Raw genomic sequence first — 121,896 nt, 5'->3', positions numbered from 1 at the left:
TATAACGGCATATACCTAAACATTATCCTGCTAAAACCATATATTGATTGTCTTTTTTGCTGCTGCGTAATATATATATACTAGTATAACGGCATATACCCAAACATTATCCTGCTAAAACCATATATTAATTGTCTTTATTGGTCCTATATATATAGGCAAATTCCCGCAATTATTTAGCAATCAAGAATTTGTTTTTACTTTGTTTGAAAAGTCTCAGATAATGCAGTTTAATAGCATTTTGTATTCATGTAAGTAATTATGTTGCATGCACGTATACATGCATGTAATTTGTCTTTATATAATACGGTAGTATTTAGTTGTACAATCAAATATACTTATAAATATAAGCAGTGATGTTAATGTTGATTTTTTTTTTCATGGAGCAGTCGCAATGGATATTCTCGTTACTCCGACAATATCTGGTTCATATGTGTACATCCAGAAACATGAAGTCGAAATACTTTATAGCTATACAACTTTATACATATATGTATAGTACTTGATTTGATTTCTTTGGCTCACCTAATGCAGAGACCGAAGGTCACATGATTGCCTTGGTAACGGGTTCTACTCCCGCAAATAATGTGAGATTTTGTTCTTTTTTTGTGTTTGAATTTTCAAATTTTCAAAATTATAAATTTTGCATTAAACATGCAGCTGAGTACATGCAGCTGAATACTCTTCTTCTGGGGTAACATGTAAAAAGAGGAGGGGGATCCATTGAAGAAATACAAAAATAGTGTCATTTCCCAGTATATGGCATTGGTCTGAGTCTGGAAACGTGATAATCTTCTTATCATTGGTTTGAGACGATGAGTTATACCTATAATAATATTGGTAATCTAAAGATTCTAAAGTAACAACAGTAACAAAAGGTTTCTACGCGGAGACGGATCGGAGCCACAAGCTGCGGTGGTCCGGAAGTCCCCTGCAAGTCCCTAAACGCAGTTAGTGCGGCGCGTAGTTTGGTCTCGTGGGGACAAAGCCCCAATAGCTCAGCTCGTACAGAGAAGATGGGGCTTCACATTAATCCAACTATTTTAACAATCTTACGCCCTCCACCTTTAAGACAACATAAATACTTAAGTCTTGAAGTCATTATAAATAAAAAAAGCATTTTATACACGAATTCTAACTTTTCAAACTAGAGTGGGAAATTCCACGTTTTGATACAAATACATACATGTATATAAGCTTGAATCGATATATATATATATATATATATATATATATATATATGGGTCATTATCAAAATATGCAGACTTTTGAAAAATGTAAAACATGAGAAAATTATTGCTGAAAAAATTACTTTGATTGCAAAAAACACATTTAACAAACAATGAAGTATAACATCTAAAAATTTGCAAACATTGGAATCTACCATTTAGCTGATAATTAGACTAAAATGTAATGAACTGTAAAAATTTGGTCAGTGGTGTAACAGGCATATAGTATAGGAAAAAATTCTTAAATAGAATAAAATAATTCTTTTAAAATAATGGACATATAGTTTATATCAACAAACTTCATTTAAAGTTATCAGAATTAAATAACAGAAAATATTTGACACATTTACATAGTGACCAACATAACATTTGAGACAAAGTCTTGATGTTACTCAACAAATTTTTAATTTGAGCATTAAAAAGAACACAACTGGATTTTTCTTTTAATGGAGCATAAAAAAGACATTACTATAAATGCACTGGTGTTTTCAAATATACATGTATCATTGCCAGTTAAATTTATTTGGAGAAAAATGTACATGTTACACCACTGATTATTATGTTTTACCACTGACTTAAAGTTACACCAATGACCTGGCGATAATAAATAAGAGATAAGCGCATTAAATTTTATAAAATAAACTAATCTCTATTTTTGATTGCATTTAAAACATGATTAATTTGATCTTAAATAAACCGTTATACCACTGATGTATCCATAGTAAATGTAGCAGTATGACCCAAGAGAACAGATACTACACAAAGCTACATAGCCTATGTTATAATGTGATAAACATTCATCATTTATGTGAAAAACTTTTTTGTTCTTTCATATTAGAAAACCTTAAATAGCACGTTATCCCACTGACACAGTTTACATTGTATTTTTCGGAGTATACTAACATTTTCTGCCATATTTTCTATCACAATGATGTCATCACTGATACATTTATCTTTTTAGTAGCAGGGAATGATGTCACTATGATGTGGGGGATTCCAACTGTAGTACAATATTATTTACTTGATGTATTTTAAGATATTTTTATATAATTTGCCTTGTAACACCAATGACAAAAATTTTTTGTACAAGCATATATCTCATCAAATTCATTGTTTTTAAAAGAGAACTTGTTAAGGAGCATAGCAGAAATTAAAATATGAATGTTGTTTTGAAAATTAACGGTGATTTTTGGAATAAAACATCAATATTATTGAAGATATTGTAGGGTAAAGACGTTGGAAAAATTTAATGACAACATAAATTCACTGAAATCTCATAACAAATAATATTTTTTTTTATACTTTAAGCAGTAAAATTGTCGATTAATTTGTTCATCAATATAGGTTTAAGTTTCTAAAATCCAATGGTACTGTATATGTTCCCCAGAACATTATTTTTCCCCCTTTAAATTGACACTGACACAAAAGGCTGCATATTTTGAGAATGACCCATATATATATAAGAAACTTGTATCTTATTGTATAAAGATACTCAGTGCATTATCTCTCACTAATTTTTATATGTACCATTATCTCTCAAATATAAAAATTATGAGATTTTGTAACAGATATGATTGATGTCGTTAAGAGGTAAAGATACGGCGTTTAACTCATATTTTTTCAGTGAAAGAACTTTATTACATACTATTACAACTAACCCCATCTCCTCTTGAACATTGGGGTTGGTTGGGAAAACCTTAAAATGGGTTGGGTTCCTGTCCCCAAGCACAAAATGATCTCAATGATAATAGTATAATAGATGCATAATGAATAATGTTAATTCATAGATATTCGATTATATGTAAACTATCTTAGTGCTTCTTTTATACCTTTTCCTCTCAAATCTGCTGGGGTAAGCTGGGTTGAGTAGGGTCTCCAATAAAAACAAAGATACAAAATGTATTGTTCTGCTTGTTTGAATTAAGTGGTTCTTTAAAGCACATATACATGTTTTTAAAAAAGTTTTTATTGTGCATTGATATGCTCACAAATACACACAACAAATAAAGTACAAGGGGAATTGAATGAGACATAGAAATACGATTAAAATACTAGTAATGAATCGACTGTACAGGATGAAAGTTCACGCTCATTGTCATAGCACCGGACTGTGGGGTGGACTCCGGGAGGGGCCTTTCCATGGTTTATAGATGATGTATGCCATAAATAGATAGCTCACGAAGAGCAAGAGGGACACTCCAACAGTCAGTCCTTTAAAATGAAGAACGATATGAATAAACATTACGTTACATGTCCAAAACTTTATATATATATATATGAGAGAGAGAGAGAGAGAGAGAGAGAGAGAGAGAGAGAGAGAGAGAGAGAGAGAGAGAGAGAGAGAGAGATTTCGGTCACCTATCTTCTGTTCCTTAAGAATAGTAATGATATCCGACCCGGAGTTTGTCATCCTTATATCGAGACACGCCCCCTTCTTTTATATCTAAAAATAAATATGACACAAACAATCTCCACAATCCTCCGGATTCTCAAGCAATTAACAAAATCTAAATAAATTCAAAAATATCGTTTTTAATGTATATGCGGAAAGACCATTCACTTTAAAACTTGCATCAATATTAAATTTTTAATAAAAAAAAAAATTTCAGTTCGGATTTTGTCGACCTGCACGGAACGGTTTGAGCATTAGATCAATCCATCATGGCTGCGCCCTTGACTGAAATCATGACTTCCCGAATTTGTCGACAATTTCATCACAGAAAGAGCCTAATTAGGGTAAATAGTTTTAAAACCATGAAGTCAAAAGATAGTGGTGCAAAGTAATATTTTTATTTTCTTAAAATTAAATGTGTTCATTGTGTTGTTTTTGCAGTTGTTGCAAAGACGACACACAACGATGATAGATGATGACTCTCCCTCGTCAGAAGAGCAGCGTTTGCAAGAATTAAAAAGTAGTTTTTCAACTGGAACACACACTCCAAATGCTGAGAGGCCAATAATTCCCCTCGCAGCTCTACCTAAGACCACTAGAGCTGACACCACAGCTATAGAACATATCCCAGTTACAGAAAATGGCTATCAGTTCAAGAAACACCCTGGGCGCATGAAATCTGATAAGATCACTGAAATACCAGAGATTTTGGAAAACACTCTTGAATCCATCTTCAAAGGTATAAATAAAACATGTAATTTTGTAGGGTTATTTTGTTGTAAATATCTGGAATGATTTACATTTTTGGAACTTAATCATACATGTATGAACAAAGAAACCAATATAAAAAAGACAGAGTTTACACATAAAAATGTATATGTTACCTGCAGGTTTTTGCATTTAGATTCATGGAATTTTTTTTATCAACTGAACTTGGTATTCAAATTATATTTTGAATTCCAACCTTAAAGGCCGAACATTTTACAAACGCCCCCTTTTTCACATGTACAAACTTCAAAATGATGCCGCTTGTCAATCAAGTTTGAAACAATAGCACCCACTTTGATTGACGTGATCGTCCGAGTGTGATCTAGCCAGGTCCACGGATTTCTGTTTACTAGCAATTAACAACGTTATCTTTGATATCTTCCGTCATGTATGAAAAAGGGGGAATTGAAAATTGATTTTTAAACATTACCAGTATTAAAATTGATTATGAAAAATAATTATTCAGTGATTGAAATTACGCACAACTTATATTTGAATTATGTTGAATGTGTGTGACCTAATAAATTCCACGAAAATGCATGGACAGCTCCAAAACTGTAACATATAAAATTTTCTTTTTACAACAAACGTCCACTATGCTACTAAAGCTATATTTACTGGCAAATCACTCAGTTGCAAGTTGGTGCATGTAAACGTCACTCCATGGAAAACGAACTCCATTAATTGTCGACGTATAATGGCTGTCTTTACATTCCACATTCTTACTGATCGTATGGTTTTCTTATACGATTTTAATTGTTAAAATTAACTTTTTAAACAATGTCAAGTGATAAACACAATGCACTGAGCTATACTTTTATAGCAGAATTAATTTACTGCATTTTTTCAATTGTGCTTTACACGCGTGTGCTTACAGAAAATTCGGACGACACATACCATTTCCGTATAAAATCGCTGTGTATGGTCATTAGAACAATAAGATATTTTAACTAAGTTGAATTCTGACAAATTCTTTATTTCCTGTGTATTAATTTGCCTCCTGTGTATAGCGATTAGCAGCGTTCACGACCACAGGTAGACTGCAAGCCCCGGAGGCTTTCACACCTCTAATAATTAAGCCCCGCCCTCACCTGAGATTTACCTTTAAGGATTATGTTCATTTTCCATCTTTGTGGCTATTGTTCTTAGATTCCGAATGTAAGAGTCTTGAAACTGATGGCAGGAGCTTGTATAATCAGCTGATGAAACGACAACTTCCAGAGTCTCAATCATCTTTGACAGCTAGAGCTAGAAAGATTGAGCCATTTGTCATCAGCAGGCTGTCAAATAATCAGCAGGCAAAGTTGCAAGGTATTTAGGTACATTTTCCTCTCAGTTATTTGCAGTTTACCCTGTATATAGCAGTGATCTATGGTTTTTTTTAATCCTGAAGTATTAGGGTACTTAATTTCTTTGTGTAATTACATTTACTATGTGTAAGTATTGAACAAAGAAAGCAGTCATGTTATGTGGGAAAAAAGTAATGTTGTCTTATAATAAAAGACTTAAAAATTTACCTTCATAATTTCTTTTTCTTTTTTAAAGAACTGATTGCTCTGCCTGAGTTAACAGAAGATGAACTAAAAGAACTGAAAAATATACAAAATAATATCCAAAATCAAATCAAAAAGCGTCTACGTTTCACTACATACCACTACAGACCTTTACAGTAAGTAATACCTCAGAAGTAAGGCATATAATATCTAGGATTACTTTGAATTTAAATGTTAAATTTTGATGTGGATTAATTTCATACAAATGATTTATTTTTCCTCAGATACACAGCAGACTTTGCCCTAAAGTACTCATATTCCAGAATGATACCAAACTACAGTGTCTTAACAGAGTGTCTCAATGAGGTATGTTTTATGTACATGCATAGTGCCAAATGAAAATTTATATGTACATGTACTTGTGTTTTGATATAAAATTTATGCATATAGCTGACTATGAATTGAATCTTTTCCATAATTTACCCATGAATATGTCACTCATTGAGCACCTTATCATGGTATTTAGATCAAAAGGAGGGATCCTGATTTTGAGCCTCAGAGTTTATTAAACATGGGATCTGGTGTTGGGTCTGCTGTCTGGTAAGTTGTATTTTGTGTCCAAGATTTCCCAGCATGGAGTTACTGGGGATAATGCAAAGTTTCCCAAAGTTTTCCATGTTAAATCTAAAGATAGTATTTGCCTATTGCTGTGCTCTCTACTGGACTTTTTGGTTCAGAACATTACATAATTTTATTAATGAAAAAGGCCAAACTCATTTTTGATGAAATAAGTTAGAAAATAAATCTACAAGAAAATTAAATGCAAATCTGTTTTAAAAAGATTTCTAAAAACTTTATAATTTTTAGATTTGAATAAAGATTTTTGACAGAAATGATCACTATATAGATCATTAATTTGGTATTAATGATTTTTATAGAGAATAGTTCATACTCATTCTGATTTAAACAGTGCAGCTTTAATTTACTGGAACGTCATTAAAAAAAAACCCCACTTTAAATTATATTTTTGTAGGGCAACCAACAGATTATGGTCAGAGTCTGTTAGGGAGTACTACTGTGTTGATAATGCCTCAGAAATGAACAAAATGGCCATGCAGATATTAAAAGGTGAGTACCGTTTTGATTGTCAGTATAGATTAGTATGTGACCATGCATTCTCAGCTGCTATAGAAAATTAGGCTTGTAGAGGAATATCTTCACTACTTATGTACTAGTGATGGGTACAGATGATAACATTTATGGTTAAGCCACATAATTCTTTACACTTAGATTGCTATAACATGTACTCTCTTTGTAGCTGTTTACAGTCCAGACATATGTTTTTCCAAGTATAGCCCTTGATTCTTTAGGCACATGATTGCATGGTTAAAGTTTACTTGTTACACTTGTTTATCACTCCTTTGATATTTATGAGCAGATATTTATGAGCTTCAAAGTTACTAGATATATGATGCGATTGAGACCTGAAACTTTTTTTTCCAGATACACAGCATTTAGTATTAAAAGAAGACTGACAGATTCAAACATATATTTATTTGCTTAAATTGTTTTTACAGAGGGAGACATGAACAGGCAGAGTATGGTGATTCCTAATGTGTATTTCAGGGACAAGCTACCGTTACAGAAAGGTGTAAGTACAGAGTACACATATATTCAAAGTCTTGCAAGCTTCATTGTAAATTTTGATTAAAGTATAAATTACTAGTTTACAGAAGACGGTAACCTCCATATAGATTATTTAAAAAGATTCCTCTTAAAATAATTATGCTAATTCAAGGGATTTTTAAACTTGTCACTGCCGTGTGAATTTTGGTGTTTATTCCATTATAAAGAGAACTGCAGCAATAGTTGGTTCTATATATTCATTAGATAACTGATTACCAGTGAACAATTTATACAAAATATAATCTTGTGCTAAATGGTTTCTTATGTTTCCCAAACATATATCATTCTCTAATCAAGTCTCCACATTTGTCGACCTTGCTTGTTCCTGTCTGACCGAGGCCAAGTCAATTCATAACACTTGCCTTCTTACCATGGTACATGGTCATGAAATGTGAGCGCATGTACTGTGAATGTTACATTGTTTTGGTTTTATATTTAGGGTAGATTCTCATTGGTGATATGTGCCTACACATTAATGGACTTCCCAAATCAAAAGAGTCGATTACAGTTGATCAGGGAACTCTGGGACAGGACGGAGGACTATTTCGTAAGTTAGTCTTAGCAGCATGTAAATGGTTCATTTTATGTAGAAGCAATTAAATGATGTTTGTTTGAAAATACATATAAAAAAGAATCCTATTCTTTAACTTTTCATTTGTTTGTATTTACTACAGATATTGGTTGATGTTGGAACATATGCTGGGTTTCTTTTAATACAGGAAGCTCGTCGTAAATTATTGAAGGTAAATGAAAAGAAATTGATCTCTTTTAATAATTGTTTATTTACTCGAATAAATGTTATTGGTTGCTTTAAATAATTATTTTTGAATTCATAAATAACATTGTCTTTAAATATTTTTGCAGATGAATTTACCAAATGAGGATGTGGAAGTGAATATATTTGCTCCGGTAAATGAACATATAAATGTGTTTATACCTATGTTTGGTAAAACTTGAAATTCAGTGATTTGGTACATATATTTATGTTATGATTTATTGAACAAAATCAAATGATTATTTTTTTTTAATATTGAATTATTTTTATCAGAAATTTAGTAATTACATGTAGTTTATATATTTTAGTGCCCACACAATCAACATTGTCCCAAGTTTAGATATGCTCCAGAGAACGTGCCTTGTAATTTTGAGGTACAATGCCAGCAGTGGAAGGGCCAGGTACATACATGTATAACTGTGTTTATTTGTGAAGAAGTATATATGATATATATCCCTGGAAAAATTGGGATATATGATATACCCACTCAAGTGAACATCAAACTTTTACTTTAGTTTGTACAGATTTACATGTGAAATATTTTTTATTATTTTCAATTTAAACCAAATGCCATAGGAAGTAAATGAGGTACTGTGTATACTGTGGTTTCATTAATATTCAAGGGTATCAATTTTCGTGGAGAAAGTGAAAATCACAGTTTCAAGGCTATGTAAATTCGTGGCCAATGACCCCATCCGTACAAAATGTTAATAGAAATTGCATTTCAATGAACATTTAATTTTGTGGATCAACTGAAAAACAAAATCCATGAAAATTGGTATCCAATGAATATTGTTGAAACCACAGTATCTTTATTCACAAACTAAACATGTACATTTAATTCATAATTACCCCTACAAACCCCTTGTTCGGTGTTTATGTCTGACAGTGATATAAAAGTGTGGAAGTCAGTTGGAAGTCCAACCACTGTTTCCTCATGCAACAAGTATTGAGATCTCCATATCTAAAAAAAAAAAAATACTACATAATTATGTATTCTTTGGTTTTTCATGCCAAGATTTCAAAACATATGGTACATTGTAATGAGGAAGGCTGTTTAATATGTTGATTTATTTTTGCAAGTTACTCCCCTTTTTGAATTTCTAAATATCTAATCTACTTTTTGTAGTCTCAAGACAGAATGAAAGAAAGATACAGCTATGTCATTTTCAAAAGAGGAAAGCTTGCAGAAGGTATTTCCACCAGATGGACATAATACATGCTCAAGATAATGATTTTTCTATCTTGGACAAATAAGATCATATTTGTTTGTCTTTTGATTGATGCTACTTGTATTTCATATAGATACATGTACTTTAAATTCCTTATTTTACGCGAATACTTAATTGCGCGATTCCGCTGTTTTGCATCAAATCGTGAAAATATGAAATCGAGAGCACCAATTTTTTCGTAAAATTTTATATAGCTCAAAACTGTCTGAAAAATAAAAGCTAGATTTCTAAAATTTGTGAGGACTGCTTCTCGCAATTTTACGCGAATATTAATTCCTCACGTTTAATAAGGAATTTACAGTATTTGCTTCTGTAAAGCAGAAAACCTCCACATATGTTCAAATCATGATTTGTGTATATTTTCATTCTTTATTAATTTCCAAAAAATGTACACTACCATATTTTTGGTTTGACATTTCTTATTGGTAACATGCTGTACCTTCTTCTGATTTCAGATATGACAAATGAATGGCCAAGGATAGTGTTCTCAGAGGTCCTTCAGAAACGACACAAGGATATGGCGTACTGTACTTTATGCTGCCCTGATGGTACACTGAGCAGGAGATCGATCAGTAGAGGCCGTAATGGAAGGTGTGGCTTAGTCTGCAAAAATTATGATATTTTATAATAGAAGTAAAAACGGTGGGGCGGGGAAGACAGTACAAGTATATACAAATACAGTTAAATCACACTAGTACCAATCAGTGTCTTAAATGACAAAAAATGTACTGTTACAGTACATTCCTAATTAAACACAAGGAATAAATATCAGCATTAATTTGTGAGAAGCATCCATCAAGCATTTTATAATCTTGCTTTTATTTTTCTGGCAGTTGTGAACAATATGAAAGTATACGATAAATTGGGTGCTTGTTTTTTTATGTTCTTGAAATTTGACACAAAACAACGGAATCCCAGAATGAAGTACCGGTATACATACCATACTCGTGTAAGATAAGGAATTTATTGTTCACACAAAATCTTTGTTCTTCTTGCAAAAAGATGAAAAAAAAAGCATCACTTTATTATTTTTTAATTAGGGAGTTGTATCGAATGACCTGTGAATCTCAATGGGGAGACTTGCTTCCTGTAAAACTAGAGCATGAAAATGAAAGTAACATCACAATGGATCGTGAAGACAGTGCAGATGATGGAACAGGTTGGAACAACCTGGCGGAGCAAAACATGACAACAGATTCCAAAAAGACAACATCCCATACAAAAGACGTGTTTGATTGGGACTCTCTATACAATATAAAAGATGACAGTCCCAAAGAAAAATAAACTACTTGTTGTAGTAAAACATGTTGTTGTTATGTTTTATATTAAGGTCATTTTCAGTTTTTTGTGAGATAGAAAATTATAATTATCTGAACAATTTCTTTTTTGAAAGGGAACCCTTTAGACATATTACGGACAATATATTTGTTACATAATTACAGAACATATAGCTATAATTTAAAGAATTGGAAATACCAGTATTTGATAGATATGTGTTGGCTGCAATTTTTGCTCTTTGAGAATCTGTGACATCAATCGCATGGTTATACCATGTTAACTGATAGCTGTTACCATGCTTCACATTATTCCCAGTCGTCAAAGACAATTTAAATTTCCTGCGTTTATTTAGCTTACCTGAGCCAGAAGCTCAAGTTAGCTATTCTGATCAAAATTTATCTGTTGTTTGTCATCACCATTGTTGGCATTAATGTTGTCATAGTAAACTTTTAACATTTCACATTAATGTTTTTACTTCTTCTCCAGAGCCACTGGGCCAATTAACCAGGCTTGGCAAAAAAAAAAGGTACATTGCTATTTTGATTTTGATATTTTTAGAAAATCTTCCTATTTCCAATAAAAAAAGAGAAAACTTATTGGCTGGAAAGCTGAAACTTTTGTGAAAGCGTCCTCGGGTTGCATTCAAGTTTATTCAAATCATTATCCCTTGGGGAGAGGGGAATTTTGACATAGGAATATAAGTTTTTAAAAATCTTCACAAAAACCATATGGCCAGAAAAGCTGACACTTGAGAGGAATTGTTTTCATGTTGTGTATATTCAAGTTTGTATAGAAAAGGGAGAGGCATATACAGAGTGTTAAAGTTTTGCAAAGGAATAATTAGAAGAATTTTTAAAAAAAATCGATCCTCTCAAAAACTGTTTGACTAGAAAAGCGGAAACTTGTGGAGAAGCATCCTCATGTTATGTAAATTCAAGTTTGCATAGAAAAGGGTCAGGAAATGATAGGGGGTGAATTTGGCATTGGAAAAAGTACAGGAAATTCTTTAAAAGTCTTCTCAAAGTGAAGAAGCATCCTCAGGTTGCATCAGGGACATATTTATTGTTAGTATATACGTCCCTGGTTGCATGGATTCAAAGTTTAATGAAATCATGATTCCCAGGAGAAGGGTTGGGCCACAATGAGGGTGGGGTTGAGTTTTTACATGGGTATAAAAAGAATTAAAAAATCGTTAAAAACCTTCTTCTCAAAATCTAGAACAACAAAAGGGTCTCAATGTTGGAAATATATTAGTATAGTATAAAAAAAATATCAAAATCTTAACACAAGATCTACTCTTCTACTACTGTGAAGATATTTTGAATTTGATGCCATATAATGCTCATTTGATTAGAATTATGGCTTTTGTTGCTCAGCTGAATGGCGTGGGCCTCCAGGGGCCTCCTGTTTTTAGTTATCTTTTTGTGAGTATGTATACTGACATCATCGTTTCGAGGAAGAGTGAAATAATTTGTATTATTTTCAGAAGTTTGTATATGAATTCTTTGCCCCCCCCCCATCCAGGGACAGGACACACACATCGACGGATTCTATAAATTTACACTGAACTTGTCAAAATTATATTTATCAGACCTAATGTTGTAAAATTAAAACAAAAACGGTGAAATAATATTTTCTGACAGTGTTGACAGCTAGCACATGGCATTGTTTACCGAAAGGCATTTTGGTACAAAATGACGTCACGAGCGGAACCAAAATGGCGAACATAGTGACAAGTAAATGACAATGAATGAAAAGAAAAGACGAATATAACTATGTGACGAATTCCTGAAATATGTTTCACTGTGACATACTTCTATACAATCATGGGTAAATCTTGACGATAATTGTGGCACCAGAGCCCCCATGGATCGCGTTCGACAGTTACTGAGCGCCTGTGAGCACGGGGAAGCTCCCGTTGTGCAAACTTTGTTGGATGAGGGTACAGATGTTGATTGTGAGGACGACGAGGCTGAGATTACACCGCTTCAGGTATGATGAAAGTGAACATATGACAAGGTCCTTATTTCATTTTGTCTTTACGTGATCTGCCATGAATGAATTATTAATGTCTGGCAGTAATCTCATCAGCTGATCTTTGGTTCAGAATGTGTATGTTGGTAATGAGGCCTATTACAAATGTGTATAAAGACTATATATTGTTTAAATTGCTGATATTTATTTGGTTTTAATAAAACCAGAGATTTCTGTGAAATAGATAGAGATGACATCCCCCAACATACATGTACATGCACATATTCAATAATATTAAGCATGTAAATTTAGTTAGAAACTCACAAAAAACCACTAAATCCATCTAAAATTTTGTATTTGAATCTTGGTTCATTTTCCTTTCATTAAAGGCATAAGTATTCAATTATGATGCATGATACAAGTATATTCATTTCTCTTTTATTTTTCAGACGGCTGCAGCAAATGGACATGATCACATAGTTCGGCTGTTACTAATGCGGGGAGCTGCCCTTAACAAGGCCAACAGTTATGGCTGGACCCCATTAATGCATGCCTCTAGAAACGGTCATCCCATTATTGTGGCAACATTGCTTCAGCAACGCCAAGCTGATATCAATGCAGTCACTGGTCTCGGTGCCTCCGCTCTCACATTTGCTGCTAGAGGTGGCCACATCCAGGTGGTGCGGCAGTTAGTGGAGGCTGGAATAGAGTTGACTTTGTCTGGTGGTGCTAATGAGTGCGATTTTACACCACTTCTGGCTGCGGCCCTTTACGGCCATGACGCAGTGTTGCGTTTTCTATTGGATCGCGGTTGTGATGTGAACTTTAGGACGTCTACGTCCGGCTTGACACCACTGATGGTGGCAGCCCTGAATGGACACATGAAGACAGCCCAGATTCTAGTGGAGAGAGGAGCGGATCCCAATGTGACAAATGCTGACAATAGGACAGCACTAGATATTGCCACGATGAGAATGAAGAGAGAAGTAGCTGCCTATTTAGATAGAAAAACAACTAACAAACCAGAAAGGGGTATGTCTATATACCGGTACATGTATGAAAAAGTATGTTATAGAAAATGCTTTGTGATTGATTTAAAACTGATGGTAAAAGAATTGCTGTGGTCCTTCTTACAAAGTTTATACTAAATATCTTAAAAATCTTATAAAATGATCAATTTTTAAAACAATCATTATTTATTTTAATCAGTATAAAGTAAATTTAAGTTTATCAACAAGCAGTCTAAATATGTTAAGACATAAGTAATTCATGTATAGTTAATGTTTCCTAACATTCAGTAGGTATGTACCGTATTACTTATTAATTATTAAAATTTTGAATTTATTTCATATTAAGTGTCTAAAATGTGAGATATTGATGAATGTATTTTGATGTTACACCAAAAGTATTTCATACCCTGAAGTCTCAGATTATAACAGCTGCTGTTAATGTATAGCTGAACAACTATATAGACTAGGCATGTAAGTTTACAATTTTGATTGACAATGAAGTCTGTGTTACTTCATCCCTATTCAAAGTTGTATAAATGCACTTCCACTCTGCCAGGCATATTCTCTATTGACTGATTGATGGCATGTGTAAACAGTCTGTTTCTGCGTACAATTCTCTTGATTAGGCCACTGATAAAGAAACAATGAAGTTATTCTTCTACTTGATGCAAGACAGGCGTGAAATTTAAAGTACAATTTATAGCGGCACTGTGAAATTCTTTTGTAACATTACACTGAGATTCATTCAGAAATATCGGTGGTGGATTTATTGACACTTTATATTCCCTAACTGCAACATTAAATATTGATGTTATCAACCTATCAGGGTTTTAAAGTTATTCTCTTTGGCAGTTCTTATAAGTAATGCATATTGTGTAAAGATGAATTTCATCTGAAATATTTAAGTTGATACTAATGCATGTTTACCACTAGACTAGTTCACAAAAATGATACACATTCACATTCACACAGTAGCTGTAAGATGTGCATACAAAATGTTCAGTCAGTATTTAAAACAAAGAGGGAAAAATTCTGAAGAACGTGAAAACAATTTTTAGTTATTTTATAGAAAGTTGATTCATCTTACCCCAAATATTTATGCATGGATAAATAATTTATAAAAATTGAAAAGAATGTCAATAAAAATTACTTAAAATTTACAGCATATCAATGTGAAATAATATTGATTAAGGAAAATACATGAATTTCATAAACACATACTTATTTGATTTATTGTTTGTAGCTGCTGAAGAAAAGAAGCCAGACATTATAGAAGCAATGAAGTTTGGTATGTTGGACATGGTCATAATTTTGAGCTTTTAAATTACTTCATTAAAAAGGACAAATGTATGTATCTGAAGTTGCAATAAGTTTTAGTAGGAAAAGCTCATTCATTGTCGAATATGGGGTTTGAATTCAATAATATTTGTGGACATCTGTGTTTGTGGATTTAAATGAAAATTACAGTTTCAAGGATATATAAACTCATTATCAATGATTCTGTCAGTACAATGTGTTATTAGATATTGCACTTCAATATACATTCAGTTTTGTGGATCAACTCAATAGTAAAACCCTCAAAAATTGCTTAGACTTAAATCTTTTGCTTCACATTTTTAGGAGACATAAAGAGAATACGTGCCATACTGGACCAAGATCTAAGTCAGAGAGATGCCTGTTCCCCGGAGGAGGGTGCCACTCCCCTTATGTTTGCAGCCATGGCTGGACAGCTAGACATTGCCCAGCTGCTGGTTGAGAGGGGCTGTGACATGGACAAACAGGACAGGATCAGTGGATGGACAGCTCTAATGCAGGCCACGTATCATGGGTGTGTACAGTAGCTGTTAGTACCGAGGCCTGTTCAGCAAGTGGGTGATCTAGAAGGCTCGGCAAAATCAGCATTATGTGTATAAGGAATTTTGTTGGTGGTCATGAGCGCAAGCTTTGCTAACAGGCATTGGGTTTCGCATTGTTATCATTATGCAAACATATTGGTACATGTATCTGTAAAACTTCACATACATTGAAAATTACTTCCAGAATCCAACATACCCCAGCATTTTCTGATATACATGCATTCAAAATGTATTAACTGCATGAAATGATAAGACTTTTAGTAAATAAATGACTAGTAGTGTTATCTTTAGTTGAGGATTCTAATGAGTGTTCCAGCTGTCTTACTTTTTCAAATAATCTTTGGTTTCCAGGAAGAGACCAGTGGCATTGTATCTGATAGAGAAAGGGGCTGATGTGACAATCCAGGCCAAAAATGGGTGCACTGCATTTGACATGGCTTCTCTCATAGGTTTGTTTATTTTTCAGTTTTACATTGATTAGGATTTTTTAAAATTTCTTAATGAATCAAATTTATAGCTTAAAGTTTGATTTACCTGTAATTCCCTGTATCTACAGATGATGTGGACACAGACTTGCTCCGACTTCTGGCTGCCAAAGCCATGACTGTCAACAAAGTAGACAAATCAAAGAAGCACTGGTCCAAACAAAATGGTGTGTCAGTGTCCGCCTCCACTGATGTCAGGTGTGTACAAACAGGTGTAGTTAAGAAACTTGTCAGTGTGGATTGAAATTTATCCGGAATTTGAATTGAATTTTATTTTAATGTGATTTTTCATCTTTAATTGGGTTTGGTTTCAATTTGTTTTAGATCTTGAATGGAGTTTGATTTGAATGTTTTTGAACTTGATATGTTCATATCACAATAGTTACAAGTACCAACATTTTAGTTGGTAAATTATACCATTTACAAATTCCAAGCACCAATCATCATTAAATTTTACACAATACATTTAGGCTCAGTGTATAGTATTTCGTTTGTTATACACTTTTGTCCTGTTCATTTTGGCACCCAATTTTAATTTGTCTATTGGAAATGGCAATTAATTTAGTATAGTAGATTAAAACTGTAGAAGTTTTATTTGTAATTCCAGCATTGATGATACGCAAAAAAGTGGGCTGCGGGTAAGTAACTGTTCAATTACGACTGATTCATACCTCTCAAAAAGTTGCGCAGGAAGTGAAAATTCTACAGGCAAAATTCTTTCTTTTGATACTTTATGTACTAAGTTTATTATTTTTATCAACAGGGTTGGTTGAGTAGATTGTCCAATCGTTTCCGTAATATCAAGAAGATTAATGTCACAAACCGACTGGCCCCTATGCCTACATTGGAAACCTCTAAATCTGTCCAGGATTTAACTGTCAAAAACAATTCTAGTCCCACTGTGGTGAGTTATGAAGTGTTTCTTTGACTTTAAGGTGTTTTTTTTTATCAAAACTAACTTCATGTTGAAATAAGATACAAAATATAATGTCAAATTATCTGTAGGTTATCTAATACATGTACTTGTATTTAATGCAATATGATTTAGATTTTCTTGCATATATGAGTTTCCATGTGTAAAGTATTTTCTAATTAACATATTTAAATGTCTATTCCTATAGCCAAAGAAAATGAACAACTTTGTTGATCCAATACAAACTTTGCCAGTTACTAACTATGGAACCATGACCATGGAGAACAAACAGAGTGCCTCCCGCTACACTCTGGTAAGTCCACTTGACCAAAAGCTAATTATTTTTTTAACTGGGCCAATTAGATTGGTTAAATTTACAGTGCATGACTTGTGCATATTTAGTTCTTATTTACCTGGTACTGTTTTTATAACTCTTCTTGTTTTTGTTTTTTTCATTTAATTCATGGATCTTCTTTAATTTTGATATTACCTACATTCTCTAACAGAAACTGCTTGCTCATTTTTATATGTTTCTCAAGAAATGCTTTTATTCCTGTTTGATAGGACATCAACCCCATAAAATCCAACACTACGAGTGATACACTGAAGCCTGTTATCCCCCCATTTCTGCCACAGCCTAGCTTTGCAATAGACGAGTCCACCCCTGGCCGTAGGTCCATGAGTACTGCAGGCTCGGACACTGCTTCTACTATCATGGTCAGTCACAATTATAGTATGGATAATAACTGATATATACAACAAAAGAAAATTTTACTAAAAGGATATTGTTTTGACAAAATTGTAAACGTTGATCAATCAGTTGAAATTTCTTAAATTGGTAAGATAGACATTTTCACTTGTCAGAACATTTCAGTATACTTATTTATTGTACAGTATGTATGGAAAACACAATGAAAACTATAATGCCTGTTTAAAAAAGAATTTATCAATATTAGCTACATGTACCTTCAAATAAATAAAGTCCATTGTCCTCTTTACAAAGCCTTCACCAATCCGTCCAATGATGAAGCCAATGAAGTTCATGCCCCAAAAGTCCACCACCCTAAGCTCCAGTCCTGTCAGTCCGTCCAGCTCAGCTCAGCTGTCTAATGGCAACAGTAACCATAGCAACCCTAGTCCAGGCTCCTCAGGTATGACCTATATTTAAATTCAACCACCAATAGTGTAGCCATACACATGTATGGTAGATGAACTATCTTGGTGAATGATGGTCTCAAAGAGAGACACTGATTGTAAAATATTGAAATTGATTTTTGTTTTTCTAAACAAAACGAAGTAGTTACTATAAAAGAGAATTTGAATGAAAGCATTCTGATCACTAAGTGAATCTTTCCAAACCATGTAACAGCTACATTAGTTTGTTACAGAATTGATTATCAGTGCATCATTACTTTTGTCAGAGTATACATGTACCTCTGTATTTCAGGTGATTACCAGCAGAACGGTTTCTTCTGGAGTCAGTCCAGTAAGTCTCCGTCCATGTTTGCCCCTAGGACGACCCCTCAGAAGCCGTTCTACATGAACAGAAAACCAGCGTCAGTGCCTGCCACATTTAAAACCACATCCAACACCACCTCTCCCAACAGCTCCACCAGCGGTAGTTCATCCATCACACCTCAGCGATCACACGGGAGGAGTGCATCATCCAAAGGCAGTACCACATCAACCCTCACCCCCTCCCCCTCTCCCACACCTGGCAAGGTCAGTTATCATCAGTATCTCTCTGGTTTGAGTGTTTTGTCTATAATTTTCAACCTAATGATAATAAATGTTGTTTAATTGTGTTTATTTATTGTAATAGAATATAGTAAATACATACTTTATACAGGGGAATATTCGCCCCCGTTTTATTTTCGCCTTTTTCGCCCTTGTTGTCAGTGGGCGAATTTCAGACTGGGTGATTCCTATGTCACAAACTATCTTTCTTTATTCACAACTTTGAATTCAAGACGGGGTGAAACCATTTGCAAGTGAAAAAGGGCGAAAATAACATGGGGCGAAAATAACCCTGTATACAGTACATCTTCTTTTGAGTTTTGTGATGGGTAATTCAAAATTTTTACTTGAATTTACAGTATGGAGAAGACCCCAATCGTGTTCTGAGTTCTCTTCATGAAAATGACGGCTCTACTGATGGTACTAATATTCTGTGTCTAGATCTGATAAACATGAAGTTGATATTGATTAATAAGCTCAAATCAATGCTTGATTGTAATTTCTTTTTTGAGATGTTCAAATCCACAAGTTTTCTTTCTTTACTTGTATTTATAGAGCTGTCTGGAATTCTGAAGAAACTATCTCTGGAAAAGTACCAGCCAATATTTGAGGAACAAGAGGTCATTGTTTTTGAATTACAAACTTTATAATGAATGAACATTTAAATCAGAAATACAGAAATGCTTGGTGTGGCAATATGCCCCCACTAACAAACAAATTTTGATAAAAAATGTTACATGATATTTTATGTTAGTGTTTTTGTACTTATTTGTAAAGGTGGACATGGAGGCATTCCTAACACTGACAGACACAGACCTGAATGAGCTCGGGATCACTCAGAATCAGGCCAAGAGCCAGATCCTGACAGCTATCACTGAACTCAATACCGGAAAGGTACACTGGAAACACCCTGTCCTATAGTTCACTTCCACAATTCCCTGTTAGGAAAACCCTCAAAGATACATGTATTTCCTCTTCATCCGAGATAGATTGATGTAACAGTTTTTCATTGAAAGAATTTGTTTAACAGGGTAAAGACAGACAGCAGTTTATTGATACCATGACTTCATTCCAAACAACTCTAAAGGCAAGATCTACTGACAGTCAGTCAAGTCTCTCCTCAAGGTAATTTATGGTAGTATAAATACAGTATAAATAGAGTGCTCTAAAGGTAAATATGTGTACAGTTTATAAGATACCCTCCAGGTACAGTCATCCTCTTGGAGGAGGGATGAGGCAAGTGAATTACCAGAAATCATCAGGTTCTATAAGTTTTTCCGATGCTCAAAGTATTTTTTTCATCATAAAAATGTTATTTATCCTTCAAACTAAATTGAACAAAATAAAAAGAAATTCAGTTTCCATGCATTTTACGAAGTTATTGTAATTTTGCTCCCAATGTATATAATGGAATAAATATACCAGTTTGGATCAAATTACCGAAAAAAAAATGATTGTATCGGTGCATCGTAGGGTCGAACCCCCTTTACCAGTGTGTAAATCTTGATGAAACCACTAAGCTACCATAAGCAGTTTGTTGAATAAATGATGGTAATATTTAAACTACAAAACTAATTAAATTTGTTGACATAAAAGGCAAATTTATGGTACAACTAAAAAAAAATCCAGATAATTACATTTTCAAGGGATGGTTTGAAAAATGGGTTATGAGTTTTATATTTTGCAAAAACTAGAATTCTTTTTATTTTCAATCACAGGTACCAGTGGAGAGAACCCAGTGAGCTTGGAAATTCTTGACAGACAGGTGTCAATCTTGCAGGTACATGTATTACTTACAAACCCTCTGCAGTTACTGTACATTAAATGTACACAACAGGCACCTGCTGATGTAGTGAAGAACAAACGACCGATCACTGGACAATTTGTCACCATCACCATTGCCAAGATCCATTTGATATTTGACGTAACTAAACTGTCAGAGTCAGGGCTGTTATACATGTAACTTCTGGGATGGTGTATATGTAACTTCTGGGCTGTTACACATGTAACTACTGAGCTGTTACTCATGTAACTACTGGGCTGTTATGTACATGTAACTACTGGGATGTTGTACATGTAACTTCTGGGCTGTTATACATGTAACTACTGGGCTGTTGTACATGTAACTACTGGATGTTACACATGTAACTACTGTGCTGTTATACATTTAACTACAGGTATGTTTCACATGTAACTACTGGGTTGTTATATATGTATAACTACTGGACTGTTATACATGTAACTTCTGGGCTGTTACATATATAGGTAACTACTGGGCTGTTACATATGTAACTACTGGGCTGTTACACATGTAACTACTGGGCTGTTATACATGTAACTACTGGGTTGTTATATATGTATAACTACTGGACTGTTATACATGTAACTTCTGGGCTGTTACATATATAGGTAACTACTGGGCTGTTACATATGTAACTACTGGGATGTTACACATGTAACTACTGGGCTGTTATACATGTAACTACTGGGTTGTTATTATATATGTAACTACTGGGCTGTTATACATGTGACTACTGGGCTTTCAGTGTACACATTGTGTATTTGTGCAGTGTCACTTAGACACACCACATTGGATGAGTGTGGCTTTTGTTCTCTGCCAGATATCAGCTATATCCAAGTAAACTAGAGCTGAAAATTATGATTTTGATACTTACATACATGTCTTTGCATGTCAGTTTATGAGATTTGAAGCAATATGCACAGATTTTTTGTATTATGCATTGTCATGGAAAGTCATACACATGAATTTTATGGCTGTTTTACACAAAAATGAATTATATTTGAGGTGTTTTCAGAGGAATAATTTTCAGCAAAATCATTTCAGGAAAATTTTGCCTATGTGTGATATTTTGACATGATTTGAAAATGAATTATTTATAATTATTAAATATTTAAAATGTTTATATCCAATGTATGCAATACATTATAATCATGTGTGCATTTAGTTTGTGTTATGATTATTTTTTATGTTGCTGAAGAGCAAGAAATATGTATTAAGGTAGTACAAAACACAGTGAAATAAGTTATAACATCAAGTATGGCAATTTTGCATCATTTCAACTTGAAATCTCCAAGATGTCCTAAACATAGCCATTGTTCAATATTTTCCTTCCATAAACAACATTTTGATCTTTGTTACATATCAATCATTCTTTTGAGTTTTTGTCATATCTTAAGTTTGGCATTCTGTATTTACTTCTGAATTTGCAATTTTGCAGCTAAATGTATATGTGTTCTATTTTTACATCACAGTTTACTCAAATATTTTGGTTTTAATGATATATTTTGCTGAGTTTTTTTTATACCAACAGGTTATTTTTATTCTATTGAACTCATGAAAAAAAAAATTATAACAGAGAACAAAATATCGTAGTTTAAAAAGATGGATTCAAGGAAAAATGTTAGCCTATGTGTTTTATACTACCTTATTACCGGTACATGAATATGTAGTATTAAATCTGTTGGAACAGATGTGTTAACTTTTTTTAGACAGAATCTTTTATTTACATTAATGCAAAGTGCTTGATTTTTTTCTTTTGATTTTATTTATTTTTGACTTTGTGTTCATTTTGTTGTCATGTTTACAACAATTCAGTGATAAGCTTTTTATGATTTTTTTTTACATGCATACCTATTTGTTTTAAATCCATGAATCAAACTGCTGTGTAGATCGATTTTTTAATGATTGTATTTGTCCATTTATATCATTATACATTTGTTTTTATAAGTTTTGACACATCTTTTGTATAAAGTATTATGTTGCCTTAGATTCTAATGTTTATATACATATATTCTAGTTGCATTTAAATTGTGTTGTTTGAAGATTTGCCTTTAAATGCCAAAATATCTCCATGTAATAGGGTACTTTAGGTAGAATCAATTCAACATCTGCAATACATTTATGATGATCCTTAAATTCTTTTTTGAAATCCATTGAAACAAAGATGAAGGTCCCATGAATCTCGATATACCAATATTGTAAAAAACAAGCATCAAAGAGAGAAACCAAATGGTTGTTTTCCTACATATATGTAAGCTCCCTTTAAATATGAAGTCATTTCTTTTAATTTAGTGACACTTAAAGAATCAAGAGCTATAACAACTAAATTATTATTGGTGATTTGTTGAACTGCTGAGTTTTCATGTGTCAATTTGTTTTATGAAATATTGGATTGTCACCCTTGGTTAATGAAATTCATTTTTTCATGACTGTTTTTTCATGAACTATGATGAAGGCATTTTAGATCATTGCACAGAATAGGGTAAAACAATGGATTTAATGTTAGAAAATGAAAAGAATTTTCATCTCTTAAAATACAAAAACTTATATTTTTAACTTGAATAATTTGGATTTGTCTTGTAAATTATTTGATTTGTCTCAAAGAGAATCAAATTGTTAGATCTAATTCTGTCAAAGAAACATGTATCACTCTACAACATGATCAGCAGTGTTTGTATGTACATGTATATTACAGTATTTATGTTGCACTCAATATTTGCAAAGATTTCATAACTGAGTTTACAGCCAAAAGTAAAGCATCTTGTATTGACAGATTATTGTTATCAATTGTGCTATATGTATTTGGTGGTCACAATTAAAACACTTGTACAAGTCAATCTGAACCGTCCTTTCTTCTCTAGTGCGCCATAAGATTGTGATAATGGCACCATGTGATAATTTTGTTTGTAACATAAAGCTTTTGTAAATGATTGTTGAAATATATTTGTATTTATAAGAATTATGTTGAAATACATGTATAAGTAATATATTCTTTGTTCCAAGTACATGTACTAGTATTTTTCTTCAAACAACATGTCTAAAACAGTGGGAATTTAATTATTTGTACCATTATATGACATTTTGACAAAGCCAATACTCTTGTGCTATTATAGTGCATTTTGGTCATCATGGATGTTCTACGCAAACACAATATATGTCAAATATCACCTATCTGTGTGTAAACAATCAATAAATTATGAATGAATTGATTGATTGGTTTTGATTTCCATGAGCTTTCAGCTTGATATGACATCAACGTGTCTTATCATTCTTATGCTTAGTTGAAAAGTTTGATTAATCTGATAGAACAAACATGTAAGCTTTAAAGAGTCGAAGCAAGAAAACTTGTGACCAAATTCTGGGGTCTGTTGTTGAGGTGCTCATCATTTCTTTCCATCATAATTTTCACTACTGAGCCAATTTTAACCAAACTTGGCACAGAGCATCTTTTATGGCCATTTGAGTTTAAAGTTTTTAAAGTTATAAAGATTTAAAAAATCATGTAAGGTAATAAATATTGTTCCTGTAAAATTTGGATAGTGTATATTTAACAGGTTAGGTCAAAGTTTTGGGATTGTTAACAATACTTATCATACTGGGTAAATGATTCAAATAAAGGAGAATTTTCAATTACAGACCAAGAGTTCTACAGGGCACAAATATTTTAAATGCAGTAAATAGCGGTAAGAAATAAAGTAGCTGATGATGGATTTTATTTGGCATATTTCAGATAAGATAAAAATGTTCACAATGAGGATATAAATGAATTGGGAATTGGGAATTTACACAAAATAAACGGACAATGGGAAATGTCAACAGTGTCATCAAGAGAGTCTCCTTTTTGTCCAATATTTTCATGTTATGGTTAGATCTGTTCACTTTGTCTTTCTTCAACAGACCTCCTTAGGCTGTTGTGTGGGTAGAAGTCCAAACCTCTTCTTTAACACTACTCGCTGTTTGGAGAATTTGTCATCAGGGGAAAATCTAGCAGGGTGGGCTGAGAGGGTAGGTCGTCCCATAGGATCCATCTTCTGTTAAAAAAAAAGGATAATGGTGATATATAGATATGGCTATATGTACCAGTGATATTTGTTTTCAAATGGTATCATACTTGCACCTGATAATCTTAAAATTTGTACACAACATACGGCATACTCCAATATCAATTTCCCAACTTTCATTCATTTTTTTTTTATCCTTATGCATTAAGGTCAGACGACACGTTCCTCAATTTTAGATAACTTTTTCCAGGAATTTGTTAATGGTTTACTACTACTTTGACAAGCCTTCTTGCAAAAAATTAGGGTACCTTACCAGGCATTTCTGCAAAATACTAGAGTATGCAATATCCTATATAATCTTCTTGAAAATACACTTGAATTGCTGATATAAAAATAAATACATCTACACCACAGCATAATTCACTATAATAGAACTATATCTCTGCCGGGGCGGGGCTTTGAACTCCCGACCTCTAGAACCTATATGCTTCTGGCAGTGAGGGGCCACCGTTCTAACCACTCGACCATCTAGACATATAACCACATCCAAGTAAATTTTGATCATTTGTAAAATAATTATAAAATTAAAGGAAGTGAACATGAAAAAAATAATTGTTGCTTAATAAATTTTAAAAGCCTTTTGAAACTTAAAAATGAGGTCTGTTACCTTTTTGTTTATTTCTATCAAGAGATTTTATCAATTTAACACTCTCAGTGAAAGGTTTATGGAGGTAATCCATTATTTCCCAGCATGCATCTGTTCTCTGATGTAGATAAGCCACATTGCTGCTGGTGACTGGGTCAATGTTGGAACTAGGCCAGTGTTTATGTACAGAGTTGATAAAAGTTACGAAGAAAAAATATGCCTTGATGTGAAGAAAAATTTTGTGTACTGTCATGAGAAGACAAGGATTTAGTACATTTCTATAAATGAACCTCAGATAACTATATATGATTTGTACAAAAAATGAATAGATAAATAAATTTGTGAAATATAAGACCATCACATTCCAGATGTTTGTACGGAGATGTGGCAGTCAGTGTTTACATAAATAAAATGCTGTTCAATTCAAATTAATATAAAATTGTAATTTCATTTTCTTTGTGGGGTTTATTATATTCTTACCGTTACTTTTTATTTAAATGCCCTGGAAATTTTTCTGATTTGTTTTATTTTTTTATACATAAGATCTTGATGATATGTACGCCGGTTCTTTTTATGCTGTCAGAAGAATAACAGGACTAAGACACTTTTTAAAAGTCAGGATGCTGTGCAATGCACCTTGTGTGCTCATTTATGTAGCACACTCATAAACAAGAAATTCCCGAGTGCAAGAAAAAATAGGTCACAATAACACTGATCCACAGACATTCCATTCTAGTTACATGTCACATTAACTGCTGGTGGGAATGCATCATTCTGAGATCCAAAATCTGCCTCCATAAACACTGTTTAAAATGACAACTCTTTACATTCCTTTCAAGTTTCCATTCACATTTTGATGATGGTATTTTATCTCTGTTACTAAACCTGTGTAAAAATGCAATGTGTCTCACTGACGGCAGCATCAGTGCTGCCCTCTCTTAGATGCTTAGAGATAACCCAGCAGGGAGGTAATGATTTTAACAATATGGCAGCGCTCATGGATTGCAAGAATTAGTTATTCTAAATGGTATATCTTTTTATTGAGGAAAGCTCTGTCTAAACAGTTTTCAGATATCATTATACACATCAAACAGACAAATTTGAGCCCTTGATAATTTTTTTATGTTCACTTCCTTTAATTTTTTTTATTGGAACTCTTTATTACGAGGAGATACAAAAAAGATTCTCGAGGAACGTGTCGTCTGACCTTAAACAGTTAACTGTTAAAAGCCTAGCTGTATTTGTGGTATTTTTTTTTCTTTAGACAATCATTCTATCCATGAAGTTTTGTTGGGATGTGTCTGTTATGTTTTCAAAATTTGAAGCAGTCAAAGACTTTAAAAAGACTGTTAAAGCTTGTTTATAAATAATCGTTGTAACCGATAACATTCATGATACATTAACAAGTAACTGAATATAATTTTACTTAATTTTCATTTTAATAGAAAGCGCAAAGACAGGAGTTCAATAACCAAAGTTGGTTTAACGAGGCCGAGTACAGAATGAGTACGCACGCTTTCGCGCAGCGTTTAATTTGTATAGTGACGTCATCTTTTTGCTTTGTTGACGCCATGGCGTGATAGTTTCAACTGCAGATATTCAGCGAAATTTGTTGAAAATAGCTCGTTTGATGCGTAAAATTGATATTATATTGTGGAATAAACATAAATGTTTCGAAGTATAAACCATATTTGGGCTCGGGTTGAAAACGTGAAGAGGGTTCAGCAAGCCTAGCCCTCTGTCACGTTTTCTTAACCCGCCTAAATATAGCTTAATTCATATATTTCAAAATAGTAACCATGTATTTTATATTAATGACCTTTAATGTGTGATGTTATATATTTATTTATTACTAAAATATGTCTGAATGTTTTAATAATATTATAAAGATCACCATTTTCGTCTTTGTCAAATAAAAAATAACCATTATCTGACAAACTGGGAAATTGGGGATACAAAAAAACAACTTTGATAAGACCCCTGGAACAAACCAGGAGGTAAAAGGTTTTTTTTATTTGACCATTTAATGCCTTTTAGCAATATGTAGAATAGAAAAAGAAATCCCTAGGGCAGAAGTTTAAGAAAATTGTAAAAAATGGGCAAAATTGATACATTTCAAGCAAAATCCCATAGGGTCCTATGTTAAAAATTAACAAACTTTGAGATTACCCCTTAAACAAACGGTGTGGTAAATGTCTTATTTTTTTTTTATCTTAAAATAGTAATTATATCAGTAGAAATACATGTAAAAAATTTCATTCAAAAATCTAGGACAGAAAAAATTAGACCCGGCCTCGTTAAATCAAATTTCGTTTCTTTGTTAACTAAACATGATTACATACATGTATTTCAACAGCCGTCAGATGTTTTTGATTTAGAGAAAAAATCTTTTCAAAGAAATGTAAAGAATCAACATTGTTTTAAGGATTATTCTGCAATCTCTAAACATGATAAACCTATTCAGACTTTCTCAAGAATGCACGAGACACACTGCTGTCACTAAGATCACATCTAAACATGTTCAGATTGATTGCATATATTACCTGTAAAGTGTAAACTTTGTCACCAGATTCATTCATATAGTACATCAACAACATTTTGAGACAATTATTGTCAATTTACTGCAACACCGTGAGCACGTTGATAAAAAAACAAATTCTATGTTAAATCAAGAGTTTGAAGGTAGATGAAAGCTCTCGAGAAAATAAGCGCTCAAATGATGTAAAAATTTCCTAGTCTCCAAACCTTACCAAATTCAGATTCCGGATATATATTGTTTATGACCAATCGTGAAAACATACTACATTTATTTTGATAAAAAAAATCATCATAAGGCATTTTTTTAATTATGTAAAATGCACACGTACGGTAATATAAATCTCAATCGCATTTTTATCGTACGTGTACAGGTGGTGTACGTGTACTACTTTTTCGAGTATTTTACACAGCTAGGTGCTTGTGGACAGGACCGAGCACCTCATATATATATATAGGGGAAAACGAGTGTGAAATTTCTGTTATTTTCGACTTGAGATATATATAAGGGGACGTTAATGATAATAAATAAATAAAAAATAAAAAAATACAATAAAAAAAAAAAATTGGAAAAAGCGTGGAGGGTAGTGCACGGTCCAGTCCACAAGCACCTGTGGTATTTTACTACAAGTACAAGTACCCGTAAACGTAAAAAAAAATTCTTAACCTCTCTAATGACTGCTATTGAAAAAATACCCCGCGTTTGATGTTTCTATTCATTCTGTTCTTTTTTAGGCTGAAAAAGATGGCCGAAATATGTTGTCGCATGTTGAACAAATGTCATAATTTTAAAACACATTTTTGATAAGTTGCTTAGTTGACAATCCTCACAGTACAAAACACACATTTGAGCTTTAGAATATCACTTTCTTTCTACTGTTGTTGAATTGGGCACAGGTGCAAGCAATTTAGTCACCCTTTTGTACTTGATTGCGCCTTAAGTGTGATATATATATATATATATATATATATATATATATATATATATATATATATATATATATATATATATATATACATGCGCGGATCCAGAAAATTTTTCCAGGGGGGGGTCCGAAGGATAATTGTGTTTGCCAGGGGGGGTCCGAGGCATATTTTCGCGATAATTTTACTATGTAAATTTAATAAATTTTCATTTTCCAGGGGGGGTCGGGACCCCCCCCGACCCCCCCTCTAGATCCGCGCATGTATATATATATATATATATATATATATATATATATATATATATATATATATATATATATATATATATATATATATATATATATATATATATATATATATATATATCGTTAAAATTGAATAGATTGGTTTTTTGATACTTGTAATAGTTTGATTGCCACAATTTTATCGATATTTTAAGATCTACGTTGTTTTTACTCAGAGAAACATATACTTAACGGCCACTTAACTTTTGATTGTTAACATCAAATCTCAGGAACAGCTGGAAGGTTGGAAAATATATATAGATATGAGAAATTCTGAATTTATAAAACAGAGTCTTTTTAAATTCAGTCAATTTAAAAATATAAATTTATAAATTCAGAAGTTATCTAGCTTTTTTTGGCATCACATTTATATATATTTTCCAACCCTCTATAGCTGTTCCTGAGATTTGATGTTAACAATCAAAAGTAAAGATTTTTCTGCTTGCACATTGTAAAAAATATATAGTAGAGCTCTTAAAAAATATCCTCGTGTTGTGTTTGAAAAATCAGTTTATACAACTGAGTTGTTACAGAACTATTTTAATGTATGTCAAGTCACATACCTACTACCAATAACAATGCGAACTAAATGACGCCTAATGCACCATTGGCATTAATGGTATGCAAGAAGATTTAAAAATGTTCTTGAAATACAAATACATGTAATTGTATATCGGCATCTAAATAAGGCACTTGTGATTTGTATCAATCAAATCAATAAATTTTTTTCAATATTTTAAAACCTAGGAATTTGAAACATTTTCAATTATTGAATATATATTTATTATATGTACAATACCCTATAACAACTAGTAGATGGAAAACAGTTTTCCCAGCACGTGCATAGAATGGTTCACTTCCCAGTCAGTTCTACGAACCGTGATACAGACAATAATAACTGTATCAAAATAACTATATAGTTTACCGGAATCTATATTCTATGTATATGTTTTCTGACGATATATTTTCAACCACTTCAGATCGCATGATAACAGAACTTCAACGCTTACTGACGTCTCCTCAAAACACCTGTTGGTGTCTAGATACGGAAGCAGGAACTATAGGAGGGATGAGCCAGCCACACACAATGCGTCCTCAAATTACTTGAAAAAATTGAAAAGAGGACAATATAATAGACGACGCTCGCATGAACATACAACTGTCAATTATATTTACAGCGATATCCTCTACACATCTCCCGAGATTTTAATGTCCATGTAGAATCAGCGGTTAACAGGCACGTAGCATCGGGGGGGGGGGGGGGGGGGGGGGGGGCCAGGGGGGCCTGCCCCCCCCCCCCCCCACTTTTTCTCGCAGCAACATTTTTTTTTAAAAATTTACATATAAAAAATTGAATTATAATGCAGTTGCCCCCCCCCCCCCCCCCCACTTTTTGGGGAGTATGCAAAAAATTGATATGAAAATAAGGAAACGAGGAGTGAAATTGAAGTTATATACTACGCTAGCCCCCCCCCCCCCCCCCCTGGATTAGGATTTTAAAGATTTTGGAAAAATTTAAATTCCTTTTTTTTTTTTTGCTTGTCAATATTTTTTGGATGAGTCTGCCCCCCCCCCTCCCCACTTTCAAAAACGATGGTACGTGCCTGGTTAAACATCAGTGTGCCAACAGTTTGAGATCAGTCTTAAATCAAAGTACTGATAGTACTGGAAAGCGGTTTGCAAGCTTGTTTGGAATACATTTATATATACTGAATATAAAATTCTTATACTGAAAAAGTCAACATTTTACTATATGACTAGGCAATATCTTCCCCTTCCTCAAATACCGATGCATGCTTTTTTTTTTAAAAAACTAGTATAACTGTACTGAGTATAGCACCACATCATCTATCTTGCAAATTGGTTAACACAAAAGACACCTGGGATTTAACCCTCCAGCTATAAAATAATTCAATAAATAAAAGGTAGTGTTTACTCAATGTTCAATCAAAAAAGAGGTCAAATGTAAAATATACACCAAATCATTATCGTTATCGTGATCGATAGTGATGTATGTCCATATTGAAAGTATGAAATAGTCAATCAGAATAAGACATGAATTATTCATGAGCACAAGAAAAATTAAGAGAGTTTGCCTATGATTAGTAAGCATACGCGAGATTGGCATTGACTTTCTATGACGTAAATTAACAGTTTTTTTAAAATAATTTTTTCCATTTCCATTTTGTGTAGTGAAAGATGTCATTGTTAACGAACAGTAACGGGGTGCTGAACTGCATATATTGCGTTGCTGAAAAACAGTTACCCCCATGCATTTCGATTTTATTGCTGTAAAATAGCATTGTTGATACATCGTCGTTGAATTGTACATGTACTTGATTGAATTTTTTTCATTGCTGAAGATGCTATTAAATAGATTTTATTAACACAACAGCCAGATTAAATTATAATTGTTGAAGTACAACTGTACAGCGGCAACATAACAATGTGATCAACATTCAATACGGATACCGTGTAATTAATGATGATGATCAGCGGCATACGATGTGGCTACTTATCTTTTCACTGCTGAAAAACAGAGTCTGAATACAACTCGATTTAATAGCTAAAAAAGAAGATGGATACTGAAAAATTTCGACTCGTTGCTGAAGAATAACAACATGCAATTTCATTGGTGTAAAACAAGAGAAAGGCTAACGAATTATCTTTTTGTTGAAGAAGAACATCGCGAATGGTCTTTCTTTTTATTTTGAAAAAGAACATCATTGATTGAAACAAATAAAACACAGTTTCATAGCTAAAAAAATAATGCTGGAAGTTAGCAAGACGGACATAACGCGATTTTATGTCAGAGAGAAGATATGAATACATGTACTTTGAAGAACAACAAGTGACAGTGAAAGATTTTATGGCTGAATCAATGTATCAGTAAAAGAGATATTACATTGTTTTAAATATGAAGAACGACAAAATTAATTTCTTTGCTGAAATACATGTACATCAACATGAGTAGTGAACAATTCCATCGCTAAGAATTGAAGACTTTGATATAGAACCATTTAAAAGGCGAAATATACAACATTGTGTATGTACTATACTATAGTATTTTGAAAGACTTCATTGCTGAACAACAGAGAACGATTTTTAACATGGATACTAGACAATTTTATTACCGTAGAACAGCACCATGTCTGGAGAAATTTCCGTTTTGCACACATTTTTCTATCACTGATTTTCAAATGTGTGAAAAACGGGAACATACCAGATCATGCAGTAAAAGGGAGGAAGTATGCAACATGGATTTCAGAGATTGTTGAAAACCAGCAAACTGGATACTTGAACAGTACGATTTCCTTGCTGAATTAAAATCCACGAATGGTCAACGGACGATTTCTTTGTTGTTAACAACATTGGTCCTAGACACACTCGTTGCTGAAGAACAGCGATATTCATACTGGACGATTGCATTGTTTTCAATAAATTTATTGCCACCATTTTGTCATTAATTGCTAAAAAAAAATAACAGTTTTAACACGGAACAATATTCAGTAGATATTATGACAAGGTAAGGAATATGAAATGACCAGTCCAGTGACCATGTGATATGTAAACATTAATCAGTTTCATCAACTAGGATATACTGACTATATTTATTAGTATAAACTAGTATTATACAAACATTGACATTGGACGTTTTGTTAGTTAGATCCGTTAATTCTATTTGTTCTTCCATGCATTCCTCTTCCTTTAGAGGAAATCATGGTATAATTATAGCAACAAATTGTGATCACGGTAGTAACAAAATATTTACTACTACCTGGTATTGTATCGCAAGTATAATATACGAGAGCGGGTAATGTTAAATATTTTCCGCATTCTTCTATCTTTCTCTTGAAATTTCCTTTTAATTTATAATCTGAAATTAGTTGAAGTACTTAAAATATCTTTTATTTAATTTCCTTGTTTTCAATGCTTGCTACATATAATTTAATATGAATTGTCATAATATTTGATGGATATAGTTCAGTGTCAAAAACAAAGTTTTTTACAAGTATATTTGTAAATATCATGTTGAGATCGAAAAAGATTAAACTTAAATAAATATACGCTCACTAACAAACAGACACTACAAAAACACCACTAAAAGTTGTGTTTTCAATGAAATCAGTCCAATAATTTAACAGCACTGAATGTTTCTCTTTCTGCATGATAAAAGAATATGGGGGAATAAGGAGGGTAAAATCCCAACACAGGATGCATAAGATGACCCCGTACAAAAATAACCCCTGTCTTTCTCATCTATCTATCTATCTATCTATCTATCTATCTATCTATCTATCTATCTATCTATCTATCTATCTATCTATCTATCTAGATTGATCGATTGATCGAACTCTAATTAATAGCACAAAATGTTGAATTTCAAAGTCATAAATCCACTTCCGGTTACAAGTAATTTGCTGGCCATTCTTTTTATTTATTCAATCTTTATAACATGTACTTAAACTTCCAGTGTTTAATTATTTCTTCACATCATCGACCACTTTCTGTCAACGTGACGATGATTGGGAATTTAAACATAATATTCCTTTTTTATTTGACGTACACATATTTACAAAAAAAATTGAAACATACAAGCAACTGTGAATGTTTGAATACAGAACAAATATAGTATGTAAAAAATAAACAATGAAAAAATATGGTGAGGGTCTTTCAAAATATAAATTGACCTCATGAAAGAACGGACGTTTAATGGTAACAATTGTCTATTCATGACGTACATGTAAGTAACATTCGTGTGTAAAGCTATGATACCGAAACCAAATCTAAAACAGCTTCGGTTTAAACATGAAACACCCCCAGGTTTAAAATAGCAAGGCATATGTATTACAACATGTATGTCTCTTGTGTATATGGATCATTTTGATTTTTTCTCACATATTTGATTATAATTTTCAAATGTGTTCCATTTCCTTTTCGAGGATGTAAATGTACAATTGAAGAAATAAATACTTATATTGTACATTATAAACCAATAAAATGGTTCCCCGTCTGATAACTGATATTGTCCTCCTGTGAAGGTTGTGATGGCCACAACAAAATAATACTCTTTTAGCTTTTGATAATTCAACTTCCATTCAACCACGATCTTCAATATCACTATAGTCTAAAGTCTATCAGACCACCAAACAAAACAAAAACAGTGTTTTCCAACCGCTGGTCCAGTTTACAAATTACTACTGAATATCTCCTTCTGTAATGAATACACCGTATTTCTGTCTTCTGTCTTTTTGGAATTCCGGATTTCAGATAGACGCTTGCACAGTCCGATCTCATCGTACTCTTCGATCACTTGCTGTTTCGACATTTTCCGTCCTCCTCCGTAAGGTCGATCGGGGATGTCGTCATAGTTACGGAGCAAGGGAACTAATGTATGGAGTGACAAAAGGTAACCTTGAAGAGCCCGGTGGTTTTTTCTGTAAAGACAAAATGAATGATTAATTCACTTGAATTATTTAAGACTGAAATAGCAAATAGCCAGTGACTAATTCATTTCGTCTTCTAGGATTCAAATCCTCCTTTCCTTACTTGCCCGTTTTATCCCACATGAATGAAAAGCAACGTAGTATAGAAAGCATATTTCATTGGCAACGACAAGAGTTTTCTATATATATATATATATATATATATATATATATATATATATATATAATAAAAAACTTTTAAAACACTGTTTCATTGAAACACTGAAAAAGAGACTTTGGATATATATATATATATATATATATATATATATATATATATATATATATAATATATATATATATATATATATATATATATATATATATATATATATATATATATATATATATATATATTATTTTAACTCTTAAATCAAAGTTCTACAGAAACTTTTCGGAAAAATACAGAAAAAACAAGCACCCTTCTCCCCCATCCATACTGTAACACAGAACAAAAACAAAACTATCACCTTTTTGACGACTAGCAGACTTACCTTCTCTGTACAACAGATACGAAATTGACGATCAGGAGCAGAAGTAGAACGGCGACCCCGCCTACGATGACGTAGGGCTGTATTATGTCAATAATATCTTCAGGGGGTTCTTCTGTAGACGTAGTCTGGGAGGCGGTAGACGTAGAAGAATTATTATCTAGACAAAAATATAGAACAATAATTTACCACGTAGTATAACATATATTATAGCTTTCATAGAATTCTTACTGTTACTGTTAATTTTAGATGAGTTAATATAAGCAAATTTAGCAACCATTTATTTTATTTAAAACTTTTTACATAATATAAATTCTTCTAAAGCTAGAACTGTTTCTTATTTTTAATGATAGAATTTCTCTTTTTCTAGTCTCTAACAATTTCAAGCTCATTCATTGTGTTTTCTAATTACTGTATAAAGTCTTGACCAGTTGATTTATATGTGACTTGTTTAGTTGACTGTCAACAGGTCTGATTTAGATATCACATGTACCTTTAGATTGAGACAAAGATATAATTTTTAAATTAAATTCCCATCATACCTTCTGAAAATGTACTTTTGTCGCTAGACTATCTATTCTCATATGTGGCTGTGTCATATTTAGTAGCCATGTTTATAAGTATAAGAATATTTATCGTATTTTTTTAACACATATAGTAAAAAGTGAAATGGCCATAGTTCTATTTGCTATTTGCATTGTTATTAATATATTTACAAGTTTTTAAACTATTTTAACAACCCCCACTCCTCAATTAATATTCTGGAAATCGATCGCTTGACGCGGTTAAAATCGGGATATCCTGGTATGTCTCTGAGCCTGCTACAGTTTTGCAGCTCAAACATCCGTCTAGTAAAATTTTGCATCTAATTAGCAATTTCTCTCATCATTACCAAGCATTACCTCATCTTGTGTTTATATTTTGATTTTGGACGTTATTTTTTTTATGCCGAATTCTCATTAGGCACCAGGAAGCTTTATCAAAACTGTGTTACAATAACACAAAATACAAATTCAAAACAAGTACAACACTGGTATATAAGTAGAATAGTGTTCCAGCTGCATACTAAGTAATTGATACGGACGAAACGCACGGATGTCCCTATAAATCCCAATATAAAACTGCGACAAGCGAACGATCATGCCCGATTTCCTGGGACGGCTTGAACATTCGACGTCCAAATATACTGCCCACACTAAATTTCGCAAGATAATTATAGAGGGTACAACACTCTTAATGCTAACACATATTGAATAATTTCATTTATGCCTGTTGTATTTGGACATCCCACGAACGACTTCAATTTTGCCCATTTACATTCTTGATAATTAGAATTTGTTTTATAATCTTTACAAAGTATTGACAGCGATCTAAGTTTGTGTGAAGAACAGTAAGACAACAGTTCTAAAATAGATCTATTTCTTCTAAACTTTATTGTTCTACTGCATTTTTTTTTTTACAGAAAGTATACTTTTGTATAATGCCAATGATCAAAACAGCGATTTTATAATATTGAAAGGTAAGACAATATCGGATGGAAAGCAAAGTAAGCAAGATTGACATAGATCCATGTATAGCAACTGCAAACCTGTGGTGGACTCTGTAGAGATGTTCTGGTACGCTACATCAAAAACAAAAAATCAAAAACAAAATAAACCTGCACAAAAAACCCTCCAAAAACTACAACAACAACAAAAAACCAAAAACCCAAACCACATGATAATGATTAATAAAAGAATGAATCAAATTGTTACAATCGTTTAAAACTCATCCAATGCTATTTTTTCTACAGACAGAACTTGAATATGCAAAAGGGACATACTTATGACTTTAAGAAGATGCCTATTACTTTTTTGTGCTTGAAAATAATTCTCAGAAAGCAAATCTCTATTACATAACCTTTAAACATTGAACTTTTTATATATAATATAAGCATTTTCGTGCTTTTTGCGTATATATGTATAAAATTTTGTCAATAATTAATCTAAATACCAAATCAAAACCATTAGTCTGTCTAACTAGAGTGTTGAATATTCAACTAGACATATCTTTAATCCAAAGGTCTATTTCTCATCTTAAGTGTATCGAAAATTCATGCAGACATACTTGATAGTTTTTCCTGAAAAGACATTATTTAATTTGTGTGCTGCAGGAGTAGATTTAATCAGTAATATTTTTACGGCAGTATTATATAATTTACTCTATAATGTATACAAGTATCATTGGGAGAGGACAAAATTTAACAAAAGTTAAAAACGTTTTGATAAGATCAGTACAATATAGGACAATTAAACAGACAAGGGAACACATTCACATATTCTCTAGATTTGATTCAGTGTGATTATGTTTAAAATAAACAAAGATTCGTTCTAAACGAATTGATTTTTTATTTCAAATATCTAAACATACTCCCCTAAATTCAAAAATAAATTTTTTTCCTTTCTGCTTCATTAATTGTACGATCCTATCGTGCAACGAGACACTGCCACGTGCTTCCCTATACCATAGTACGTGTATAAAATATACTTCACTTTTTGTTTTTAAATTGGCACCATAATCCAATACAGTAATGAAATTGCATATATTGATTGAAAATATTTTTCAAAAACTAAAAGGATGTTTTCTCTACAATATTGTAAAGTAATCTCTTAAAAATTTAAATACATTTTACATTTTCCCCCCAAACAATCATAATCAGTTGGCATTATCTTAATTTATGAAAAATGTGCGCTTAGAGAATTAATATTTATTAATATTCACTAGGAATTCCATATCCAAATTAGTAATTAAATTTTTTTAGTTCGTTGGATATATTTTATATATATATATATTTTTTTTAATAAAATATCAAAGCGTGAGTTATTTCCCCTGTATCACGTTTGTGATGTTTTGATTTACATTAATTTTATAATAATGTTAAATGTTTAACTTAAATTCAAATAAATTAAAAACTTACATGACATGTTACCTGGTGTTTTGTCATTAACTGTTCCATTAGATGGCGCTACCAATGAAATAAAAGAAGTTCCCTTCGTAGTTAATTTTGTTTTAACAAAATACGATTAAAATGATTTATTTACTTTGGTTCTTAAACTGTTATACTCACAATCATTGCAAGTTACCTTCTGAAAACCAAGAAACGTCAGCTCTAAGAAAAGCACAATGTCACGAGCTTTCGACGAAACACAGTAGGTGTAAACTGACATTTTCATGAGTGCTGGTACATGTATTGTTACTTTCTCAGTGCCACAACGAGAACTGTGACCAGGAACTATAAGCTCGTGTACTAGTCCGAAGGAGGAAAATCAAGCACCATACTTTTATTAGGTTTTTGATCATGTGATTTCATGTTTTTATACTGGGGAAGTATAGATACAATTCCAATTCAGGCTTTTGGCCATGAACGACAAATCTAGCTGCAGCAAAGTGTGTATATTGAGTTGAATGTAAACCAAGCCTCCAAAAAGTATTTCCTCGCTTTAGTATCTTCCTTTATATTGATTACAATCTCCTAGCTTTTAGGTTAAATTTGTAAGAAAGATATTATTACGCAACATTTCTTCCGACCATAGGACGCTATTTAAAAAAAATCCCGCAGAGTGTACGTAAGGAAATTATTAAAGGAAGATATGAAATTGACTAAAACAAGGCAAAAAGCCGATCTCTTCATTAAAACTTAGCGTATACATATTGTATTGTGGCGCATTTTATGGTACTTTAAATTCCACATGCAGTTTAAAGTAGATAAAACAGATAAAAGTACATAAAACACAAAACCAAGGAGTGCAACCGGCTAACCCGTCAATTTGTTATGATGATTTAATGTTGAACGATCTTTTTTTGTACCTTTATGTTTTGTATGTCTGTTTTACTATTCATATAACATTTTATTTTGCATTTTTATGTCATATTTAAGTTAGCAGGGTTAACATTACAGCTTCCTCATCAAAAAAAGAATTTAGGCTCAATTTGAAGTCAAAAGTTGACATTCCGTTCTTATTGAGGAGGAAGGAAATACGTTTATTAAAAGTGCATATGTAATTGCAGTCTAAAATGAGGCAGGTTGATACTCATTTCCTTCTTATAAGTGACAAAGATCACCCATCTATACAAGATGATGAAAGCTGAATCGAGAAAACATTTCAAGTATCAAGCAGATTGACAGATAACATGTGTTTTTATACATGTTAACGCACGCACAATTAAACAATCAAATCTTTAAGTGTAACTTAAATCTTCATACTTTTAAAAGGTTTTTGATCATGTGATTTTATCAAATGACAAATGACAATGGCATAAATGATTTGATTAAATAAATCTTTTATAAACTTAAAATTGATGTAATACTTTTAATAATAATATAAATTTCTGAAAAATCATTGTAAGCAAATGAGACATACAGTTTTTTTAAAATAGAAAAACTCATCTTATAGATGTTAAAATATGTGTAAAGAATATATTATATATACAGTGTCGATAAACAACATGACTCCACCGTCCTTCAAAACCCCTAGTATCGTCACTGTTCAATAAATGATATTGCTTTTGTTTTACTAGATGTTCCATTTCCCAACTTTATTTACATATAAATATAATGGAAACGGTAACTTCATTGTCTTCTGTTTTTCTGTACCCTTTTATTTTTCACCTTTGTTTACTTATCGTTATTTTTGCGAAAGTTCCTGTTCACATTTGACTATTTCACATTCGGATTGAACAAAGTAATGGAGTCAACAAACATTTCCTTCTCTAGGTGACTGAATGTCTGTCCTATCAGAACTAGATATATGTTTGGTTTAAAGCGTTGCAAACACGTTTCCTTGCTAAATTTGATACATTATCTAACGATGTGTTTGCAAGTAGACATAAAATGACTTTATCGTTGTGATTCCGATAGTTCTTATAACGAACAAATGCAACCAAGGAAACCAATGTATTGTGCAAACACTGCAATGTGTAACGTATAAATTTCTTTAGGATGAATGTCAACGGCACATTAACTAGTATTTAAAAAAAACTTCTGAGCGTTTAGTGATCACAGGAGGATTCGACGTAAAGTCTTGTAGTATGTCTTATATACCACCACAAATCGTCCAATGACAGAGCAGAAACTATGATCCGTATAACATAAATTCAACAGTGGACTCTATAACTCGTTGTACGTCCATTGACTATAGGTTACTACTCAGCACCTCTCGCTGCAGGGAGTACATTGAATCCCTGCTTTGGGCGTGTTCCGTACTATGCCTTTCCCTTTCTTCCGTATTGCAGACTGGTTCTATCTCTTTATCAAGTTCTGTTTCTGATTCATGTTCTGTTTCTGTCTTTTTTACAGGCTTGCATTCTTCTGCATCATTTGACTCATATCTATGATTCCCTATCATTTCAATCTCATCATAATCTGTGGCGGTTCCACAGCCCCGTACCCGCTTGGATATTACTCTAATTTCAGGATCTTGTTCCTCGTTCACAACTTCATTATAGTTCCGCCCAGATGGAAAAAGCGCATGTAGTGACATTAGGTATCGCTCAACAATGCGGTGATCATTCCTGAAATATGAAACACTAACAGAATGAAAATACACATTTCGACTCTAAAAAGTTAATTTTGTTTGACCTTGTCATATCGAAACATCGTCAGTAGGAAGTGGAATAAGCTGAAATCTACAACCAAAGACGACCAACAAGACTGTCAACAAGCTGATTCAATAGAAATAGGTACAATATATAGTTTTTATATTTGTTTCATTATTTTTGTCGAATTGATGTCAAATTTCAATCATATTATTCCGATTTACCCAGCGTTCAGTATTAATTTTCGGAAATTGTCATTTGACCGTTTTAAAGTGATTTGTTTCATTAAAAGATGAAACAGATTTATTTAATCATAAATGTAATCCCATAATTTTGCAGTCATCGGTATGATAAAAGAATGTTATGATTGTTCTTCCACAGTTTGTCCGTGCCTCAACAGACTGCTTGTAATGGGATTTAGAGGACATTAACTAAGTTAAATTTTTTGTAGGTTTTTTTTTTTGCTTTAATATTTTCGACTGTATGGAAATTATACCGTCAAGTTGTATTATTTGCAATTTCTTATTTTTTCAATAAAGATATGTTGAAATTAAAATATTTTTGTCAGATTAACTTTTTTTCTGTTAGATTTATTGTATCTAAAGGTTGTGTTGCTTTTGATTTTGCTGAAGCAAATATACTGGCTTCAACAATCCCATCGTCATGGCCGTTTTTTTATCAAAGAACATGGGGCATAAACCCACTGAGGTCCATTTGAAAAACCCACATTTTTTTTCTTACAAATAACACTTTTGTTACATTTATTAAGCATATGTAATCATTTTCATTCAGTATTGCCAAAACCTTAAAAAATTGACCTCAATGTAGAAAGCGAGTTTAGTTGTCTCGAAGGGTCAACCGAGCAAAGAGGGATTGAGTTTAATGCAACTCTCTGCAAAAGGTTGTAGTATATGATGACGTATGTGTGCTCTACATCGTTTGGTGAGTTATAATAATGAACTAGCTCGGGTCACGTGGAAAGTGTGTGGGTAAGAGACTTAACTGAGCTGACAACCACTGGGTGTGATCATGTACCACCACGTACTGATCAGTGAACGGAAATCCAACTGTAGATTCAACTCGGTTTAATATTTTGACACCTTCTCCGAATATTTCAAGAATCAACCGTCCTTTCCTGACATATTCTACTTTTCAAATAGAATCTGCAATATGACTATATATATATATATATATATTGCAGATTTTATTTGAAAAATAGAATATGTCAGAAAAGCCACAACTCTGAAGACCACTATGTTAAAGCTTGTGCTTCTATTTGATATATATCGATGCATTCATATTTTATGTTTTGTTTATTGTTAATATTGATAAATTGTCGAAATAAACATTTGCAAGAGCGACAAGCACTCAAACTTGTGGACTTGAGGACGAATTTTCAGAGTTAAGTCTTGTAGGACTGTCCAAAGATGGAACACCAATTATTGTTTTAATTACTTTTTATTGTTTAGTCGACCCCCCCCCCCCCCCCCCAAAAAAAGTGACAAATGCTTAATAAGACTACTGACAACAAACTTTTCTTAAATTAACTAAATCCACAAAAATTGATCTCCATGACTATAGATGACATCAGCGACTTTGAGATATATTTAACCGGACACGACCTTGAGATCGTGGAACTAACTTTTGAACTGAGGCAAACGATGAAACCAAGGAATAATGGCTCGGTGATGTTTGTCTATCAAAATCAGATAAGGAAGCAGGAAAAAGAATGTAGTTTCTGAAAACTACTCAGTTTTCCAATTAGAAACTATACGCAAGAACTTTACACCCGTAGCAAGTGCATTCTAAATTCTGCAACATTTGAAAAAAAAATGTGTAACATAAACAGGATAGTAGTAAGTTAACCTATCAGTGGGCAACAATTAGATTTGACAAAATTATGAAATATTTGATAATATGAGTACGGCAAGAGCAACTTGCTATAAGCTTATCAATGTATGTGATAGTAAATTTATTTACATACTAAGTGGCTAAGTAGGTCTCCTTTCATTATGTATACAAGAATATCCCAGGTTCAGTTACATATATCTACAACTAAATCTGACGTCATTAACCTTGTTTATTTCCTTGAAGAATTTGAAAAGTTAAATGATTATTGACCTTAAATTGGCTATATGTTTGAACTAACATCAATTCATAAATATATAACGATCGTTACATTCTACTCAAGCTATATAGATGAACTTGATATAGTTAAATGTTTGAGTGTTGTAAACGTTGAAACAATCAAAGATCAATAGATTAAATTATTCAGGGGGTATGGTTTCACAATAATATAGCGATATTATGATTGTACAAGTACATTCTTGTGCTGTGTAAATCCTGCGTTTACTATTTTTCCCTTTTAGAAAGTAAATGTACAACGATCACTATTAAGTAAACCTCCAATAGTTGGCCAATTATTAAGGAAAAGTAAATATCTAAAATTGTTAATTTTCACAACACTAAAAAAGTAAAGTAATGCATATTTTCGTTATAGTATAACCATGGTAACTATCGAGAAATCAGCTTATCATGAAAATTTAACAGATTTTGATGGTTTTGAAAATAAATCTTAATTATATATGTATCGCAATTTTTACATTCAAACCTTTTTTGTGTAATAAATGAATGCTGTTGCTATGAAGGTAATTAAAGAGTAAGAATTTTTGCGTGATTTTCTATAAAAACAAACTCATACATTTTAAAACCCACAAACACTGTGGTAAAGAACTACTCCCCCGTTTGAAGGTTATGAAAATTGGAGCACTTTTTTTTAACAACAGCAGTACAAATTTAGAAGTACTGCTAAATCAAGCAGGGAAGCTTTTCAAAATCACCCAATTATTTTTAATGTTTCGGATATTCATACTTTGAAACCATAGGAAAGGGTTTCAATATTTATACTATATTTATGATTTTTAAAAAAATTATTATTGATTGATTTGATTGATAACCTATTTAGGCTTATATAGATATGAAAAAAGCAAACATACAACCACTTTTTCAACGGTTTTCTTAATCCAATTCATTATGTTTTATCTACCACCGATATATTATATTCACCAATAAATCCTGGTTGGTTTGTATCCTTAACTTAACCTTAACCTTTCATGGCTTAAAGAAGATAAAATTATGCAATTATTTTTAAACTTAAGTCTCTGCAACTGAGCAACTGATACCCCTGGTAACCAATTTAAAGTGCTTGGCTGGTTTATGCAAAGTTAGACCTAACTATTAGGCCTAAGCATCAGGGAGGATTCAGCCCCCCCCCCCCTTTCAACTTTTTCATAAAAACATAATTGTTCCTAAATTAACATTAAAAAGATTGAAATATTAATAGTGATATTGAAAATTGTAGTAATTGGTATACTAGCCCCCCCCCCTTCCCCACGGACTAGGAATTTCATAATTTGGGGGAAACAATTTGGTAGGTAAGATTTTTTTTAGTTCTAGGTATACCTAGGTATACTGTCCCCATTATCTATTCATGTTATATAAAGAAATAAGCAACTTCCGGAACACTATATAAAGTTTTTGGTTTTAAAAAACCTAACAACTTAGAATCGATAGTTATTCATTTCTGAAACTTCCTTATCAATTAAAATCTTGTATCTCATGTGCATTTGTCTTTTCATATTTACCGGTTTACAAGGACTTTACACACATTTTTATTGCAAGGAAATGCCAAGTTATATGTATTCGACCTTTTGAAGTTGTGTCAATATGCTTTAGTATTACCAATTGGCACAAAAAGGAAAAATATTTTGAATAATATACAGCTGTACTTTTTTTGTTTCTAAATGATCAAATTATATATTTGGTTTACATTTAACAGAGAGAGAGAGAGAGAGAGAGAGAGAGAGAGAGAGAGAGAGAGAGAGAGAGAGAGAGAGAGAGAGAGAGAGAGAGAGTACCTTCTCTTTATAACTGAAACCGTGTTGACAACCAACAGAAGAAACAAAATGGCTACCCCTGCAAGAATGGCCCATGTCTGCAAATCACCATATATTGAGGACAAACGTGGACTCTTTGTACTGTTTTCTAGAAGAAGAGTTTTTGAAATAGTGTACAATGAAATAATTCGTCAAATATCCCAAGTTAGAATGTAATTTGCTTTTAATCCATGTTATCATCATCTTAAAATACCGATCATAACCATGTGTTCACTCACCATAAACGTGAACATGTAATCTATGAGAATAAGCTCATTATTATTCCTCATTAATAAGCAAATAAGATAACTCTAGAAGACTTTAACATGACCTTACAAATTATTTCACAAAAAAATAACAAACCTTTTTCACCATAGTTTTCTGTCGAATAATTTGTTTGTGTAGGTGTCATCTGGGCTAAGAAAAACAAACATGAAAATAACATGTACATCCGCTTTTAAAATTTAAAATAGTAAAGTCAATTTGTAAAAAAAAATAAATCAAAATTAGCCTAAAAATAATGCGTCGTTAAAGTAATCTTTGAACTTAATATAATAAATAACGATTGCCTAATATTCATAGTTATCAAAACGGCATTGGTTGCACATTTCTTTAAAAACAATAAAAAAATGTTCGATGATTTATGTATCGATCAAAACAACACTGAAAGAAGAATACAAATGTACCTTTTTAAAATATATTAAAATCCGAATTTGAACACTAATTTACCCACAATTAGTGTATTGATATAACTCGTAGAATGTACTTCCTGATAAGAATCGGTCCCGGAACTGAATGTTCGATACATCGTTCCAATCCCTGTTAAAGTTGGCAGGTGATTAAACCACTTCATGTGTTGAGATGTATATCAATTATGTACATAAGTACATGATGATATGTGAAAACTCGTGTGAAACTTGGTACTGTAACGCACCTCAAACATGAATGATACATTGGATAGGTGTACAACTAATGAATTATTCCATGAAAGATGACATTAATATTTTAACTAGGTCTTAAGATTAATTAAATGTACAGTAACTATCAAAGAGTGAAACGACTCTCACAACTTTGTGATATACATTTGAATCAAAATCTCACAAAGTCATAAACTTATTCTTTTTGAAAATCCTTCATTCAATAGCTAATTTAATTAATAACATGATATAAACTTAATTAAATTGCGTGCATAATTGGCGAAATGAAAAAAAATCACACATCTTGATTCATATCATTAAGCATTATTTCCTTTAGTTTAAATGTGTATTCAAACAATTGCACTAATTACCTAGCACTAATATTCATACAATAATACTTGTACCTGGCACTAAAACATACACTAGAGTACACCTCTTACTATATTCGAGACTTTGTGAGATCGATCTTTGATTGTATTTCTCTTCCACATTGTTTATACTATAAATTTCACGATGCATGATAATAGCGTATTTTCATTCTATAAACACAACAGATATAGGTTTCCAAATTAAGGTACCTCACTACACCCAGACTTATACTTTTTAAGACACTACGTCACAAGATGGCGATTTAAATGTTTTGTTAAACTGTTTATATCGTTCGATTGGGTTGTATATCGTTGTAGCTCAATGGTTAAAGTATTGGGCTTCTGGACCGCTGATCATGAGTTCGAACCCGCCAGGAACTTTTGTTTATGTTAACTGAATTAAATTTTAGGAAAGGTAATTTTTCATCCAAAATTGCAGGCAGATTTTTCCCTATTTTACTTAAATACTTCTTATCCATTATGATATCTATCATAATCAAGTAATTTTCTGCTGATTTGAGAAAATAAATTCAAGGTGTAGTGAGCCACCTTAAGCCACACGACGTTTTGTGCCTAAATCTTGACCTTTTACTTAGCCAAATTGCAATTTTTGGTGTGAATGGGTCTACACTCCACCCTATAAGAACTTTCAGAAAAAGGATAAGTTTCATTTTTGTTTATTGATTTATTAAAGTGGAGTCTAGACCCATTTTAGGTCAAAATTCGCGGTTATCACTAAAAACTTCAAAAATTTATTCTTAATTGTCAAATTATAAAAGTTATCCACACCAACTAACATGTGCAATTGTAGCTCACTGTGATAGGCCGAGGACTGTAGACAGTACCTCTCAAATGAGAGGATGTTCGAATCCTAGTGGACTTTTATCTTTAAGTTCTACGCTTTTGTTTCCTTTAAGGTAAAATATAATATTTTGATTTTTGTGAATCTAGAATTATTTTAGAAAACATTTAGAACTCTACAGATAAAGACAGAAAATACATTATGATCTAGACAATTCCAAATTACGTATAAAAACAATAGAGCTAGCACAGTCAGAGATTTTTTGAGATTACAATTAAATTGTAAAGAAAATATAGAAACGAAAATAAGAAGAAAAATATAAATGTAAGTGTATTAATGATCAGAGAATGCCGTTTAATATTATACATGTACTGATGCACACCTTCAAAGATTTTTAATATGAGATTAAATATCCTAGGTACGGGGGATTCGACAGGCAGTGTACGCTTTTCTCCTTTAAATACATGTAACTCGAAATTTTATTTTACTTCCCAACATATATATAGTTGAAAAATCCCCTTCCAAAGAAATGCTATTTTGATTAACTTTGTAGATGAATTCATCGTGCCGATTATATATCGTTCAGAACAAAATGAAAATCTATGCATCTAATAAAATAAAAATGAAAAAATCACAAAAGCGTTAAAAAACCTCAAAGATGTGGGGGGGGGGGGGGGTGGCAGAGAAAAAACAAACATTATACATGTACATAAAATAAAGCCTAACGTTTGAACCCACACCATATGAGTTAAATAAGCTCTATTCAAGGAAGCCTCTTTAAATAATTAATAAAACTAACCAATCACCTAGCAGTTTTCTAAATCATTATTAATAATAAAACACACAGCCCTATTTTCATTATTTCCTAATTATCTCGCAAAAAATTAACGGTTCTTGACCTACCTCTTCAAAAAAAAAATCATTATTTTTTAATAATAATAATATTATTAATAACAATATGAGCTGTATTTTTTAGATTTTTATTTTGCTGCAAAAACCTGCGATTATGATAAGTCTGCATATAACTTAAACTTTTATTATAAATAAGATTTGAAAAAATCAAAATTTTTGTCAAAGGAAATATTTCTTTTCTAAGGAATATATAGCAAATCAATTTTTGTACAGGACGACAATAATTCAATTTTGCTCCAAATAAGGCTTCTTAACGGCCTTTTCCACAAAAATATGGCTAACAGAAATTAAAAAGCCATGATATTTTTGTCATTTTTGTAGAAAAGACCATTTAAGTAAAAAAAAAAACCTCAATATGAAAAATGCAGCTCATATTGCTTTAAAATAAGGTCCGACAGAAGGGAAATACCTGCTCCAAAACATCAAGTTAAAAATAAAATGATTTTTAATGACTCTTTACGTCAATTATTATGTCACTAGAAATACTTTTTAACTATCCTAAATTGAACGTATTTATCACTACTTTAAACTACAAGTTCTATTAATAACTTGGATCTGGGGCAGAAAAAGAATTGTACAGCACATACAGGTAGTTTATTAATACAAAATGCAAGCTTACATCCATGATCAAGTCTTTCTTACATAAAATTTGTATTCATATACTTATGGTTAATTTTGAATGCTCACCTTCTTCTAAGCACTACTTTTAGGTACACTAATCTGATACTTGATTCTGTCACGATAGGGAGTACAATCAATTATACAACGATAATCATTTTCGTCTGCTGTGTATCCTTGCAGTTATTTTATCAGGGACGGGAAGTTTTTCATTACAAGTTGGCAATCGTCGTGTTTAAGGGTATTGAATGGACTTCCGTATTAAAACGATCAGTTTTCTGAGAAAAAAAATCCAAATTACAAAAAAAGAACCAGATAGAAAGAAGAAAGTGTGAACGACTGAGAGAGAGAGAGAGAGAGAGAGAGAGAGAGAGAGAGAGAGAGAGAGTTTAAGTGCAACCGTCCGAAGCATTTTACTATTATGTTTCCTACTGAAGTATATTATTTGTCTCAAGATAAACACATTCCTTAATCTTATTTTTATGCACAACAATGCATAACAAAGCATAACATTAAACAAGCTCTTGACCTGCAGCTCTTTAAAATGATGTCAAATTCCCATGATTTTATATAGAATGTTGCGAAATTGTTTTATCTTATATATATATATATATATATATATATATATATATATATATATATATATATATATATATATATATATATATATATAATCCAAAATGAGTAAAGTTAATCCACGCAAGTATAAAATAATAAAAAATAACAGAAAGCCGATTCAAAACTCTACCGGTTTCATTATAATCTTCAGAAGTGTTGAACAATCACCATAGATACATAGGTTCATAGGTACATACATTTCAAAATGTATGTACCTATGTATCTATGGTGATTTTTCAAAACTCCTGAAGATTATAATGAAACCGGTAGAGTTTTGAATCGGCTTTCTGTTATTTTTTATTATATATATATATATATATATATATATATATATATATATATATATATATATATATATATATATATATATATATATTTTTTTTTTTTTTTGACGCTGTAAAGTATGTGAAAATTAAAAAAAAACTCATCTTCAACGAAAAAAACCCCACCAAAATGACGAGTACTATATTAAATAAAAACTGGATCCAACGAATTTAGGCGATTCCACACTTCATATGGGGAGGATGGCATTCGATTCACATGTTTATGTTTTGTTACGACGTCTATACATCTGATTGGAATTTATCGATTTAAGGACATGTCTTAAACTATTTTCGGTTCTCAATTCCAAACAGGGTTTTTGTAAGTGCTCTTAATTTCGAAGGCAGAACTTGGTCAACAACTGGCCTTTCGTCAAATTTATCCACCAGAAAAATCAGCCTTGCCAGGTCATTGCCAGTAATTAGGTTTTCAGGGAGCCAATTCACAATAAATTCGCCGGAATGGACAATCTCGCTCTTCACTCGATTCCCCATCGATCAAATACCATTTCATTTCCGTACACTAAGCAAGAAAATTGGTAAAGCACTCTGGATTTTGACGATTGTTTTGAGAAATGCAAAACTTTATTTCTCACTGCTGCTTATGAAAATACAAATGAAATAACTTCAAATACGGTTGTTATACAAGTAGATAAACACATGCAGATTGTCTTGCAAAATTTTCCTTTCATTGTTCAGAATGTGACGGATCCATGATTTCCCACTTATCTTTCTATAAATTCGACTTTAAACTCATTGAAAAGCCATCAGAACTACCTTATACAAGATATTTTTGTAGCGATGGGTGTAAGGGTAATTAAAATACTTTTTTCTTAAATGGAAAAACTACTTTTTTTAATACTTCAAATATATTACTTTTCTTATCAGCTAACAAAGGATAGTCCGTGTTTCCAAAGAATAGGGCCTCTTTAATTAAGTTTTGTACGTTGTTTTACACATTATTGAATAATCTCAAGAACAACTGGAAATAGCGAAAAGGAAACAAAACAAAGGAATGAAGTGCTAGTGCATGTAAAACATAAAATATGTTTCCGCAATTAATTACCACCACGTACCAGATTGTTAAATTCACGTATAAAGGAAGTCACGTTTGCATGTTCATTATAGATATATCTTTATATATGAGTTGCATCTTACTCATTTTGATTATGTATAGATAATCATGAATGATTCAGTTTTATTTTTGGTAGGCTGGTTCACAAGTACACAGTCAGAATGAAGATTGATTAAATGAACATCTTGTATTACTAATGAAATTAGTGCTGAACTCTCACACACCCTCTGTAATATTGAATCAATGTTTAAGACAAAGCACACTCAACAAGTTCATTTTATATTTGAAGTTAACTTTGAGTAAAATTTTTGAAATAAACACTGACCAAAATTTCAAAGCATTAAAACGATTTTTGGTGATGCTAGAACAATCTGGGCGAATGGTACAAAAGTCTGTTACAGTGGAATCATTTTTATTTGCGGGGGTCAATGTTGGTGGGTAGCCACAATTTTCATGGTTCGTTGGGACGTGAGTTCGTGAAGATATAAATTTGTGGGCAAGAATAACCATAAAAAGCCAAAAAGATTGGCCCCCACAAACAATGATGATTCCATCGTATTTCAAAATATGGAGTTTGATGATGATATATTCACCGATAAATAAAAAATCCTTAGAAGAATATCTGATAAATATAAATATCAAAGATGTGTCTAGCAAAAATCTCATACAGGAATATATTATAAGACAGATGCATTGATGATTTGCAAATATTTAAAGTGCCTATGATGACTTTACAATCTTCCGTATTTTTTTCTGAGTATAAAATATTTTTGGAAATATTCATGGACAAGAGTATATGAAACAAAGGTGATTTAAGAAATGAAGAAAATAATTTTTCTATTGATCGACGTATCAAAGAAAAAATTGACCGGAAAACTTCATCAATGCGCGTAGCGCATTGATGAAAAAGTTTTCCGGTCAATTTTTTCTTTGATACGTCGATCAATAGAAAAATTATTTTCTTCATTTCTTATCATTTAATAAAACATTTTCAAATAAAAAAATGTGATGTGTCATTGATCAAAAATGTAAATAATGTAAATGAAGCGGCGCGTATGAATACAAAACAACAACAGCTACAATATTCAAAATGGATGCGCCTTCAGCTGATGCAGAGCTATTGAGCTGAATTAAAGGATTAAACACAAATATTGAGTTAAAATCTGAACCGGCTGAATTGAAAACGAAAGGAAAATACATGCGATAGCTTGTGATATTTTTCACTGTGCAGAAAAACTCGTAATAAAACTAGTTTTCATGCGAGATCGCTGGAATATGCAACTGGACATAACCATCCAAGGAAAGGCGATCGTGGATGAAAATAGCTGATATGTCGACAGAGAATAGTATGTATAAGCGACTTTTGTAAACGTTGTGGTAACTAGATAGCCAGTGATGTACTTAAATGGTATATCAGCCGCTTGGAATGCGCAGAAGGAGTTGATGCATCACTCATAGCTTTTCTTTTCGACGCTTATTCTGATGACCGATCATTTAGCCTACGTGTGTAAATCAAAAAATTATCGTTACCAAATTTGAACAGCAGTGTTACCATGAAAGTTTATAGGCCTATATGTTCGTTATAATATTCCTGAAAAAGGAACAGCCAGCCTCGCTGTAAATGTTGATCGATCTCAGTCAAGCAGACGAAATTGTGAGAAGACGCTTAATTTTTTATTTCGTGAATCAAATAATGTGTTTTGTTTATATTTGAAGGTTAAACTTTCAATTTTTTATATTCACAAGGTTGCATTTTGTTTGCTGACAATAAAACAGACACAACTTTACATTTTCTTGACAGTGTTTATCTTGGAAATTCCCGTTCTATAAATAGTGTTAGATCAGAACAGTTGAGAAAAGTAGATCCGGCTAAAATTTTATTGATGCAGGTATCAAAGAAATTTTTCGACCAATCAGAAGCGCCGATATCTCATCAAATGAATAAATATTAAATGATTCCCCTTTCTTCGACGAGTTAATTAAACTATTCCTGCCCAAGCCGCTCGTTTGGCACAACTGCTACTCATTAATGATGCAGAGTGGTCAATGCCTGAAGAGGAAGTTATTTCATGAATCAATTAATTCCATCAGCTGTACCACAGGGGATAAATAACGTTTCATAAAGTATGTAGGTATACGATAATAACTCTGTAAACTATAAATATAGAATCTTTGTTCCCGAAAGCTCCTTAAAAATTCTAAAAAAGATAACAAATTTGAAAATTCAGAATCATTAGCATATTTCCATATTTGTTACAACCAAACAAAATGATATGGTATCATCACCCAAATAAAACATTTTCAAAGCATGTACCATTATTATTATTTTTTTCCATGTTTGTACTGCTCTAACAGTAAATATACGTTGAGTTGTTCATTTTTTTAAAAAAGTTTTCTTAATAGGGGGTCCTTTTTTAAATTATACGCGGCGCAATTTTATTTTAAAAGTTATTAAAAAGGATATTTACAGAAGTTTAAAATCATTTCCTTCATTCAGAAATTCTTTTTGGCATGGCATGTGTTTTTATGCCTGACAAGTTTCCCAACAAAACGATAGAAACATCCAATACCACAAGATGTTTATTATTTTAAGGTCAAATATTTAATTTATAACATCAGATATATCTGTTATTGGTTTATCATAATTAAGTTACATTTGGAATATTTGGATATTTATAATGCATTAATAGGAAAAAGGAAAAATAAATTGTGAAAAATGATGCCCCAACCCTTGGTCTCAAGATTTGAAGTGAAAGTGCGAAACAGTATCAAACTTCATGATAAGAAAGTTTTTTCGACCTTGTCGAAATTTCGATTTTATATCCCGGTACAAAGGTAAAGATTAATAGGCTTAGTTCCATGGATCATTTAATAAAATACATTATTGAAATAAATGTCATTTACTTTTTTTCTGGACAACAAGTAAGAAATCCAACTTCAAAAGACTAAGGAGCAAGGAAGTTAGTGACTCAAACCAGATGGCTCGCGTAGAACACATCAATTTAATCTAAGCTAAAAAAAGAGTGCAGAAATGGCTATGATTGATCTGTACACAGATAAGATAACTATGAATCAATATTTGAAAAACAGTGGAATTATATTTTTTCATGTTTCTAAGATTAGTCTAACAGTTCTTTCTAAAAAAAAAACCCAAAAAGGACGATTGATGTTTATTCTTACTCTGTTTACATTCATCCTTTTTATGGAATGGACCAATAATGTACGAACGAATTTAGAGTATACGTTGACTCATAAGAAATAGTTCTAAAATGATTGAAAGAATTTCGCCTATGAGAGCTTATTCAATGAGTTTTTTGGAAGTCTTATTAAATTTGATTCGCGCTCCATGTAATATTTTAAGTTATTTTATCATAAAAACGGAACAAAAGAACAATGGTGGAAGAGTTGCAAGCGTATGAATATAAGGAATGGAGAAAAACTGATCCCAGATAGCATTGATTAAGAAAATTTATTGTAAAATTGATAAATTTGACCCTGTCTTTCAGTCCTTTAAGTACTTTGATTTCCTATTGACAATTAGTATATCTAATATTGTTCTGGTGAGTAAAATAGTGTAAAAATAATGATCTTGAAGCCAGTATTTTCGTATAGGTATCTGTCATGTAGTCAAAAGCGTATTAATTCATCTACATATTTTAATCAAAATAAAAAATACTATGGCCGACATCTGGCTACCCCTTCATAATTTGCCTAATTAGGCGAACTCTGTTTTCTGAATTTACCCTTCCTTTTTTTTAAATCTATATTCCATAATTAATATATGATTAGAGCATTTTCTCACGGGTATAGTTGTGTTGGAAGAAAACAATCATTAAACACGTGTGAACAAATCCCATCAGTGAAATATATAGATACTTATACATTTCTTTCCCACATGTTACTAAGGTTCACTAACCCAATGAACACGTAGGATTTATTAGGGGCTTGATCTCGTATTTGCTCACTGCATTAGTAAATTGGTTATACCGTCAATATATAACAACGTGGAGCGACAATATGTAATCAATGAAGACTTTTTGCTTCAACCCAAACATCTGAAATAAAAATTACTATGCATAATGAATAATAACATACACGTATGACCTGAGTTTATAACTAAGAATCATTAAAGAAATTGAAATAGTTTTACGTTTTGATGGCTATGTAATGAAAAGCCGCATACATTAAGAATAACAAAGTTTTTTTTACCTGCTTGAGTACTGACAGAAACCTTTCAGTTCAATAAACATGAACTCTTTATTGACAATATTATGAAAAATGTCGTTTATTAAATACTCTTTTTATTAAATGAAATACGTGAAAATACATGCATTCAGCTTCTATTTAAAATATCTTTTTAAGGTTGTATTGAAAATATCGATGCTGATGTGAATAAAAGTACATTAAAATTAATCGACTTCATCGTATTTGAATTTTCAAATATCACATTTTTTTAACCGAAAAAATATGATATAAAAGTATTTGGAAAGGTAAATATTATAAAAGCCCCAGCTGAAATTGAACTCATGACTTACAGATTCATAGCAAGAATTCTATCTTGTTGCACTATGCTGTTAGATTACAAATTGATTTTATTTGAATTTGAAGTACTTCAAAATATGGAGGTGTTCCATACCACCTTAAAGTGTCTTGTCAAAAACATACCTTTTCTTTTTGAATACCTTCTACCTATTACAGCTTAAAGGACGAATTACAACTCAGTCATTTAACACTTATACAAGTTTAACATAAACCAATCAACGATAAAAACTGCGACATTTTCGTTCTCTTGAATGATTACCAAATGCATTAGTGTTGGAATGCATTTTGAAAATGAGGAGGGATAGCAAAGTTTGACAGACACTTTCTTTATTCTAAACAGTAAAGACACCGAGTATTGACGAATGAGTTCTAGAACCAAAAATGGAAGATCTGTTTAATACCTGATAGGTAAACGTCCGTTGAAGAAGGATTGTTTGTATATAAGGTAAGTGTTACACTCCACTTTTGTTAAAATACGCATAATTGATATAGAGAAAAATATTTTGCATTGAACTTTTTTTTCCTATTTAAATGTTCCAGGCATCATAGAAAAAACCCCCATATACACCAGTATGATATTTTTAACTAAGAAAAACCATTGAATATAGAAACATAAAACATTTTTATTAAAAATACAAATGTATTTGTTAATTCAATGCAATTGCATTTGACTGGGTTAAGTTCCAGATAAATTTGTAACATATAGCAAATCTAAATCTCACCGGCTATAAAAAAGTATATCACAGTCTATGTAAAACTAAAGTTCAATAAATATATGGCACACTGATTAAAATAGTTACAGTTCATTTACGTTGAAAACCAACACACTCTTTGGTACTCGAACGCATTAGACAGAGAACCATTTAAACCATATTCACTCGGGCTAGCGTATAGTTTGTTCACAATTTCCCAAGGATTTTTCTGAAGACATTTCGCAGAAATAAGGTGCAATTTTGAAGCCGCTCACACAGCTTTTCACATCAGAAAGTTTTTGTCCTGTGTTGAGAAAAAAGTCATCATTCCATTAAATCTGTGAGACTGCAAACTGTAGAAATTTTTGCTTTCAATAAATCAAGCAAATTTAGCGGAAAACAAGTCTTCACCAGATTTAACAATTCCATTTTCTCAGTCGAATTCAAATCGAATTCGTCCCCAATTTTTCTGAGTTTCATCACTATTTCTTCAAGAAGACTGTCCTGATCCGCTATATTGGAGTTACCATTTGAAATTCTGAGATCACTTCCAACATCCATTTTCTTGATTCTGTAAATTTTAAGTTCAGTTCATTTGTTCTACCTACAAAACCAAAATATCTATGTTTGTGGGATGTATCGTATATATACACCCTACGCACTAGACCTGTGCGAAGCTCCAACATGATTGGTTACTCTGTAATATAGGTCAGTGGTCTAATGCCCTACTGGACGGTATGCTTGACTTGATGAGCGTACATGCACTGCAGGTTGATGACCTATGTATTTTACAACATGCAATCGCGTATTAGGATATCGAAGGGTCAGACATATCAAAGTATGGTTCAGATTATGAATAAGTATACCATATACATGTATAGTTAGATTTTATACTTTATATCATCTAAATTCACAAATAAACTTATTTTGTTAAATGAACATTCATTTCGTGTTTAAAGTGTTCAGAGGTTTTGAAAGTAGAAAATGAAGAGAAATTGTGACTTTGTATTAAAAAGTTCGTATTTTGAAAAGAGACATATATAACATTTATTTTGTAATATGTGTTTTTAAAAAAAACATGTTTTCAATTTCTTAATGAATGTATAAAAATTTCTGATAAATCAGTAAGGGATAATTGATTTGCATGCAACTTTTTTAATATCAAAAAACATAAAAATTCGAGATCGAAAAACAGTTCAATGATACATTATCAGATCCTTACGTTGTTTGATAATCTTTAACACAACTTTTTTTTTAAATTCATACAAATGAAAAAAAGTTTTTGACATTGCCTTCTAAATGTTTTAATAATAGATATGCTGTGAAAGGTAATTTGAACAACTGGTAGAAAAGAAGAAAAGGAAAAATATGTAATAGGAATGTACAGACATGTGCATACAAAAAAGACTTCCTAAAAAAGATTTACTACACCTACTTCCAAACAAGCAAATACATATCAACAACAACACCATTAACGGTATAAAAGGTTGTTTTTGGTATCAGATGCTTTAAACATTTCAAGTTTATTTTGTGTGACCTTTTATTAGACAAACCTTTTGACTTTCTTCATGCTTCATATTTCTCGAGAAACATACATATGCTTTTTATAGAGTTTCATTTTGTATTTGTCAATGTACTTCATATTCTGCAAGATAAAAAATGGGTTAAACAATCAATATTGATAATTGTATTCTTCATCCATATATTATGTTCATGCCAGTCAATCACCTACACCCCATGCAACATTCAGTAAGCAGGACATAAACCCCAATAAGACGTTAAACCACTGACACATGCTACAAATATACAATGGGATCTTCATTGATCGGACGTTTAAGGTGGATCTCCACAAATAGACTCTACAAAAAGACTCATTAGTTGGACAGTTATTATTTCAGAACTTTTTAAAATATAAACGTAAAACAATCATCAAAAGTTTATAAAGCTTCCAACAAAGCTTTCCTACCTAAACAGACAGTTTGTTTTCATTTGTCAGATGTTTGTAAGGTACATCTTCACACATAAAATGTACAATATAAACTATCATTTAGACAATTACTGTTTCAAAACTATTTAATATATATTTTGTATCCCTCACAAAAGGAAAATTAACAGTAATGGGTATGCCGAAAGCTTAAATCACAACTTTTCTTCTTATTTACTATATTTGTTTAAAGATTGATGATAGGAAAATTGAAATACTTTTTTTCAAATTATACATAACTCTTTTGTTAAAGAGAAAAGTATCGATATATACTTTTTTGTTTTTTATATGGAGAAATACTTTTGTGCTTATGTGTCTATAATATAATCATATCTAATACGTGTATTACTAGTATAATGAAAAACACAAAAAATGTGATTGCGATTATTTTCAATAGCCTTATTTTCAGAATTTTTTTTTTGTATGAAATGGAAATTTAAAAAAAAAAAAAAGAATGTCTACATTGTTACTTGGATATATTTTGCATTGACTTATATCTTTTCTTTTTCTTTAAAATCTGTTTTCTTTTTATCTATCAATTTCATTTTTTGCCTAGTATATTTTTTCTTTGGGGGGGGGGGAGGGGAGAAGGAAGGTATGGGATTCTGTTTATAAGTGGGTTTTATTTTTACTACTGTTTGATTGCTAAGTTTTATTTTATTGTTAAACTAAACACGTGTATTAGAATAACATTCGAAAAACTTATTTCTTTAATTCACTAATTCCAGCGCAGATAAGAACACAATTATTTTTTATAATCTGATGAATTTTACAAATTACAAGCTATGTCTGATACGTTATATTTTAACAAAATTTGTTGACTGCCTTAGTTCTTAACACATTTTCTTACAAAAAAATGTTAAGATACATGTTCGTGAACGGTTTGTATTGCCTATTATCATAACACATTTAAGCACTGTTTGCTGACGGTCTTAATTCGTACAACATGTTGCAAAAAGTTCGTTGACCTTATAAGCTTGTGTTGTTAGGATATCCTTGCTACATTAAGAAGGCTCTGATCTAATACAATGTCACTGGTCCTTAGCATATTGTAGTGGTATATAACAGTTTCATATAATTTGAATTTGGATGCGACGTTGAAGGGTTATTGTTATATAGCGGTAGTTTATTGCAACTAGATCTTTGGTATCTAAGTAAGCATTTCATTGATAATAGATGGGAAAAAGATTGTAACACCAATGAATAAAGCAACTATATTTGAAATAACGTATAAACGCTTCAATATTTCTAACTAAAGTTATTTTACTAAAATTACTTTGATAATGTTCGATTTTATTCTAAATTAATAATTATTTTTATTTTGAAAAAGACAAACAAATAAAGTTTTAATGAAAAAATGTTTACATAAATGTTAACTATATAACCATTTGCAGATATATTGAAACGCAATTTCCTTGACTGTTATACAAATTTTGAATCGAAATAGTGTAGCACTTTGTCAAAGAACAGAACTAGTCACATCTAAGCTTTAATTAACAAACCAAAAGGAAATGGAATATGTAAATTTCAGTGACAGGGGTTGATTATGTAGAATGAATGGAAACTTCTTTATTGCAGACAATGCCCTGACACAATGGATATTTTCCTTTCACATTCGATGCAAATTATTCATCAGATATTTTATTGCAAATTTTTGCATGATAAATAATTGTTTAAAAACTTAATCAATTTTTAAATAAAAATGTTGAAATTTTCCAGTAAAATCATTTTTAAAAGGCAACTTTTTTTTAGAGTATCTTTGAAACGTCTGTAGTCAACAAAATTTAAACTTATTCATTTTCTAAACTATTTAAAAATAATTCTCATTGTATGTGTCATTTGCAGTCCTACATTTTAAAACAGTTCTAACATGCTTCATTAAGTATGCTTAATGAAACTTTGGAGAAATATTTCTAATTGATTAAATAAGGATTTATCTTTTCCCATGTATTAAGTTTGCACATGTACTAAAATGTACTAAAATTACAAAGGCGTTCTATTAATAACAAATTTACAAATTTTAATAAATGCTCTTTGATAATGACAAAATGTACATAGGAGCATGTTAATTACACTAAGTTCTCTCATAAAACACACCAATTTTACAAATATGTTTAAATTATCAATTCAGAAGACATGTTATTAATTTATAAGGTGTATATATAGATTATCCACATATTTTGGTAAAAGTATTTTATTGAAGTAAATGATAAATGCAATTAAGCTAACAACCTAAACTGTGCCTTTTATTTAACAGTTACAATAAGATATTGAATTGTACAACCATAAAAATAAAAAAAAAATAATTCTGTAAAGGTTTTTAGGATTATAACTACTACGGTATTTGATAAAGATATATAAGCGTCAAGAGCCTTTGAACCATAAACCCAACGAAACCACAAATTCTGCTTCGGCGCATGTAGACGTCCCAATCTGTAGTCTGTGTAGCAATGCCATTATCAAATTAACTATTAGAGATATTCTGTGTTTTGTTAATAATTTCATCAAATTAAACACATTGAACTCTTTGGCTTATCTTGAAGTTTGCGTGTAAAGCTAAACTAGTGTTGAAATTAGGTTTGCAGGTATGAACATAAAAACTCACTTTTCTATTGATCATTTTTTACGCCATTTGTAAATTAACCAGTGGAAAGCCACTGACCGAATATAGCAGGAGGATGAATACATCTATCGCACGATAACATACCTTTCAGATACCGTTAACATAATTTATAGAGAATCTTAATGAATATCTACGTTCCAATATAATGCAATTCTCCTTGATGATCTAATAAGATATTAACTTACAGGAAAAAACTTTGGTTTAAAAAAGCTTTCAAAACCTAAGCAGGGGAGGATTCATCCATTTAATGGTTCCTAAATAATTATCTAACAATTCATGTATACGATTACTTTCAATTTAAGATGCATTTTATCATGCAAGAATTTAAAGGACGCAAAAATTGACGTAAAAAATTATTAATAAGGCATGCATCTTATTCAACATGCCTTCATTTATGTAAAAGCAGAGAATCACAATGATGTCCAATTCGTTCCATATAAATAAAATCCAATAATTTAAAAATTTCAATATTTTAAAAAAGTATCTTGACATAAATCAAACAAGCTTTAACTTAATGCTATCTATTTTCATCGTTGCTAAAAGATACTCATTCCTCAAGTACATCAAATTTAAGGTAGCTCCATACTCGTAAAATTCTCTGAGGAAAGTTGAAAAACCGAACTGATTTCGACTTAATAGACTTAAATGTCATCAATTGTTAGAAAAAATATGCATGTCATCACACTTTTTGAGATGCCAGATAAACATAAACTAAAGCATATTTTAGCATTAGAAAAATGTATTTTTTTGATGTTAAAAGTAAGATCTTGTAGGCAGAAATTTGTTTTCCTTGTTTTTTAATGTCAAATTTATCAGAAAACTAAAATTACAAAAATATTTTAAAATTTATCGTTGGAATAAGAAAAACTATAGCATTTAGACATACAACTGAGAGAAAAGTCAGAAAAAGAGTTATTTCCCCTTTGCATAGATAAAATATATAAACATTTGGAAATTTAGTATAAAATTAAGTGTGAAAATATCTTGAACCTACCAATAATTCTAATTACATCCATGTGATTATATTCACATAAAATAAATAAAACTATCTTGCACAATTTTTAAAGAATTCAAAGTTTTACAAAAAAGTGTGACGTCACAGAACACTGGATCTACTTTAAATGTAATATATCCATCTTTTTTATATATCCAGTCTATACCGGGACATGCTTTTAACCCAATCGGTCATCAACCTGCAATGCATGTACCACTTCCTTAAGTTGGATTTACCGTCCAGTAGGGCATTAGACCACTGACCTAGTTACCAAATAACCAATCATATTGGAGCTTCGCATATGCCTAATGGACTTGATGTATATATAAGCCAGCATCCAGTTTGTATCGATAGGTTAAATCTCTGTGTAGGACAACACATTACCTGATGCAAAGCTGATCAAAATGGATGCATGTACTGCTGAACCTATGCATATAAGTGTAGTCGCAAACAAAACCGATGAAGAACTTGTTGAAGAAATTGTGATGAAACTCAGAAAAATCGGGGATGAATTTAATGAAAACGAATCCTTTAAAAAGGAAGTGGCACATTTAATGAAAGATTGCATAAAGGCTGTTCTGCGAAAACGCATAAAGGAAAAATTTGGTGAAATAGCAAGTTTCTTAAATGTTATAGAATGGCTAGAATGAAAATATTGTTGACTGTTGGAATACAAGTTAACATTCCTTAACCAAAACAAGAGGACAAAAACTACAACAACGCTTCATGCAAATTCCGAAAAGGAGAGAACTGGTTAAACCCCAAACGATGTGCCATAAATATGGTAGGGATTGGATGGATTGAATTAATTACTAAATGACAGCAAACTTCTCAATATAACTGTTACAAAAAGAAGAAGAGGAGTGCAATCACTACACAAACTTTCCACCTGATCTTTCAAAAAGAGAGAAGAGCCGGTGAGACGCTTATCGAAGAAAATCAAACTGAATAGAGTGCCATAAATTTTGTATGCTTCAACTTTACAAATAGTTTTATGATGGGGAACTGTATCAGTTTGCAATATATCCGGTGAAATATGGAAGGGTTTGTTTTAATTTAACGAATTTATTGTTTTAACCGGTGCATTTTATTTCTTAAGTTTGTTTTAATAAACCTTATAGAATTGTTAATTTTTATTGTTTTTGTCAATAATTGATTCTTTTACATTTTATATAATTTTATATAAAAATTGAAACTCAATATAACAAAACTTGACTAGATTGTTCTGGTTAAAAACAATCTTGATTGCCAATCAAATTTAATGAGTAGTAAATGAGTGAGTTTTTTTTATTCTTAACATTCAACAATTAATAACGATACTCACTCATTTGGAACTACTTGCAAGGCTATTGAGTTCTCAAAAATTTTAAAAGGTTTAAACACTTTCAGCAATATACTTCTGAATACATTTCCTTTTAAACTGAAAATGCTTCATCATGTGCTAGCACACCTTTAACAAAATATTCAAAACATTAATGAATAATATGATTATTAAAACTTTGTGCAATAACCTCCGATTTTGATTGAAGAGGCAGAGGAAAATAAAAAATGCAATATTTTGAATAGATACAAAATAACTGAAATCTTAACCAATGGGTGCATACCACTAAAGGCTTTTCAATTAAGAAGTGTTAATAACTGCAGAACCAAAAGCTCAAGTCAACAAATAAAAAATCTGTTTTTGGGTCCCTACAGACAATGCATCTACTTATAGCTTGTAGCTAAAAACTGAAATAGAGTATTACATTCGATATGTAAGAGCACTTATATGGTTTGATTTTAGGCTAACATGCAATTTACAACATGTTGCCAAAGTTCGCCAGCCTTCCTGGCTGAATTCAACGAAGATCATAATACCTTTTCTTACACTGCCTACTGAATGGTTCAACCGAGCTCAGCCTTAAACCTTGTTTCAGAAGGACAGTTGTCACATTTTCTCAGTTGATTTCTAGTGTTAGACAGTGGAACTTTTCTGAACGACCCCACAAACAGTTGTCAACGTAAAATGCAAATACCCCTTGCAATGACAATAGTCATATGTTTGTGAAATATCTAATATATTTTAATTAAGATTGTCACATTCACAGTAATATTTTTCAGAGAGAACAAATCTAAAAAAATGTTGCTCCTAAAAATAGATAACAAAACTTAAGAATTTATAATTTTTCGTAGCGACTAATAAACTATCAACAGATGAAAAAAAAATAATAAAAATCAACCAACCACATAAACAAAGAAACAAAATCTTTGCTGAATATGATAAGTTATTTCAAAAATAGTGAAATAAATAAAGATAATTTAGTACTATTTAACTATTGTAACAAAACCCCCATTTTCAAATGATATGGAACATGAATTTCACCATTTCTTTTAAAAAATGCAATATGTTTTGTGATTGACATATGGTGTTTTAAAAAAAGATTTTATTCACGTTACTGTTTTGAATGATTTTTTAATATAGGGCGTTCACCTCGGTTTACATTATCAGTACAGCTTCATAAAAGATTCCCCCTGACGCCTACGGTTCGAGGAGGATATTTCTACCAATGAACGTATAACGATGTGAAGCGTGTAACTCTGATAAGCCTATTTAACACGCAAATTTAGCTTTATCAACCAAAACCAAATCTATTGAATCTGTGAAATTAGCAATCAGAACAAGTTTTAACTTCAAATGTTTACATAAAAAACGCAAGATTACAGTTTGAAAATTCTCTAAAACCTGGTTTAAAATATATTTTCTAATCAGTCTCCATTTCATTACAAAATTTATGTCAACTCGCTACTTCTGATTTCTTTGTGCTTAATTATATGGTAACAATGGCATCAGAAGCAAATTGAAAGTGGGGGGGGGGGGGGAGGCTAGACTGATAAAAGTTAACATTCTTTCAATTGGTAATTTGTGTGAAATATTTCATTTTTGTATTATTAAATATGTACAATACAGTAAAACTAAAATCATAAATTTGGTATAATAGTTTGGATCTATGAAAGCTGTTTAGAATTTTTACAATAATTTTTGAACAATCAAAAAGTTTTTCAGATAGAATAATTATTTTCATTTTGTTAATAAATTAATATTGAAACAGTAACTGTGAACGTATGCAGATCAATACATGCAACACATTTTACTCATCAATAACAAGACTAGTTACAACACAAAATTTGTAGGCAAAGCTTATTCACATCTTAGCAACATGTGATTTAGATTCGGAATCACCTTATATATTAGTTATGTATGCATAATGGTAACGTTTACATGCATTATGATTCCTGACATAAATACTAGAAATCAAGCAACAATGCAAACTGGCGTTCTTTGTCTTGCTTTAGAAGAAAACTCCTTTTAATCAAATTAAAACATTCCTATTTAAATGTATCATTCTTTATGTACATCAAGGCTAAGCAATTTAGAACCAACTTTGTAAATGCAACATAATTAGACTTATCAAGAATATTAATATATTATTTTGATAATTAAAAAAAAAACAAAGCAAAAAGAGGTATGTCATAATCTAGATTCAACTATCTTCTGGTGGTAATTCTCTATAAACCACAAAAAACCAAAAAAAAACGGGAGAATTATTACGAGTACACCATGGTGAAAAGTAAATAACTATATCAATCGATCATGCAACTATCACCAAAAAAAAAATCCTCTGTCTTATTTTGGTTACAATAGTAAGGCAGATTAAACTACCTTATCTCTACCATAGTCTACAGAACAGAAAAATAGATACGGATTATAAGTGCCTCTGCAAAAAGTGAAATTAGACTACTATAACAATTATTAATGTAAACGAAATCTTACAATCGTTTATTGGTTACCAACCAGCATTGCATGTATCAGTTCTTGAGTCAGATTTAGTAAACAGTTAGGAATTTGACCAATGACCTAATTAATCAGAATACCTAATTAAGCTTGAGTTGTTACGATTGAAAAGTTAATTTGGTGTACATTTAATTACCGAGTACAAACATTATCTGAAACTTGAACTGAAAATCGATGTTGAAAAGGAAATTTAATCGTAATAACATACAAAACTTTGCTGGAAACTTCGAAACCCCCTAAAGTTTGGGTAAAATCAGTGTCTCACTTGATACTGGTGACTGATAATCGTTTTTGTTTCCTTTTTAATCCATGAAAATAACATAATAGGGATCACAAGTAATTAACATTGTAGCATTTTCTATTCAAAGCACCAACATTTCCAATACAGTTATTTGCGCACATGGCTCTTTTTTCTTTAGTTTCTAAATGACTGCATGTGGTTTAATAGAGATGTTATCAAAAATGATTTTAGTGACTGGAAATATTATTTTTATGAAAGAGAACATTTGATTTCAGCAGACATAAACCATTTCCTAAAAGCACTTACTACTACTTCCCTACAAAACAATACTGCAACAGAAATGAACACATTCGACGATGATGATCTTACTCTTCCTTTATATTATGTTAATGTCAGTCAATCACCTACACAACATGTAATATTCAGTAAGCAGGACATAAACCCCAATAAGACGTTAGACCACTGACACATCTGACAAATATATAATGGGATTATCATTGATCGGATGGTTTGAAGGTTAACTTCTTCGCATACACATGTTAAAATAATAATAAAAAATCAGTTAGTTGTTATTTGAAAACTGTTTTACAATGCATAGAATATTCCTAATAAAAGTAAAATTAACATCCAATGGCAATAATCATATACGCGACTCTTTTGTTTAAAGAAACGCATAGCAATAAATTATTATGCAATTTAAGTCTTTTAATAAGGTCAATACCTGTGGTTTGAAATAGCATCATAGCTAATATAATTATTATAAACAAGAAACTGTACATATTCATGAAAACCGACTTGCAGTTCTTTGATTATCTTTCAGAAAAAAATGCTTGTTACTGAAACGGAGATATATAATTTAAGATTACAAAAATATACTTAGCCATTTATATTTTGTATTGTCTTTTATTATTAACACATTTGAACAATGCATGCTTGTTCACTGCCGTAACTTGTTGCACAAAAGTTCATTGACCTAATAAGCATGTGTTCCTAGGATAGCATTACCACATTAAGAAAGATCTGATCTAATACACTGTCATCTGTCCTTAGCATGTTACATTAATTTAGAAAATTTTAGTATGAATTCTAAAAGGAATGCTACGTTGGGAATTGGTTGTAATTAAATGTATTATTTTTAGGCGTGCATTCACCATAGTTGGGGGAAAAAGCAAAAGTTTTGAAAATCTGTATTTTAATGTTCTTATGCAAATGAATATCGCAACATAAGTTTATGTTACAGTTATTTTTAAAATGACAATTACATGATGCGATATTTAAAAAGAACAGTAATTAAAAAACCCTTTAAAACTAATAACTTAAAAAACTTTTGAAAACAAGAAAGAAACGTTTTTATTCTAAATTAAAATTATCTTAAATGAAAGATATAAAATTCAATATTAGAATTGAATACGTTTACAGAAATTTTAAACTATCATATCCTTAAGCGATCTAAACTTGGTTCAATGAAATAAAAATTGTTTTGACAGTTTAAGTAATTTTTTTATCAAAATGATACATATCAACATTTTGTTAATGAACAAAACTAGTAACTCAGCTCAGTTCTGTTAACAAATGAAACTGACCAAAACGATATAAACTATGTTGATTACTGTAATTGTCAGTGTCAGGGGTTGTTTAGGAATAATGGAAACCACTTTATTGCAGGCAATGGCCTAAATACAATGAATATATCAAGCTTAAATTTCCATTTGAAATTCTGTTCTTTTAGCAAATTTCAATTTACCACATTCCATGCAAATTGTTTATTCATTGAGATATTGCAAATCATATTGCATAATAAATAATTGTTCTGAATAATGAATAGTTTTTTTTTGCTGGGGAGAAATGCTGACATTATGCAGTAAACAATTTTAAACGTAAATTTTCACCTTTATTTTGTAGAATAACTCTAATATGTTTTGTAGTATGTGAATTCACTATAAGGAAATAAATTTGAACATATAAAGTTTGTAAAGATTATTGGCATTAGAACGAATATGGTATTTGCTAATGTCATAAGCGTTAAGAGCCTTTGAAACATTAAACCAACAAGAACACAAAATTAGTTTCGGAGCACACAGACTTCTGGATCTTGTAGTCCGTGTAGCAATTTCAAAGTCAAATTATCTTCAAGAAATAGTTTGCTTTGTAAATAACTTCATAAGATTAAACACGCTGACCTCTTTGGCCTTACGTGAAGCTTGCAAAACTGCTATAAGGTTTGCAAGAATTTACCAGTAACAAATGGAGCCTATAATTCATATTTCTTCACCAGATGAAGATATGAATATATATGGATAAGTGAACTAAAGACACTTCAGATTGAAAGATAGAGAAATAAATAGATAAATAGACGGTCGCAATATATAGAGAAAAAGCTGTAAATATTTCAAGTAAAAAAATAATCAAAATTAAAACTACACAGCGAAATTCTCTATTGTTCGTATTTTGTTCAAGAAATGTAATACCAATTTTTTTTGCATTTGTGTAAACTCTTTTGATGATAATTTGAATAACTTTTAATCATCAGTTGCAGCACAAGTTTTACTTTGTATATCAGGATCAGAGACTATTGATCGATGTGTTAAGTATAATATAACATATCCAGCTTATACCAGGACATGCTCTCAATCCAATCGGTCATCAACCTGCATTACATGTACCTTTTTCCAAAGTCGGATTTACCGTCCAGTAGGGCATTAGACCACTGACCTAGTTACCCAGTAACCAATCACATCGGAACTTCGCGTAAGCCTTATGGACTTGATGTATATATAAGCCAGCATCCAGTATGTATCGATAGATTTTTACTCTGTGTAGGACAACACATGATCTGATACCAAGCTGATCAACATGGATGTATGTACAGCCAAACCTATGAATATCAGGGTAGACGCAAACAAAACCGATGAAGAACTTGTTGAAGAAATTGTGATGAAACTCAGGAAAATCGGAGATGAATTAAATGAGAACGCATCTTTTAAAAGTAAACTGACACATATGATGAAAGATTGCATAAAAGCTGTTCTGCGAAAACACATAAAGGAAAAACTTGGTGAAATTGCCAGTTTCATGAATGTTATAGACTGGATAGAATGAAAGTGCTGTTGGCTTATGGAATACTAGGAATTATTTGCAAACTAAACCAAGAAGAGGATGAGTGCAATAACCACAACAACGCTCCATACAACCTCCCTGACAACAACTGGATACACCCCAAACGATGTGTCAGATCTATGATAGGGATTGCATGGATTGACTAAATTGCTTAATGACAGCAGACTACTTGATATTTCTGTAACAAAATGAGAAGAGGGCGAGTGCAATCACTAGATATACCCGACCTTGCAAATAGAGAGAAGAACCGGTGACATTCGTATCGAAGAAAAACAAACTGAATAGAGTGTCATAACTATAGTATGCTTCAATGTTACAAATATGTTTATACATGTAAAGTGTAATAGTTTGTAATGTATCCAGTGAGATTCGGAAGAGATTGTTTTGATTTTTACACTTTTGTTGCTTTAACCGGTGCATTTTATTTCTTATTATTTGTTTTAATAAACCTTATAAAATTGATAATTTTTCTTGTTTTGTAAATAATCGATACTTTTGCATTTTACATCAGTGATGTTTTTAGATGAAAAATTGAAACTAAATATAAAAACCCTGTCACATTTTTTCTGGTTGAAAAACAATCTTGATTGCCAATCGAGTTGAATGAGTAGTAACAGAGGAGTTTTTTTAAATTATTAACTTTAAACAATTAACAACTCACTTCTTTGGCACTACTTGAAAGGCTATTGGGTTCGAAGAACAGTTTACTTTTGAATACATTTCCCTTTGCACTGAAAATGCTTTATCTTGTACTAGCAGAACTTAAAAAAATGTACTCAAAAATGAAATGATTAATAAAATAATTGAAATTTTATGCAATATTCTCTTATTTTAATGGCAGAGAATAAGGAAGATTAAAATACAAGGTTTTAATGCATACAAATTAACTGGGATCTATACCAATGCTTGCATACCTATACTGGCATGCCAGTATGGTTTTTTCATTCATATAGAATTGAACGACCAATCATAAGAAGTAGTAAATAATGATCGAGACTAGGACAGTGTAAAAGATTGCGTTAGAAGGACATTGGTCACATGCTCTCAGTTCGATGTCTAGTTTTAGACAATGGATCTTCTTTGTACAATCCCCAAAACTGTTGTTGACATAAAAATCGAATACCTCGAATACCCCTGACAATGTCAATGGCCATAGAATTGTGACAGAACTTAATTTTTATCAAGGTTGGCACGACTGTTGTGATATTCATCAGAGAGAACAACGCTGGAAAAAATTGCTCCTAAAAATATATCATAAAAAAGGATATGGTTGCATACTTTAGAAATAACATCAGAATGATTTCTAAATTTAATTTTGAAAAACAATCTTATCTTGCGAAGAAGTAGAATAATAAAATGTCACCAAATGAAAAAATAAATAAAAAAATCCAATCAACGAAATGAACTAATAAATAAAATAAGCCCAAACAATTTTTTATAAAACATGGTTTTAGAAGACATAAGATATAAGATATTGATTCTGAAAGCTTTATGGGTGTCTGGACAAAGGTGAGAGGTTTGCTTGTTTAAGTTGCTAAATATAATAAAAATTAATTTTGTACTATTTAACATTGGACACTGAAAGTGTAATAAAACCCCTATTTTCAAATGATATGTAACATGGATATCAACAGTTTTTTTTCAAAATGCAACATGTTTTGCAAAGGACAGATGGTATATTAAATAAAGATTTTATTCACGTTACTGTTTTGAATGATTTTTTTAATGTAGGGTATTCACCTCGGTTTACTTTATCATTACAGCTTCATAAAAGATTCCCCCTGACGCCTACGGTTCGAGGAGGATATATCTACCAATGACCTCATAAGGATGTGAAGCGTGTAACTGATGAGCCTATCCAACAAGCTAATTTTGATTTATCCACCAAAACCCAATCTATTGAATCTGTGATATTAGCAATCAGAACAAGTTTCAACTTTAAAAGTTCAAATAAATAATGAAGATTTTATTGTAGTTCGTAAATTTTCTTAAAACTGGATATAAAAAATCTGTCTCAGTTTCATCACAAAATTAATTTTAACTAGCTTCTTTTGAATTTCGTTTGTATTTGATTATATGATAAAGTTAATCATTTATTTAGTCTACAAAAAATATGAAGCTTGATACAATCGGGATCTTTACTTACATTACATAATTTTGTCTTGTCCATTTAAATTTAAAGATGCAACAACCTTCCCTGAAAAATAGATTAGTGGTCCAATGCCCTACTAGATGATATGTCTACCTCAACACAGCAATATAGGCACTTCCGGTTGATGGCCTATGTAAATTACAATGTATGCATTTGTCTAAATGAATGTACTTGATAATTTCAAAATAAATGTTGAATATTATCTCAGGATTACTAATGTTTTGAAATGCTTCTTTGAGTACTTCTTCGCCTTTAAATTTGAAAAATAACACTCTTTTAATCGGTAATTTGTGTGAAATACTTCATTTTTGTATTATCAAATATGTACAAAACAATAAAACTAAAATTAAAAAATTGTTATAAAAGTTTGGATATATGAAAGATATTTTGATTCTTTACATTAATTTTTTTTTTATTGGGTTTTTCATTTCACAACATATGTACATATGTAACATAATAATGATTGTAACATTTTCATAAACATATTACATAGTCTTTATACTATTTCTACTTAATAGTACAGTTTTGTATATTTCATATGAAGTGAAGCTGATTTTGAGAGAGAGAGAGAGAGAGAGAGAGAGAGAGAGATTATGCAGGTGGATTACAATACAAGTATAGACTATGCTATACTGAAAACAAATGAAATGATATGAGGGTTCACATCGATCAAAAAAACAAAAAACAGAAAAATTAAACTTATCTCTATAACTACAATTTTCACAGATATTCTGCCAGTGGCTTTCGTATTCCTTATAATTACATCTTTTCAACAGCAAATATTTTTCAGTTAAGATTCTTTCTGTTATGACCTTTTTCAAGGCATGTATATTTGGTGTCGGATTACTTTTACTATTTACATGAAAAAATATATTGCTTCACAATAAGAGCTATCAGGTTAAAAAATTTATAACTTTCTTTATTTTTGTATTTTCCAAAAAGAACTGATTGAATATCAGATGTAATCGAGATTTCAAACTGTGTAAAAATCCACTCTTCAACATCACACCACAATTCTTTTACTATATTACATTCATAAAATAAATGACCAATACTTTCTTCATCTTTTTTACAAAAGGTGCAAACAGCAGATTCTGCTTTTTTATATTAAAAAGATAGTTATTTGTAGGGACAATCCTTTGAAGTATTTGATATTGCAGCCAATGTAGTTTTGATTCCTGTGTACACTTAAAAGGGAGTTCAAAAATTCTACTCCAAGAAGTTTGTGAATAGTTATAACCCTTTTCTCTCCATTTTGATATCGATGTACATATTTCTCTTTTTTTGTCTAATAGTATGTTGTACATGGGTTTACAACCTTTACAAGTATTAATAAACAATAGAATATGATTAGGGACAATTGGTCCATATTGTAATGTGTTCTGTAGGTTTGGTAAGTGTATATCTTGTGTATGTAGTCTGGTTGTAACTGCAGTTCTTAAACTTGCATACTCTATGAAATTTGTCTTTGGATTAATGTGTTTCAATTCATCAAAGTTTCTAAATGTTCCATCTATATTAAGCAGATCACTAACAAAAATAAATCCTTTATTAACATAACTTTTGATAAATATTGATTTATTGTCTATGGTGATTTTGGGATTGTGCCTTATATTATCATTTATAATTTGGGGTCTACTAAGTGGCGTTTGTTTATTTTAACCAGCTGAGGAGCACTTCTTTCCAAAAAGAATTTTCTAATTTTTTACATAGAAGGTACGAATAATCAGGACCATTTCTCCATATTTCAGAGATACTAATTTTCAAAATTGATTCTAAAAGCTTTACCCATTTTGTATCAGTTTTAATTAGTCTTCTCATCCAAGTAGCTTTGAGTGCTGTGATAAAATTCCATAATCAACCATTTTGAGACCCCCATGATTATAATCTTGTATGATTGTACATTTCTTTACTTTATGAACTTTACAGCCCCATAGGAAATGAAAAATATCATGTTCAAAAGTTTTTAGGTATTCAGTTTTTGGGTTGGGTAATGCTAGTATCAAATGATTTAGCTTTGGTATTATTAGTGTCTTGATTATCGTAATTCGACCAATTGGTGTTAATTTTCTTAACTTCCACTGATTTATCAATCTTCTAATTTCAGACAATTTTGGTAAATAATTTAATTCTTCCATTTCATCTAATTTAACTGAAAACTTGATACCTAGAAGCTCAAAATTTAAAATGTTCCAACTAAGTTTCCATCGTGAATGATGGAATACATCCTTTGAAATTTTTTTGCTACCAATCCAAACCATTTTTGTTTTTGTAAAATTTATTTTTAAGCCTGTTACTTGTGTGCGAAAAAGTCTAAAACCCTAAGAATGCCATCATATGATTGTGGTGTACCATCCATTAATTTTTAAACAATCAAATAATTTTTCAGATATAATTATCATTTTCAATTTTTCAAATATTAAAATTGGAACAATAACTGTGAACATATGCAGATCAGTACATGCAACACATTTTACTCATCATAAATGCCAATCAATACAAAAACTAGTTACAACACAAAATTGTAGGCGACGCTTTTTAACATTTTAGCAACATGTGATTCAGATTCAGAAGCACTTTATATATTAGTTATGTATGCATAATGATAACGTTTGCATGCATTATGATCCCTGACATAAATACTAGAAATCAAGCAACATTGCATCTTGTCGTATTTTGTCTCGCTATAGAAGAAAACTCCTGTATTCAAATCAAAAGATTTCTATTTAAATGTATTGTTTGTTTATGTACATCCAGACTAAGCAACATAATTAGACTTATTAAGAATATTTATATATAATTCTGATAATTTAAGAAAAAGATATCAAAACGAGGTATGTCATAATCTAAATTCAACATTATTCCGTTGGTAATTCTTTATAAACCCCAAAAACGGGAGAGTAATGACGAGTACAACATGGTAATAAGTAGATGATTATATCAACCGATCATGCAACTCTCACTATAAAAACCATCCTCTGTCTTATTTTGGTGACAATAGTAAGAAAGATTAAACTACCTTATCTCTACCAAAGTCTACAGAACAGAAAATAGATACGGATTATAATTGAATCTGCAAAAAGTGAAATAAGACTACTATAACAATTATTAATGTAAACGAAATCTTACAATCATGATAACTGGTCATCAACCAGCACTGCATGTATCAGTTCTTGAGTCAGATTTAGTAAACAGTCAGAAATTAGACCAATAACCTAATTTATCAGAATACCTACTTTCAGCAAACAGAAATCATTTACTAAACGTACTACTATTACCCGACAAAACAATTATACAACAAAACTAAACAAACTCAACGATGATAATCTTTCTCCTTCTTTATATTATGTTGAAGTGTTTCAATCACCTACATAACATGTACTATCTAATAAGCAGGACATAAACCCCAATAAGACGTTTGACCACTGACACATGTTGCAAATATATAACGGTATCATCATTTATCGGATGTTTTAGAATATATCTTCTTCGCATATACACGGTAAAATAATAACAAACAGAAAAAAGTCATTTAGTTATCATTTGAAAAATGTTTTATAATGCATAGAATATTCGTAATAGTAAAATTAACATCCAATGACAATGGTCATATCATACGCATATCATATTGCATAGCAATAAAATATTATACAATTTTAAACTTTTATTAATATGGTCAATACCTGTATTTTAAATATTATAGGTAGAACAATGATGTAAATCAAAAAACTGTACGTATCCATAATAATGGAATTGAAATTCTTTGATAGAGTACCTTTCAGGAAAAAGTGTTTGTTATTGAAGCGGAGAATTTGCTTATTCGCTGCCTTAATCCTTACAACATGTTGCACAAAAGTTCATTGACATTGTAAGCATAGGATATCGCTGTCACATTATGAAGGTTCTGGTTTATTACCCTGCCACTAGTCCTTAACATGTTGCATTAACATAGAAAATTTAAATATCAATTCTAAAATGAATGCTACGTTGGGGATTTATTGCAACTAGAAGTACTATTTTTAGGTGAGCATAGACCATAGATGAAGAAAAAATAACTTAAGTTTTGAATATCTTTGTTTTAAGGTTCTAGTGTAAATGAATGTCGCAAGATAAGTTTATATTACTGTTATGTTATACTGACATTTACATGATGCAATATATAAGTAGAAAACAGTAAGAAAAACAAAAAAACCCATTTTAAACTAGTAATTTTAAAAAACTTTAAAAAATAATAAAGAATGAAACTCTACAAAATTATTTTTTATTCTAAATTAGTATCATCTTAAATGAAAAATATAAAATTTATTATAAGAATGATAAGTTTACAGAAATTTTAAACTGTCATACCCCGAAGAACGAGCTAAACTTGTTTCAATGAAGGAAATATTTTTTTGACAGTTTAAGTAATTTTTAATCAATGGATGCATATTAGAAGTTTGTCAATGAACAAAATTAGTTACTCAACTCAGTTCGGTTAACAAATGAAACTGACCAATACGATATTAATATGTTAATTATTGTAATTGACAGTGTCAGGGGTTGTTTAGGATTAATGGGAACCACTTTAATGCAGGCAATGTCCTAATACAATTAATATATCAAGCTAAAATTCTGTTCATGTAGCAAATTATATATACATCGATATATTGCAAATAATTTCGCATAATAGATAATTGTTAAGAATGATTAATAGTTTTCTTTTGCTGAGGAGATATGCTGGCATTATGAAGCAAACAATTTTGAACGTAAAATTTCACCTTTATTTTGTAAAATAACTCTAATACGTTTGTAGTATGTGAATTCACTAAAAGGAAATAAACCTGAATAAAATAAAGTTTGTAAAAGTTATCGGCATTAGAACGAATGTGTTATTTGCTTATGTTATAAGCTTTCAGAGCCTTTGAACCATTAAACGGACAAGAAAACAAAATAAGTTTCGGCGCACACAGACTTCTGGATCCGTGTAGCAATTCCGAAGTCAGATTATCTTTAAAAGATACTCTTTTTTGTAAATCATTTCATAAGATTAAACATGCTGACCTCTTTGGCCTTACGTGAAACTTGCAAAACTGTTATAACTGTGTATTTCTAAGAACTTACCAGTAACAAATGTGGCCTATTATTCATTTTACCCACCAGCTGAAGATATAAATATATATGAAAGAGAGAATTAAAGACACTTCAGGTAAAAAGATAGATAAATAAACAGATGAATAGACGGTTGCAACATATAGAAAAAAAACCTTTAAATATTTCAATTTATCAAAAAAAATTGAAAATTAAAACTACTACAGGAAAATTCTCTATTGTTCTTACTTTGTTCAAGAAATGTAATACCAATTGTTTTTGCAGTTGTGTAAACTGTCTTGATGATAATTTGAATATCTTTTAATCATAGGTTGCAGCACAAGTTTTAATTTGTATATCAGGATCAGAGACTATTGATCTCTATGTTCAATATAATATAATATATCCAGCTTATACCGGAACATGCTTTCAAATCAATCGGTCATCAACCTGCAATGCATGTACCTTTTCTTAAAGTCGGATTTACCGTCCAGTAGGTCATTAGACCACTGACCTAGTTACCCAGTAGCCAATCACATCGGGGCTCCGCGTAAGCCTAATAGACTGGATGTATATATAAACCAACATCCAGTATGTATCGATAGGTTACTACTCTGTGTAGGACAATCCATGATCTGATACCAAGCTGATCAATATGGATATAGGTACTGTTAAACCTATGCATATCAGTGCAGACGCAAACAAAACCGATGAAGAACTTGTTGAAGAAATTGTGATGAAACTCAGAAAAATCGGGGATGAATTTAATGAAAACGCATCTTTAAAAAAGGAACTGGCATATTTGATGAAAGATTGCATAAAAGCTGTTTTGCAAAAACGCATTAAGGAAACACTCGGTGAAATGGCCAGTTTCATGGATGTTATAGATTGGATTGAATGAAAATATTGTTGGATGATTGAATGCTAGAACGAAAACAAGAAAAGAATAGGTGCAAAGACCACAGCAATCTGATCACAGAATCTAATAATCCATGCAACCTCCCAAATACATGTAGAAAGAACTTGTTATGCTCTCAACAATGTGAAAGCGTTTGAAGAGAGTGCCAAAAGTATTTATGAAATGGATACATTGACTAAACTGCTGGACGACAGCGAAGATTAATATTCATGTAACAAAATAAGAAGAGGACGAGTGCAATCACAAAGCAAGTTTTATACCTGAGTTTTCAAATAGAGAGAAGAACCGGTGAGACTCTTATAAACGAAAGAATACTGAATGGAGTGCCATAAGTACTGTACAATTCTACTTTACAAACAGTTTTGTAGATATAAACTATAATAGTTTACAATATATCCGGTGAGATAAAAAGAAGTTTGTTCTGAATTTTATGATGCCATTGCTTTATTCGGTGCATTGTATTTCAATTATGTTTTCAAAATAAATATCATAAAACTGATAATTTTTCTTGCTGTTGTGAATAATTGATACTCTTGCATTTTATATAACTTTAGATAATTTAAATTAAATATAACAAAGCGCTTCTGGTTTAAAAACAACCTTGGGTGTCAAATATGCTGAATAGGTAGGAGCCAAGGGATTTTTTATTCTTACCATTGAACGATTCATAATGATACCCACATGTTTGGAACTACTTGTAAGGCAACTGGGATCTCAAAAAACTTTTAAAGAACTAAACACCTTTTAGCAAGATACACTAGGATGTTTCCTTTAAAGATTAGAAATGCCAACACACATTAAATCAAACAAAATGAAAATATTTATGATTAATAAGATTATTGAAACTGTGCAAAATTGTTGATACTGAACTTTGCAACAGAAAAATTTAAAACGTGTAATTTTCTGAATGCATGCAAAGAAGGTCTTGCCATTTAAAATATAAAATTGAATTAGTAACCATTAGAGGTGGTTATTAACTAGCTTAAATCAGTTAAAATTATCTTTTTTCGGGAATTATAGTTGTTACTCCATAGTTTGTACTATACATTGAAATAAAGTATTAAGGTCAGACGACACGTTCCTCAATTTTAGATAACTTTTTCCATGTATTTGTTAATGGTTTACTATTACTTTGACAAGCTTTCTTGCAAAAAATTAGGGTACCTTACCAGGCATTTCTGCAAAATACTAGAGTATGCAATATCCTATATCATCTTCCTGAAAATACACTTGAATTGCTGATATAAAAATAAATACATTTACAGCACAGCGAAATTCACAATATTAAAACAATACTGTGGAATCATTAGATTTCGTGGTGGCTCAATTTTCGTGGAATTCGTGGGTACCTCTCATCCACGAATTAACATCCTCCACGAATTAATAACTTATGGTAATAAAGTCATATTTCCTTTGTAGGTTTAACAGAATACACGAAATTACGTCCCCACGAACTTGTAAAATTTAAGAAATCCACGAAAATTGGCCCCCACGAAATTTAATGATTCCACAGTATCTCCACCGGGGCGGGGCTTTGAACTCACGGCTCTAGAACCTATACGCTTTTGGCAGTGAGCGGCCACGGTTCTAACCACCCGACCATCTAGACATAGAACCCAATCCAAGTAAATTTTGATCATTTTTAAAGTAATTATAAAATTAATATTTTTTATTGGAACTCTTTATTACGAGGAGATACAAAAAAGATTTTTGAGGAACGTGTCGTCTGACCTTAAATTTGATATTCAGAGGCACATCTGGAGCTCATTTATTTTAAAAATAATCTAGTATTTTTTAACAGGAAACACTGATTGTGTAATAAAATCGTCATTTTAAAATGATACGGACATCATGAATATCACAATCTTCTTTCAAATTGCAACATTTTGCAAAGGACGAGGGAAAGACTGGACGACTATATTTATACTTTGCTGATGCAGATATATTTTTGTCTTAGTTTGGCATTCACTTCCAGTTATTTTATCAGTATAGCTTTATACAAGATTTATTTCCTTTGACGCCCATGGTTCGAGAAAGGTATGTCTTCCACTAAACTGATCAGGATGTGAAGAATGTAACCATGATGGGTTTGCTTCACATGTCCTTTCACCATTCTACTGAACCTGTGAAATAAGCAACCAGAACAAGTTTCTTCTTTACACTTTTGAGTAAAGCCTGAATAATGCAGGATTACATTGTTTGCAAATTCTCTCACTATTGGATTTTTATTTAATGTTTCTGACGTGTATCAATTTTATCACAAAATTGATTTTGGCCCGCCACGTCTGAATATTTTTGCATTTGAGTATACGATAAAGTAAACTTATCATTTTTTTTCTGCAAAGAATGTAATGTTTTGAAAAATTGGATGTTTCCTTATATCTATTAATTGCATTCGACTTACGAAATTCAGCCACTTTAATGCCTACTCTGAAAAAAAATTTGTCTACCTAAACACAACAATATATGCCCATCAAGTTGATGGCCTATCAATATTACAATATAGACATTTGTCTAAATGAGCAATGTTTGTTTATTGCCGTACTTACATACCAAAATTAAACATTATAATATTTTGTACATGATCTGCCTTTTTGACAACTAATTAGAGAAAGTATTTAAAAACTCAATGCAATGAGAGCATGTGAATTTATATGCAGCATTAATATCATACGAATATTGACTGGGGTTGAGGGCAGCATTGGTTATATTAGCCCCCGAGGGACAAAATATTGCCCGACGCGAAAGTGTGATATTCACAAGAAAATTGAATCCTTGCAAAACATTATTTTCATAAAATTACTTTTTATTTTATATTTATAATATTCTAAATAGAAAATATGAAGTTCAATGTAAAAAAAAAAGGAATAAGTTTTCAAACATCTTAAATTAGTCTAAACTGTTGAGCAATTAAAACTTGGTACAATGAAATAGAGTAATTTATTTGACAGTTTTAATCACTTTTGAATCCTAAAGATGTTTATGAGCAGTTTACTAATGAACAAATCCAGTCATTCAGCGAAGTTCTCATAACGAATGAAACTGGCCAAAAGGAAATGGAATATGTTGATTAATTGACAGTGTCAGGGGTTGCTTAGGATAAATGGAAACCACTTAATTGCAGGCAATGTCCTGACACAATGGATATTGCCAATTTATATTTCCATTTGAGATTTTGTTCTTGCTGCACCTTTAAATGACCCACACTCATGCAAACTATCTTTCACCTACTTCATTTTCATTATGCATAACAGTAAAAAACCTTTATAAATTATTAAAAAACTAGGGGCAAACAATTGTACAGGAAATTTTACAACAAGAACTTTGTAAGAAGGCAATTTGATTATTTCAGAATGTATTTATAATTTTCAACATTATCTTTTTCTTAAATATTGAAAAAAATCCTCAATTTATATACGATTCACCAAGTCTATATAAAACTGGGGGGGGGGGGGGGGAATTCTATTTGATTGAAGAAGGACTTATATTTTTCCATAAACACATATCCATCGTCCATTTACTCTAACCACAAGAGAACCCGTTGTTCTTTTTGGTATATAGAAAAAGCTTTATTGCATATTCAAAAAGCGGAATAAATCCTCTATAATAATGACATAATGTATATATGAACATATAATTATATCATATAATGATAAAATATTTAATAAAACTAACAATTTTCACATAATTTTAAAATAACAACTTAGATGACAAGTTATGAACTTTTAGATTGTTAACGTATATATCTTGTCCATATTTTATAAAAAAAAAAATATTCATTGAACTAAATGATAAATTCAAAAGATTTTATGAAATAAAATTTATCATTTAATCACAATATACTTGAATTATCATACAATGAAATAATAAAACACAGAACTCTATCAATCTAATTAGCATCAGAACTACCACGGTATTTGCTTCAGATAAAGAATGTAAGTGTTACGATCCTATGAACCATTGACCCAACGAGAGCACAAAATCAGATTCAGCAAACACAGACTTCTCCATCTGTAGTCCGTCTAGCAAATCCATTAACAAATTAACTATTAGAGATTATCTGTGTTTTGTTAATAATTTCAAATGATAAAAAAATGATGTTATTTTAATTCTCCATGAAGCTTGCATAAAACGTTTGGCAGAGAGAGAGAGAGAGAGAGAGAGAGAGAGAGAGAGAGAGAGAGAGAGAGAGAGAGAGAGAGAGAGAGAGAGATGGGAGAGAGAGAGAGAAAGAGAGTTGAAATGTTCAGATTAAAAAACTCCGAGTACTCAAAACTTAAGATCAATAGAGGAATTCCTTTTCATTCATATCTTATTTAAGTAATGAAATATCTATTGCATTTGAGTCATATTCGTTGAAATGTTATGAAAAAAAGCATGCCTACTGTCTATGAATATCAATTAATTCTTAAAATCCAACAGCTAATGACTTGAAAAATAAATCATGAACGGATAAAAATTGCTTTTATATTAAGTAAGAAGCATTTATATACAGTAAAACACGCTTATAACGAAGTCCCAGGGACGGCCTATTTAACTTCGTTATAAGCGTTATTCGTTATATCCGTCAAGTTTACAACATGAAATAGAGACTTGGGGAATGAAATTCACTTCGCTGTAAGCGTCAATTCATTATAAGCGTGTTCGCTATAACCGTGTTTTACTGTATATAAATAAAGTGAAAAAAGTGGTGACGATGGGAGTTTATTTAGGACTATTAGCGCAGTTCTGAGAGGTTGCTTATTTTCTTCTTTTTCGCAGTTTCACTATATATCATTTAGAAATTCACAAACACTTATATTTATAGTTGCCATTTAAAGTTTAAAGGTTGTTAAAGAATAAGGTACACTTTTTCAAATTAAAAGCTAAGTACAAAGTTTTGTACTTAAGAGTTTGACACTCGGAATACAAAATGGTTTTATACATTATACATGTTGCAACGAAATTAAAAAACCCCAGATATCATTCTGTGTATTGTTACATTTGTTCGACTTATTCAAATAAAGTGTAAGTATATTTTACCTTATTCTCAATTTAATAAATATTCTATTGTATCTTTATCAGCAAAAGGATACATAAATACACGCATAAGCAAAAGCAGGCCATTGGCACAATACTCGTGATAAGGTAAATAAACCTATCGAACAATATCGCACCTAATGGATGCACATAATCTTTACTGATCTTAACAAACTTTGACGTTTTATGATATTATACTTCATTTTAATTCAGTTGTTTTATATGAACTTATATGGTATTGTCTAACAAAAGTAACCGTTCTGGGAAACATTCAACTATTTGGAATGTAAGAAAAATGTCGTATATTAATGGCTCAACAATTTTTATCTAACAACTAGTTTATGTACGGTTAAAATTATATAAAATTGTTGATGCTATTCATCAAACACAATAAAAAGGATGCTAAATCTGATGTACAAATTCAAAGTTAAGATGCAAAAATCTAATTGGACTACAATAATAATTTGTATAAAAACAGCCACCATGATTTCGAATACACCATAAAGTGTATAAAATGAAATTTCGTAAAGGTCAATACTTAGTCTAAATCGACCACACTTCAAACAAACGGTATTCATATTAATATATTGAGAAATACCAATGTATACCAGGACATGCTTTTAGCCCCTTCGGTCATCAACCTGCATTGCATGTTCCACTTCTTAAGGTCGGATTTACCGTCCAGTAGGGCATTAGACCACTGACCTAGTTACCAAGTAACCAATCAAATTGAAGCTTCGCGTAAGCCTACTGGACTGGATGTATATATAAACCAGCATCCAGTATGTATCAATAGATTTTTAATCTGTGTAGGACAACATATGATCTGATACAAAGCTGATCAAAATGGATCTATGCATTGCTGAACCAATGCATATCAGCGCGGACGCAAACAAACCCGATGAAGAACTTGTTGGAGAAATCGTGATGAAACTCAGAAAAATCGGGGATGAATATAATAAAAACGAATCCTTAAAAAAGGAACTACAACATGTGATGACAGATTGCATAAAGGCTGCTCTGCAAAAACACATCAAGAAAACACTTGGTGAAATGACCGGTTTCATGAATTTTATAGGCTGGATAGAATGAAAATAATATTGGCTGATTGAATACTTATGACCATCCTTATACAAAAACAAGGAGGTATAAATGCAATTACAAAAACGCCCCATGCAACCTTTCAAATAGATAGAAAAACTGGTCATCCCCAACGATGTTAAAATGTGAGAAAATTGCCATAAGTATGATATGGATTCGATAGATTGACTATGAAGATGAGGGGTGCATTAAGATTTTCCACCTGACTTTGCAAATAGAGAGAAAACGAATGAGATTATCAATGAAAAACAAACTGAAAAGAGTGCCATAACTGTTACATTCTTTAACTTTACAAATAATTTTGTAGATGTGAACTGTAATAGTTTGCAATATATTTTATGAGATTTGGAAGAGATTGTTTTGAATAGTTCGATATTATTGCTTTAATCGGTGCATTGTATATCAGAAGTTTGTTATAATATATTATAATAAACCTTTTAATATTGTTAACTTTTTTTGATACTTTTAATTTAACATTATTGTTTACGGTTGAATCTAAATAAAACAAACCTTTGCCTAGTCTTTTTCTGGTTTGAAGCAATTTTGATTGCCAATCGAATTAGAATGAGTAGAACAACAGGAATTTCTGTTCTTTAGCATTTAACACTTATTTATTTGGAACTACGTGGAAGAAGTTAAGATTCTGATAAAAAAAACTTTAAAAGGTTTAAACGCTTCCAGCAAGATACATTTGAATACATTTCCCTATAAAAATGAAAATATTTCAGTATGTGCTAGCATACGTTTGATTAAAAAAAAATATTCAAAACATTTATGATTAATAAGGTAATTGAAACGTTGTGCTATAATCTTCTCTTCTATTTGGACGACAGAAACAGGGAAATTAAAAGAATGTAAGGTTTTAAATAGATACAAATCAACTGAAATCTATACCAAATACCAACAGAGGTTTTTTTCCTTTCATATAAAGTTGGTTGCCAATCATAAGAAGTTGTCAATAACTGCAGTACCACATGTTTAACAAATGAAAAATCATAGTTTGTACTAAAAAGGGAAATAGAGTATTACATTTGATTTGTAAGAATGTAAAAACACTTATGGGGTTCGATTTTAAACCAACATGCTTTTTACAACATGTTGCCAAAGTTCGCCAACCTTCTTGGGTAGAGCCAACACGTGTCACTTAACGACGTGGAAAGATCATTAGGTACATATTCAATGCCGACGGAATGGTCAAGCTGTGATCAACGTTAAATCTTGCGATAGAAGGACATTTGTCACGTGCTCTCTGTTCGTTTCTAATGTTACACAAAGGACCTTTTTTGAACGACACCACATTTAGTTGTCAACATAAATACAAATACCCCTTACAATGACAACTGTCATAGGTTTTTGAAACATCTGATTTTATTTACGGTTGTCATGACCAAAGCGATTTCACCAGGAAAACAACTGTAAAAAATGTCATCTTGCTCCCAACAAAAGACGTCAAAAAATGCATCGTGTTTTGCAATGGATGGATGGTAAACTAAAAGAAGCATAAATTCACGTTACTGTTTGAGATGATTTTTTTTTCTACATGGGACGTTCAACTTGGATTATATTATCGGTATAGCTTCATAGAAGATTTCCTTTGACGCCCACGGTTCGAGGACGATATGTCTACTAACGAACGGATAAGGATGTGAAGCGTGTAACCCTGATCATTTTTGCTTGGCAGCCAGCCAATTTTCAGCTCAAAACGTTTAAATAAGCCATAATTTATACAATATTATTATAGTTTGCAAATTCTTTCAAAACTTTTTTTTCAATTAGTTTTCGATCTCTTTTAGTTTCATCACAATGTCCTCAAGAATTTTATCTTAATTTTTTTTTTTCGAAAATAAACTTCTCTCGCTCCTTCTCGATTCTTTTGTATTTGATGTTTAAGCAACCTGTTATTTGTTCTGGATAGAACGTGAAGCTTAGAAACAAACTAGATAATACTTATATTACATAACTTTACCTTGTCCTTTGGACTAGCGAGACACAGCAACTTGATTGGCTTCTCTGAAAAATAGGTCATTGGCGATATGTTAGATTCAAGACAACCATACATGTATGTTCTTCAGGTGGATGGCCTCTGAATATTTCAATGTACGAATTTTTGCAAATGAATAATTTTTACGATCAAATCAATATAGTTATTAATATTTTATCAGAAATATTCTGTTTTGAATCACTGTTTATCCTCATGTTCTTTTTATAGTGCTTTAATTAAAAAACTCCAAAACAGCAATAAATAGCGTATTTGTGTCAAATATATCGTTTTATTAAAAACATAAATATTGAATAATTAACACGCTTATGAGAAGGTATATATGAAGGATAATTGAATTTTTTTTACAATAAAGATTTAATGATTATGTTCTGTTTTGAATAAAGAATTTCTAATTTGTTTTTAAATAAAATATGAAAAATATATGTGCAAATAAATGCATACAACACATTTCGCTATCTCAATGTAAATACCGTCTCAACAAAACAAAACTGTAGGTAAAGGTTACATGCATTCCTATTTTAGAAAAATCGAGATTCGAAAGCACACTTCAAATATAATATATTCATGCATGATGATAAATTTTACACGCATAATAATCGCTGATATAATAGGCACATGAAACCAGGATCACATGAAGACAGAACCGGTTATAAATCAAAACATTCTTTTTTTATGTTTTTTTTAAATCAATATATGTATGTCTCAAATTTGATATCCACCTCCTATTTCAACCCCTTTTATTTTTTTAATTTCTGCAGTGCTTCTCCATTTCATCATTGAATTGTCAAATTTACTTAAAAATAATAATTATTTTAGCAAATAATTCAGCCAATCATCTATCCCCTACCTTTTCTGCTCGGCCCAATCTTGTATCAACACTCCTCTGATGTCAACATCCGGTGCATTGGTACTCTCATTCCTTTAAAATCAATGGTCTATATTTTCAGAATAACATATTAAAATAGAATTTTTGCAAATTATATTTGGATGTATATGTCAATAAAAAAATTTACTTGTGATTTTTCAACATACCTACCTTTAAAAATATATATATAGATTATGTTATGATATGAAATGAAAAGATATATTTCCAGATTAGAAAAAGGTGTGTAGATCTATATTCGCTTATATTTTGCATTGCTTTTTATTATTAACACAATTGAGTAATGTGAATACACTGCCTTAATCCTTTCAACATGTTGCAGAGAGTTCATTGACCTTATAAGCATATGGTGTTAGGATATCCTTGTTACATTCAGAAGGCTCTGATCTTTTACACTGCCACTGGTCTGCAGCATATTGCAGTGGTTTAAAGCAGTTTCATATCAATTAAAAATGAATGACACGTTAGGGGTTATTGTTAAAACAAACTTTTGATTTCTAAGTGAACATTTACCCTTGGATGGGGCAATAGCAAAGGATTTGCAATTCTGCATTCCATTCTGCATTTCGTGTGTAAATGCATATTAACAATACAGCTTTGTTTAAGATTAGATTAAACCATTTAATATCTAAAAAACCCAAAAACATTGACAAAATATTGAAGTGAAGGTTAAAAAAAATAATTTTGAATTTTTTTTGAATATTTCTACATGAATTTTAGATAAATTTGAATTAAAATTTAGGAAACATCAGAAGAATACACGAATCTCAAGCATTGATACCACAAAGAGCGATCAAAACTTGATACAATAAAAGCAAATTATTTTGAATCCAAAGAGTGTATATGTGCAGCTTAAAAAAGGATATAAAAAATGGAAATAAAAATGATATTAACGTTGTAAGACAAATACATAATGTATATAACAACATTTATGTATCAAAATATTTAATGAAAGTTCAGAAACACATAATTCTGCAAAAAAAAAATTAATATCAACTCAGATGATGCATTTAATTTTTTATGGTATCTTAGTGTATGGATTATGCATATATTTTAGGAATATGTGTCCTGGAAATGACAAATATTAAAAAATCTTTAAATCTAAAACATACTACTTTATTACAGATTACTGCTTTAACACTATATAGAATATAAAATTGTACTTTAAAGCATAAAAATCTAACTCTCTAAAGTTAATTAGCATTAGAACTTCTACGGTGGTACTGAAGATATCCAAGCATAAGAAGCCTTTGAACCATTATCCCGATTAGAATACAAAATTAGTTTCTGTGCAAGCAGACTTCTACATCTTGTAGCAATGCCTTTATTAAATTAACTATGAGAGATATTCTGTGTTTTGTTAATAATTTGAGATTGACCTCTATGGATTTACTTGAGCTTGAAGCTTGCATGGAAATCTAATACTGCAATTTTGTTTGCAAGATTCTTATCAATTATTTTAAGCCATCAGCTCTAGATAAGACAATAAGATTGAGAGAAAAAGGAGAGGTAAATAGATGAATATGTCGGTTAAATAGTAGGACTCACAAGCATTACATTTTGAAATTTACAGGGTTGAATGTTTTATCAATAATATTTCATTTTCAACTTATAATATTTTGATTACATTTGCTTCATGTTTAGATTCTGTATGATGATAAAGTGCACATATACTATCTCAGAATAGCAATTCATTTTTAATATGTTTATCAGAATATTGATCTTCGTGGTAAATCTAGTAGTAGATAAAAGAGAAAAGGTCATCAACAGCAACATGATTTAATTGCTTTTAATATTAAGCAAGCAACATTTATATGTATCTGTGGTGGATCGCATTCCGTTTCTATCCGATCCGTTTATATCAGTTTATTTTGTCGAAATTGTCACGAACTGTTTTCCGTATTAACTTTTGGCGCTATATTTTAGCTTCGCACATTTTCCTATGTTCCAAGGCATTCTGTCTTTCTACTCTTGCCAAAACTTACAGTCATTACCAGTGTAAGTAAACATATATGTATTTTGTACATTATTTCTTTCATAATTCGGTATTACCATGGTTTCTATAAACCTTTCGGTATATAACGGTGTAATGTTTACATTTTTCGGTTCACTTGACCTACATTGTCAACCTATACCTGTATCGTAGTGTTTACATAGTTTTTACATTTGTACTTTATTCTAAGTTTGTGTTTTGTTTTGTTTGCAGCTTTTACGATATTAAATCGTTATCTATCTGTCTACGTTGTCTGAATCAATCGGGAGACAGAATAGTAAAAGACTGGTAATGACTACAACAGTATGGCGGACGAGAAGGGAAACCTTGACCATGTTGAATCGCCCGAAGCACAGAACCCAGAGGAATCTACCGCAGAGAGAGAAAAACGCATAAGAACTCTTACCGAAAAAGGAAAAGAGCTGTATGAGACTCATTGTGTGCGGTTTGTTAATGAATTAGAGAAATGCAAGGATCAGTTATCAAACGAACTCATGACAATCGCAATTGTGAAATCCAACCCAAAAGAAATCAGGGAAGCAATACAAAGATTAGAGATTGGATGTGCAAAATACGAACTCACTCATAAAAACTATGTGGCATTGCTAGAAGGCTATTCAACAGAACAGAGCCTTAGACAGAAAAACATCCAAGTAAGTGAATACCAAGAGGTAAACATGAAGACACAGAGTGCACTAGAGGCAGCAAAAAAGCACTTGACACTCATTGATAAAGATAAAGAATCTCAAAAAACATCATCATCCAAACGAAGTGCCATAAAACTCAAACTGGCTGAAGAAACAGCAAGACTAAAGCTTATTGAAGCCCAGTTGGCAGAAGAGGAAAAGAAGGCGAGTATAGAGAGAAGACGTGCAGAGCTAAGTACCATGTTTGAACTTAACAGAACGAAACAGGAAGTAGCTGAAGAGGAATCCGATGATGACCTGAACTCACAAGAAGATGATCGTCTTAAAGATATTCCCAAACTGTCAGGCGTTGAGAAGACAAGGAACTTTATAGAAAATGCAAATTTTAAATCCCTGCAGACAGAAACAAGTTTCATGAAAAATGAAAAAATGCCTCCACAAGTGTTTAGTCAGCAAACGCCTGACGTGCACGTCGACCAACTCAGGCAGCGACAACACACTCTAAGCCATTTTCCGAGTTACCCAGTATCTGCGCCCGCACCATCAGCTGCACATTATCCAAATCAACTGAGTGAATTTCATAATTTTCTGTTAAAGAAAGACATTACCATGAATAGATTTATGAAATTTGATGACAATCCAACAAATTATTCAGTGTGGAAGGCTTCATTCAAGAATATTGTAGAGAGCCTCATTTTGACACCACAGGAGGAGACAGATCTCCTGGTGAAGTGGTTAGGGCCTGACTCCTCAAGACAAGCTCTAAGTTTAAGAGCAGCAAACATCCACAATCCAATTGTTGGGTTGCAACGCATCTGGGCTAGACTTGACGAAAGATATGGCGCACCAGAGTTGATAGAAAGTTCGATCAGAAAAAAATTAGCTTCCTTTCAGCGCATCCAACTTCCTCGAGACGCTCGACACATGTATGATCTGGTCGACATCCTGTCAGAAATACAGTGTCTGAAAGAAGACTCAAACTATGCAGCCTTGCTTTCCTTCTATGACACCTCTTCAGGCGTGAACCCTATCATAACAAAGCTGCCTCAGTTTCTTCAGAACAAGTGGATGGATCGTGCGGCAAGATACAAGAAATCCAGAAATGTAACATTCCCACCTTTCACAGTGTTCATAGACTTCGTCAGTGAGATGGCATCAACCTTAAATGACCCTTGTTTCATGTTTGATTACAGAAAGGTCAATGAAGAACCGAAACCAGTGCAGAAACAAAGACAATGTTATGTAACGACAAAAAAAACTGGTGTGAAACAGGACGAGAGATCTGAATACAAACAGAAAATCTTGTGCCCAATACACCCCAAGTCGCGAACTCATGAGTTGAAGGACTGCAAAGAATTTTTCAAGAGATCCTTTGATGAAAAGAAAGGACTGTTAAAAGAACATAGAGCCTGCTTCAGATGCTGCAGTTTAGAACATTTAAGGACTGACTGTAAAACATCTCTGAAATGTTCGGAGTGCAATAGTACTTCACACATGACCGCCATGCACATGTCAAAGACACCCTTGGGAACAGAACCAGTGACACAGACAAAGACAGAGAGAGTTGATGGCGGGGAGCATCTTGATGTCATCCCAATCAGCTCCAAATGTACAGCTATCTGCGGAAAATCCTTCAAGGGACGCTCTTGTGCCAAGACTTTAGCTGTCAACATCTACAAAACTGGGAATCCTGAGAGGTCAACTAAAGTTTATGCCATGCTTGATGAGCACTGCAACAGGTCGCTTATCAGTCCTGAAGTGCTAGACACACTAGGAATCCATACAGCGGAAACACAGTACACATTAACATCCTGTTCAGGAAGCTACCAAACAGCCGGCAGAATAGCTCATAATCTTACCATCCAGTCACTAGACAAGGACTACAACTTAGAACTTCCTACGGTGATTGAGTGCCCTGAAATTCCAAATGATGTGACTGAAATCCCGACGCCAGACGTTGCGCAGCATTTTCCCCACCTACAGGGCATTGCAAACATGATACCCCCATATGACCCAGATGTGCCTATAGGTCTTCTCATTGGCAGAGACGTGACAGAAGCTCATCACGTGCTGGATCAGATAATAGGACCCAAAGATACACCCTTTGCTCAAAGGCTTCATCATGGTTGGGTCATCATTGGAGAAGCCTGCTTAGAGAGAACTAGGACTCCCTTTATGGTAAACAGCAAGAAAACCTCTGTCAGAAGAGATGGACGTCCTTCTTTGTTTGAACCATGCAGCAAAGGCATTTCCGTAAAACGGCTGGATACTAACAAACCCCCAGACAAGGATCAGAGAGTAGCCAGTTCTTACTCAGGCGACAATCTCTTTCGTAAAGAAGATAATGATAATGAAGTCGGACTATCGGTAGAGGATAGACACTTCTTAGAAATAATGGATAAAGAAATGGTGAGAGGAGGAGATGGAAATTGGACGGCACCATTGCCATTTCGACCACACGCTCCCTTACCAAACAACAAAGAGTTAGCAGAACGCCGCGCTTACATCTTAGATAAGAGTCTCCAGAAGAATATTACAAAGAGAAAACACTTTGTCGAGTTCATGAGCAAAGTGCTCGAATCAGCAGCTGAAGTGGCTCCCGAACTAACTAAGGACAAAGAAGCATGGTACTTGCCCCTCTTTGGAGTATACCACCCAAAGAAACCAGAGAAGATCAGAGGAGTGTTTGACTCATCAGCTGAGTTCAACGGAATGTCCCTGAACAAGATTCTCACCACTGGACCTAACCTTACAAACAACTTACAGGGAATACTGATTCGATTCAGGAAGGAGAAATGTGCAATAGTAGCAGACATAGAACAGATGTTCTATTCCTTTCTAGTCAGGGAGGATCACAGAGATCATTTGAGGTTCCTTTGGTATAAGGACAATGACGCAGATGCCCCCCTAATTGAGTACAGGATGAAGGCTCATGCGTTCGGGAATTCACCCTCACCTGCCGTAGCTACATACGGTCTTAGAAAATGTGTTCAACAGACAGATGTCTATGGTGATGATGTAGCAGAATTCGTGACCCACAATTTCTACGTGGATGACGGTCTCACCTCCTTAACTTCTGCGGAAGAGGCTATCGATCTCCTTAAAAGGACACAAACTGCTCTGAAAACTGAAGGTAATCTACATCTCCACAAAATCGCCTCAAATGACCCTGTAGTCATGAGTGCCTTTCCCCGGGAAGATTTGTGTAAGGAGATGGTGTCACTCAACACGGAAAAGGATACGCTTCCGGTTCACCAGAGCCTTGGTGTGTCTTGGGATTTGCATCTCGATGCCTTCACCTTCCAGATACAACTTGAAGAGAAGCCTGACACACGGCGAGGCTGTTTGTCCACTCTTAACAGCATTTATGATCCTATGGGGTTCGTCGCTCCAATACTGCTTCCAGGAAAAATTCTCCTCCGAGAGATCACGAAATCATCAGACTGGGATGAAACTTTGGAACCTGGAACAGCCGAAAGTTGGCGTATGTGGAAAAACTCTTTATCTTCGCTGGAAAATGTAATGGTCCCACGAATGTACTTTAAAGAGTCTTTGAGCCACTTGGACTGGGTACAACTACATGTATTTTCAGACGCCTCGGAGTTAGCTGTGTCAGCCGTTGCGTATCTCAGGTCTTGCTACAAAGGAGAAATCAGTGTGTCCTTTATTATGGGAAAGGCAAAACTGGCTCCCTCCAAAGGCCACACAATACCTCGCCTGGAGCTTTGCGCAGCTTTGTTGGCTACAGAAGTTGGAGAATTCATCAGGAAGAATTTACAGACCACATTAGAAGAGATTCGATACCATACAGACAGCAAGGTTGTGTTGGGCTACCTTAACAACAAAACCAGACGCTTCTTCAACTATGTCAGCAACCGCGTAGAGCGCATATTATCAGTGACAGAGCCAAAGCAATGGTTTTATGTGTCGACAGTTGACAACCCAGCAGATCATGGTACAAGGGGCCTGAGATCTGTTGGAGACCTCCAAGAAAAATGGCTTAAGGGACCGTCTTTCTTGATACACCCTGAACTCAGCGCTACACAGGAGTATTCACTCGTGTCACCTGAATTGGATAAGGAGATCAGAATTGAAGTGAAGAAAACGACTTGTGCGTTGGATGAGGATTTCGCGGACAGATGCAACAGATTCAGTCGTTGGCACAAGTTAGTTAGTGTAATAACTCTCATAAAGGGACGTGCTAGACGTCGTTTCAAAAGGAAAGGAGGAAACGAACCAGTGAGGCTGAGGGAGGAGTCTGAAGAGGTCCTAATCAAGATCATTCAGAAGCAAGCATATGGAGACGAAATAGCTTCATTGAGTACAAAGTCACCTGTCTCCAGAGCAAGTCCTCTGTGTCGTTTATCTCCTGTCTTGGACGAAAAAGGGATCCTGCGAGTTGGTGGGAGACTTTCTCAGAGCAGCCTACCAGTAGAACAGCGGAACCCAATCATTCTACCCGGAAAGTCTCATCTAACCGTTCTACTTGTACGTCATATTCATGAACTTGTGCACCACCAAGGCAGACTCATTACCGAGGGCGCTCTTCGCAACCATGGGTACTGGGTGACGGGCTCTAAGAGAGTTGTATCTTCTCTTCTACACAAATGTATAGTGTGTCGAAAGCTCAGAGGAAACTTTGAATACCAGAAGATGGCAGACTTGCCCACGGATCGCATTGAGCCAGGGCCTCCATTCACATCTGTGGGAGTAGATACGTTTGGCCCATGGATGGTTATATCAAGGAAAACTAGAGGGGGTATGGCACACAACAAGAGGTGGGCTTTGCTTTTTACCTGCCTCACAACCAGAGCAGTTCATATAGAAGTAGTAGAAGATATGACTAGTTCTTCTGTAATTAACGCAATCCGTCGCCTCGTGGCCATCAGAGGAGAGGTCAGAGAGTTTCGCTCTGACCGAGGTACCAACTTCGTTGGAGCCGCTGACGAGATGAAGACAAATGTAGTAAACATTGAAGATGAGCCATTTAAAGACCACCTAGACCGCCATGGGATAACTTGGATCTTCAACGCACCCCACTCCTCCCACATGGGTGGAGTGTGGGAACGCATGATAGGCATCGCAAGGAGGATCTTGGACTCAATGTTTCTTAGACAGCAACGTGAGATCACCCACGAAGTCCTCGTTACACTGATGGCAGAGGTCAGCGCCATCATTAACTCGAGACCCATTACTGCTATTTCATATGACTCAAACGCTCCCATGATTCTCAGTCCTTCGTTACTTCTCACTCAGAGGACCACAGGATGCCCCACTTTATGTGAAGGTTTGGATATCAAGGACATCTACAAGGCACAGTGGCGCCATGTCCAAGTTTTAGCAAACACCTTCTGGAAACAGTGGAAGGAACAGTTTCTCCAGAGCCTGCAATCTCGTCGCAAGTGGACTGAGGAAAGACCAAACATCAAAATAGGAGATGTGATTTTGCTGAAGGACTCGAGCTTACCCAGATTTCAGTGGCCGGTTGGAACCGTAGAGAGTGTGTATCCGTCTCATAATGATAACCATGTGCGTAAAGTGCAAGTTCGAATTGTAAGAGATGGTAAACCAGTAATCCTCACCCGTCCTATTACTGAACTGGTGCTGTTAATAAACTGAACTACTACCAAAGAGACTTTAATTTTTCACACTTCAAAGTACATTGATCTATCTGTATTTGTATACAGTGCTATTTTTTATTGTCAGGTAGTTGTATGAGATTTTTAGACATGCAAATGAAACCAGTTGGGTAACTTCTAGTCATTGTCAGTATTACAGGTACTATGTTAAGGGTTGTCGGAAAAAGGATTTGTTAGGGTATTTGATGCATTCATTTTTTAGTGTGAAAGGTACACAGTAAGGTTTGTGAAATTTGTTTTCTAGTTATAATTGTACATCATTTTTCAAACAAATAGTATGTTAGCGATATCTTGCAGATATCGGACGGGGAGTGTGGTGGATCGCATTCCGTTTCTATCCGATCCGTTTATATCAGTTTATTTTGTCGAAATTGTCACGAACTGTTTTCCGTATTAACTTTTGGCGCTATATTTTAGCTTCGCACATTTTCCTATGTTCCAAGGCATTCTGTCTTTCTACTCTTGCCAAAACTTACAGTCATTACCAGTGTAAGTAAACATATATGTATTTTGTACATTATTTCTTTCATAATTCGGTATTACCATGGTTTCTATAAACCTTTCGGTATATAACGGTGTAATGTTTACATTTTTCGGTTCACTTGACCTACATTGTCAACCTATACCTGTATCGTAGTGTTTACATAGTTTTTACATTTGTACTTTATTCTAAGTTTGTGTTTTGTTTTGTTTGCAGCTTTTACGATATTAAATCGTTATCTATCTGTCTACGTTGTCTGAATCAATCGGGAGACAGAATAGTATCAGAATACTCAAAATGGTGAGAGGTTTAGCAAGGGTTTATTCTTGTAGTTGTGGGTTGTTGGTTCTTTCCAGATTCTATTTTTCAGAATTTAGAAAGGATGGTTTGAGCCTAAAATGGCCCCCTTAAATGAACATTGTCAGTTTACTGTAATTCTTTTTTTTATTTGTACAAATATACATTTGAAGTTTTTTCATAATTTTCATTTTGATTTTAGTGCATACAATTTAAAAACATGACATCATAAAATTAACATTTTCCCGCCATTTTCGCATTTTCAGCATAAAACGGCTTGTTTTGAAGCAGTTTTTCTTTAAGGAAACATCGACCGACTGCTTGAACAAACAAAATATTTTCACCAAAGATGTATCTCTCTAGTACTTATAAGTGACAAAAAGTTAGTTCTTGTTCAAAGAGTCACTCTATATTTCCCATTCGAAAAAAGTTAAGAAAAAGTCAATTTTGGACTGATTTGATTGAATTATAAAAATAGCGTCACTTCTGACGTCATATACCGCCAGTGAGTGCATATAAGTCAACTACATAGGTGAAAAACATATTTTATGTCAATTCTTTTATAAAATAATACAACAAAATAATGTACCTGAATCACTTTAAAAATAACGAATTATGGGGGCCAAATTTGACTAATATCATATATAGTTCTTTATAAAATGATTGACACTAGAAATATGAAAAAGTGTTTGTCATTAAGTGCAACAGAACGTATAAGAATATATGATTATATTTATATGATATTTATCATTGAAATATTTTCGATAAATTCAGATGAAGTTTACTTTAAAAATTATATCATTATTTGCACTTAAATGAAGTTAACTAATAAAATTATATCAAATTCTGCATTTTATATGTTATGCTATAATATCTTCATCAGCCACAAGACACATAGAAATAGGCATGTAAGCAGGCCACTGACCCAATACAGTGTATTAAGGTGAATAAATCTATCGAACATTACCGTACCTCATGGATACATGTAACCTATGCTGATCTTAACGAACATTGGCGGTTTAGGAGATCTCACTTCGTTTTGATAAAATTCTTCAATGTGAACTAATATTATATATTCTAAATTAAATTGTTGTTCTTTGAAACGTACGTACAGCAATTGGGAAAGATAGAGGGATGTGATTTATTTAATGGTTCACAAATACTTTTATAACAATCTATGAATGCACGGTTAAGGATATCTCACTTCATTTCAATACAATTCTTTAATGTGAAGTAATAACTGTTATATTTTCTAAAGCAAAATCGTTGTTCTATGAAACGTACATCAATTTGCAAATGATAGAGGAATGTCATTCATTTAATGGTTTATTAATACATTTTTACATCCTGTAGATGCACGGTTAAATTTCAACTTTTTTTGGTGGTGGTATTATAAACAATGTCAAAGACGCTGGATACGACGCAAAAATTTAATATTAAGATGCAAAAAGGTAATTCCATTGGACTCCAATAAAAACATTCTCTTAAGGAAGAGTAACCATGTATTTATTCGAATATATCATCGAATTAATAAACAGTCTGTAAAGATCCTTGTAAATCGAACACAATCCAAACAGACGGTATTCATATCTACATTGGCAACTAATAGCTCATACCGGAAGAATCCTTAGTAGAAAACAAACCTATTTTTAGATATATTCAGTCTATACCAGGACATACTTTCAACCCCATCGGTCATCAACCTGCAATACATGTACTACTTTTTAAAGTCAGATTTACCGTCCAGTAGGGCATTAGACCACTGACCTAGTTACTCAGTGGCCAATCATATCGGAGCTTCGCGTAAGCATAATGGACTGGTTATGTATATAAGCCAGCATCCAGTATGTATCGATAGGTTATAACTCTGTGTAAGACAACACACCATCTGATACAAAGCTGATCAAAATGGATGTATGTACTGCTTATCCTTCACATGCAAGTACAGAAGTAAGCAATACTGATGAAGACAAACTTGTTGAGGAAATTGTTATGAAACTCAGAAAAATCGGAGACGAATTTAATGAAAATGCATCTTTAAGAACGGAACTATCCCAAATAGTGAAAGACTGCATAAAGGCTGTTCTGCGAAAGCGTATCAAGGAAAAACTTGGTGAAATGGCCAGCTACATGAATGTTATAGGCTGGATAGAATGAAAATATTGTTGACTGATGGAATACTAATGAATATCCTTAAACAAAAACAAGGAGATGACGCTCCACCTTAAAATGGAGAGAAAATTTTTTCATCCCCCACGATGTTCAAAATTTGAGAAAAATGCCATAAGTATGATAGGAATATTTGATAGATTGACTAAATTGCTAAATAACATCAAACGTCTTGATATTCCTGTAAATTGCATTAACCAATTTGATGGATGCTGTGGAATGGATGGAATGAACTAGATGCTGGTTGAGATGATACTAAAGCCAAGATACGAAAAGGATAAGTGCAATCACTACAGAAACAGTTCACGTAACCTCGCAGGCAAGGAGAAAAACCGGTGACACACTCAGTTCATTAAAAATATTGTTATATCCAACTTTACAATGAGTTTTGCTGTAAATCTGAACTTCAAGAGTTTGCAATATGTCAGACAAGATTATGTAAAATTTATTTGAAATTTACAACGGTATTGTTTTTACCGGTGAAATGTATTTTATCGTTTTGTTTTAATAAATGTATTGCAACTGTTGATTTCTTTCCTTTTGTCTTAAATGTAGTTAAATAAATATATATTATCATATACATGTAAGTATATGATAGAAAAAAAGTATATCATACAACCAAATTCTTTTTTTTTTTAAATTTTATAGTGATAAAGAAATGAATAATTTAAAATTTTAAAAATGTAGATTGGTTATCATCATACATAAAAAAAGTAATATCATTTATTTAATGCACCTCATTTGATTGTTTATGAAGAAAAGTTTTTTTTTCTAAAGCATTGTTTATTATCGATGATTATAGAGTTGCAACCAACATGGAATATTTATATTGCAACATACATGAATACAAACATGCTTAAGACTTTCACTATGATTATGATGTTCAATGAATTTCAAAAAGAAGAATTTTTTTTTGTATATAAGAATATCAAAATAAAAGTATTTTTAAATCATGTTCTTTAATATTTACCTGCAATTTTAATTGCTGGTTTGGTGGTTTGTGATTGGGAAACATGTTGTATTAACTATACTTAGGAGTTAATGATTTGTGATTAATATATACAAAAAGGTACTAAAGTAATAATGTGTATGCTTGATTTCTATGGAAATTAATTCTTTACTAGAACATACAAAAACCTTTATTTAAGTTTAATATCTTTTATAAATTATATTTTTTACAAAAAACTTCGTTAACGTTAATAACACACATACAAAAACAATAAAATTTAGTCATTATAACTTTCAATGATACCCAAAAACCATTGTAGTGGTCATCAACCTGCATTGCATGCATCAGTTCTTGACTCAGATGTAGTATCTAGTAGGACCTCTGACCTAAGTCATCATACTAACAATATTTGATTTAACTCTGCGGGAGAGCAATACACCTGGTATATATTTAGAATGACATGCATTATAATTGGACATTTGAATAAAAAAAAATAGCATAAATTTAATAAGTAAAAAATAAAAAGGTCAGATATTGCAAGATCATTCAAAATATTCACCAGCGCTACTGGTATCTGCCAAAGCTCGAGATGGGTGGGACCTACTATCAGAGGTCTGATACAATGCACTGTCGAGTACAATCAAATAAGATTTTTATAATAATTTTTGTTTTAAGTTTTAAAAAAAATTATACAATTTACTGACTAGTTTATGTTGCATTAAAATTAAAATCATTTTCTTTGGAAATGACCACAAGGCTTTCTAATCCATATACATGTAGGTATGCGCCTAAATTTTACTAAACATGTTAAAAAACCTTTTTGTATTTTCCTGATAGAAATGAGATATTTCAACCTCATTTAGAAAGTGCGGACAAGAACTATATCATATGAAGTAGAAAAAGTGTCAGTACAAAATGTTTTAAAATCTGTTTTAATACTTAAACTGTTTCTTCTGTCTAGTGGTTACACTTTTTTTATTTTGCATTCTTGTCGGAAAATGCCTTAAGCATTTCTTATTGTTGGAGGTTTTGTGTAGAAAATGTTAAAACAATACTTATATTTTTTTTTGTAAAAAAGACAATATTTTCGTTGGTGAGCTATCATTGTAATAGGGTTATAAAGTTCATAATTTCATATGTTCATATGTTATTCAATATGTTTTCATATCTTTGATGAAAAATAAAATGCCAAAGTTTGTTGAATAACAAGTATCAAATAGACAACTGTGCTACTATCCAAACCCCTGAATGAACAAATTTGAAAAATGACTGAGTTTATTTAAGAAATAAACAGCAATACAAAATGTTCACCGGGATATGAACTTGGTTCCTCACATGATCAAATTCTGTGAACCCCGAAGTGCTTCTCAGAAGATCTGATCACGTACCAACCAAGTTTCTCTCCCGGTAAATTCCATTTTTTATAATCTAAAATGTATAGGTTATTAACATCAGAACTACAAGAGCTTTCATTAAAGACAATGAATATTAGCTTAACGAAGGCTTGAACCTTTACCACTAGAATAACTTGAGAGGGATCTCGGCGCACGCAAACATCTCTAATCCATTATCAAATTAACTATTAGAGATATTCAGTGTTTGTTAAAACTTTAGGTCAATATTGGATTGATTTCCTTTGTTTTTCTTGAAAGCTTCAATGTAAATATTAATTTCTATGATGTATAGTACAGTTGCCTTTTCCTTGATTAATCACTTTTGATATTTCATTTTCTAGGATATATCAAACACAAGTTTTATTTCTCAATGCTCACTTTTCTTTGAAAACAACGAAATTGCCATTAGGATTCTATAATTTAATTAAAGTCAAACAATTCCAACATTTAATTTTTGAAGGTATTTTGTTTAAAGGGTTCAAAATGATTATTCTGTCATTTTATTATTGTTATAAGCACACATATTTGAGTGCTGTCATAGAAAAATTACAAATAAATATATACACCAAGAACAACATTTCTTGTTGATCTTGTCCATTTATAATCTATTTTGAAATTAACGAGGAAAACTACAACATACGTATTCGCCAAATTTTTTTTTATCGTTCTTCATATATCCTAAAACAATTGAAGACATTACTTTTAAACATAATATATTTATACAGTTTGTATTTGATGGATTGATATTTAAAATGTTACGATGATAATGAATAGTATTCATGAGCCATACTAAAGATTAAATCTTCATCTGTAACTTCGATAAAATAAATTAGAATATGGATATAGATGAAGCTGTCCGATTAATTACCAGAGCTCTGTCTTCCAACGCCGTTAGCAGGTACACGTAAGTATAAATAGGTAGGGCATTGACCATATGCATCATGTAGTCCGGTGAAGTAATCTATCGAACAATTGCCTACCTTACTGGAACATGTAATCTGATCTGAACCTTATAGTCTGACATTTTGAATTATACTCATTGTAATATATAGAAAATGATCACTTCAATTAAAGCAAACAATGTGGAATTTGAGTAGTGAATGCCCTAATTTGAACAACGTTAATATTGAAATATGATATCAAACAACCAGAGAACAAATCATGATTAATAACGTTTTGAAACATTTATTCCAATGACGAGATACGATTGATGTAAAAACTCACATACGTTAATGAATATATTACTACAATTGCTGCCATCAATGAACACCCCCCCCCCCCAAAAAAAAAAAAAGGTGTAGTAGTTTATAAAACTCCCGCTTGAGATTAATGAAATTTTAACCAACAAAATGTTTGTTCCATATTTTTTGTTGAGGATAGTAGAGGAAATAAACGATCAACTGTAATATTTTTAAACTTCACTTTAAGAACGGATATCGAACACTTTCAATCTGACCAATATCTTAACTGATCTTTGCCTCTGGTAACTTATACATAGAGTACTTTTAGCATAACAAGGCTTAGATGTAAAATATCCAGTCTATACCAGGACATGCTTTCAACCTTAGAGGTCTTCAACCTGCAATGCATCTTCCACATTTTCTGTCCAGTAGGGCATTAGACCACTGACCCAATTTCAGAACAGCCAATCATGTTGAAGCTTTGCGCAAATCTGACGGACTGGGTGTATAAATAAGTCGGCATCTAGTATGTATCAATAGAGGTTTACTCTATGCGAAACAACACATGATCTGATATAAAGATGATCAAAATGAATAAATGTACTGTAAAACCTCTGCAATTGAGTGCAGACTCAAACACAACCGATGAAGAATTTGTTGAAGAAATTGTAACAAAACTAAGAAAAATCGGGGACGAATTCAATAAAAATGCACCATTCAAAATGGAACTATCTCACATGATGAAAGACTGCATTAAGACTGTTCTGTTTAAACGAATGAAAGACAAATTTGGTGACGTAGCAAGTGTTACGAAATGGCTGGAATAAAAAAAAAACATGTGCTAGCTTACCGGACAAATAAGAAATTAAAAAGCTGAGGAGGAAGAGGAACAACAAATGCCATATAGACATTCCATGAATAAACAGAAATAGAAAGAAGGACCCTGTGGTACTCGAACCGAGATTTATGGTGTATAGAATTATAAGGACTAAAAATTGTGCCATAAGTGTTCTCCAATTTTTAAATGAGACTTAATTTTTACACGATAACTGTGATATTTTGTGATATATTTCCGGTGGGTGAGATTCAGAAGAATCTATAAAAAAGTAACTCAATGATAATGACGCAACCGGTGTATTGTATTTTAAATAATGAATCTATTAAACCGTTCACAATGTTTGAACTGTGTTGTTTTACTGATGTTGTTCTAGTTGATAATTAACCTTTATATTTAGGAAATATTGTATCTAATTCTAAATAGATGTGACAAAGTATGTATTGAAATCTTTTAGTTTTATTTAGTGTGAACATATTTTAATCGTCAGTGCGATGTTGCAAAGAAGTTGAGCAGACTGTTTTGTAAAGTGGAATGCTCTCTCCACCAAGAACATTTTTTTAACAAAATAAATAATATTAAATGTTCGCAAAAACTTGAAAGCTTTAACCGAAATGCAAACAAATAGGTTTCCTTTTAATGGTCGGAAATGGTTCACTTGCCGTCAGTGCATAATGTTTTATTTTGGCTTTAAAAATAGCAAGTATTTCATACAAATACAAATAATTTCCTAAATTAAGTGACTAAAACTTCGAGAAACAACCATTTTGACTCTTGAAAGAAAAAAAAATGATTTTAATTAAAATTGTTTGAATAGCAATATCTACACCAACGTTCAGTATTCTACTATTTTAACTATAGAAACACGAAGGTTTATTTAATATACATTGTCTTGAACAGCAAATATCTAAACCAACGTGTGAATAGAAGTTGATATATTACATATCCATACGTTGTTACATTGCTAAGTGCAAGGGGTCGTAAACAGCTCGAAAAATCCGAGCTTTAATAAAATATGAGAAAGCTCTATCCAGATTCATATAAATGATGCACAATGCCTTGTACGGTACGTTAAATATAACAATTATAATCAATGAGAAAACTTGCTAAGAGATTGGTTTTATACAACCGTGATTTTCTCACAGCATGTTGCCAGGGTTCACTAACCCTCTAAGCCAGATTCAACGATGTGAGATGTTCGACACCGTACATTTTATGTCACGACAAAACTGCGTTCTTAAACTTAGCCAGGACAACCAATCCGTGATTTTTTAAAAATGCATTTGTTGTAAGAAATTGGGCATATTTTGAAGAAACCAGAAACAGTCGTTAAATAGAATTGCACATTAATTTGATTTTCACAAAAATCCAAAACTGTAAACCGCGACAATTTAATTTCGCGATTTAAAGTAGATCCATTGTTCTGTGATGTCATACTTTTTTGTAAAACTTTGAGGTCTTTAAAATTTGTGCAAGATAGTTTTATTTATTTTATGTGAATATAATCACATAGATGTAATTAGAAATACTGTTAAGTTCAAGATATTTTCGCAGCTTAATTTTATCCGAAATTTCCAATTTTTTATATATTTTATCGATGCTAAGGGGAAATAACTCTTTTTCTGACCTTTCTTTCAGTTGTATGTCTAAATGCCATAGTTTTTCTTATCCCAACGATTAGTTTTAAAATATTTTTGTAGTGTAGTTTTCTGATAAAGTTGACATTAAAATTAAACAAGATAAACAAATTTCTGCCTGCAAAAATTTTACTTTTAACCAAAAAAAATACGGTTTTCTGATGCTAAAATATGCTTTAGTTTATGTTTGTCTGGCATATCAAAAAGTGTGATGAATGTATACTTTTTCTAACAATTGATGAAATTTAAGTCTATTAAGTTGAAATCAGTTCGGTTTTTCAACTTTCATCAGAGAATTTTACCAGTATGGAGTTACCTTAACAGAGATAAACAGGTTTGTGATTACAATTGTTCGCAAGCTTTATTCACACTTAAGCTGTTATACAGCAATACAGCAAAGAATATTTTGCGGCGAGTAATACTGGCGACGACTAGATTCTTGCAGTTCTCACAAATATTTCTCGCATGCGAATAAAGGTTGGTTTACAGACGATTTTATAAGCTACTTCCGAAAATATATCCAGAATATCAAGCTGAAAACAAATTTGACGCTAAATTATATCATATTTTTTCGTCATTTTCGGCTTTTTTAACTGCAATTTGATTGGCTACAATGTATGTCAGTAGTCTAATGACATACTGTACAATATGCAAGACATCACGAAGTGTTACACGTAAGCCCTATAGGTTTATCGCCTATAAACTATAAAAAATGTTCTGCATTTATGAATCAATTTGTGATCATTTAAAAGTATGTGTTAGATATTTCTTAAAACACTGCTGTGATGCCATTCCTTTGACCCAGCCGTCTAAAATTTTACCTACGACAGTCCAATATTAGTGAGCTTCTTAATATCAGACCGTTACCAATGGTTACAGTACTTATATCCTTCAAAATCTGACTGTCTCAGGTATATCAACAATGAAATTCAATGACTGTTTTTTAAGTACGATATATGCCTCAAACATTTCTGTATGAAAACAATATCAGAGAGTTCTCGGCCCTAACATACATATCCTCAGCTTAAATGAGCTATTTTGGACTAGCGCTTATTGTTTACTCATTTGATAATGCTATGTAAATGGAATGAAGCAAAAGCGATCGTAAAAACTGTTCATAAGCAATGGATTAACAAAAAATGTTTGAAGTAAGTTCTAAGCTTACTGCCAATTCTGTTTGTATTGTATGGTCCTCGGCGTCCTCTGGACTATAAAATATTTGACAAAAACGGACAGTTTTTATTTTTTAACCATTAAAAAATGCAATCAGCTACATATTTAGAGAAAAAACTACTGGTTATTATAAAATGAGAACATTTATTTTAAAACAAGCAAAATACGATCTTTTATGTTGAAAGGATAAAACTCTACATGACTTTAGGTAGAGGTGAACAACATTTTCACAACATTGTGATTGATCATAAGTATTTCAGATTATGCATGTTATAGATATAGAATATTAGCTTTATAAGCCTAATAATCATTGACACGAAATGTACAACACGCTATTTAGTTCGCACGAAGGCGCCATGTTCTTCATTTACTGTAGCAGCACAAAGTGAGTGCTTTTAGAATATTTTCATGTGTTCAGAGTATGATATGTTATTTATTACTTCGTTTAATATAACATCATATTTTGATGTTGGTTGTTTATTATCTTTTTTTTTTTTAGAAAAAAAATCAAAACAAAGGAATCATGCTAGGATATATCAGTGAAAGATAAATGCTAAATAAACACACAAATGATACTTTTCAGCTTATGATAAAATTAATTTTTGCATATTTATAAACTACTCATATCTTGATAGATTAAATTGCTATTAACGTATGCTAAACCGCCCCCAACCCCCCACCCACCCCCCCCAAAAAAAAAGAAAGAAAGAAAAGAATCAATGAGAAATTTAACTTGTCAAGACTTATTCATCTTTCTTAACCAACAATTATCCCATTTCTTTCTTTCCAAACGCGCTTGTAATGAATGCACATCAGTTAAAGATAGCCATACATAAATATCAAACATATACATTAAGATGAAATCCATGTTCACAATACCAACAACGTTAGAAGTATTCATCCCTGAAAGATTCAGTGGGTCAGTCACCTACAAAATATGTATCATTCGACACGGGGGATATCCTTCCTCCCAATAAGCTAATAACATCGATTCTCACTATTCAAATATCAAATTCTTAATGCACATGGTCAGAAACAGTATTACATTGTGGGGCATATATATCTGTTGGCCCTAGGACGAAATTTTGAAATTGTGTGTAGAAAGGCTGATATTTTGGTCATAGAACTAATTTTTAAAAAAAAAAATCTGAAAAATTTAATGCTTGTAAGTATTATGAAAACTTGATAAGAAGTAAGTTCATGCTAATGACAATGATTAAAATATGTTGGTTGCGTACTTTTTCATCGGTCAGGGGAATTCAAGCAATCCACATTTTTCCTACAATATTTGTCAATATGATCATAAAATGTCTCTTTATAACCGTGAACTTTCACATGTATATTGTATACGCTGTGGTTTAAATATTATTAGCCGATTATCGTAATATTTGTGGTTTTTTTTGTTAAGTTTATTAAACTACAAGTGGGTATGATGGCTTTTATTTAACTAGCGTACACTCACACGCGACAGGGCATAACAAAGAATATTAAAGAGTTTTTCCATTTTAAGTAATTGAAAATGAATGCCTTTAATTTCAACAAGTTCGTAGAGTTATATCAACAATTTAACTCTTTAATTAGTAAATATGTTTAATTGTTCCAACATTTAAAAATAACTAGGAAAACTTACTTTTCTAAATTGGTATCTGTGTAAAATAAGATGACATTTTTTGAAAAAAAGAGCGTTTATATGCAGTAGGATATTAAATGATACATAAAAATGAGAATGAGATAAGGAGTTGAGTGAACTCTAAAATATTTTCTGCTACATTGTAAGATTTACAAGTAAAAAAAATACGTTATTTAATGAATTACCAAAACAAAAAAGCGAAAAATTGTAGTAGATACTGTAAGATTGTTTAGCATTAACAAGCCTGTATATGCTAACCCATCCTGTACCTAACACATGTAAGACAAAAATCTGTAAAGCATACCTCATTGAAAATAATTCTCGCAATCGACGCAGGAGCCAAGAAATACAACCCCCCAAAAGAATCAAACCCCCTCCTCCCAAAACACACACACTCAAAACTAACACATTTTTCATAAGTAAATGATGCGACGATTTACAAGTATTGTGTTTTAATGTCGTTACAAACGCTTGCTGCTTTTAGAATACTTTATTGTAAAGTTTACTCATCTATATTAAAAAGTTTCGTTAACACAGGAAATTGATATGTACTATGCAAAAGCAGAAAAATTGATACAAATTAATAACAATAACAAATCAAAGTACTGAAGAACTGACGGGAGTTGATTTTGTCGATGTTTATTTATTTCAAAATCAATGATATGTTATTTTGCATGACAAGTACATGTATACGTAGTTTGTAATTTGAATTACGCATATTTTTATAATATGAATTTTTGAACTTTTTCGACAAGAATGTCGAGAAACCTCCATATGAACCATGTTGAATAATATTTAAAGATAAAATTAATACAACCAAACTATGTATCAGTGGTAGAAATATTTCTCGAAAATTGTATGGATCCAAGCAATATTGAACTCTAGTCTTGTTCAACCAAACGCTCGGCTGACACCGTAAATCTCCGAGAAGGGTTTACAGAGACAGCCGAGCGTCGAGTTGAACGAGACTATATTGAACTCTGGCGTAGGAATACATACGACTACAAAAAATATTTAAATTGTTCGTACCATTTAAAATCTGACTATTTTTAAGGTATTTGTAAATAAGTTTCCTTGAAAAACAATGCTTTAGCATACATTACATCGAATTCATCAATTATTTTCAAGAACTAAGTCTTGTCAGGAACAATGATTTGTGCTGAGGTCCAAACACTGTTTCACTTTCGGTTTGTCCGAGTGACTGCATAGGAGAGTTGATTAAAAATCAACTCCCAAAAATAACAACGAAAGATATCAGTTTTGACTGCAAAATCTGAATTTAAATCTGAAATGTTAGACTCATACACGATCAAATAAATGCCTCAAAATATTTTCCCTGCCTGCTATCTTTTAAAAAAAGCAAATAAACTAACATGTATCTCGCTAATACGAGATTTAGATTTCAATTTTTATTGCACGGGGCAAAAACAAACCCCAGTGTTTTGCAAAAATATATAAACATACCCTCTACATACACAAACAAGAGTAAAAAAAAATATCAGCTAAATAATCATTGAATTGCTGACAGAATCTTGCATTAAAATCAGCAACATGCGCATCATGTACAATGTAAACATATTTCAACAACAGGTGTTTTATTTTATTCTTTAGTAACATATCATGAAAGAGATGGTGCATTTTAATACGATAACGATCTATGCTAAACATATTCTATCATTTGAACGGAATGACATTTCTTTGAATTCATTATAACGTTAATAAATGTGTGTTCCTAGTCATCGCGTTAGATCATTGATCTAGGAAACCGCCCAATTATTGGGATATTTTCTGTAGAAACCTAATAACCACTGTCACAGCAGGATGAGATGAACATTGAACAACACGCCATCATTTAAACTCTTCTGAATTCTTTTTTGCAAAATAATTCTAAATAAAAATATTTACTGCTTTACATATTTCACGCCATGAATACACTTTAAGGTGGAAAATAATAGAAGATATAATGACAAATAAACTGTACATATGTTTCTCGGAATGTACGGTTTACAAGTTCGGCGCTTTATCTACTAGGCTTAGGAGCTTGATACGTATAACTGTCTATAAAATCGTTCTAATAAAACAAAATGTCGTTTTTGACTAGTGGTCAGCTATTTTGTGATGATGTGTTATTCCACCTTAACATCGCCCAGTAGTAAAATGTGCTAGAAATTATCACTAAATGTTTCTAATATGTGTGTAAAGTTTATCTTGTATTTTATTTTGTCTTAAGACGTGCATAAATCATAGCAAACAATAAAATTAACCAAAAAAGTTATAAGCCAAAATCATATTAAGTTATATTATAGATATAACGAATCCTACTGAAAAAGGACATTCCCACCATATCAGAAGATCTAGTTAATAATGTATATTGCTATTTCCGACGGACGCTGGCCTCACGTTTCAGACCTGGGGATGCAAATTGATAATTCTGTATTTAATAAGCTATGATATTAAATCTGGATTATTTCTTTGCTGGGCCATCTCCCAGATCAATGGAGTCATTGCTATTCAATTGATTATACGTCCTCTAACATTTTCTCAAACGTTTGATATTAAGCACACACCAGTTCAAACACAAAACGAAACAAAGGCGTATTCCTATTTAGTCGAAAATGTATTTTTGATTTAATGAATAAATAAAATACTAGAAAGCAAAAAAAGGCATTGGTTTAATCTAATTGCATTTGAAGTTGAATGATCTTGTGAGAAGGTACTAAAGACTCCAAAAGGTAATTTGAAATTAATAAGATTAACGTTTTAAAGATCGTAACACCTGGTCAAAGAATAAAAAATAACAACAATAAATAACAATCAAGGAAAGGATATATTTGAGAACCTAACAACACAGTTCTCTTTGTGGAGATGAGAAATACGAATCGGACACTTAGCTAGCAAAGATGAGAACATGTGGCGTCAACCCCAACAACACTGAAGGATCTATAAAATATATCCAAAAATTCTAATGGCAATCGAAATTGTAACATGCGATATCATTAAAATATACAAACTCAACGTAGACTACAAAGATAATTGCACTGTCAATCAGAAGTTCACAATCGGCAACGCATTCAAATACGAAATAAAAACTTTAAAGTAACACCAGTTTATAAGTACAATCTGTTAGGAATAAAACGTTTATAAATCAGCTGAGCTAATAGTGAGTGTGCATATGTATAAGACATTGCAAATATTGCATAGCAAGGAGCGTCTATCCCAAGTGAGACATCGGTCATTCACCCCAAGAACATGTACCATTCTGATATTAATAAGCAGTGGGATATCCCTCACGCTTAGGTCAGTAGACTACTTACCCAAATTTTGTTTCAACCAATCAAATAATACTTTAGTAAACTCTGCCAGTATATATGTAACAACATATACCGTTATATTCAAATGCATAATGCAAATTTTTCCAGATGGCAACAAATGTTAAGAAAAAGGATAGCATTGACCAAAAACAGAACGTGAAAATGGATAAGATAATGTTGCCAAATTTAGATGATGCACCAAGCTACAAAAGCAGCGAAGAACAGGAAAAAATCATTCTTGAAATTGTCAGCAAACTAAGAATAATAGGGGACGAATTCAACAAACAAGATTCGCCATCAAAGGATGAATTGTCTAAATTTATTCAAAATTATCTTAAGGACAACCTATTCACCGGTTGGAAGCAGAAACTATTCAACTCCATTGGCATGATGTACTTATTTGAATAAAAGGTAAAGAGTACTGAAGATTCCACTCAAAGGTCGATTATAATGCATTTTACTAACGAATTAATGATGATATTGAAGGATATGGTCTTTTTTCTTTTAGGAACCAACACAAGTCAAAGGAAACTGGTCTGAAATGACTTTTTCATATAGCAGAATGGATACTGGTGAAAGCATGGATGGCATTGTGCTGAAAAACTAATTTTGCTAGAGTGATTCTAACTGTAATGAAATGGAAGAATCATTCCAGTTTCCTTCATATGTGCGAATTATTACAGTTGTAATGAAACAAATATATACAACCAACGTTAATCGAATATTTTTAATCAAATGCAATTGCAGAATTCCGGTAAATTTATATTATTTACGAAATAATTTGATCTCAGAAAACTTTATTTCGCATGTCGGAGATCTCAAAATTATTTTTGTTTGTTTGCTGACCTCAAAATGTGTTGTACGCTAATATTTGTTTACACATAATATGTCATATAAATGTACTGTCTTTATTTATTTACCATTATAATTCATTGCACATAAATGAGGACTTTAATAAATTTTTTGTGGGTTATCAAAGTTTTTATAGAAATGATAGGAAGCGACTGTAAAGCCTTTAAAAATGTTTTCTCATTATTGCCATCAACTTTATTTCTTGTTTTCCGCGCCCACAATGAGATAAAACTTGATTATATATCATATTAAACGTTTGCTATGTAATATTTTAATGAGACCGGATGGTCAACAAATTATTCATCAGATTTATCATAAACTTAAAGATATAACAATTCAAGTCTTGAACTATCATTTAGTAAAGAAAAGGTTCAATTAGCTTATCACTAAAATTTTATTGTTTTTTTAAATATAATTTTATATGGTGTTGTTCTTTTAAAGGATATTACGTGTAATAAAGTGTAAGGATGACCATTAAACCCTAATTAATTTATCTGCAAAAACATCATAAATGTTGGTAACATCAGTCTTGTTTATAATACAATGTAAAAGATATGAAAATACTTTGAGAAAGATGATAAGTGATGTTGTCAATTTATTTTTTTCTTTAAAAGTTTACCAAGATTTAAAAGACAGTGCGATCTAATCTATTGAATTCATATTATAAAATAACAAGCAATGAATATTATATATTTCATAAAACATCGTGTGATAAAATAATGTGAATTTTCATCTATGAATTTTAAATCTTTCGAAATTGGATGGCAAGTTAAACAAACTTTAATATATAGGAATAAAACATAATTATACAAACTTACTGTAGATGTACAAGTTGTATTTATATGCAGCAAATATTTTACCAACTAAATTTCCTTTGCTTTGAATTTTTAATTTTCTTAAAATTATTACCATTTGGTTTCTACCTTTATAAAGTATGCTTTCATGGTTTACCTGAGGAAAAATAATTATGAAAGTAAGGGTCTACACAAACACTTCAGCTGCATTGTCCAAACACCTGCTTTGGATTAAAAACACGACATGACCCAGAATAAAACCATTAATCCACCAGTGTCGATTTCTTACTACGTGTAAAAAGCAGGTGCTAAAATGCATGAATGAAAAACAAAATAGAGTGCGTAACTTTTCATACAGTCTGCATTTTTTTTTTATTGAAATTAGTTATCAATTTTATATAAGTTCATAATTTCTGGTTTTTGATTAAAATAATAAAAACGTAGCATAAATAGTGACGTTTAATGCATTTGGATTTCAAATTTCATTCACCATTTAGATTTCACTCATTGCTCCAACCCTTTTACAATCAAATGCTATTTAAATTAAGAACCAAATTCCTTTTTTAAATGTCTGTTTATAGAAAAACTGCATTGCAAATAAGGGAGTAAAATTCCTAACATTTCGACCGCTCAAATATGCATTCATTGGTAAGAATGCCAGCACTTTGAATCATACTCTTTACAGATGTGGACAAACCAGAAAATCCCACCAAATCTGGTCTGATAAAGTTTGGTGTATTCTATTCATGTTATTGCCATTTCAAATAAAAAAAAATGTACTTTACAAACAGAGCATACTGTTTTGAAAAATGACCATTAACTTTTTGTTATATATTTAATGATGCAAATTTAAGTATCTTACAAAAAATTTACTCACAGGAACTATCATGCATTTACGGATAAACCGTCATGCAACTTTACCAACGTTTGCACATATGATATTAATTCGTACATAAAATCAATGTATAGTTATCAAGACGTGGCCGGTATTTATAAATCATTGACCCCTGTACCAATTAGGCAACTCTCCAACGATTCAGTTTCTGTACCCACATATGATAGATACTCATCAATAATGTACATTTCTTCATAGCAAGACTACTGTTCACATTAATTCTTTTTTATCAAGATGATCATTAAGATTTCCCTGGGCAGCTGTGAAATGACATCTTTGTAATTACTTTTTCTTGCTTTGTTACTGATTTGATGATTTAAGATTTGTGGGTTTTTTTAAATAGATGTACATTGTTACAACGAGTTTCCAATGATAATATGAATATTGTGCAAAACTGTGGAATATTGCACGTCACTTTTTTTTTTACCCTAAACAAGTCATAATATACGGAAATAATTTTTTCTGTCGTTTATCAAAGTTTGAAATTTAAAAACAACTTAAATTTGTTATCTCTATTTGTTTACAAATATTAAACATATAGTTTCAACAGATGATAGGAACAAAATTGATGGCCGTAGAAATCTATATCCTAGAATTAAACGATGGGACATCAATGTAACGCTTCGCAATCAATTTTGCCAGGAAGACCCAATTTGATCCTGTAAATGAAGTCGCATCGATCGCATAAAGCTGTGGTCAGTACCCTTTTCTTGTGAGTTTTCACGAGATTCTCGCTGATATCTTCTAATTGATGCGTTAGCTCGCATCACTAAGACGAGTCGGGAAATCCGAGGATTTGATTAAAAGATTGGCAGCTTTTTCTGTTCCTTTATTATAGAACTTCCAGACTTTAGCCGAAGTCGATTTTTCCTAATGAAGTTTGGTATGTGTCGACCGTCGGCATTTAGCGGGAAACATGATTAAAGGACATAGCTCTTTTCCAATTTGTCCCCATTTTAGTTATTTTGGCATTTTCGAATGGAAGGCTAAATCAATCTTAACAGAATTCTTCCCGAGAACATGCTATTTTGAAATGGAAGAAGGCTCGACGCCCCTTTGTTTTATGATTAGAAAGAAGATATTTTTTTACATAATTAAAACAAAATATAATTTGCATAACTAGTTCAAAATAAACAGTTTCAAATGTGTCCATTAAAGAATTAGCCTCTTATTTATTTTTATTTTCTTTTTGGTTGTAATTCAAAAAAATTTCGTTCAAAAATATTTACTTTTATTTGCCATTACAAACTAACAGGTTTTAATTAAATATAATTTGAAATTCCCCAAAAAAGGGTTGTTGTGAGATTTTTTTTTTACCAAATTTTCAAATTGTTGTTAAAAATATTAACGTGCAACTGTTTTTGTAGGATAATTTTCAGCCAGAACCTTTACTTTTAACAATTATTACAAATGTAAAATGATTTCTAATAGAGACGCCATAGGTATATATATTATATGGATAAGTTAATTCATCATTATTTTATAATTCATTTGATTTTAAATTCATCACCAGTATTTCATTTTACAAGAATTTTAGAAGTATTTATTATTTGAATTAATTAATTGAAGATGTTTCTTTTTAGGTTTACCCAAAACCATTGGCATTGTCCACGTTATGAATCGTTAACGGTTCTTTCTATTTTTGTAGATTAGAATATCTGACCATAAGAAATGCATTAGTGATATGTCGTTCAAGCCACTATTCTGACTAAGTTCCTGTATGATTAAAAGATCAACATCTTTATGAATGGATAAACCAATTAAAGGTGTTTAAAATCGTGTCAGAAAGGTGCAACAATAGCAATACATTAACACCTGAAGTTGAACAGCCGTATGTGAACAATGAATGTAAAAGTGTTATTAAATACGACTAATAGGGTTTAGATTTTTGCAGGACATAATGCGGCGGTCATTTCACACCTCTGAAGATCAATGACCTCACAAGTCCCGTCTGCTTTCAACAGGTGCAAATGACACTTTCTTCTTTAATACGTAATTCACTAGTTTCTTTTCATTTTATCAAACTTGTGCTGTGTTTTACCTTTTTAAATAATATAGCTTGTAAGCATAAAAGATAGAAAAAATGTAATAGTTGATTTTAGAAATATAATACAAATTGTTTATACAAAACCCTTGTGAAATGAATACTGGAGACATGTCTTCATATAATTCTAAATATATAACAAAAAACTAACATTTTTCTGAAATGAATTCGGGAGACATTATATTCATATGCTAATACTTCTAAATATAACCAATGATTCAACGAACAAGAGTCACGTGATGCATAGTTATTTCTTTTTTAGCTCTATCCTACACTTTTTTAAGGTCGTCAACCCCATAGTACTATAAGGCTGATTTTGCTTGTAACAGAGTTTTAGGCTACTGACCTAAATTTCTAACCAATCGCCGAAGACTTTGCAATGGGTCAGGTTAGTCAACCAATATATAAGTCCTTCCAATATCAATTAACCATCGATACCCTACCATCAACACTCTGCAGTTGTTTGGACACCAATGTTTGATTGCAACTATTTAGACAACACAAAATGGAACCAAAAAATCTGCTGGCAATTGAAACTGAACAGAAAAATGTTATACGCGATGTTGCCCGACGATTAAGAGAAATTGGAGATGACATAGACAGTGAATTTACTGGACAAAGAGTCTCTTCAATTATTCTTTTAGTTGTCGATTCGCAACTTACCTATGTTCTTTTCGAAGACTTTAAACAGAAATTTGAATTTCTTTGGAGCTTTTTAAGCATATAAGAGGACATATGGATCTCAAAAGTATGTACTCAATAAAATGATGAGAGCAAAAAATAATCTTATGCGAGTGAAGATATTTCATATTAATGATAAAACCATGCAAAAATAACTTAATGTAAAAGTAACTTACATGATAAGAAAGTATATCCATTGCTTCATTTTAAATGCACTTTTTCTTTTGTAGATATACAACAGAAAACGGCGTCCGTCCATACATGTCGACATGCAGAAAAAGAGCAATGAATTGGTGGTGTTTGCTGATGGGGAATATCGAAGATATATTGATGAGAGAACCTTCTCGCTTCAAATCACTCTTTTCCACAATTACTGTGCCATAATTCTGTGATATTTACATGTTTTACCAACTTCACATGGTGCAATGTTGTTTTTTCTTTTTTTTCTGTCTCTCACGAAATGATTTTTCCATAGTATGTTTTCAGTTATGTCTTGTTCGCTCATATCCATGTATCGTTCAGTGTGTACGTTGTAGCTTGATCAGCATGTTAAACATGCATGTAGACTTATTAATGGGTCTCTGAGGAACTTTTAGTGCCAAATCAATCCACTAAGCCGGTGTGCATATTGTAATGCCAGGGATCGTTATGTATCATGTATACCCGTGTTCTTGTGTGTCTATAAAATGTAAATAAGATGTATAATGATATCACTCTTTGTACAACTGTTCAAAATCAATGTGTTTATTTAAGATCTTTTAGGGGGATAATGGCTTTTTATTACTTACTTGACTTTCCATCGATTGTTTAATCTAAAATGTATCTGGCAATTTAAAAACCACATTACGGTGCAGCTTGGGCGGAAAAGCAAATAGATTCGTTATTTTTGATATTTGTTGTTCCTATTAACTGTTAAAATATTGACCTGGCAAAAGCTTTTTTCTCGTTTTGGAACAGAAGTTTAAACACTCTGAAATTCACCGAACATCTGATTCGGTTAAGCAGCTGCGTTTAAAAATCAGACAATGGAATCTTTTTATGAACTTCTAAAAAGGCTATTTTTGGACGTATATCATCATGAAAACAGTGGTCATTTCGTTTTATTTTTAACAATCTTATTTTATTCATTGTGCCAATCTTGTTGTTTGATTTCGTTGGTTGTTCTATATGTATTTCATTTGAAGCTTCTATTTACCGGTGAAGAGTTTACATTTATACATCGAGGAATCTCGTTCATGTCATGTGTTTAATCGTATAGTAATGTATACAACCTTTTTACATAGATTTACATGTATCCTAATATTTTACATTGTTACTTATATTTTTATTTTTACATCTATGAACCAATAGTGATATAATTTCAATAAATAGAGTTATGATGATTTTCTGTTGTTTTCTAAACAACTTTAATGAAAAATGTATGGACTAACCATCTATTTGAACTATAGATTACAGAATTCGCGATTAATTGCTTATTTTGTTAACATTTTGTCTAGCAGTTGGGTGAATATTATCTATAGTAGGACGAAGGCATTAATATTCTTGTTAAAAATTGATTTGACAAATATCATTCTATGTTGACATTATGAATCATATGAAAAATAGACTACAGTTATTAGGCATTTTGCTGATTTTGGTTCGAGTTATAATTATTTCATTTAAGTCTTAAAGTATTCTATGACAGCGGTAACATTAACAGATTCCAAATAATGGGTAAAAATGGGTAAAATGTAATTGTAAAATAATGTTAATCTTAATCTTAAATCACTATGATTTAATTCAGATTTACATGTACTAATAATATTAGTATATAATATATAATATGATATTAATATATTATTAAAAAGCAAATAAAAAACTCATTAAACAATGAATACTCTTCTACGAGTCGGTAAAATAATTCCCTGACCCGTGCCTACATTCTATTTCGTTTTACAAATATAGAGTGAAATCGGGTTTAAGTTATGTCAGTAAGTACGTTTTTTTTTTTTAATTTATGCTATATCACACCTGTTTGACTGTCTCTGTGCTGTGGTTAAAACTCTACGGTGCTGAAGTACCTCTTGAGTCCGGATTACTATCATCTTCAGCCAGAAGGACGTGTCAACAACTGTCTGTCTAAGTCCACATCACCTCCCTACCGGCGACCAGTACAGGGCAGGGACTGATGACGCACGGCTAATACACTAATACACTGACCGAGGACTGTTTAGGTACATGTATATAAAAATCATTGATTAAAATAAATGTTAATTACATATACACTTTTAAAATCAGTCATATATCATCAGTGTTTTCATTTTACATGTACATGTAGTTTATTAAAATTAGTTGTTATTTTAAGGAAAGCAATTAATTAAAAGGAAATATCTAACTCTATATGACTTTCATTGAAAATTTTCCCTGACAAGTGATTGTTTTGAAAATTAAAGTTATGAATATCAGATTCTTTATGTAGATTGCAAAGAAAAAAGTACTTGAATGATATATCTATTATATAATTTTATTAAATTCCACATGTACATTCTTGTGCATCCAAAACAAGAAAACATCTATCTAAAGTCAGTACTCAAATCAATAAACAATTGTGCTGATGATTTTAAGTCAATATGTATTGTTCATTTTTGAAATGTTACATTATACACCAATTTATTTTTACTTTCATTTTGGAGCCGAAAATGTGTTTCGTGATAAATAATCAGACTTTTCAGCGCTTGCTCTTGGCGTCCGTTGATATGTATCGATTGGCCTCTTTCAATCAGGCTTCTTGATGAAGCTTATTTTAATAGAATCCTGCAAAATTTATCTCGCCGCGGTCTTTAACGAGCTTGTCAAGTTCCGAGGGCACCTCTACAGAAGGCCTCTACTGTGTTATATTTTACTCAAGAAGTCGATAGATTTCAAGCTTGCTGACCACATATATAATTATCTCTTTCTGTACATGCAAATGACTTGTTTCTGATGGCTCTTTCATGCAGTGACCAAAAAAAAGGAAGAAAATAAATAAATAAAAATTTGATTATCAAATCTGTTACATGTACATTTATACAAATGTAGATTCTTCAAAATTTAGTATATCTCTGATATTTTGAAGTTACTTGTCCTTTAATTTTTTTTTTACATATATGAGTATACCATATGAGTATACGTTAAGGTCAGAATGACTTTCTTGGAGTAAATGTTAATTTCACTCAGTGAATGTTCAAAGACATTTCTTCACTATTCATCTCTCTCTTATAATTTTTTATTGTTTAAAATTTTTATTTTAACATTTCAATATCTTCAATCATGCTTTTCCTTATTCTTTAAGTTTATACATGTGTAACCCTCTAACATTATTACGTATTAGAAAGACGGTTTTATTTTTTATACCAATATAATGCCTTATGTATTATCTGATATGATTGTTCATGAATAAAATACAGACAAAATAGTTTTTAAATGATTTTGAATTTATCCTTTCATCCAAACCTTTTTAATGAACTAATCGCAATTGCAATGTTTAATTGTTTTGACGAACTACATTTTGCAAATTCATATATCTTACTCGCAAACACAAAACTCGTACACAAACACCTGGATATTACACGCAAATATTTGTTCGGTCATTGAATTTTGCGGCTGGTCATTTAATGAATGAATTATACAAACAAGTATACAAGTATACAAACATCTGCATGCGATTTACATAATCTCCTAGCTCAGCGGATTACAGGAGATCTATAAATGTGTGTACTGATATACATACATTTGTACATGTGTAAACGCTGGGCTTCAATTAGCTCTCCAGCCAAGAATAAGGCAAGGCTAATTGGCCAGTGCTTGTAAGTTCATTACTGCGAAAAACAAGTTCACTTTGAAAATACATGTACAATGCATGCTTTTTGTATTTTATTTTTCCAAATTCTGTGGGTTTTTTTGTTAAATTTCTTAAGACAAATCAATTTAGATAAAAACTAAAAATGATTTTAAGATAAAAAGAACCCCAATACTGATAAAATGCTGAAATGAATATGTCATATCTGTTTGTTAAATTGATAAAAAAGGGACAGTTTTATCAGTTTAATGAATTGTAAAGGATGCCTGTAAGAATTATTAACAAACTCTAAAAAATTAGGAATAGCTCTCTCCGTATACCCCTGAGAACCATGAGATGAGAAAAGAAGGCTATATTTTCTATTTGTAGGGGTCAGTGACACATCCTGCTTCCCTAATTTCTTTCATCGCTTAATTGCTAATCAGCTACGCCTAGCACGAACGAAGCTAGAAGCATTACAGTGGAGATGACAGATCATAGAAATAAAATCAAAGCTACGGAATCGGAAGAAGTCGTTAGAGCCATAACTCGGCTACGGCGGTGGCTTTTAACCACAGCCAAAGGAAGTAGTGATATTTCCGTATAATGTGCTCAACGGTTTTAGAAAATGATCCGAAATTAATCACGTTGTAAAAAGAGAGAAATCTCTCTCTCTCTCTCTCTCTCTCTCTCTCTCTCTCTCTCTCTCTCTCTCTCTCTCTCTCTCTCTCTCTCTCTCCTTTTACAATAACTAATGAAATGTTTTTTAGAATATGAGTAAATGTATGTACATTCCAGACGATCTTTTATTATCTGCAGAAAACCTCCATCACTCTACATGTATATCCCTCCCCCTTTCTCTCTTTCCCCAAAAATACTAGTACATAAGCGTATGAGATGAATATTAGAATCTGAATAAATGCACGTACTTCTGGGACGGTGTTTATTATCGTAATCCTGTCCTATGAGGGACCTTCCATTGACGATTCCGCCTGATCTGTTCAATGTCGGGGAGTCAATGCTCCGATAGAATAATGCTACATGTGTATAATTAACAAGCTGGCTAAATTGATAAGTCAGTTTGTCACCTTAGCAACCGGCCAACGCCTCGGCTACAGAAAGCTGATTAGATAGGTTTCTGTCCATAAGTAGCCATTTTTTTGTTGAATTCTTTTTTTCTAAATATGTACTGAAAGGATAAAATTGCGAATTTTACCTATACCAGCTTTTTTCATTAATTTTCAAAGTACGATAATTATATATATACATTTTTTTTTTATAAAGCACTGGGTATGTATTGAGTATGTTGTTTATGGTAAATCCGTTGCATTTTCTTGTAAGCTTCTTGTATAGGTCCTTGCTCATGATTTTATTTATTTTTTCTAATGGAAAAAAACTCTGCTATTTACTTTAATGAACTTAAAAAATAATTTTTTTTTAACTTTAGAAGTAATTCAAAATGTATATGCGAAAAAATCGTCTGTAGCGTATACATGTAATGATTGATTGGGGTTGGAAAATACAGTTTGAATATAATACGATATACATGTACAATTGTGTGTATGGGACGGCGATACAGACCGATCAATTTCAAACCATTAGATGAAAAATATGCAAATAATGGAAAACTAGAAATTGCCCTCTTATTTATATCATGATTTATAAATTCAAATTTTTATCTTGTGAAATTGAATCAATCTTACCATTTTGAATTCGATATTATATTTTTTTTTAAAATATCCTTTTATGACATATCTACATGTATAATTTAATGTATACAATCATTGCACAATATTACTTAAACAAACGATTTGAAATAAACCATATACCACTAGCTCGATCCCCTCTTTATATTATACAACAAGGTTGCTGCCTAACTTCGTCTGCCAGCCGAGATGTACAACCAATAAACATTTGTTGAAATTTGCTTTCACACGACGTCTACTGGTAAAAATGATGACCTCCTGTCGTAGCCCGATAATTCCCTTCACTGAATGTCTGCATGTCATACCCATGTAGATATATTTATTGGATAAATTGGGTCAATTTTCACCGACAAGTTGCAAGTGTTTCAACCGATCCTTCTTCAGTCAACGGAAGTGAGGCTTATATTTCAGTTAAATGGAAATAGATAGTACTAATTGCTAAAAGAAGTATAACTCTGCATATAACGTGATGGTTTTATTAATCTCCAAAGCTGCTTATTCCCCTGAATGAGGAAAAAATCATTCGTAAATACGTATCTTTCGTTTACCAAATAAAGCAAATTGAAATAACCAATGTCCTTTATTTAATTTCACAAAACAGACACGACTCCATACTCTTGTTGTTAACCGATGACTGGTCCTACTGTTTCTTCAGTTGTCGTTTCATACAGGTTATATAGATGTACTGAATCTGTTTAATTATTGAAAAAGATATTAAGTTTATTACAGGATTGACTGTGTAATTTTTCTGTTCATTGAGAAATGAATCTTAAAATCGCATCGCAAATCGGCTTTTATATAAAAAGTTTGCGATGTGGTTTTTAGATTCATTTGACGGTAAGCAAAAAAATTATACTGTCAATGTTTATAATTCAATTTTAAACAGAGATATTGTATGTTAAAGCTAAATGTATTGTAAATACCAAGAATTAACAATAAAGAAACAAGTACATGTTATTAAAACGCGGAGTGATTTAATTTAGAATTTTAACACGTTGATTACTCTGGCTCCGGATATACATTAACATTATATAAATAGTGCCTGTTTTAACGGTAATTGAACAAAGCAATTTTAGCAGACGTTTTTGTATATTTCATTTTGCGCATTTGCCCCCCCCCCCCCCCCTTAAAATTTAGAGTTATCCTTCTTAGTTGTGAAGTTATACTTCTTGACATTATCGATAGGTTAGGTTTGCCTTCAATTAGAAGATTTAAAAAAACAAATTTACTCAATAAAATAAATTATAAAATAATCATTATAAATAATTTGTTAAAAATTTGCAAATGTACAATTTATACCACTCATTCATCTGTGTTGTTTATATCACTCAATAACGTTTTATATTTGCTAGTAGCATTTCGTTTAGTGGTGCCCCTGTGTATCGGAAAATGAATGAAAAAATTTTCCAATAGTAAGAAATGGGGGGAAATGCACTGAATGGAAAGAAAAGTGAATTATATGTTTTATGAATTAATGGTTTTTAAAAGATATGGATTGTGACAGTATGATTAAACGTTTCCATATATCGTTGAAAGAATTATAAAATACATTTAAACAATAAAAATGCCTTTCTAATGATTACCAGGGTATGAAAATTGCTCGCATTGCAGAAAAATAACATTATCGATAAGAACGTTAGACTGAAGGAACAGTCAATATTTCAAGCATGTAAAGGTTTCCTCTTCTTATGGAGATCAATATTTTTTAAATTTAAATAGTGTCATGTTGTAAATTTTGAATTTACCAGGTGGCAGTAAATACAAAATTTACAACATAACAACTTGTCATGTTGTAAATTTTGTAATTACTGCCACCCGGTATTTTCAAAATTTGTCATGTTGTAAATTTTGTATTTACTGCCACCCGGTAAATTCAAAATTTACAACATGACAATAGTCTAAAAATGGCCACGACCATCCAGTCCTCATTACTGGCATTCGTTACCCCCTCCCCCCTTACTGTGAAATTATTAATATTGAATTTTCCGAGGGGGGGGGGGGGTCCGGACCCCTTCTTATCTCTAGATCCATGCATGGGCAAGGAATGTCGCATAATGAAATTAGAATGCTACTGTGTTTGACCCACGGTAAACAGACAGCTGGTATAAGTGACAGGAGTCTGGAAATGCTTATGTACACATTATGGCGGACATTACATTTTATTTTGAGTATATAATGATTAGGCATAGCCAGCATATTTATTGCTAGCGCTATCGAGCGCTAGCAACTACGTTAGTCTTTTTCACTGGGATACGCATGCTCGACTCCATAGTAGGGGATTCTGGGAATACTGTACTACTTTGGATAAACTGTACCATTTGAATTTCATTTTATCATCTTCACATGAAGTTTTGTGTTTTATTGTAAATGTCATAAAGTAACAGTAGCTTAGGTCTTATAATACAAATTATTTTCAATATTATAATAAATAGCTAGCTTTATCTTAAATTCCTTCAAGCTCGGAAAATAACTTCGGATATGTTTTC

General features: G+C 31.9%; 5 protein-coding genes and 1 long non-coding RNA gene across 19 annotated transcripts in view; 4 read left to right on the top strand and 2 right to left on the bottom strand.

The window, feature by feature from the left end:
• The first annotated feature begins 3,808 nt into the window (after positions 1 to 3,808).
• Positions 3,809 to 10,878, top strand: LOC128188713 (methyltransferase-like protein 17, mitochondrial). The gene is made up of 15 exons (XM_052859935.1): positions 3,809 to 3,965; positions 4,063 to 4,360; positions 5,539 to 5,700; positions 5,935 to 6,058; positions 6,167 to 6,248; positions 6,409 to 6,482; positions 6,916 to 7,010; positions 7,460 to 7,533; positions 8,008 to 8,115; positions 8,243 to 8,311; positions 8,433 to 8,477; positions 8,652 to 8,744; positions 9,473 to 9,536; positions 10,031 to 10,166; positions 10,616 to 10,878. Exons 1-15 carry the CDS (start codon positions 3,891 to 3,893, stop codon positions 10,857 to 10,859), a joined length of 1,743 nt encoding a protein of 580 aa, XP_052715895.1. The 5' UTR covers positions 3,809 to 3,890; the 3' UTR covers positions 10,860 to 10,878.
• A 1,658-nt stretch (positions 10,879 to 12,536) lies between these two features.
• Positions 12,537 to 23,838, top strand: LOC128186903 (ankyrin repeat and SAM domain-containing protein 6-like). Of its 3 annotated transcripts, none has more exons than XR_008243996.1 (18): positions 12,537 to 12,845; positions 13,277 to 13,859; positions 15,081 to 15,125; positions 15,458 to 15,665; positions 16,045 to 16,142; positions 16,250 to 16,376; positions 16,786 to 16,816; positions 16,942 to 17,082; positions 17,300 to 17,404; positions 17,656 to 17,808; positions 18,095 to 18,242; positions 18,539 to 18,813; positions 19,188 to 19,248; positions 19,384 to 19,448; positions 19,606 to 19,722; positions 19,859 to 19,953; positions 20,547 to 21,139; positions 21,238 to 23,838. XR_008243996.1 is itself a non-coding variant. In XM_052856866.1 (17 exons), exons 1-17 carry the CDS (start codon positions 12,720 to 12,722, stop codon positions 20,584 to 20,586), a joined length of 2,418 nt encoding a protein of 805 aa, XP_052712826.1. In that variant the 5' UTR covers positions 12,537 to 12,719; the 3' UTR covers positions 20,587 to 23,838. The 3 variants fall into 3 exon arrangements, 1 of the variants encoding a protein (XP_052712826.1); XR_008243995.1 differs by having other exon boundaries at positions 20,547 to 21,162; XM_052856866.1 differs by having other exon boundaries at positions 20,547 to 23,838.
• Positions 23,839 to 31,866: 8,028 nt separating this feature from the next.
• On the bottom strand, positions 31,867 to 114,212 carry LOC128186905 (uncharacterized). Of its 12 annotated transcripts, none has more exons than XR_008244002.1 (9): positions 114,085 to 114,212; positions 85,271 to 85,342; positions 84,388 to 84,431; positions 44,872 to 44,925; positions 44,491 to 44,617; positions 38,102 to 40,549; positions 37,956 to 38,003; positions 36,588 to 36,620; positions 35,003 to 35,159 (listed from the first exon to the last, which is right to left on the bottom strand). XR_008244002.1 is itself a non-coding variant. In XM_052856872.1 (5 exons), the coding sequence occupies exons 1-5, from the start codon at positions 38,109 to 38,111 to the stop codon at positions 34,211 to 34,213; spliced, it is 498 nt and encodes a 165-aa protein (XP_052712832.1). In that variant the 5' UTR covers positions 38,112 to 38,344; the 3' UTR covers positions 31,867 to 34,210. The 12 variants fall into 12 exon arrangements, 6 of the variants coding, with proteins under 6 accessions (XP_052712832.1, XP_052712834.1, XP_052712830.1 ...); XR_008244001.1 differs by having other exon boundaries at positions 38,122 to 40,549; XR_008244000.1 differs by lacking the exon at positions 36,588 to 36,620.
• LOC128186907 (uncharacterized) lies at positions 87,137 to 87,542 on the top strand. The gene is made up of 2 exons (XR_008244003.1): positions 87,137 to 87,304; positions 87,513 to 87,542. It is a non-coding gene; the product is annotated as an uncharacterized LOC128186907 (long non-coding RNA).
• Positions 91,470 to 94,312, top strand: LOC128186904 (uncharacterized). Its single transcript, XM_052856867.1, has 2 exons — positions 91,470 to 94,074; positions 94,283 to 94,312. Exon 1 carries the CDS (start codon positions 91,481 to 91,483, stop codon positions 93,563 to 93,565), a length of 2,085 nt encoding a protein of 694 aa, XP_052712827.1. The 5' UTR covers positions 91,470 to 91,480; the 3' UTR covers positions 93,566 to 94,074; positions 94,283 to 94,312.
• A 5,768-nt stretch (positions 114,213 to 119,980) lies between the features above and the next one.
• LOC128187564 (uncharacterized) overlaps positions 119,981 to 121,896 on the bottom strand; it is an 8,804-nt gene continuing 6,888 nt past the window's right edge. Inside the window, exon 8 of the mRNA XM_052857980.1 lies at positions 119,981 to 120,101. Coding sequence (XP_052713940.1) covers positions 120,034 to 120,101 — 68 coding nt within the window. The 3' untranslated portion in view covers positions 119,981 to 120,033. The remainder of the gene's footprint in view (positions 120,102 to 121,896) is intronic.

This window comes from Crassostrea angulata, chromosome 6 (genome assembly GCF_025612915.1).
Source record: "Crassostrea angulata isolate pt1a10 chromosome 6, ASM2561291v2, whole genome shotgun sequence".
NCBI lineage: Eukaryota > Metazoa > Mollusca > Bivalvia > Ostreida > Ostreidae > Magallana > Magallana angulata.
This window is presented reverse-complemented; position numbering and strand designations above follow the sequence as displayed.

Excerpts from the sequence above, each read along its gene's own strand:
- LOC128186904 (XM_052856867.1), top strand. The coding sequence starts at position 91,481 with ATGTACTTTAAAGAGTCTTTGAGCCACTTGGACTGGGTACAACTACAT.
- LOC128186903 (XM_052856866.1), top strand. The coding sequence starts at position 12,720 with ATGGATCGCGTTCGACAGTTACTGAGCGCCTGTGAGCACGGGGAAGCT. Across the intron at positions 16,377-16,785 it reads TCCGCCTCCACTGATGTCAG|CATTGATGATACGCAAAAAA; the intron begins GTGTGTACAAAC and ends TTGTAATTCCAG. Across the intron at positions 18,814-19,187 it reads CCTCTCCCACACCTGGCAAG|TATGGAGAAGACCCCAATCG; the intron begins GTCAGTTATCAT and ends TTGAATTTACAG.
- LOC128188713 (XM_052859935.1), top strand. The coding sequence starts at position 3,891 with ATGGCTGCGCCCTTGACTGAAATCATGACTTCCCGAATTTGTCGACAA. Across the intron at positions 6,483-6,915 it reads GGTGTTGGGTCTGCTGTCTG|GGCAACCAACAGATTATGGT; the intron begins GTAAGTTGTATT and ends ATATTTTTGTAG. Across the intron at positions 8,745-9,472 it reads GCCAGCAGTGGAAGGGCCAG|TCTCAAGACAGAATGAAAGA; the intron begins GTACATACATGT and ends TACTTTTTGTAG.
- LOC128186905 (XM_052856868.1), bottom strand. The coding sequence starts at position 38,211 with ATGAAAATGTCAGTTTACACCTACTGTGTTTCGTCGAAAGCTCGTGAC. Across the intron at positions 38,004-38,105 it reads GAAGGTAACTTGCAATGATT|CGCCATCTAATGGAACAGTT; the intron begins GTGAGTATAACA and ends TTTCATTGGTAG. Across the intron at positions 34,461-35,002 it reads GTATCTGTTGTACAGAGAAG|AAAAAACCACCGGGCTCTTC; the intron begins GTAAGTCTGCTA and ends TTGTCTTTACAG.